The 144,179-nt window shown below is 44.7% G+C and overlaps 1 protein-coding gene across 1 annotated transcript; it reads right to left on the bottom strand.

The window, feature by feature from the left end:
- Nucleotides 1–51,486: 51,486 nt before the first annotated feature.
- Nucleotides 51,487–141,375, bottom strand: TARS1 (threonyl-tRNA synthetase 1). Its single transcript, XM_040338080.1, has 19 exons — nucleotides 141,217–141,375; nucleotides 132,183–132,263; nucleotides 125,606–125,796; nucleotides 120,081–120,204; nucleotides 117,611–117,732; nucleotides 113,149–113,266; nucleotides 111,083–111,147; nucleotides 109,778–109,856; nucleotides 107,098–107,244; nucleotides 105,682–105,780; nucleotides 97,147–97,313; nucleotides 91,881–92,043; nucleotides 85,325–85,462; nucleotides 76,640–76,717; nucleotides 67,411–67,511; nucleotides 67,210–67,314; nucleotides 63,117–63,189; nucleotides 55,645–55,759; nucleotides 51,487–52,092 (listed from the first exon to the last, which is right to left on the bottom strand). The coding sequence occupies exons 1-19, from the start codon at nucleotides 141,262–141,264 to the stop codon at nucleotides 51,944–51,946; spliced, it is 2,163 nt and encodes a 720-aa protein (XP_040194014.1). The 5' UTR covers nucleotides 141,265–141,375; the 3' UTR covers nucleotides 51,487–51,943.
- Between the last annotated feature and the right edge of the window lie 2,804 nt (nucleotides 141,376–144,179).

Raw genomic sequence — 144,179 nt, 5'->3', positions numbered from 1 at the left:
TAAATGGACCGAAGACAAGTATTTGAGTCCTTAAGAAGAATGGCATGTACCGGTATATATAATGAGCAAATTTGGCTTCCCCTGTGTACATAATTATAATTAAACAATATAAATAGAAACAGATTATGTAAAGACGTTTTCCACATTCTGTTATGTTACAACCTTATTCCAAAATGGATTAAATTCATTATTTTCCTCAAAATTCTACAAACAATACCCCATAATGAAAACATGAAAGAAGTTTGTTTGAAATCTTTGCAAATTTATTAAAAATAAAAAGCGAAAAAAATTCCATGTACATAAGTATTCACAGCCTTTGCTCAATACTTTGTTGAAGCACCTTTGTCACCAATTACATCAAGTCTTTTTGAGTATGATGCTTCAAGCTTGGCACACCTATTTTTAGGCAGTTTCTCCCATTCTTCTTTGCAGGACCTCTCAATCTCCATCAGGTTGGATGGAGATCTCTCCATAAATGTTCAATGGGGCTCAAGTCAGTCCTCTGGCTGGGCCACTCAAGAACATTCACAGAGCTGTCCAAAAAGCCACTTCTTTGTTATCTTGGCTGTTTGTTTGGGGTCATTGTCCTGTTTGAAGAGGAACCTTCGCCCCAGTCTGAGGTACAGAGTGCTCTTAAGCAGGTTTTCGTCAAAGGATGTCTCTGTACATTGCTGCATTCATCTTTCCCTCAATCCTGACTAGTCTCCCAGTTCCTGCTGCTGAAAAACATTCCCACAGCATGATACTGCCACCACCATGCTTTATTGTAGGGATGGTATTGGCCAGGTGATGAGCGTTGCCTGGTTTCCTCCAGACATGGCACTTGCCATTCAGGCCAAAGAGTTCAATCTTTGTTTCATCAGACTAGAGAATTTTGTTTCTTATGGTCTGAGAGTCCTTCAGCTGCCTTTTGGCAAACTCCAGACATGTCATGTGCCTTTTACTGAGGAGTGGCTTCTGTCGGGCCACTCTACCATACAGGCCGGATTGGTGGAGTACTGCAGAGATGGTTGTTCTTCTGGAAGGTTCTCCTCTTTCCACAGAGAAATGCTGGAGCTCTGTCAGAGTGACCATCTGGTTCTTGGTCCTGGTGATTCCAAACTCCTTACATTTACAGATGATGGAGGTCACTGTGCTCATTGGGACCTTAAATGCTGCAGACATATTTCTGTACCCTTCCCCAGATAGGTGCCTCCCTACAATCCTGTCTCAGAGGTCTACAGACAATTCCTTGAACTTCATGGCTTGGTTTGTGCTCTGACATGCACTGTTAACTGTGGCACTTTATATAGACAGGTGTGTGCCTTTACAAATCATGTCCAATCAACTGAATATACCATGGGTGGACTCCAATCAAGTTGTAGAAACATCTCAAGGATGATCAGTGGAAACAGGATGCACCTGAGCTCAATTTTGAGTGTCATGGCAAAGGCTGTGAATACTTATGTACATGTGATATTTTCATTTTTTATTCTTAATAAATTTGCAAAGATTTTAAACAAACTTCTTTCACGTTGTCACTATGGGGTATTGTTTGTAGAATTTAGAGGAAAATAATGAATTGAATCAATTTTGGAATAAGACTGTAACATATCAAAATGTGGGAAAAGTAAAGCGCTGTGAAGACTTTCCGGATGCACTGTAGATTTCCTTTAAGTCAGTATTGGAAGTGCTATGCAAGAAATGAGCACTCAAAAATTTCCAGAAACAGTGAGGTCCCTTTGTCATAGCCCTGACATGGGGGAGGAGGAGTTGGGAACACATGACATCACAAGCCAGAGTCTGGTGGGTGATTCAATACCACAAAATAATAGATACATTTTGTGTGGACTGACCCTTTAAATTAAATACTGTATAAAAAGCAAATTATTATCGAAGATTTATTTTTTTCTATACATGTGGTGCTTAGTCAGAAACCTCATGTGTCAGGGTGTAATTAAAGTGTGATTCTCAGTGGTGTACTCCAATGTATAATGCATATAAATTATGCCCTTGAATAAAAAAAGACAGCCTATTGTACTGATAAAATTATAACTGTGAAATAAAAATAAATGTTACATTTTATGAAGAACTATGTCTGTCTTTTAGACCTAAAGGCTTTTTTCTTATAGAATACATATATAATGATTGTTATTATGGGAACAATGTAGTCTACAAGGTATGTAAATTTATCATATATGCAGAAACAATTTTGCTGTGTTCATTTAACTGAAAACCCTTCAATTCAATACATTCTAACTTTTATTTCTCTTGCACTTTAGCCCACGTCATAATCTTTGGATTTTATTCCATACCTGAAGACCCCCTTCCCCCATAACTTAAAGCTGAACTCTATGCACAAAAATCTTCATATAAATGTATCCCTCAATAGACACAAAGGACAATAACTCACTTTGTGTGAACCATACGTCTTTTCAAACCTAGATTATACCTTGTAAATGCAGCAGTGATGTTGGAGAACATTCTGGAAGATAGTGGGCGGAGGCCAGGAGGAGTTGCCTTGAATATTTAGGGGCCCTTAGCCAATCACCAGGTTGGGGGCCTGGCAGGGAATTAAGGAGCCCTTAAATAGACATGAGCCATAACAGCAGGGGAGTTGGTGAGCTGGTGAAAGATGGAGAAACAGTGCTGAGGGGAAGCTGTCGTGGCCATTGAGGGACCCCTGCAGGGGAGGGGTCTTACCTCGGGCTGGATCTCGGGAGGCTGGCCTGGAAGGATCTCACCACAGGAGGCAGTTGGAGGGACCCTAACCGGAGAGGCAGCAGGAGCAAGGAGAGGCAGTGAGTTCATCCAACCTTGCCCTGGGGAGTCTGTCTAGTCCGCAAACGTAACATTTGTAAGGGTACAATCCCAAATTTTTTCTCTTATTTTTTCGCTGGCATAAAATAAGCCCCCATTACTCATGCAGGAGGAAGCAAAGTGCACCCTAGCCCTGTATTAGTGATTAGTAGGAAATTTACCTGATCACATGCTCTTAAACTACTGCAACTGTGCACAAGCGTTGCTGTGAATATCTGGCAGAAGAAGAACATTGAAATATTTAGGACAGGTCAGCATTGGTAGCCTGCATTTTAACTTGGTTCCTTGGTTCCTTCTCTTTAAAAAGTGGAGCTGACCTATCTATTTATTTTTTGGAGTTTGCCTTTACTAATTGTAAATCTGGAAATTTGCTGGACACTTGACTTCTTAATACACTATACATACAGAAAAATGCCATACCTTGCAAAGTGCAGGTTGATCGTTTCAATTGTTGTGAATTGCTGACAAATCCCTTTTGCATACTTTACCTATGTTGCTATTACATTATGATAAACAGCATTTATTGTTCAAGACAGAGAATAGAATTTTCTCTTCTTCTACCTACTGTTTAATCAGTCATTATCTGCTGTCATTATAATTGAGAAGCCGTTGTACGTATTTGTACAGGATGTTCCAGTGGACATGGATGTCCACAATGGAGTCAGAGCTATTTTCCGATGATAATGTACTCAGCTCTATCTCTGTAGCTTACAGAATAATGAAATGAACAACAGCTGCCTGTAATAGGAATTGTATTGTTAATCTTCCTGACTCGGCAGATAATAAGCGCTGCATAATTTTTACGGCTTTTGTGTTTACCTGTTTTCTTCAGCAGACAGTAAGAAAAGTTTCTTCTAAACACAACTAAAGCAACTATTCTATAAATCAGCAGAGATAGAACTTCTACAGAGCTGCAAGTTGGGGAAACTGGGACATTTCTCTGAACTTCACATGATGCCTATCATGTGTCCTGACCCTAATGTAACAAAGTAACTTAATGCAAACTGGCTGGACTGTTGTGTAGAAAGGGGGGCAACCATGCAAAAGTAGCGAGTGGCCTGTATTGGGCACGGAGGCGATGACAACATTTTGGGATCCTGACCCAAGACCACATAGAAGGTTCTGTCTTTGTGCAGGCTGTAGGTGATCAGATTGTCCATGGTTTCCTGGTCCAGTCTTTAGAGTCCCTGATCCTTCTTGATGCTTATCAAGCAAGCTTCCCCTCTCTACTGCTTACAAACACATAGACATAAACATTTTGTCTGCATGTGCAGTGTTCCCTGCTCAGAAACACTGTCGAGGATGGGAATCTGCTGGAGGCATCATCAATGGCTTCAACCAACTCCTCCAGACCTGCTTTGTCTGTTAGATGTGGTGGCCCTCCAGCTCTGCTACTGAACATTCCACAGAGGCACTTTTTGAAACTGAAGATGAGGTCAAGTCAGGCCACCTGGACATACGCTGGGCCCTAGGAAGTCAGCTAGGTCACCTTGTGGGTGATCCACACAGCCTACATGATTCTCTATAGAAAATAAACCCCTGACAATAATTAATTACATCTACAGTTTAAAGAACATTGGCATGGTGGTTAACTGAAAGAATGCTTTTTATGCTGTTAGATAGTGGAAAGAATGCCCCTTCTTACAGACAGATAAAAAGGTCATTTGTTTTGGTGGTTACTTACCTGAGACGCAAAATTGTGCATTGCTCAAGGAACCCCTAGCAACCCTTAGATGAACCTTAGGGAAAAAGGTTGGTATAGAGTAGGGGTCTCCAAACTATGACCCTTTACAGGTTTTTGTAGGGCCTGTAGCTATGGTCAATGGCATATCCTCAATGTGCAGAGATTGTGGTTTCAGGCTGCCTGTGGTCTACACTGCCAAACCCCTACATTTCCCCTGCTAGATTTTCATCATCTCAATTGTTGGTTGCTGGGACCACTAAGAAAGTCTTCCATCCAGACTTGCTCTGGCTCCCAGCTCCCGTGCAGTTGCTACAGGCAGACTGTAAGACTTCCAGTAGTAACAGAGACTCTAACAGGAACCTTAATGTTGGGGAGCACTCTGATGGGAGCCCTAAGGTAAGGGGAGACTCTGAAGGTGACCCTAAGGTAAGGGGGGACTCTGAAGGTGACCCTAAGGTAAGGGGGGACTCTGAAGGTGACACTAAGGTAATGGTGACCCTGATATAAATGAAAAACTGTGATGGGGATGCAAGTTGCGACTAATTTATTTATTAGACTGATTTTTGTATTTGCAAGATATGCAATGCAACCTCTGTTCCCGAAAAGTTTGCAGACCCCTGTCTTAGATGGACATTAGATAATCAAATGTAAGCCTAACTCTAGCTTACAAATTTAAAGCAGTTACAGTAACAGGATGTTTTTCTTTTTTTAAAAAACATTTTTGTAACCTTATGGGTAAAAGATGGTCATTCATTATAAGTGTTATATTGTGTCTCCCAACCCCTTGTAACTGCCACTTTTGCTGGACAGCTTGGCCTGTATGTACATATGGAGAACAATAAAGATAAAAGCACAGAAATTAAAAATAATAATAATAATAATAATAATAATAATCATACAGTGAATATTATCATTACAGGGATTAACAACATACATATACCAGAATACCTTATTTTTGCTATAGTGATACTATAAAGTCCACCTTAGGGAAGATGTTGCCACTTGTTCCCTTACCACTCATGCCCAAATTCAACAAAACACTTGAATGCCTTTTTTTACACAACAGAGTCCAATGTTAAGTAACTATATGGAGGGCTTCCCTTTGGGTGTCATAATTGAGTATCCAACATCAAGGACACGACCTGCTGTCTACCAGTCTTGCTGGGACCTCTTTTCATGATGCCACTGCAGTCTTCTGGCATCTGAGAGACAGCCATTTTTTCCTCAATATAGCATGTGCAACCTTAATATACACAAACCAGGGGTTGATCAAGCGCTCTCTGGATATAGTAGCAAACAACTAGTTAAAAAATCTGGGAAGATTGGGAAAGGGTGAAGGGGGGATAAGAGAGAAGAAAAGACACTGATCTTTAAACCATGAAAGATCACAGAACTGTATATATTAGTCCATTAGAACAAGTCCATATAAGAGATAAAACTATACTCTAGCAAGGAGGGCTGCCAGCTTACAGGTAGAAGAAAATTTGAAATAGCAAAAAAAGAGAAAAAAAGCAGCATCCTCTAAGCGTAGTAATCTCGTTTTATTTTAAAAACCAGGTAATTCATATGAAGGTGTCATTCACAAAGAAATTAAAAACATGGGCTTATCTGTAGGTTTTGTCATCCGTTCAAGCATCTGGAATGTAAGTGTTCTGCTGGTCCTGGTGATCTTGGACAGGCGTCGCTATGTATTCCACACTTCTGTCAGCCACGGTAGAGAGATGGTGTACCTCCGGTGCTGGGAAGAGGGGGACATCGTTCCGTGGAGCACATCGATGAAACGTCACTTCCGGATACGAGTTACGAGATTACTACGCTTAGGGGGGCGCTGCTTTTTCTCTTTTTTTGCAACCTTAATAGAAGTCTGTAGGGTTGATTTACTGAAACTGAAGAGTGCAAAATCTGGTGCAGCTGAGCATGGTGGGCAATCAGCTTCTAACTTCAGCATGCTCAGTAAAGCTTTGACAAAAACAATGGAAGCTGATTGTTTTCTATGAAAAGCTGCACCAGATGTTTCACTCTCTAGTTTTAGTAAATTAACCCCCATGTCGATACAAACCTGACACATCTTCAAAAACAAAGCAACACTCCAGTCCTACTGGGGGATAAGCCTGTGATTCCCTTGTGGTTACGATACCTGAACAATGCTGTAAGATGTTAATTTTCTGCTAGCTGTACACAGGGCTTTTTTTCAGGGGGAACTTGGGGGAACTCAGTTCCACCACCTCTGGCTCAGACCCTTTGGTGCCTGCTCACCACAATCACTTGTAAACACAGAAGTCCGTTTTTTGTGTTTACAAGTGACATCTCTACACTCTGTATGTTATGCAATCCTGGTATTTAATGCCCTGTTAAGACCCTTCTACTGTTTGTAAAAACTAAACGGGGTCGTGGTTGAGTTCCTGCACCTACTTTCTGAGAAAAAAAGCTCTGGCTGTACATACTTACATAGGATTTATAATAATCTAACATTCCAAAGTTGATCTAATGCATTATAAATATCTTAATGTTTTAGCATTTTTTCTCTTCTATAGTGATGTGCTATCATATTCCATCATACTTACTGAGAAAGTATTGTGCAAAAAGCCAAACATTTTTCCCTTTTGTGTTTAAAGGGCAAAATATGTTTGGAGGTAGGGAACAATGTGATGTCCAATGTGATGTCCAATGTGATGTCCAATGTGTTATCACAGTAAGTGGAAAAACATTAGGGGGAAATAGGGGAAAAGTGTGCTATAAATGTGTCCAAGGGCAAGCTTTTATGTGTTTGTAGTGAAGAAATGCTTTGAAACGCTTCCCCCACTTATTATATACCAAATATTGCTTTCAGAATGCTTTATTGCATCTTTTTATACTATACAAATACTGTTATTTCAGCTTCTATTGCTATGAATACTATATTTATTCTCAATTATTGTACTGAGGTTTATATGTGTCTGAATCTCACTTGTGGCTCAGTATGTTAAGCTAATTTTGTGTGAACAAGGATGTATGTGTGCAGCGTATACAGTGAGTAGGCTCAGGTTTTAATTAATCATACCCCATTAGGCCCCTCTCGTTAATCAATTGGGCTGCACCCACCAATTGTAGTAGTGTGTTCCACATCATTGCTCAAGGGTCATTCGCAATCCTAGGAATGCCCCTGGTTCAAAGTCACACATTTTTTGCACATTTAGCACATAAAATATTACAATTTGATGTCAGGAAAGATAGAAATTGCCTCTATCATGCATAACAGTGGTCTGCTGGCTACCTTTACCTTACCTGAAGTTGGTGCTTTTCCTTCTTCTGTCACGATGTGTACTTTTTCACTAAAGCGGGGGTTCACCCAAAAATATCGGCTGTTTTTTCCCGTACATACCGTATTTCACCGCCACTTCCGGGTATGTCTTCTGCGAGACTGGGCGTTCCTTACTGATTGATAGGCTTCCGACCGTCGCATACAGCGCATCACGAGTTGCTGAAAGAAGCCGAACATCGGTGCAGCTCTATACGGCGCCTGCGCACCGACGTTCGGCTTCTTTCGGCAACTCGTGACGCGTAGTATGCGACGGTCGGAGGCCTGTCAATCAGATAGGAACGCCCAGTCCCGCAGAAGAAATACCCGGAAGCGGCGGTGAAATACGGTATGTACAAAAAAAAAAAAAAAAAAACAGCCGATTGTCAATGTTAAAAATGTATTTTTTGGGTGAACCTCCACTTTAAGTAAAGGCATCTTTTATGCAATAAATGCAATGAAGAGAATAGAATTCAGAATCATTAAGAATATTTAATATTTAGAATGTCACAATTATATTCCAGAAGACATGTATATTATTTCTTTCATCAACAAGTGCTTTCCACTGATGACGAACTGGTTCCTTTATGTTAGGGGTGTGTGTTATACGCTCTCTTGTTGCACCTGTCTTTACCTTCCCACTGTCCGTTGCTTTGCTGCTGTTACACTCCTGGCCAGCATGTTGGTTGTTGGGAAACAGACCAGGCTCTGGCAGCAACCCTCCGCTCTCACAGACAGTGCCTAGCAACATCATCGATACTAGGCTGCAGCTTGGCGCTGCCTGTTTGGCCACATCTAGTGGCACAGGGGAGTGCTATATATTGGCCTCCCCACTGCCCATCACTTAGCTACTGTTACACTCCTGGCCAGCGTGTTGGTTGTGGTTAATTATAGTAATAGCAAGAAATAGGCAGCTAAATTTAAAAAAATGATTTTGTTACCATTTTGGGTCAGTTTTTTTTATTAAAAAAAAAATCAGGAGATCTCCGTTACCATCACAATAAAGCCTGAAAAAAACACCATTGCTCTTATCACATTGCTCAAGGGTCCTTCGCAATCCTAGGAATGCCCCTGCTTCAAAGTCACTGGGGTGGATTCAGGTAGGGGCACGCAAAACTGCGGCGGCGTAACGTATGACATTTACGTTACGCGGCCGCAAGTTTTACGGGCAAGTGCTTGATGCACAAAGCACTTGCCTGTAAAGTTGCGGCGGCATAGCGTAAAAGGGGCCGGCGTAAACGCACGTAATTCAAATGATCCCATAGGGGGCGTGGATCATTTAAGTTAGGCGCGGTCCCGCGCCGAACATACTGCGCATGCGCCGTCCCTAAAATTTCCCGATGTGCATTGCGGTAAATGACGTCACAAGGACGTCATTGGTTTCAACGTGAACGTAAATGGCGTCCAGCGCCATTCACGGACGACTTACGCAAATGACGTAAAATTTTCAAATCGCGATGCGGGAACGACGTCCATACCTAACATTGGCTGCGCCTCCTAATAGCAGGAGCAGCCTTACGGCGAAACGACGTACGCAAACAACGTAAAAAATGACCGCCGGCCGCACGTACGTTTGTGAATCGGCGTAAGTATGCAATTTGCATACTCTACGCTGACAACTACGGGAGCGCCACCTAGCGGCCAGCGTCAGAATGCACCCTAAGATACGACGGCGTAAGAGACTTATGCCAGTCGTATCTTAGGCTACAGTCGGCGTATCTAGCTTTCTGAATACAGAAAGTAGACTCCGGCGCAACTTAGCAATTACGCAGCGTATCTATGGATACACCGGCGTAATTGCTCTCTGAATCTACCCCACTCTTTTTTTAGCATGTTTAGCACACAAAATATCACAATTTGAGGACAGGAAAGATAAAAATTGCCTCTATCATCCACAACAGTGGTCTGCTGGCCCTCAATTGCTACCTTTACCTTACCTGAAGTTGGTGCTTTTCCTTCTTCTGTCACGATGCATACTTTTTCACACTTCATTAAAGGCATCTTTAACGCAATAAATGGAATGAAGAAAAAATAATTCAGAATCCTTAAGAAAATTTAATATTTAGAATATCACAATTATATGCCAGGAGACATGGATATACTATACAGTAGAACCAGGCAATTTTTCCAAATTTCATTTTTGTTTTAATCATAGTCTTTTGACTAAAATGCCATTTTAGGTTTAGTCATATTTTGGTCATCTGAATTGTTCTAATTTTAGTTGTAGTTTAGTCAACTAAAATAGTGTTAATTTTGTAGATGAAAATATTTTTGTCTACAAAGTTAACACTGGACTAGAATGAGAGCAACCCTGTCGAGCACACAGCTTCTCCTTCAGCAGTACGAAGATAGTGCAGGTGTGCAAGCCCACTGCTACAGATCGCTGGATTATTGCGCACTAATTGTAGAACTGAGGGGCCCCTTAGTTTGCCAGAGCAGAACGCAGTCAAGGAGTCAGTGAGAACTCTGGGGGCCCATGTTTTCTTGTTGTTATATACAAGATCCACTGGAAGCAGAATATCTACACAGCAGAAACCCATGCCGTCCCTGTCTCCCTTCTATTGACATTGCCTTACACCTACACCAAAGTGTCTGTACTGCAGGGATGTTAAACTACAACTGCTAACTGCAGAGTTTGAGGACTGCACTAAAACCAGCTGGTATTGCCTGCATACTCATTGCCTATAGGTTTTAAAGTAGGCCCTTACCAAGTGCACCAACCGTATAAAGGGCCCCAATGGTAGCCAGCCAAGAATCCATATTAAAGACTACCCCATATTAAAGATGACCACTGCCTTGCTAAAGAAGCTGAGGGTAAAGGTGATGGACTGGCCAAGCATGTCTCCAGACAAAAAACATTATTAAGCATCTGTGGGGCATCCTCAAACAGAAGGTGGAGGAGCGCAAGGTCTCTAACATCCACCAGCTCCGTGGTGCTATCATCAAGGAGTAGAAGAGGACTCCAGTGGCAACCTGTGAAGCTCTGGTGAACTCCATGCCCAAGAGGGTTAAGGCAGTGCAGTAAAATAATGGTGGCCACACAAAATATTGACACTTTGGGCCCAATTTGGACATTCACTTAGGGGTGTACTACTCACTTTTGTTGTAGCCAGGCCCTGGACTATAATAACATGGAGATCGAGATGTTGCCTTATTATATCTTCCTTTTTTCCTTCTTTCTGTGATACATGCTCACTGAATTTGTTGGGTGTACTCACATTTGTGAGATACTGTAATTTTATTTATAATAATTGGCGTCTAGTAAAGTTTTAATCCATCACAGTCGTAATCCTATATATTTAGTGATACAACTCCTGTTGGGAGAAGACATTAGGATTAGGTCACTAGATAATTAATGAATATTCCTTTGCTGTTCTGGCCATTGTACTATGAATTCCAGTAACACCTGATATTTGCAGACTTGCTGCTTTATTCCCACAGGACCCTTCTCTAAATTATTAAAGGTTACAGATGCTTAGTGACTGTCACAGAAATTGTGTTTCTGTTTAATAAAATACTGTTGCAGAGACATAATTGCATTTGAAGTGCTGGAGTGGGGTGAAGTGAGGATCTGCCAAGTACTACTATTATGACTTAAATTAATGATTTATAGAAGAGTGCTGCAAATGAACAGGAACACGTGCACTGCATTAAATCCGAGATACTCAGTTTTTACATCAAGGCATAAATCTGTTTAAGAAAACATCAAGCTACATACGGTAATGGGCCCATTATGAATATACCGAATGGAAATGCAGACTGAGGCCTCATACACACGAGGGAGGAACTCGTCGTAAATGAAACATCGTTTTCCTCGACGAGTTCCTTGTTTGGCTTGTCGAGAAACTTGACAAGCTTTCTTTGCGTACACACTGTCAAGACCAAATCTTGTTGTTCTCAAACGCGGTGACGTACAACACATTCGACGGCAGGGGAAGTTTGATTCCACTGACGCCACCCTTGGGGCTGCTTTTGCTAATCTCATGTTACTGCGTGTTAAGTAAAAGTTTGGTAAGAGACGATTCGCGCTTTTCAGTCTGTTACAGCGTGACAAATGTGCTATCTCCATTACAAACGCTACTTTTACCGAAGGTGCGCTCCCGTCTCATACTTTATTCTGAGCATGCGCGGGTTTCTAAGCATACACACGAACGTGTTTCTCGACGAAAACCAGCCCGACGAGGAACACAACAAAGAAATTGAGACTCCCGACGAGGAAAAAGAGAACTTGTTCTCTTTTTTTCTCGTTGAGTTCCTTGACAGTTTTCTCAATGAAAAACATACACACGACCGTTTTCCTCGGCAAAAAAGCTCTGCCACCAAGTTTCTTGATGGATTCTGACGAGAAAAAACGGTCGTGTGTACGAGGTCTTACAGTTACCTTAACGCAGGGACAGAGGTTCAGTGTTTTAAACAGGTAAACAGCTTAAAGAACAGCAAGTTCCTCATAATATGTTTGCTGATTCTTCAGAAAATTTTAGGGGTTGTGAAACAAAAGGCTCATATCTTCATATGTTTTGGAGCTGTGAAGTCATTCAACCAATTTGGCAAAAGAATCTACACTGGCCTCACGAATCATATCTAGTTCTTTTACCCTTTCTCCTTCAATGTGTTTAATATTTGCCCCAATAATAAGAATATCTTCCACATCTTTACAGTTCATACATACATTCATACATTTTCTGTGGCATCTGTACGGGACATTGCACCTAATTGGAAGAATCTTTCTGTACCCTTCTCACAAATTAAAGACAGGATTGATGCCATTATGCTTACAGAAAAAAATATTTCATAAGATTTTTGATTCTATGCCAATTTCCAATGCACAATGGGATATACGGTTCACTATTATGAATACTATAATTGACTAGATGGTCTTCTTTTCCTTTCGGTACTGTCCACCAAATCTTATGTTTATACAGTGCCTCGAAAAGGTATTCAAACCCCTTGAGATTTTCCACATTTTATCATGTTAACCAAAAACGTAAATGTATTTTATTGGGATTCTTTGATTAAATCACGTGTTCAGTGATGCAACGTGTCAGGGAGGAGCCAGCTGTCGTCACTTCCGGTCGCGATCATGACCGGAAATATCTGTGTGTTCGAAGCTGTACTACTGAATTTTAAATGGAATTGTCCCCCTGAAAGAACCGGGAACCACACAGCTCCCAGTTCTCGCTTTGACACGAGCGATCGCGGGTGCCCGGCGGATATCGCGCCTACCGGGCACTCGCATCGGCTCCAGGGGTGAGCAGCGGGAGCATGCCTCCGGCGGCGCGCACATGCCTCTAGTGGCCACAGGGCGAAGCGACGTAACATAAAGTTGTTTCGCCCAGCCGAGCCATGTTGCCGCAGTAAAACTGCAGCGGCTGGTCGGCAAGTGGTTAAAGTGGTTGTAAAGGCACAAGATTTTTTTTACCTTCATTCAACCACTGCGCAAACCAGGTAAGTATAACATGTTTGTTATTTTAAAAAAAACAAGGCTTTAATATTGCTTTAACACCAAATGGCCTCTGCCAAGACCAGTGTTAATTTTGATGTCAAATTTAATTTTGTATTAGTCATAGTCTTTTGACTAAAATGTCATTTTAGATTTAGTCGTATTTTAGTTATCTCATTTGTTTTAGTTTTAGTTGTATTTTAGTCAATACAAATCTCCAGTAAATTTTAGTCAACTAAAATCTAATGGACTTATTAGACTGTAATGCATTATTTAAGCATTTCTATAGAATTTCCAAACTCATATACTCCTGGAATTAAAATATAATAACATGTTATTATTTATAGTATTAAGGTTTGAACATGCACAGAAACATAAATATTGCTTTTTGAATAAACAGAAGTGTGACTTTAAAAAAAAAAAAAAAAAATATATATATATATATATATATATATATATATATATATATATATATATATATAAAGTAAACTCTATTGGCTGCAATGCTATTGCACATATTACTTGTTGAAAATATTACTAAACATTAAAGTGTAAGTAAACCCCCCCTATCGTTTTTTCCACCAAGGAAGCTACCATCTTTGCCTCTGCTTAATCTACAACTGCCATGATGCTGCACATGTGATCAGTTTAGACACCAGCCATTGGATGGTTTGACAGTTTGGTTGAGAGCACAACCAATGGGAGTGTTACATTTCTGGCACGTGCCATAAATAAATACGTTTTATGGATGGGTTTACTTCCATTTTAAATATTAGGCCTTACTCTGGGTTTTTTTTCAGCAGCTTAGTAGATGCCCCCTACTTATTCTTATGTGCTAGTGCAATAGTGAATTAAATGTTTAAACTTTGATGTGCTATAATTGTAGGCTGATGATGAAATTGTGTTGTCGATTTAGAAATGGCCAGCAGAGGAGTGATAATTTTGACGTCAAGTTTTTATTTTGTATTAGTCATAGTCTTTTGACTTAAATGCCATTTTAGTTTTTGTTGTATTTTAGTTGAATAAATTCTTTAGTACCAGTGTTAATTTAGAAGAAAAGAAGTCTGGACGGCCGCAACATCTGTGCAATTTCTTTATTCAATACAAAGGTGAACTACAGCTTTTTGGAGCAGCAGGTTAAGAGAAACTGCTTTAGAGCGATGTACATGTACCAGTGTTAATTTAGTTTAAAGCGGGGGTTCACCCCCAAAAAAAAATTCTAACATTACATTGAGCCGAGTTGTGATAATGACATTATGCTGACCTTTTTAATTTTATTGCTGTACATACCGTTTTTTATCTATATTTTCACCGCGGCTTCCGGGTATGTAATCTGCGGGACTGGGCGTTCCTATTCACATGCTAATTGATTGACATGCTTCCGACCGGCGCATACAGAGCGTCACGAGTTGCCAAAAGAAGCCGAACGTCGGTGCTCAGGCGCCGTATAGAGCGGACTCGCAGTCCGGCTTCTTTCGGCAACTCGTAACGCGCTGTATGCGCCGGTCGGAAGCATGTCAATCAATTAACATGTGAATAGGAACTCCCAGTCCCGCAGATTACATACCCAGAAGCCGCGGTGAAAATATAGATAAAACGGTATGTACGGCAATAAAATTTAAAAGGTCAGCATAATGTCATTATCACAACTCGGCTCAATGTAATGTTGGAATTTTTTTTTGGGGTGAACCCCCGCTTTAACGAAAATATTTTCATAGATGAAATTAACATTGGTCAAGACTTAACTCTCCTCCCCCCCAAATCTTAATAAACCATAATTAAGCTAACCCTAACACATGGCCATGCAAGTTAAAATGGAATGCTAGAGCAGCTTGAAGCAGCTAAGGTCAAACACAAGTAAAAAAAAGTTAGTAAATACATTTTGAACAATCATCGAAAGGTCTCAAACTGATCTCAAATACCGTATTTATCGGCGTATATCGCAAACTTTTTTGCCCTGAAAATCAGGGCAAAATCGTGGCTGCGCGATATACGCCGATACCCGCTTTCCCGCGCCGAATTTGGAATACTGCGCCGACATATACTGAGCGCAGTACACTCGGGTATAGTCGGCCAGTCTCGGCTTCTTCCGCGGTCACGTCCTGGACGTACAGGACGTGAGCGCGACAGTTGCCGAGCCTGCCCGAGTGTACTGCGCTCGGTATATGCTGGCGCAGTATTCAAAACTCGGCGCGGGAAACGAGCGGGGGGGACGCGAGGATGCCGCAGAAGGACGCCGTACCTGCCGAAGAGGACACCGGACCCGCCGAAGAGGACACCGGACCCGCCGCAGAAGGACACCCGAAGCCGCAGAAGGACACCCGAAGCCGCAGAAGGACGCCGGACCCACCGAAGAGGACACCAGAAGCCGCAGAAGGACGCCGGACCCGACGAGGCCGCTGATGGACGCCGCACCTGCCGAAGAGGACACCGGACCCGCCGAAGAGGACACCGGACCCGCCGCAGAAGGACACCCAAAGCCGCAGAAGGACACCCGAAGCCGCAGAAGGACGCCGGACCCGCCGAAGAGGACACCAGAAGCCGCAGAAGGACGCCGGACCCGACGAGGCCGCTGATGGACGCCGCGCAAGACACCAAAACTGTAAGTACAAAAATAACTTTTTTTCCACAGGATTGGGGGTCACTTTAGGGGTGCGCGGTATACGCGGGAGCGCGTTATACCATGATAAATACGGTACATTTTAGTACTCCACTTTATTTTATTTTCTGGTATAATCTTTTTTTATTAAAATATATGAGAAGTTAGAACTGTAATTATCCCAAGCAGGGGATAGAACAAATAAGCATAGCACAGCATAGCTTAATAATGCACTTTGAAAGCATATTTAATAGTAGGCATTGTCAAACATCAACAGCCCTCCGGCCAAGGCCAGGGGGTCGACATAGGGTGACTGAGCTTAATTGCTCAGGGGTTAAGGCGTGGAGTAGTCCACAAAAATTGTGGAAAGTAAAACTATAATCGGGGTCATACGAACAAAGAACAAAAATTTGAAAACACAGAAAAACAAACAAATGGGAAATGGGAAAACACAAATTAGAGAAAAAAAAGGGGGGAGTGGGGCAGATGGTGAAGGGGGGACACAAGAGATGAGAAGGAAAGACGGAGGAGGAAGGGGGTGCAGAGCAGGAAGATTGGGTAGGAAAAAGGGTTCCCCCAGGTCAGAAGGGTAGAGGAGGTCAGATAGCGAGGCCTAGGCTGGTCGGATGCAAAGTGGGAAGAGCGTAGGACCACCGCAGGCCCCACACCTTAAGGAATTTGGCGTGAGAGTCATAAAGAATACTAGACATCTTCTCATTAAACATGAGAGTCGTTAAGATGCTCTTCACCTCTGCAAACGAGACAGTCGGTTTTTTTCCAGGCCCTTGCTATCAAAGACATTTTAGAAGGAGGTCAACTGCTAGTCTGAATAAGGTCAACTGCACCTGTGAAACATTTAAAAACTGATCTCAAAAGCAACATAAATGCGCCAAAAAGCATGCCTAATTTGCCTATATGCACAACCCAATTCATTTTGCATTCATTTTTTTTTAAGAGGAAATAGTCCAATGGGCAGCCAAGAAATGCAGTTTGATGTTTTATCTGTATTCTTGCGAAGGAATTGATGCTGAGATCCTCTAATCAGCAAAAAAAGTAAAGTAACGTCAAGCAGCTGGGACTTGAAACAAGCCCTTTAAAAGTACTTTGAAGATAGGAAATCGCTTACAGATCACATTTCCTTTGCCCCCTGATTGTCTTTAAAAGGGAGATCAATACAGAGTGTTTCTGACAAGTTAAAAGACTACATCAAGATACTGAATCGGGGACCTGGGCCAACAAATTGTATTTCAATTAATCTCATAGATGTCTGGAAGCCAGAGCAAGCAATTCAGTTTGAGGAATCAACTAACGTGACCCAAGATGACAGACCCTCTACAGCTTGGCTTATTATATGCAAAGTTCTTCTCTTTAGATCAAAAATAATCTAAAATAATCAATTATTGACAAAGAAACTGAAAATTTTACGAAAGCATGCATAAGCAGAAGTTATCTTTAGATATATCGGCAGTTAAAGTCATATAAATCTCCACTTTCCCCACTTCTATGAGTAGTCAGGGTACCATCCTATTTATGAGTGCTAGTTAGGGCTAGTTTCACACTGTGGTCCGATCAGGTCCGCTTATCAGTTTTTCAGGCGGACCTGATCTGACCATGTATAGCTCTTTATGGAGCAGAGGATGTCAGCCGACATCCGATCCTGTCTGACAAAAACAGCAGATCAGATCCGATGACAGTCGGATGGAGGCGGACAGGAGGTCTGTTTCCATCTAATAGCCCCATAGAGAACAGTGGAGCATTGTCCGTGTCCGCTCTGCATAGCAGACACGGACCTGTCATCCGCCTGCTCAGTGGGGCAGGCGGATGCAGACTACGCACACGCCCGTGTAAAAACCAGGAGAAACCCAGTGTGGAAACTAGATGTGTGCTGTGCTCTGTGCATTATGAAACCAGATCTTTTTCCCTGCTGGAAAAGAAGAGTAGAAATGCTTGAAGAGATGAGGGGGATTTTAGAATCATTTGACCAGTATGTGCAACTGGAGCATAGTGGTATGAATGCAATACGAGCAAATAAAATAAAAAAGGAAAAAACAATGGAGCAAAAAAAAAAAAGAATTGGACACAATAGGGTATACAGTGCATCTGGAAAATACTCACAGTGCTTCACTTTTTCCACATTTTGTTATGTTACAGCCTTATTCCAAAATTGATTAAATTCTACAAACAATAACCCATAATGACAACGTGAAATCTTTGCAAATTTATTAAAAATTAAAAATTAAATAAAAAACACAGCGTTTGCTTTATATTTTGTTGAAGCACCTTTGGCACCAATTACAGCCTCGAGTATGAGGCTACAAGCTTGGCACACCTATTTTTGGGCAGTTCCTCCCATTATTCTTAGCAGGAACTTTCAAGCTCCATCAGGTTGGATCAGTTTACTGAATCAGATCAGGCAGTGATTGCGATTGGTTGCCAGAGTTTACAGTATATAATTACAGCTTACTGAATGGTTGCTAGAGGTTACAGCACACATTACGGCTCACTGGTTAGTTGCTAGAGGTTACAGAACATGATTTCTACTTGTTGATTGGTTGCTAGAGATTACTGTACATCAATACTGCTCACTGGTTGGTTGCTAGAGGTTACTGCACATCATTACTGCTCACTGATTGGTTGCTAGAGGTTACTGCACATCATTACTGCTCACTGATTGGTTGCTAGAGGTTACAGCACATCATCTCCTCGCTGTCTACACACCATGGACTGGGGTGGTGATGGGACCCTTCAATAGACAGAAAACCCCTAGGGATCCTAGGACTCTTGGGATCAGTGGCAGTGCTGGGTGAAGGGGAGGGGAGGGTGTGATCAATGGCAGTACAGATTTGTTTTATAGACTACCAATATAAATAGGAGTTTTAACACTGACCACCAATGTAATGGGGGTTTACACTGAGCACTAATGTAATAGAAGCATTCACAGTAACCACCAATGTAAGGGGGACCTTCACACTGGCCACTAGTGTGAATGAAAGGATTGTACACCAAGCCCCAATGTAATGAGAAGATTTACACTGACCACCAATATAACCAGGGCCGATCTACCCTATAGGCTCACTATGCAAGTCGCTTAGGGCCCCGCAAAGCTGCGGAGGGCACCCAAATTACTAGAGGCCCCGCCTGGTGAGAAGTCATTTTCGGCCCCTCAACTTGCTGGCTGCATGGGAGAAGAGGTAAGAAGTCAACACCTCCCGCTTCTCACTTTAATGTAAGATGTCATTTCTGACAGCAGAACACCCCCTCCCCCGGCTTCTCAACTTTAATCTTTAAAGCGGGGGTTCACCCTTAGAGGGCACTTTTTCCCCTTAGATTCCTGCTCGTTTTCTCTAGGGGAATCGGCAATTTGTTTTAAAATATGTGCAGTACTTACCCGTTTACGAGATGCATCCTCTCCGTCGCCTTCGGGTATGGGCTGCGGGAATGGGCGTTCCTTCTTGATTGACAGTCTTCCGAAAGGCTTCCGACGGTCGCATCCATCGCGATTTTCCGAAAGAAGCCGAGCGTCGGTGCGCAGGCGCAGTATACAGCCGCACCGACGTTCGGCTTCTTTCGGCTACGAGTGACGCGATGTATGTGACCGTCGGAAGCCTGTCAATCAAGCAGGAACGCCCGCTCCCGAAGACCCATACCCGGAAGCGACGGAAGAAGATGCAGCTCGAAAACGGGTAAGTACTGCTCATATTTTAATACAAATAGCCGATTCCCCTAGACCAAACGAGCAGGAATCTAAGGGGAGAAAAATTTTTTTTTTAGAAATGGGTGAACTCCCGCTTTAATGTGACATGTCACTGTCGGCAGCCCCCCCCCTTGCTTCTCAACTTTAATGTGACATGTCATTTTACTTAGGGCCCCAGGGAGGTCAGGATCGGCACTGAATATAACTGAGACATTTAGCCTGTGTTCACATTTGTGTGTGTCGGGAATGCATGCAAAATCGCTTTCTTGACACCACAGAAATGTGCTGCGCTTTAGCAGATACACAGCAGTGCCAATAATTTTTAATGACACCCTCACGCATCTGCTGACATGTGCTGTGGAACCGTGTGTTAGGGACTTTCTTCCGCATTTCTAGCGCATAGAGCAGCCCATTGAAATGAATGGGATGCCCTACACGTGGTCTACATCTTTATCCACCCTGTCAGTACACCTTTGCATCCTAGTGGCCACAAACCTGTGCTGTGGACAGACGTTCTGTGGGGAAATTCGTACCCCCCTCTCTACTCCCCTTGTGCCTGAAAATTCCACAAAATGTGATTCTTCAGACTATAAACTTCCTGGTCCCCCACTGTGCACTGTGGTTATGTCATTATAGGACATTAATCACCTTTCTATCATGTATCTAAATTTTAGCTTGAGCTACTGAGCTCTATAAATAGGCTTGCTTGGTAAATAAGCAATAATTAACCTTGAACTCTGTGTGCCTGAAAATGTAAGTATGAATTATTTAAGAGAACACATCTATCTATCTATCTATCTATCTATCTATATATATATATATATATATATATATATATATATATATATATATATATAGAGAGAGAGAGAGAGAGAGAGAGATGTATATATACTCTGTATGTATATATATATATATATATATATATATATATATATATATAAACACTATATGTGCCCTTTATAAAGGTAACTCTGTATTTTGTGGTATGTCTGACATGAACAATGACAGTTTCACACTATTACACCTGTCTGTTGTTCCCTAATAGGGGTCATCTGCTATTTATATCCACATAGTTTGATGTTAAAGCTGTAAAGTTACTGCAGTATCCATCTATCCTGGGAGGTCACAGCACTGACACTAGTCATTCCTCAACAGTACGCTATTGTCTAGATAGAACATATAGCACTGTGAAGATAGTTTTTTATATTGCAGACAATTGGAACTTCAGGCAATGCAAAACTCGATAGCTGAAATTTTTTTATGCATAACATGTTTTTCTTTATAAGTTATGCAATATAGACATTTCCAATTCTCACTCCTGCCTTGTACCACCAGTCCTTGGTTCAAATGCAAGCCAGGACACAGAAAGGTCCATAAAGACATGGATGAGAGAGTTTGGCCTTCTCGACCAACATTAATGTCTGAACTCACAAATGCGCTTCTGGAAAAAAGGTCTAACATTCCCATAGACACACTCCTAAACCTTGTGGACAGCATTCCCAGAAGAGTTGAAGCTGTTATAGCTGCAAAGTGTGGGCCAACTCAATATATTATACCAATCAGCCATACCAATCATACCAATAAGCCATAACAGTATTACCACCCAGCATACCATGACCACCCACCCAATACTGAATAGGTCCACTGTTGGGGCATGGACTCCTACTAGACCTCTGAAATTATGCTGTGGTATCTGGAACCAACCTATCAGTAGCAGATCCTTAAGTCCTGGTGGAGCCTCCATTTTTTGGGACTGTTTTACCAGCACATCCCACAGATGCACAATTGGATTGAGATCTGGAGAATTTGGAGGAAAAGTCAACACCTTGAAGACACCTTCTTCCATTGCTCCTTGGTCCAGTTCTGATGCTCACATGCCCTTTGTAGGTGCTTGGCCCAGCCTTTGCAGCTATAACAGCTTCAACTCTTCTGAGAAGGCTGTCCACAAGGTTTAGGAGTGTGTCTATGGGAAAGTTTGACCATTCTTCCAGAAGCACATTTGTGAGGTTAGGCAGTGATGTGGACGAGAAGGCCTGGCTCGCTGTCTCCTCTTTAATCCATCCCAAAGGTGTTCGGATATCAGGTTGAGGTCAGGACTCTGCTGGCCAGTCAAGTTCCTCCACCCCAAACTCACTCATTAATTTCTTTATGGACCTTGTTTATGCACTGGTCCAAATAATTTGGTGGAGGGGGATTAAATTTTAAGGTGTCAGCATACCAAGACATTTTGGACAATTTTATGCTCCTGTATACAAAGTAAGATCCATAAAGACATGGCTGAGTGAGTTTGGGGTGGAGGAACAGTTTTCATATGTGAGTTGTAATGGTGCCCCTAGGAATTTCAGAAGACTGTTTTTTTATTTGCTTTCTGTTATTATCTTATTACATATCACTATGAAACAACACAAGCTGCATAGTCTGCCAATGGACGATAACGATCCCATGACAACCTTACATGTATGCATTCTGTTTGAAATCTTTCCTCCAAATTCTGAATGTTCTATGACCACATGTTTTAGTATGCTTAAACTTATCTAAGTTTACAGCTTTAATGAAGTTATGCTAATACAATGCACTGATCTTGTATGTGATAAGCCTAGGAACAATCCTAGCATGAATAAGCTATTCTTGACAGAGAAGAGGGGTTTGAGGTAATTAAATGTTATTGTTTTGAATATTAATGTAAAGATGCAATGCAGTCAGAATTGGAAATGAAAGTAAACCTGTGGTTTCTGGCAGTTGAGTTCTATTCTTGTCCTCCTGAGGCCCCATACACACGATAGAATCTATCCGCAGATAAATCCCATCAAATGGGTTTCAGCGGATAGATCCTATGGTGTGTACACGCCAGCGGATATTTATCCGCGGACAAATCTCCCCTGGGATGGATTTCCAGCAGATGGATATTCGCTGACATGCAGAACAAATCCATCTGCTGGAATCCATCCCAACGGATGGATCCGCTCGTCTGTACAGACTCACCGGATCCATCCGTCCAAAGGGATTCCCCGCACGCGTCGTAATGATTTGACGCATGCGTGGAATTCCTTATATGACAGCGTCGCGCCCGTCGCCACGTCATAATCGCGGCGACGGCGCGACACGTCATCGCCAGAGGATTTCCGCGCGGATTTCAATGCGATGGTGAGTACACTCCATCGCATAGAAATCCGCCGAAATCTTTGAGAGGATTTATCCGTGGAAACGGTCCGCTGGACCGTATCCGCGGATAAATTCTCTCGTGTGTATGGGGCCTGAGAGCAGATAGACAGATATGTGAGCGAAGACAGAAAAAGACTGATGCCGCGTACACACGATCATTTTTCAGCATGAAAAACGTTGTTTTTCAGCATGTCGAAAAAAACGAAGTTTTCCCAACTTCATCATTAAAACGATGTTGCCCACACACCATCGTTTTAAAAAATGATCTAGCAAAGCGCGGTAATGTACAACACGTACGAAAGGACTATAAAGGGGAAGTTCCATTCGCCTTTGGGCTGCTTTAGCTGATTCCGTGTTAGTAAAAGACGATTTGCGCTTTTTTGTCTGTTACAGCGTGATGAATGTGCTTACTCCATTATGAACGGTAGTTTTACCAGAACGAGCGCTCCCGTCTCATAACTTGCTTCTGAGCATGCGCAGGTTTTTTACATCGTTTTAGCGCACACGCGGTAATTTTTTACAACCCGTAAAACAACATAGTTTAAAACAACGTTAAAAAATGCAGCATGTTGGAATTTTTTTTTGGTCGTTTTTCAGAACCTGAAAAATGATGTGAAGCCCACACATGATCAAAAACAAAGTTTCAAAAATGATCGTGTGTACGCGGCATTATGCTCCGTACACAAGATCGGAAATTCCGACAGCAAAAGTCCGATGTGAGCTTTTGAACGCAAATTCCGACCGTGTATATGCTCCATCCGACTTTTGCTGTCAGAATTTCCACCAGCAAAAGATTGAGAGCTGGTTCTTATATTTTCTGACGAAAAATCCGATCGTCTGTAGCAATTGCGACGTGCAAAATTCCGACGCATGCTCTGAAACAATTCAAGCATGCTCGGAAGCATTGGACTTCATTTTCTTGGCTCGTCATAGTGTTGTATGTCACTGAATTCTTGATGGTCGAAAGTTCAGAGAACTTTTGTGTGACCGTGTGTATGCAAGCCAAGCTTGAACGGAATTCCATCTGAAAAACCATCCAAGGTTTTTCCGACGGAAAATCCGATCGTGTATAAGGGGCATAAGACTAAAAAGTCCATCAAGTTTGCTCCATTTTATTTAACTTTCATTATCTGAGTATATATCTATGTTTGTCCCAAGCATGTTTAACTTTAAATCCACTTACTGTTGGCGGACTCATTACGCCTACTGGAAGTCTATTCCAAGCATCAACAACTCTTTTGGTAAAATCATACTTTCTAAGATCAGTTTGAGGTCATGCCCCTGTTTTCTTGATCTTGTCTTCCTATTAAAATACCGCCCTTCTTCGTGTATTTAAAGGTTTCAATGATGTCTCCCCTTTCCCTTCTTCCCTCAATACTGCACATATTAAAAAAATGTAGAAAAAGCAGAGGAGAGTGGGCTTGTAACTGTGCTAAGAACAATGGGCCTAATCCTCAAAAACCTGGCGCAACGTAACTTTTTCCATTTAAGTTACACCGCCGCAAAATCTCTAACTAAGTGCCCGATCCACAAAGCACTTACCTAGAAATTTTGAGCGGTGTAACTTAAATCCGTCCGGCGCAAGGCGTTCCTCTTCTCCAGGGGGCGATTACCATTTAAATGAGGCGCGCTCCCACGCCGGCCGTACTGCGCATGCTCGTGACGTCATTTTCCCGACGTGCATAGCGCGAAATTACGTTACGTCGAGCTTTGTGGATTGCGACGGGACAATAAAGTTGCGTCGGGTAAAAAAAAAGATACGGCGCCAAAAAAAAAAATTGAAATTTAAAAAAAATCGCGTCGCGAGCAAGAAAGGTCTGTTTTTATACAAGGTGTAAACAGTTTACACCTTGTAAAAGCAGCCCTAATTTTGCGTTTGCAAAATAAAACTTACGGAGAAAAAACGAAGCTGAAAAGCTTTGTGGATCTCCGTAAGTCCTAATTTGCATACCCGAGGCGGCATTTCGACGCAAAATGCCCCCAGCGGCGGATGCGGTACTGCATTCTAAGATCCGACAGTGTAATTCAATTACACATGTCGGATCTTCGTCCTAACTATGGGAAACTGATTCTGTGGATCAGTTCCACAGTTAGGACCAGGGATACGACGGAGTAACAGCAGTTACTCCGTCGTATCTCTTTTGAGGATTTGGCCCAATATATTCAAGTTAAACAGATATTATATAAAAATATATATATTTTTATTAAGATAACATACACATAAATAATTTTTTTTATACAGAAAAAAGGTTCAATAAAACCAATTATTCAAGCAAACATGGAAGTTTGTGTGTCACTGGTGTTCCCAAATAGTATGGGGTAGTGGTAACAGGAGATATCCCATCCCTACATATTTCGCTAATATGGGCTTCCTCAGGGGATTAAACTGGGACCACACATCCAAAAATCAGCTCCAACATAAAAATAAACAGAGACAAAGTATAAGTACATTCAAAGAAACATAAAAAAAGGGTTATATTGCCACATTAGTGTGTGCTGTTCTGTCATCAGCCAGCGAGCAGGCCATCAAGATACCCACCTTCACCCAAGACAGAGGGAGGTCACATGTGGAGCCCCACATGGAGTGTATGGTAACCTGTCCAAATAAGGGCCGATTGGACGAGATAGCCGTGTTCAGGCACAGGGGATACAAAAAGACCCAGCTAAAGAGAACAAAAAGCATAAAGAAATGCTATGTTCCGAAAATAAAATTAAAACAAAATATATGTATACGGCCAATAGGCTCTGAAACAACTTACTCTACTTGGTATAGAAAGGAGTAAAAAATAAGGAGGCGACCAAGAAATAATCCTCAAAAAGCAGCAGTCCCAGACGATCAAGAAAAGATCTATCAGGACACAGAGCATTGAAAATATACAAAAGTAAATAATAGATTAGCAAATATTGAGGGAAAAGGAAAAAGAAAATTAATAATGGGAGAGGAAAGGAAAAAGAGCTTTAGTAGAAATTGGGATTAAAAGAATTTGTGTACCTATTAGACTGCAGAAACCAACAGAGGCCCCCGCTTCATAAGACTCCAAGACTCTGACATGTTTTATCCCCTGGACCTTTCACTATTTTTGTTGCCCTTCTCTGGACTCATTCTTTGCTCCGGATCTTGCTTTTCTGCCATGTCCCCCATTAATATTAAAATCCAAAGAAACCATATTATAGAAAATTATGGATTCTCTGTACTCGACTCCTCCACAATGTGTGATAGCCCTCCTCTCTATAATATAGGGAAACAAGGAACAAAAGGTAGGTAGACCTACCCAACTGCCTTGAGAGATCTGGTCACTTTTTACCCAATGGAGCAATCCAGATATTAAAGTAGAATTCCAGGTTTTAATGTACTGGTTTTAAAGTGGTATTAAAGCCAAACATTTTTCAGATAAGAAATATATACAGTGCTGTGAAAAAGTATTTGCCCCCTTCCTGATATATTTTTATTTTTCACCTTGAGGTATCGGATGGAGTGACTGGGAGTATACGGCACCCCTGTACTCCTTCCTGTGCTCTTTCCCCGCCGCGACATGAGCCGTGTGAGGCTGTATGGGGCTTCCAATACTGGCAGTCTGCTGAGAGGGTGCACCACGGTACCGCTAAGCTCTCCTCTCCAGCGTCCTCTCTCCGCCATGCTTAGGACACTCCCCCAGGAAAGCGGAAGTCTCCCAATATGCGCAAGGCGCACCTGCAAGGTGATTGATGCAGGCAATAAATTGTGTTTTCAGGCTTCTTATTCTATGTACAGCAGGGGTGAGAGGGCCACAAGGGTATATGCATTACTTTAAAAATTGTGTGTGTAAGAAAACAAATCCAACTTTATTTAGATCTTTGGCTAGTTAACAACATACCGAACTACTAAGTAATTTATATTTGTGTATGCATTAAACTTTTTGTTACTTGTTGCCTTTGTAGCAGCATGACATGGGAATGTGTGACCTTTACTGGATGAGAGTCATGAATGATGGGTAGCAGGACTCCACAGCCAGCATTTCACTTGGGAATTCATTTACATTCACAATTCCTCCATATAATAATCACATTAGGAAACACGAAACAATGCACAACTTTGGAGATGCTCTGCTGTAGATAACGAGGTAGTTAGATAAAATTAATGTGGAAAGGACAATGGCGGGCTGCTTTATGCCTGTTCGCTGAAAAGAAGAAAACAGCCAATCATCCCAATGGTTCTGATGGCTTGCAGCAAACCACCCACCTTGTTACAGCACAAATGTATTATCTAAAATGACCAGGAGATGATTACATAATGGCATTTGCAAAAGCTTAGTGAACAAAAAAAAATTATTTTTGTAAGAGACGGGTATGGTTGTGCTAAATGAGACACAATTTTAAGTGGCTTACACAAACCATCTGAACAGATGCAACCATTAGATATATTCTGCTTTCAGATTCTTTCAACAATAAATTTATGTCAAATATAAATGTTTACCGTCTTGTTTAACAATTTTACTTCCTTTATCCTATATTACCCCCTTCACCTCTGGAAAAGTTTTACCGCCTTCATAACCAGGGCATTTTTTGCTATTCAGCACTGTGCTACTTTAACTGGCAATTGAAAGAAAATAAGAGAAAAAGAAAATGGGCGCTCAAGGAAGACCGACTGGTATTTAAACCCTTACAGACCACAGATCTAGACCTTACAGACCTAGATTAAGGCTTACCTGTAGGTGCAAGAAATATTTGCAGAAAAAAACTGCACCAATGTCTACGGAGCAGGTGCACTGAGCGTGCAGTTGGTGAAGGCGATCGTGCCGTCACTAGCGGCTCCCGCGCGCATGCGCGGGAGTGACATCATCCTCGCTCCGGCCAGTCACAACGCCGGAGCAGCAATACCCAGAAGTCACTCCGAGTATCATGGCAGCGGTGAAGGAGAGGAACAAGGGTCGCTGCGGTAGCTTCGATCTTAGGTAAGCTCATTATGCCTCTCTCTTGCATTTTTTTTTTTTTAGCAAATGTTTTAAAGGGTTTATCTCCTCTTTAAACTACCGTATTTATCTTCATATAGCACGCACCGGCGTATAGCGCGCACCCCCAACCTAGAAGGGAAATTTCAGGAAAAAAAGAAAATACTTACAGTTTGAATGCCCCTCGTCGGTGTCTTACCCGGCGTCCATCGGCGGCCTTGTCCAGTCCGGCGTCCATCTGCGGCCTCGGTGGTGTCCTCCCCGCTTCTCCTGCGCTGTTTTTGAGCCGATCCCCGCATCCCGCGCTGTGTTTGAACGCCGCCGACGACATATACCGAGCGCAGTACACTCAGGCACGCTCGGCTCTTCTCGCATAAAGGCTAGGAGGCGGCACAGGGCGTGACCGCGAGTGGAGCCGAACATGGCCGAGTGTACCTGAGTGTACTGCGCTCGGTATATGTTGGTGGCAGCGTTCAAACACAGCGCGGGTATCGACGTATATCGCGCACCCAAAAATGTGCGTGGTATACGCCGATAAATACGGTATATATCACACCAGAATTTTAAAAAGTATTTCGTTTTTTTACAAAAATTATTTAAAAGTATCTACACGGGGCATAACACCAAAGTAATATCACCATATACAGATAATTATGTATAAAATGTCAATGGCAATTGTCATAACTCCAACTATCGACGGGTTTCGCAGCAATTGTCGCTTCTTCGGGACTTCTCATTTTTGAATGACAGGTGCCTTGATACATATATGTACATTATTATATAACGTAAATTGTTCCTGTAAATTAGCAGCACTGATTCACCGCCATCTCCAGCCAAGCTGGCCAGGGACACTCCCCCCTTATAGTGAGGTCTGTTTCTTGGGTTGACCTGGCGGTTGGAGTTGTGCATCCCTGAATATTCTGGAATGGGAGGAGTCTGGGCAGAGGAGTGATGAGAATAGGCTACTTGTATGTAACATGTATCCCTGTAGCCTGAGTAAAAGAATCCTCCTGGGAAGACCTGTATATATACTCTGGAGGATAAATCACCTATGAGGGACCTGTATTACCCCAGCATTAGTAGTTAACAAATTTCAATGTGGTGACTCTCGCTCTCTCAGTGCTGCATCCCTGAACATATGGTCTTCACTGGACAAAATCAAACAGTGGACAGTGCAGTCTGGAGTTAGTCTGTTAGCATGGAGAGGGGCGGGGGGGCAGGAGGAGGGAGGAGTGTGGGGCTGTGTGTTTCTATTGATGCACACAGTGTAGGTAGACACGGCTGTAGCCTGTGCATGCAAGGGTGGCTCCATAGGATGCTGCAAGAGAAAGGAGCCACCCTGAAACAGGAAACCTGAAGCAACAATTATTACACCAGCCTAATAGAGAAGGATTACAAGATAAGAAGCTGCACACTCAACAAATAACAAATAAGCTGCTGAAAGTGCTTGAAATTGGGGGTTTAATATAATTTAGGTATAATATGGCATATGGTTTACTTACAAAGAATGTCCATAATAATAAGGCACAGCTGGCAACCCTACAAATTGGGCGTGACCACATGGAGGACTACGGAACCATGCCGGGTGATAGAACGCCACAATGCTCTTCTTCCCACTGACCAGTAACAATATAAAACCTGGCCCAACCTTGTGGGATTTGAGTGAAATATTCCTAATCTACAGTGGGAACTTCTATCACTGACCTGTGCAAAATTGTCTCAGTTGGCTATACAAGTTGCAGGCCCAGTGGGTCGTAAATACACAAAAGCCTGCTTTTCTAGATTATACATTTTTATTAAAATTGGCTCAATACATTTTGGTTTAATGAGAAATATTTTGCAATCCTGCTGAGCGGTTGTAACACTGAAAAAAAACATTTCTATTTCATACTGACATATCTGTACTCCCATACATATAATTATTGTATACACTGTATTAATGTACATGACAATTCTAATACCTGGCTGCACACAATAAGAATAATGGCTTGTTCTCAACAAATTGGCAACAAAATGAAGCACACAATGCTGGGACTTGTAGGGCTTTTTTTCAGGGGGAACTTGGGGGAAGTCAGTTCCACCACCTCTGGCCCAGACCCTTTGGTGCCTGCTCACCACAATCACTTGTAAACACAGAAGTCTGGTTTCTGTGTTTACAAGTGACAGCTTTGTAACCCCCTGAACTCTGCACTCTGTATGTAATGCAATTCTGGTATTTAATGCCCCTTTAAGACCCTTCTACTGTTTGTGAAATCTGAACGGGGTCGTGGTTGAGTTCCTGCACCTATTTTCTGAGAAAAAAAGCTCTGCTTGTACACATATAGCCAGATTCACGTATGGCGGCGTATCTTTATGCCCATTTGCACTACGCCGACGTAACATAGTGAGGCACGTACTGTATTCACAAAGCACTTGCTCCCTAAGTTACGTCGGCGTAGCGCAAATGGCCCGGCGTAACCCCGCCTAATTCAAAGTAGGCATGTAGTGGGCGGGCTTCATTTAAATTAACCGTGACCCCATGTAAATGAGGGCTGTTGGTACGGCGCATGCGCGCGCATGCCCAGAATCACGTCGCAAATACTAATTGCTTTCGACGTGAACGTAACCTACGCCCAGCCCCATTCACGTACGCTTACGCAAACGACGTAAAATACGACGGCTGTTCCGTCGTCCATACCTTGCATGGGCTGCGCCATCTTTTTGGTGGTTTATCTTTACGCCGGAAAAACGCCTTACGTAAACAGCGTATCGGGCACAAGTAAGTTCGTGAATCGGCGTATCTAGGTCATTTGCATATTCAACGCGTAAATCCGCGTACACGCCCCTACCGGCCAGCGTAAATATGCAGCCAAGATACGATGGCGTAGGAGACTTAGGCCGGTCGTATCTTGGCCAAATTTAAGCATATCTGGTTTCCAGAATATGCTTAAATATACGACGGCGCGCATTCGGACTTACGACGGCGTATCTACTGATACGCCGTCGTAAGTCTTACTGAATCCAGCTAATAGATGTCAGTGGAAAGTCATGAATGTATGCAGATTTCTAAAAATGAGGGCAGTTGTATTGTGCTGCTCTATTACAATAGCACCTACAGAATAATTCACGTCTGTTTTAAATTAACTATTAAAATAAACATATTATATATTTTTTTATTTTGGAAGATGATAAATTTGACAATTTCATTTTGAATAAAGTTTTTATCGAACATTTTTCACATTACAAATGTAAACAGGACCAATACAGTTTGGTTACCCTTCCTCCCTCTTTCCCACAAACTAAAAAGAGTGTCCTAGCGATACATTACTTTTGAAATTCAACATTTGCCTTTGTCTGTTATCACACAAATATTTGCATTGTAATGCCGCGTACACACGGACAGAATTTCCAACAACAAATGTTCGATGTGAATGAATGAATGACTTGTATAGAGTTACACATGCGAACTGAATCGCCTCTCGGCGCTTTTTGCAGCCAGTGTCTTCCTGGCTGGTGCGGTCATTTTACCCCATAGGATCTTGACACGCTTGGGACACACAGTCGTACACACATATATACATATATGTGAGCTTGTTGTCAGAAAATCCGACAGTGTGTATGCTCCATCAGACATTTGCTGTTGGAATTTCCGACAACAAATGTTTGAGAGCTGGTTCTTCATTTTTCGGACAACAAAAGTTCTTGTTGGAAATTCCGATCGTCTGCAGCCAATTCCGACGCACAAAAATACTATGCATGCTCAAAATCAATTCAACGCATGCTCGGAATCATTGAACTTAATTTTTTTCTCGGCTCGTCGTAGAGTTGTACGTCACCAGGTTCTTGACGTTCGGAATTTCCAACAAGATTTGTGTGACCGTGTGTATGCAAGACAAGTTTGAGCCAACATTCTGTCTGTTGTCGGACTGTCCGATCATGTGTATGCGGCATTAGACATACTGATCAACAAAGTATACTTCAGCTCCTTTAGTATTTGGCGCATATACACTATATTACCAAATGTATTGGGACTTCTGCCTGTACACCCACATGACCTATATTGGCATCCCAGCCTTAGCCTGTAGGGTTCAATATTGGGTTGGCCCACCCTTTGCAGCTATTACAACTTCATCTCTTCTGGGAACGCTGTCCACAAGGTTTAGGAGTGTGTCTATGGGAGTGTTTGACCATTCTTCCAGAAGAGCATTTGTGAGATCAGGCATTGATGTTGGGTGAGAAGATCTGGCTCGCAGTCTCCGCTCTAATTCATCCCAAAGGTGTTCTATCGGGTTGTAAGCCAGCCAAGTTCCTCCACCCCAAACTCGATCATCCATGTCTTTATGGATCTTGCTTTGTGCAGTCATGTTGGAACAGGAAAGGGACTTCCCCAAACTGTTTCCACAAAGTTAAGAGCATTAAAATGTCCAAGGAAGATTTGGTAGTTGCCCAGATATCTTCCCAATCCTCCGCCTCCAGGTCAATCTCCAGGTCTCTAGATCATTGTGCCGTATAGGAGGGCATGCTGGCCAAAAGGGACGTGAAATGATTATAGAAACGTGAAATAATACCTGGGGCATGCGGATCAGAGTTGCATATACCTTTGTAAAGAGAAAGACTGGCGAGGGATGAGTGCGAACGTATGATTGTCTGAACAAAATGAGAGATCTGGAGGTAACGGAAGGATCCCCGAGAAGGAAGCTGAGCCTTCTCCTGCAGGGCAGCAAACGTTTTCAGGCATGTTTGTTATTTTTTTTAAAGAAGACTTTAGTATCACTTTAAAAAACTCTTATGCCGCGTACACACGGTCAGAATTTCCAACAACAAATGTTCGATGTGAGCTTGTTGTCGGAAAATTTGACCGTGTGTATGCTCCATCGGACATTTGCTGTCGGAATTTCCGACAACAAATGTTTGAGAGCTGGTTCTCAAATTTTCCAACAACAAAACATGTTGTTGGAAATTCTGAGCGTGTGTACACAGTTCTGACGCACAAAATTCCATGCATGCTCGGAATCAAGCAGAAGAGCCACGCTGTGTGTGTATGCAAGACAAGTTTGAGCAAACATCCGTCGGAAAAAAATCCACGGTTTTGTTGTCGAAATGTCCGATCGTCTGTACCCGGTAATAGTGTAATATCTACCAGATTTATTATAAAATCAAAAAATATTGCACTCCCCTATTTGTAGTTCAATGTTGTATCAGCTGCAGATAAATCCTCTGCAATACAGTCTTTCTAGCCGGCGGCTGATGTACGTGGTGACGTCACAATAGGTAATGCGGGAGCTGCGGTGGCTCAACGCGATTGGCACTGCGCTAACAAGCCATTCACCTCTGCAGCTAGGGGTTCGGATCCCGGTCTCAGCTACATGTGAATTGAGTTTGGTGGTCTCAGCTCGACTCCCGGTGGGTGTGCTATGCGAGGTAAGCCTGTGCTTAGTACGCCCACGCCCCTCCCACAAAAACCACCACACTTACACGCACTCGAAATTGGGTTAACATGCACGCACTTTGACCACGCAGTCTCTAAAAAGAGAGGCGAAGGACTAACGGGGCTGGTTGAGCGGGCTAGATCCTCTCACTCCCTTATAGGGAGTCCCTCTGCCCCGTTGGGCTTCAAAGCGGAGCAGGTAGGGCGGGCTGTGTGGGAGGACCCCCTCACACACCCACCATTGCCACCCGGGGCATGGAGAAAGGTGGCAGGCCTCCCACCCGGGGAGGCCTGCCTACTCCCAACTCCTGCAGTCCGGCTCCTCTCTCGAGTACACGCACAAAATACACTTTAAAAAAGAGAAAAATAAAATAAAAAATAAAATAAAACAATAGGTAATGCCATAACTGTTGTGACAGGAAGTCAGGTAAATCTGTGGGTGTTGTCACTGATGGGACATACATTTCTGCCTTGTTTAGACGATACACAGATTGTTATCGGGCGTCGGCTACAAACGTAGCCAACGGAAGGCTAAAGGCCATTGAAAAGCTTCAGCTGTTCAGAATGAAGTAATCAAGGCCTTTATAAGTAGCCAGAGAATTACCACTTTGTTGCTGCCTCATTCCTAAGGCTTTGTGAGTAGGAGAGCAGCCCTGAAAGTCTCCTGAGGAGGTGAGGAGAGGATTGATTTTTCTGTGTGAACAAAATCACGAAGACTATTGTTTTCTGTTGTATGATCAGCACTGGCTGCCCAGCGCTAGGCTGAGCCAGGCTCCATAGATAGGTCCCTGTGTGGAAGGTAGACGCCCAGAGTGGCTAGGATTTATTTTTATGTTTGATTTTGTTTATGCTGTTTGGATGCTTGCAATTATTTTCCAGCAAGATGGAAAAATAAACCAAAAACGTTATTTTTCAACTGTCTTCGACTGTCAGTCTGTATAAATTCAGTGTGTGGTGAACCCAACCAAGGGGTCAAACACCCCGCTACCGAGCTAACCCCTCACACTGTATACTGACTTCTGTTTAGAATGAAGGGCGAATCTTGGTGCTGACAAAAAAATGGCCACCTATAATGTGCATAAAAGACCAGAAGAGCTTTGCAGAGAGAAGCATTTTGATTATTCTACTTATTCTCATCCACTTTTATCCCACTCAGCACTCCAGCACAACAGATAACTTGGAAAATGACATAAACAATTACATGATCCCTGCTCTATGCTAGAGATAAAACAGATAGAAAAAACAACTGGGGCGCCTTGCAATGTATTTAATGTAGCTTATTTAGCACTCGCTGTGTTATCTATGGCAGAAAAACATCTTTGTTTTATGATTACATTTAGGTCCGTGTCTGCAGTATAAAAGGCCATAGTAAGCCATGGGCCAGATTCTTAAAAGGTTTACGACGGCGCAAAGCTATTTGCGCCGTCGTAAGTCCTAATCTCGCCTGGCGTATCTATGCGACTGATTCTTAGAATCAGTTACGCATAGATATCCCTTAGATCTGACAGGCGTAAGGCTCTTACGCTATCAGATCTTACATGCAATTTTTTTCCCGCCGCTGGGTGTCGCCTCGTCGTTTTCCGCATCGTCTATGCAAATTAGCTATTTACGCCGATTCCCGAACGTACGTGCGGACGACGCAGTGAATTTACAACGTTTCCATAAGCGTAAACTTGCCCCTGCTATAATGAGGGGCAAGTTTACGAAGGTCCGTCGTGTGCCATGTTAAGTATGGCATCGGGTCAGCGTCGTCTTTTTCCGTCGTTTACGCCGTTTTCGTAAGTCGTTCGCGAATACGACTTTACGTCAATGACGCTCACCTCGGCGTCATTGACGTTTTCCGTCGTGAGCTGAAGCATGCGCACTGGGCTATTTTTATGCCCGGCGCATGCGCAGTTCGATCGTCGCGGGGGCGCGCTTAATTTAAATACAAGCCGCCCCCTTTGAATTACGCGGCCTTACCCCGGGCCATTTACACTACGCCGCCGCAAATTACGGAGCAAGTGCTTGGAGAATACGGCACTTGCTCCAGTAATTTGCGGCGGCGTAGTGTAAATGGCTTACACTATGCAAACGCCGATTCTATGAGAATCTGACCCCTAGTTTTTATTCTGCCAGCAGTGATGTAGAGGATACACAGACCTCTAGAGAGGGATCATAGCTTTTTTTTTTACTTAGTGGGAGATTTCCTGCAGGGGGCTCTACATGTTCGAGGAGTAAATCTTTCTACTAGTGAAGTAAAATAATAAGTGAATAATAAGCTGTACAGGATGTCAGGGATGGGTCATGGCTGGCAGGTATATGTCGTCTGTTTATGGGGGTCGGTTTGAAATCATTGTTGAGTACTCAGGGGTTCTCACCCATGCAAGATGAGGGGTTCTGGGTCTACTGCTTGATGAGGAGAGGACTGAATTTTTTTCTGTGCTCTCTGGATTGCTTAATCCTTATTAGGGACCAATACTCTCTAGATTGCTAAGTACTTTTTTTAGGGACCCAGTATTTCAGAGATTTGTGTGGGGAGAACTTCCAAACCCTAACTACAAGGAATTTGATCCTGAAGGGGTTAACATGGTTGTGTGTGAGTCCACAAAGTAAGAGGAATGGGTTGGCACCTGGCTGTGGGAGAGAGAGAGAGCAGGACATACCTGAGAGAGCAGAGTGGACTAAGCTTGGGATTGGGCCACAGATGCTGAATGGTGAAAACCTCTTTAGGACCCCTGAAACCCCAAACCCCAGTGTGGGACTGGAATAGTGGTGGTGAGTCATTCATCCTATGACATGTCCCAGATGATTCCCGAGAGGGAGGGGAGAGGTGAACTTCCTTTTCGTGCCGCGGAGCCCCGGGAGGAAGTGGGAGCTGGAACCCTACAAAAAATGACATGCCAAATGTGGCATGTCAGGGGGTCACCTTCCCTTAAAGTTCAATTTTTGTCTGGAACTCCACTTTAAACCCAGTCTGTCAGGACAGTGTGGTTCCCTGCTGACTTGGTATAATCCAAAGGCAGCATAACTCTTCAGTAAGACAAAGAAGTTGATTCTAATGCTAACTGCAGTTAGAGGATGTTTTGTCCAATCTTTTGAAGTGTATAAACACAATGGGCTAGATTCAGAGAGGAGATACGCCGGCGTATCTCCAGATACGCCGTCGTATCTCTGAGTCCGTCCGGTCGTATCTATGCGCCTGATTCATAGAATCAGTTACGCATAGATTTCCCTAAGATACGACTGGCGTAAGTGTTTTACACTGTCGTATCTTAGGCTGCATATTTACGCTGGCCGCTAGGTGGCGCTTCCGTATAGTTAAGCGAGGAATATGCAAATGAGCTAGATACGCCGATTCAGAAACGTACGTCCGGCGCATTTTTTTACGTCGTTTACATTAGGCTTTTTTCGGCGTATAGTTACCCCTGCTATATGAGGCGTATCCTATGTTAAGTATGGCCGTCGTTCCCGCGTCGAGTTTTGAAAATTTTACGTCGTTTGCGTATAGGGATGTACGTAATTTACGTTCACGTCGAAAGCAATGACATTTTGCGGCGGATTTTCGGGCATGTGCATGCATGCGCCGTTCGTAAAAAACGTCAAATACGCGGGGTCACAGTTAATATACATAAAACAAGCCCACATCATCCACATTTGAATTAGGCGGGCTTACACCGACACAGATACGTTACGCCGCTGTAACTAAGGGCGCAAGTTCTTTCTGAATACAGAACTTGCGCCCTAAATTACGGCGGCGTAACGTATCTGAGATACGTTACGCCGGGCATAAAGATAGACGATTCTATCTGAATCTAGCCCAATGACTTTCCTAAGTCCTGCCTCTGCAAAAGTACTTATGCTGAAACATGGAAGAAGTAGAGAGAATCTAGCAAGGACTGAACTAACTAGCACTAAACAAGAAATGAAGACAAAAGGAAAAAACAAAATCACATAGTGAACACATTGTAGTGGCCCAAAACCTCCACTAGATGTCAGCATACTACTAAACAATAATAACCTGATGCAGTTCAGTACAACACATAAAAAAATAGATATAAGAAGGATAGAAAACTGGGTGGCATTCAGCCCAGAACACTGGGAACTCCTAGTTGTAGAATTGAACAAGTGTGGTGGACTGTTTTGTCAGTCCACAACAGGGCGTTTCTGGCAGATCAATAGGTATTTTTCTGTACTTGCAGGGACTTCAATGGTATAAAGCACAGGGAAAGGCGCATGTATTGCAGAGATGCACTGCATACAATATGGCTTTGCCTTGATACACCCTTTACATTTTCTTTTGCACTGTGTTTTGTTTTTAGTGTTATCAACAAGGCTTATGTGTTTAACTCATCCTTTATACTGTCTTCCATGTTAAATCCATCCAGCTGAACTGAACATCCGTAACACAAAAGTATAATTTTATTCAAGTTACCATCAATAATTAATCACAACTGCTATATGCTCTTGTAATAATTGATAGCAATCAGCCTCATTATTGTATTATGACTTTTGTTAAACTGATAAAAATAATACTTGAATAAACCCACAGAATACATTTTCTTGATATGAAATTAACATTATAATCAGATGCAGTGTCACTTGTCACTGGTGATTTCTACCTACAGTATTTATTAAAAGACTCATTAAAAATATTGTAAAAAAGTAGAAGTATAATATTGCACAAGATGTGCTCCATAATGTCATGAGATGCCTTGTGAGCACAAAAGCAATCTCTTGTCTATCACGGGGTGGAAATGAATAAATTAGCAGCTCATAAATAGTATGAAATGTTATATTACTATGCAAGAGAACAGTCTAGACAAAAGCACATTACAAGTAAAGTACAATCACATATAGTTCATCGATATGATATAGATCAGGCTTTCTCAACATTTTTACCCCTGAGGAACCACAAAATGATTTTCAGGTCTCCTCAATTCACATGAGGCCAAGGGAAAAAATTGCACTTTACATTGATGGTTAGTGGAAAGAAGGCAAACTTCAGGTGGGTAGAGTGCTGTTGGCTTTGCCAAGTGGCATTGGTCCTGGATCCTTGCAGGCACCAAGAGATGGAAGGTCAATCATCCATGGTTCAAGGAACCCCTAGCAACCTGTGGAGGAACCCTGGAGTTCTACGGAACCTTGGCTGAGAAAAGCCGAGATAGATAGACAGATAGAATAAAACGTAAGGCAAAAGAGACAACCCTCCTGGACTGTGCTATTAGAGGGGAAGGTCAAGTAGACAGATCGGAAAGCCTTTAGTACTTCAAAGTGGAGCAAGCATCAGATTCATTTTTTATGTCAAATGTATGCACATGCTCAAAAAGTGTCAAAAGTGTCACTTAGTGTCCGATTTGTCCGCCGCAATGTCGCAGTCCCGCTATAAGTCTCTGATCAGGCCTCGTACACACAATAGGTTAAACAGAGGACAACAGTCTGATGGACCGTTTTCATCAGTCAAAACCGATCGTGTGTGGGCCCCATAGGTTATTTAACCATCGGTTAAAAAAAGCCAACTAGCTTTAAATTTAACCGATGGAGTCCTAATCGATAGGTCAAAACCGATCGCTAGTAGGCACAACCATTGGTTAAAAATCCACGCATGCTCAGAATCAAGTCGACGCATGCTTGGATGCATTGAACTTCATTTTTTTTTCAGCACGTCGTTGTGTTTTACGTCACCGCGTTCTGACACGATCGGTTATTTAACCGATGGTGTGTGGGCACGACGGACCATCAGTCAGCTTCATCGGTTAACCGATGACAAAAGTCCTTCAGACCGTTCTCATCGGATGGACCGATCGTGTGTACGAGGCTTTAGTGACATTACTAGTAGAAAAAAAAAAATATCCTATATATGTAGATGTATAACTTTTGTGAACCAAAATCAATATTCATTTATTGGGAATTTGTTTAACAAAAACATGGAGCAGACATCATAGTAACCTCAATTGATGAAGAATATTTTTTTTGTTTTACATTTTTTTTATTGCAATGTTTTATAGCAAAAAGTGAAAAATATAGATTTTTTTATTTTTTTTACATTTTTTTTATAGGTGATCAAATCCCACCAAAAGAAAGTTCTATTTGTGGGAAAAAATGACATAAATTTTATTTGTGTAAAGCGTCGTACAACTGCGCAATTGTCAGTTAAAGTAACGCAGTACCGTATCGCAATAAATGGCCTGGTCATGAAGGAGGGTAAATCTTCCAGAGCTGAAGAGGTTAAACCCTAATGGTGGCGATAATCACTTTGATAAATGATTAATTTATTTTCTGATTGATCGTCTTTAATAGGAATAATCGATCGATAGATGACAACCCATTCAATCAATATGTCACATTTTGAGAAGTGGATTTCAATGGAAAAGATACAATCATAATGGATAATAAATGGGGGGAGTGGTTTAGATCTTTATCACTGTATGGGGTCCCCATAGTGGAGATATAGCCCTCATTTCCTCTGGGGTCAGAAAGGCAGGAAGTGAGCAATAAATAGGGGGAGGATCATCTGCTGTACACACAGCGGCCATCTTGGATTGCAAAGTCTCTTTCCAGGGATGAATGTTTTCGGGGACCAATAGAATTCCCCCAAATGGTTACAAGGGAACCCATACTGAGAGAAATATGTAGGCTGCCATTGATGATCTCCTTCTGAAAATGCTAAACCCCTAGTTGACTCTGGCTTCCATGCTTTCTGCATCACTGCATGTTCATTTAGAACTTTTTCCCAATCAGTGATGGAGAACGGAGAGAAAGCAATGGATCAGACTGACAGCCAGGCAATGAGTAGACAATCTCTGTATTCTCCCATAATAAACCATCCTCCCCCACTACCCTCATAGCAAACACTCTGGGCAGGCGACAGGCACATCAGGCTGGAAAGCAGACACATCAGGCTGGAAAGCAGGCACATCAGGCTGGAAAGCAGGCACATCAGGCTGGAAAGCAGGCACATCAGGTTGGAAAGCCAGCACATCTGGGCAGACAGCAGGCACATCAGGCTGGAAAGCGGACACATCAGGTTGGAAAGCGGGCACATCAGGCTGGAAACCGGGCACATCGGACTAGAAAGCAGGCACCGAAACATCAGGCTGGAAAGCAGGCAAATCAGGCTGGAAAGCAGGCACCGAGACATCAGACTGGAAGGCAGGCACCAGGACATCAGACTAGAAGGCAGGCACCAGGACATCAGGCTGGAAGGCTGGCACCAGGACACCGGGCTGGAAGGCTGGCACAGAACACCGGGCTGAATGCTGGCACCAGGACACCAGACTGGAAGGTAGACACCAGGACACCACACTGAAAGGCAGGCACATCAGACTGGAAGGTAGACACCGGGACATCAAGCTGGGTAGAAGGTATGGACACTTCAAGCTGGGCAGCAGACAGGAACACCTCAGACTGGGCAGTAGACGGTGGCTCATCAGGCATGGGCAGCAGACAGTGGCTCATCAGGCTGGGCACCAGACAGTGGCTCATCAGGCTGGAACACTGGAGTTTCAGACTGGGTAGCTGGCACTGGGACGTCAGGCTGGGTAACAGGCACTGGGACGTCAGGCTGGGTAACAGGCACTGGGACGTCAGGCTGGGTAACAGGCACTGGGACGTCAGGCTGGGTAACAGGCACTGGGACGTCAGGCTGGGTAACAGGGACAGAGTTGGTAGATTTAGGTGGGTCATCAGGTTCAACTGGCATGAACGCTGGCTGGAGCAGGTTGGTCGGTGTGGAGGCAGGTTGGGTTACTGGCAAGATGGTGTGGGTCGGAAAGTACTTTTGCTTCTTTTTAGGCTTTTTCACTGCAGATTTGTAAAGAACGGGAGGGATGTATGAAAAGGATGGAATTGAGTAAGAGGAAGGACTGGAATTTGGCAGAGACACGGGAACAGTGGCTGGAGGAGGTTCTTGTGGACTTGTTACAGGTGAAAGGGAAGAAGAAGGTGGATTGAAGGCGGGATAGGTGCAACCAGTAGAGACTGGGTAATAATATTTGGTAGGAAGCTGGGTAAACTGGGATTAGGTCGGATCGGGTCAGGAAGATGCAGGCTCAACATCAGGATCACAGGCTCAAGGTCAGGGAGAGACATACCAAGGCGAGGTGTGCTTACACTCGCCGGGTATAAATAGGAATGTCAGTAATTGGCTTCAAGTCACACCTGATCGCAGAAAGAGCAGTACACTCCACACTGCCAGGATTCATCCGCTGGTGGAGACCAGTACTGTGTCCCAAAGATGATATAACACCAGCAGGGAGAAGTTCTCCTGACAGTTCCAAACTGCCAGGAGACACCTGCTGGTGGACCACAGTACTGCAAGCCAAATAATAATAAATATTACCAGCGGATGGAACCTTTCCTGACACCTCCATAATGTGACTTTCACAATGAGTCACCTCCAGAATGTGACTTTCACAGTGAGCCACCTCCAGAATGTGATTTTCACAATGAGTCTACTCCAGAATGTGATGTTCATAATGAGACCCATCCAGAATGTGACGTTCACAATGAGACTCCTCCAGAATGTGACGTTCACAATGAGAATCCTCCAGAATGTGACAATCACAATGAGACTACTCCAGAATTTCACGATCACAATGAGTCTCCTCCAGAATGTGACATTCATAATGAGAATTCACCAGCATGTGACATTCACATAAGGAATTCACCAGCATGTGATGTTCACACGGAGACTCCATCAGCATATGATGTTCACACCGAGATTCCACCGGCATGTGACGAAGATGGGGAAAGGTTACAAGAAAGGATAGGCACATTCTAGTGGTAGGGGATTTAGTTATTGGAAAGATACCGAGGGCAATCTGTCACAAAGACCGTTATCGCCAAACAGTATGTTGTTTATGGGTGCTCGGGTTCGGAATATTGCAGATTGTATGGACAGATTGTTGGATGGCGCTGGAGAGGACCCAGCTGTCATGGTATATATTGGTACCAATGACAAAGTTAGAGAAAGATGGAGCGCTCTACAAAATCATTTCAGGGACTTAGGGGCTTTATTGAAGAAGAGGTCCCTGAAGGCAATATTTTCAGAAATACTGCCTGTACCTGGAGCCACACCAGGGAGACAGCTGGAGCTTAGGGTTCTTAACAAGTCGCTGAGGAACTGGTGCATGGAGGAGGGGTTTGGCTTCATGGCAAACTGGGCTAACTTTTCAGGCAGTTACCATCTTTATAGTTGTGACGGATTGCACTTAAATGGGAGGGGTGCAGTTTTCTTGGGATTGAAGATGGCCAAAATGTTGGAAGAAATTTTAAACTAAGTGGTGAGGAGGAGGTATTTGAGGACGATTTGCTAGTGAATTTGAGGGAGAGGATCTTCAATTCAAGCCATCATGACCAGAATCTACTACGTCATCAATCTCTTGAAAGATTCTTATGAGCAGCTTCTGAATCACCAACTATCAATGCAGTTGGACAAACAAGACAATTGTCTGTTCCTAGAAGAACTCAACAAAAAGTCTGAGGAACCCTCCTAGGGACCAGGTACGGCTGTACCAACACAGGTCTCTACACTGGTGGCTGCTGCCACTCCTGTAACTGGAGGGTCTTCCCATCAGCCCTCTATTTCGTTTTCTGCAGCTCGACAATGCATCGCTCAAACATAACCTGTAAAAAAAAGTGCCTGAGATGTTGGTGGTAAACAGTCTGCTAGGCCCGTGGGGAACCAAACCGAGTCCTCAAAAAGCTGCCTCATTTACAAAAGTTGCCAAGAGTGTAAATGTAGACATTAAGCTTTAAAGGTTAGTCAAAAATATCACATTCTAAAGGGAAAGGTAGAACAAGGGGGAGGGGGAGTATGGAAGAGGGAGAGAGGGAGGAAATGAGGGGAGGTTGGAGGTAAGGAAGGGGAGTGGGGGTTCCCCCCAACCCTCACCGCTTTCTTCCTCCAACCTTCCCTTCCACTTCCTCCCTCTCTTCCGCTTCCATACTCCCCCTCCCTCTTGTTCTACCTTTCCCTTTAGAATGTGATATTTTTGATTAACCTTAAAGCTTAATGTCTACATTTACACTCTTGGCAACTCTTGGATATGAGGCAGCTTTTGGAGGACTTGGCTTGGTTCCCCCGGGCCTAGAAGGTTGTTTACCAACATCTCAGTCACTTTTTTTACAGGTGATGTGTGATCGATGTATTGTCGATCAACATTAAGTAAATGATTATGCTGTGAAGTTTAGAGGCCAGTATGTTTTTGAGGCGTATGTTGGACCGGCTATGAGGGGAGGTTGGAGGCGGTATTGTTTTTGAGGCATGTGTTTGACTGGCTATGAGGGGAGGTTGGAGGCCGGTATGTTTTTGACACGTGTGTTAGACCGGCTATGAGAGGAGGTTGGAGGCCGGTATGTTTTTGACACGTGTATTGGACCGGCTATGAGGGGAGGTTGGAGGCCGGTATGTTTTTGAGGCATGTTTTATTATAGGGGTATTATATATTGTAGATTAGGATAAGTTTGTATATGTTGTGGAGGTATGTGTTATGTGTGTTTTGGAGTGTTATATGATTGTAGTTTAGGTTAAGTTTGGATTTCTTCTGGAGGAGTTTTGAGTGGACATAACGGATGTACACCTCTCAGCCGGGGCGGGCCTTAGATAACAGAGGTCGCATATGGGCAGCACAAAGGCTTAGGGGTTAGCCTTGCAGCACTGGGGTCCTTGGTTCAAATCCTGACCAGGACACTATCTGCATGTTCTCTCTGTGCTTGTGTGGGTTTACTCCGGGTCCTCCGGTTTCCTCCCACACTACAAAGACATGTTACCTTGCGCTGGTGGTGCAGTGGTGAGAATAGCTGCCTTCCAAGCAGCTGAACCGGGTTTGATTCCCGGCCAACGCCATCTCCAATAATTGGAGTCCTCAAAGAGAAAAGTGCTATACAAGGTCAATGCGGAGTATATATTAGTGGTGTAATAAAGAATGAAGACAATATGTGGAATGTTTGAGGAAGAAAATGTTCCCCAAGAATCTATAGAAGAAGAACTCCGCAACTGATAGAAGACGCTTAGGCTGCGATCACACCTAGGCGTTCCGGATCACGGGCGGAATTACTGCGATTCCCAAATCGCCACAAAACGCGTGACACGTTTGTGATCCTGTTACTTTCAATGGCACCCCAGTCATCTGACAAATCGCACAAACAAAAACATGGGAGGCCTGTTTTCCAAAAGCAGTGCTGCAATTTGTCAGACGGCAATTACCGCAAAATCATGCCTAAAGAAGGGGGAATACGACAGACCACAAAACTCATTGGCTTGTCAAATTTCTTGGCAGGTAAAACTGTAAACATTATATGTATTTGAACTGTTTATTTAACCTTTTGCCAAAAAATTCCACTGTCATTATATTGAAAGAGAATAACCAAGAAAAAAAAAAAAGGAATTTCAGAGAATTTAGAGTCACCCAGATGTGACCCACTAGAGAGTCAAAATGTGAAGATTTACAGCAATGATGCAGAACATCTTGGCTGACACAGAACACAATAGCCACATGCTGAGAAAAGAATCAGATTCCTGTGAAGCATGTAGACGTGTTTTCTTTCAACATCGAACTGAAATCGCCCAAGGGCACCAGAGCAAATGATCTAGCACTGGGAGTCTCAACCTGCTGGGCCGCAGATATGTAAATCCAGCAAATGCATGAACACTTTATTCAATGTTCCACCTGTATGCCTCAGTGAGACTCCCCCACACACAAAGTCCAGGTAATTCAATAAAATTATCATCACTTGATACATTTAGTATTTCATATTGAAATGCTAACAAAGGACCACGATCATGAACAATACAATATTGTATACCAACTGTCAGTGGCGTAACTAGAGCCTTCAGGGCCCTGATGCAAGAAACCATGAAGGACCACCCTGACTCCCGCGGGGGCCCTTCGTTTTGAGCCTGGAGGCGGAGTGCCAGGGCCGCATGTACGATGGTTGTGTGGTATTTCTGCCACTGGTGTCAGTCTTTTTTTTTTTTCCCTACCATTTGTTCTATTCCATTTTTTTTTTTTTTACAATATTTATTTTTATATTTTTGACAATTTTTTAGGAGCTCTGTTGAGGCCTTTGGTGGGATATCTAAACAGACCTCTGATGTTTCACCTTTGAGACAGCGAAAGGAGATTGAGTACTCGGTTATGAATAAACAGTCAGTGATGGGTACGGATCACTGACTCTCCATTCAGAAAAGGCTTCATCCTGACAGATTCAACGCAGGAGCCGGAGGGAGAGGGGAGAACCCTGAAGAGCTGTGGGGACAAGGGGGCAGGAAAAAGCACAGGGGGGCTGAAGAGCACACAGGGGGGCAGCAGAAAGAAGCTGTATAGGAGGAGCTGTGGGGGTGGCAACATATAAAGGAATCGATCTCTCCATTTTCCTCCTGCCAGGGGCAGGCCTACAGGAGTCACCATCATGGCTGCGGGCCCCCTGTATGGCTGGATAGGAAGAGCAGCAAGGGCAGCTGAGACCGAGCTCCCCGATCCTCAGCAGAACTGTAAGGCCCCGTACTCACGACCAAACATGTCTGCTGAAACTGGTCCGCAGACCAGTTTCAGCAGACATGTTTGGCCGTGTGTTGGCCCGAGCGGACCATTTTCGGGCGGATCGGACAGACCTACCGTACATGTCCTGCCGCCCGTCATCCCTCGCATGCGTCGAATGACTTCGACGCATGCGTGGAAGCATTTTAAAGGCAGGCCGCCCACGTCGCCGCGTCATTGTCGCGGCGACACCGCGGACACGCCCCGCGTATTGTTTACGCGCGGACTTCTGTTCGATGGTGTGTATAGCCATCGAACAGAAGTCCCCGGGCAGTCCCCGGCCAGACATGTCCGATGGAAACGTTCTGCAGACCGTTTTCATCGGACATGTCCTGCCGTGAGTACAAGCACTGTGGGAGCTGGTAACACGGTTTACACCTAAAGTAAAAGCTCTGGGGTAGATTCACATAGATTAGCGATCTTTAGATCCGCGTAATCTATCTGATTTACGATCCGCCGGCGCAATTTTGCGAGGCTAGAGCAGTATTCAAAAAGCACTTACCTCGAAATTTGCGCCGGCGGATCGTAACTCCCCCGGCGGAATTCAAATTCTGCGGCTAGGGGGAGTGTATCAATTAAATCAGGTGCGTCCCCGCGCCGATCGTACTGCGCCTGCGCTAGCCGCGATTTTTCCCAGTGCGCATGCTCCAAATGACGTCGCTAGAACATCATTGTTTTCGGCGTGAACGTCAATGACGTTCATCCGTATTCGCGACCGACTTACGCAAACGACGTAAAAAATCAAAACTCGGCACAGGAACGACGGGCATACTTTGCATAATCGTCGCGTAAAAAAACAAAGCGTCACCTAGCGGCCGGCGAGAGATTGCAGCCTAAGATCCGATGGTGTAAGTCACTTACACCTGTCGGATCTAAGGGAGATCTATGCGTAACTGATTCTTATGAATCAGTCGCATAGATCCGACCGTTGGATCTCAGAGATACGACGGCGTATCAGGAGATACGCCGTCGTATCTCTTTGTGAATCTACCCCACAGTGTGTGCTGTGCTCTCTGCCTCCCCCTACAGAGCAGTACACAGCAAGAATCGTTAAAGAGGTGTTTTGGGGGAATTTTTTTTTTCAAATACTGTAGCTGCTGACTTTTAATATAAGAATACTTACCTGTCCAGGGAGCCCCAGATGTCGGCACCCCACCCGTTTTTCGGACTGGCTCTCAAGTGCTGTCGCCACCATTTATGTTAAGGGAAACCGGTAGTGAAGTATTTACGGCTTCACAGCCGGTTCCCTACTGTGCATGCGCGAAGCATGCTACACTTTCTAACTGGTCCGGCAGTGGAGGGAGGAGGGGGCCGAACTTCCGAGGGATGTCAAAAACAGGTACCCGTTCCCCCCTCCCCTCTGAAAGGTGCGAAATGAAGCACTGGAGGAGGAGGAGGGGGGGGGGGGGGGAAAAGCAGATGAGTGGAGCTTTCACTTTTTGGGGGAACTCCACTATAAGGTAAATAACTGTCGTTTTTTTAAAAGGCTATCTATATGTGTGGGTTGTATATACACATACATACATATACATACATACATACATACATACAGTGAGGCGAAAAAAGTATTTGATCCTCTGCTGATTTTGTACATTTGCCCACCGACAAAGAAATGATCGGTCAATAATTTTATTGGTAGGTTTATTTTAACAGAGAGACAGAAAAACAACAAAAATATCTAGAAAAATGCATTACAAAAAAAGTTATAAATTGATTTGCATTTTAATGAGTGAAATAGGTGTTTGACCCCTTTGCAAAAAAAATGACTTAGTACTTGGTGGCAAAACCCTTGTTGGCAATCACAGAGGTCAGACATTTGTTGTAGTTGGCCACCAGGTTTGCACACATCTCAGGATGAATTTTGTCCCACTCCTCTTTGCAGATCCTCTCCGAGTCATTAAGGTTTCGAGGCTGACGTTTGGTAACTTGAACCTTCAGCTCCCTCTACATATTTTCTATGGGATTAAGGTCTGGAGACTGGCTAGGCCGCTCCAGGACCTTAATGTGCTTTTGAGCCACTCCTTTGTTGCCTTGGGCGTGTGTTCTGGGTCATTGTCATGCTGGAATACCCATCCATGAGGGAAGGAGTTTCTCGCCTAAGATTTGACGGTACATGGCTCAGTCCATCGTCCCTTTGATGAGGTCACGTTGTCCTGTCCCCTTAGCAGAAAAGCACCCCCCAAAGCATAATGTTTCCACCTCCATGTTTGTCGGTGGGGATGGTGTTCTTGGGGTCATAGGCAGCATTCCTCTTCCTCCAAACATGGCCGGGAATCTGTCAGAATGAAGCCTTTTCTGAATGGAGAGTCGTGATCTGTACCCATCACAGACTGTTGAGTTCGATTTTAGTTTCATCTGACCACAACACTTTCACCCAGTTCTCCTCTGAATCATTCAGATGTTCATCATCAAACTTCAGACGGGTCTGTACATGTGCTTTCTTGAGCAGGGGGACCTTGCCGGTACTTTCAGTGCCTCACGGCGTAGAGTGTTACCAATTGTTTTCTTGGTGACGATGGTCCCAGCTGCCTTGAGATCATTGACAAGATCCTCCTGTGTAGTTCTGGGCCGATTCCTCACCATTCTCATGATCATTGAAACTCCACGAGGTTTGATACTGCATGGAGCCCCCAGACAGAGGGAGATTGACAGTTATTTTGTGTTTCTTCCATTTGCAAATAATCGCACCAACTGTGGTCAACCTCTCACCAAGCTGCTTTGCGATGGTCTTGTAGCCCATTCCAGTCTTGCGTAGGTCTACAATCTTGTCCCCGGCATCCTTGGACAGCTCTTTGTTCTTGGCCATGGTGGAGAGATTGGAATCCGATTGATTGCTTTTGTGAACAAGTGTCTTTTATACAGGCAACGAGCTGAGATTAGAAGCACTCCCTTTAAGAGAGTGCTCCTAATCTCAGCTCGTTACCTGTATAGAAGACACCTGGGAGCCAGAAATCTTGCCGATTGATAGGAGATCAAATACTTATTTCAGTCATTAAATTGCAAATCAAAATTATAACTTTTTTGAAATGCGTTAATATACACTTACACACACACACACACACACACACACACACACAGCTAAAAATGTCAAGTGCTGAGCTACTAGCCAGGCCTCAAAGGTTACTCACCACCAGTTGCCCCGCCCAACCACTACCCCGCCCCTAAACATGCCCTTTAATAAATTATCTCATAAAATTACACTCAAATGTTTTATGCAGAATTAAGTTATAAAAATAAAAATTAACAACTTTATCCATGTCCACTAATACTGTCTGTGTCTGCCAGTGCAGCCTGCGTCCCCCCCCCACGTGCAGCCTACCTGTGCAGGGGAAGAGAGAGTAGAGCCGCCGCCTGGTTGATTAAAGCGCTGGGGAACAGCTTTCATTTCAATAGCTGGGTCTTCCCTGCCACGCGCGTGTCATATACAGCCCATCCCCCTTGTCCAGGCACTTTGATAGACAGATCAACCATCCAATCCTGAGATGTTTTAAATTGCACACACATGTGGAATGGCGCCAAACTTTGGTACTTACAAAATCTCCATAGGCGAAGCTTTAAAAATGTTTTTACAGGTTACTCGTTTAGAATTGCATAGGGTTTTGGGCTAGAATTGTTGCTCTTGATCTAATGCACGTGGCGATACATCACATGTGAGATTTGAATGCAGTTTACATATGTGTGCGCGACTAACGTATGCATTCGTTTCTGTGCACCAACACGCGGCGCCTACATTTTTTTTATTATTATTGTTCATTTTCCTTATATTTGTACACTTTTTCATTAAAAAACATCCCTTGTAATAGGAATTATGTTATGTGACAGGTCCTCTTTATGGAGAGATGTGGGGTCTAAAAGACCCCACATCTCTCCTTTAGGCTGAAAAGATCAAAAAAATGTATAAACTGTCTCGGCCATTCCAGCCGAATCCCTGGCAAAGTTTACTTTCGTAGTTTTAATGATGAAGTTGGAAAAACTTTGTTTTTTCTACATGCCGAAAAATGATCGTTTGTACGCAGCATCAGAGATGACAGGGGGCCATCTGGTCACCAGAAATCTCAATGCTCAACTTCCAGCGGCGACAAATTCATTCTCAGGCTCGCCAATCGCACAGGCTTGCCGGTAGAAGCACCGGAGGGCGGCTGGAGGGGGAGGATGTCCCCTCCCGCCGCCTGTAAGAAAGATCAAGTGGCTGAACTGCCACTAAGATTGTTCTTACGGTGCAGGGAATTGCTGTCCGAAAAAGATGATATCCCCACTCAAAGTCCAGGACGTCATGTGACGTCTTTGGGTTGGTTAAATCTGCCCAAAAAAAACATTAAAAAAAAAAAAAGGGAAAAATGCGAACCGCGGTAAAAACGTAGTAAAAGAATGCGGAAAGCACAGGAAAAATCACTGCAGAAACACTCAAAAGCAACATACATTGATGTGTATTGAGCCTACAGGAGGTGCGTTACTGGCCAGATCACAAGGTAAAAACAGAGGCGACCCTGCCTTCCCCGTGAGTCAGACTCGATCGCCGCAGGTATCCCCGCGATCGTCTCACGGAGGTATAGAGCGGGGAGATGCTTGTGTAAACAAGCATCTCCTTGCTCTGCCTAAAGAGAATGACATGGATCTCGGCTCCGTGTATTCGAGGTGGAGATCAATGTCATGTGACACAGAGCCCATCCCCCCTACAGTAAGAATCACTATGCTAGGCACACTTAACCACTACAGCGCCACCTAGTGGTTAACCCCTTCACTGCCAGTGTCATTTTCACAGTAATCAGTGCATTTTTATAGCACCGATCTCTGTGAAAATGACAATGGTCCCAAAAATGTGTCAAAAGTGTCCGCCATAATGTCACAGTCACGAAAAAAAAACGCAGATCGTCGCCATTACTAGTAAAAAAAAAATAATAAAAATGCCATAAAACTATCCCCTATTTTGTAAGCGCTAAAACCAATCAATTAACGCTTATTGCAATTTTTTTTTACCAAAAATATGTAGAATACGTATCGGCCTAAACAGAAAAAAAAAATAAAAAAAATTATATATATATATATATATATATATATATATATATATAATTTTTTTTTTTTTTTGGGGGGAGATATTTATTATAGCAAAAAGAAAAAAATAGATTTTTTTTCAAAATTGTCGCTCTATTCTTGTTTATAGCGCAAAAAATAAAAACCGCAGAGGTGATCAAATACCAACAAAAGAAAGCTCCATTTGTGGGAAAAAAAGGACGCCAATTTTGTTTGGAAGCCACGTCGCACCACCGCGCAATTGTCAGTTAAAGCGACACAGTGCCGAAGCGCAAAAAGTGGCCTGGTCCTTGACCACCCAAATGGTCCGAGGTTGAAGTGGTTAAAGCGGGGGTTCACCCTTAGAGGGCACTTTTCCCCCTTAGATTCCTGCTCGTTTTCTCTAGGGGAATCGGCTATTTATTTTAAAATATGTGCAGTACTTACCCGTTTACGAGATGCATCCTCTCCGTCGCTTCCGGGTATGGGCTTCGGGAATGGGCGTTCCTTCTTGATTGACAGTCTTCCGAGAGGCTTCCGACGGTTGCATCCAACGCGTCACGATTTTCCGAAAGAAGCCGAACGTCGGTGCGCAGGCGCAGTATAGAGCCGCACCGACGTTCAGCTTCTTTCGGCTACGAGTGACGCGATGGATGCGACCGTCGAAGGCCTCTCGGAAGACTGTCAATCAAGAAGGAACGCCCGCTCCCGAAGACCCATACCCGGAAGCGACGGAAGAAGATGCAGCTCGAAAACGGGTAAGTACGGATCATATTTTAAAACAACTAGCCGATTCCCCTAGACCGAACGAGCAGGAATCTAAGGGGAGAATTTTTTTTTTTTTACAAATGGGCGAACTCCCGCTTTAAAACAAATACAACACATACCATCCTTACACAATTTTTTTTACGTGAGGTGGTTCTCAGCAAGGCACAATTTACAAAACAGTCAAGACGGACACAATCCTTAGATATTTATCCTGTTTATTAAAGGTGTGCAGTACATTTGGAGCCTAGACACATCTCCCATTGAGAATTTGTTCTAACCGGTGTAACATTATCAAATCATTGTTCGCCGAGCTTCTGAATCTCTTCATGAAGACCGATCCTACTGGGAAGCATTTGCCCGGACAATCACTCAGAAAGAACCCAAGAAGGTCAGGTATCCAGATCAAGAAGACAACGAAAAGGATGACAAATCTTACATTATTCCATATAAAAAAAAGAAAATTTAAGATCTAGAAGGTGAAAAAGTTACATAAATCCAGAGCATAAAAATAGAACTGTCCCCTGAGAGATAAATCCCCAATGAGCACGAGACATAAATGAATGGAGGTCTTTGTTTTGTTTGGCTCATCTTCTAGTACTTCATATGATAGCGGTCATCCTCCTTGCGAAGGTCTAGCTGAGGAAGGAAGGAAGGTTAAAACTCCTCTTCTGCGTTTTTACATCTGGATTCTTTCAGCTGGAGGAGCCTCTGGATGGATTCTGCGACTGTGCGCTCGCCGTGCACCTTGTTATCTCGTGTGCGGATGTTTACTGTCCCGCTGGTTTTCTCCTTCTCTCCGACCACTGAAATACAAGAAGAAAACAGCTGTAATGGTGTGGGAAGAGCGACCCCTAGTGTGTTCTGACTGTCGGTGCAGGAAAAAATATTTCTTTCTGATTATTTGAAATTCCTAGAAAGTCGGACCAGGCGTTTAGGGGCTTCCAGAGGGCAAAGACAGTTAGATGGCACAAGGAACATGGTTTGCGCAGCGGTTATGTTTGTACACGTTAAATGAAAACTAAAAAAGCAACATGCTAAAAAAAACTCTATGTTGATCATTTTTTTTTTTTAGTTTAACCACTTCAATACCAGGCACTTGTTTAACCAATTTAATACCAGGCACTTGTTTAACCACTTCAATACCAGGCACTTGTTTAACCACTTTAATACCAGGCACTTACCCCCCCCCCTTCCTGACCAAGCCAATTTTCAGCGCTGTCACTGTTTAAATGACAATTGCGCGGTCATGCTACCCTGTACCCAAACAGAATTTTTAACATTTTGTTCCCACAAATAGAGATTTATTTTGGTGGTATTTGATCACCGCTGCGTTTTTTATTTTTTGCTAAACAAATAAAAAAAAAAGACCGACATTTTTTTTTTTTCAGTTATAAAATTTGGTAAACAAGTAAGTTTTCTCCTTCACCGATGGGCACTGATAAGGTGGCACCGATGAGGCAGCACCAATGAGGTGACACTGATAGGCATCCCTTGTGGCACCGGCAGTCATTGTGGATGGGCACTAATTGGCAGTTGCCTGGGCACAGATTGGCATTTCCCTGGTGGTCTAGGTGGCATACCTGGTGGTCCATTCCGGCATCCAAGTGGTCCTGGGCGGGCATCCTCTAAACAATCAGCACAGACCCCCCTGTCAGTAGAGCAGTCGATCGGCTGTCTACACGCGTCTGTCAGATGCGAGTGAGGAAAAGCCGATCAACGGCTCTTCCTGTGTACATCATGATCAGCCATGATTGGACACGGCTGATCATGTGGTAAAGAGCCTCCGTCTAGGGCTCTTTACCGAGATTGGTGTAGCGGTGTGTCAGACCGACACACCGGACCACCGATCGCCGGGCATAACTCTTTTTGGCATAATCAGACCACCAGAAGCAATACATCTATAATAATAAAAAAAAATCTATAAAATTAATTAGCTGCAAAGCTCCTCAACACATGAAATAAAGCGCAGGCTGCATCTTATTTTTTTTGCAGCACAGTTCACCACAATGCATGAAGTGCTGATGCACAGCGGTGCTATTTAAAATGAATGACACCTCAGCATGCACCCGTTTTACAGCTCGTTACCGCATCACAAATGTGCTTTAATCAATTTAGCCTACAGGAGCTGTGATGGTGCGTTTCACCATAGAATGCAAGGCCATATATTATTAAAAATGGAAGTTTCCCGAGGGTTTTTTAGCAGCAAAATATTTATAAAAAGGTAATTGAATAAAAACCTTTTATTCTGTCAAAAAGTGAATACAGTAAAACCTTGGTTTGAGAGCGTTTTGCAAGACAAGCAAAATGTGTTCATGCATTTTGCCTTGATATACAAGCGATGTCTTGATATAAGAGTAGCGTCATGTCACAACTATGTATAAAAAAAGAAGAGAGGAGCCTCTAAGTGTAGCAATATGGTTACATTTAATGAAGGTACAACATTTAGCAAATTATTGCTACACTTAGGAGGTGCCTCTCTTCTATTTTATACCCTATAAAAAAAATGCGTGGATTACAAGCATTTTTCTGGAGCGAATTATGTTCGCAAACCAAGGTTATACTGTACAATTATACAATTAATTTAAGATATAAGCTCTGGTTAGTGACACAAACAACAACATGAGCCGTCACTCAGGGCAAACAATTCACCAAGGAGACCATGGTTTGCCAATTACATTACAACATTGCTATCCACATGAATCCCCCAATGCATTTCGACCCTTATATTTCTGGTCTTCTTCAGGGGGATTTTTTGTTCTAGTAACTTTTTTTAAATATTTTTCTGCTAAAGAAACCCTTGGGGAAACTCTTCCACTTTCTGTATACTTTTGGGGTGTGCATCTTTGTCGACTCTCACATAGGTGTCCTTCCATATTATAGGCCATATATTATGACAGGTTCACTACGTTGTCTACCTTTTGACAAGGGATGTCCCGATACCGATACTAGTATCGGTACCGATACCGAGCATTTCCCCGAGTACTTGTACTCGGGGGAAATGCTCCGATGCCTCACCCGATACCTGGGCAGGCAGGGGAGTTGCAAGTCTTCTCCCCCCGTGCTGTCTTTCCCCCGTGCTCGTCTTCTCTCCCCCCGCTCTGTGTCCGTCTTCTCTCTCCCCCGCTCCGTGCCCGTCTTCTCTCTCCCCCGCTCCGTGCCCGTCTTCTCTCTCCCCCGCTCCGTGCCCGTCTTCTCTCTCCCCCGCTCCGTGCCCGTCTTCTCTCTCCCCCGCTCCGTGCCCGTCTTCTCTCTCCCCCGCTCCGTGCCCGTCTTCTCTCTCCCCCGCTCCGTGCCCGTCTTCTCTCTCCCCCGCTCCGTGCCCGTCTTCTCTCTCCCCCGCTCCGTGCCCGTCTTCTCTCCCCCCCTCTGTGCCCGTCTTCTCTCCCCCCCTCTGTGCCCGTCTTCTCTCCCCCCCTCTGTGCCCGTCTTCTCTCCCCCCCTCTGTGCCCGTCTTCTCTCCCCCCCTCTGTGCCGTCTTCTCTCCCCCCCTCTGTGCCGTCTTCTCTCCCCCCCTCTGTGCCTGTCATCTCTCCCCCCGCTCCGTGCCCGTCTTCTCTCCCCCCGCTCCGTGCCCGTCTTCTCTCCCCCTGCTCCGTGCCCGTCTTCCCGCTCCGTGCCCGTCTTCTCTCCCCCCGCTCCGTGCCCGTCTTCTCCCCCCCCGCTCCGTGCCCGTCTTCTCCCCCCCCCCCGCTTCGTGCCTGTCTCTTCTCCCCCCCCCCCTCTGTGCCCGTCTTCTCTCCCCCCGCTCCGTGCCCATCTTCTCTCCCACCTCAATCTGTCAGGATTCTCAATCTAAACCCGGCTCCTACCTTTTCAGAATGAACAGAGTCAGTGATCACTGACTCTGTCCATTCATATAACTGAGCATCGTAACCTGTGATTACGATGCTTCAGTTTATGAATGGAGAGGAGCTTCCCTCCATTCATTTCAGCTGAGGCTGCAGAGAAAGGAACTGGGTAATCTGTGTCCTTAGTCCCTTTCTCTGTCTTAAAGGGGAGATGTCAGAGGTCTGTTAAGGGCCGATTTAAAAAAAAAAAAAAAAATTGCAATAAATATTTTTTTTTTAAATAAAAATAAAATGTTTTTTTTTTTTTTTTAATATTTATTGCAATTTTTATTTTTTTAAATAAAAATAAAATGTAAAAAAAAAAAGTATCGGTAATCGGTATCGGCGAGTACTTGAAAAAAAAGTATCGGTACTTGTACTCGGTCTCAAAAAAGTGGTATCGGGACAACCCTACTTTTGACCATATGCAATAACCACTTAGACACACGAAACATATTTGATTCGGTTTCTGAATAAAGCCTACAGACAAATGCAATCCTGTTAAAAGAACAAATTAATTTCTCTCACCGAGAATAAAATTATACTGCGCAAGCTGTGCGTTGCGGATCTTCTTATTGAGAGTGGCGCCTGGATCAAGGTCTACGTCTGCCATCAACCCAGCATGGTGGAACTGCTCCTTGACCTGCAGATTGGAACAGAAGAAGACTCACAATGAGATATAAAGTGGACATATGAGAGCCAGTGAGAAGGAAGATGATGGTATACAGTAGTTAAGAGACAGGCTTATAATTCTAAAGACTCCTACAGAGCGCAAGACTGTCATGAGAAGCTGTGATCCGCAGTCTGACCTCCTGCAATTCACCACTAGAAGTTCACATTATGTCACTAACTGGGGGAAATCAGACTGCTCTGCCAATGGCTGCAAGTACATCAGGCCTGGGGCCAAGTCACATTTTAACATAATGGTGTAATCATATGGTATTCCGTCATGTCCAACATGTCAACATAAACTTTCTATGGGTCACTCACTGCGCTACTATTCTCATTACATATAAAACAACCCAGAGCTATACCCATGCAGGTAAATCAACAGGGACAAAACCAAAGAAAATTCCCAACCAGCCTTGGAAAAAAAAAAAAAAAAAATTCTCCCGTCTAAAAGTTTATGTTAAAAACAGGGGGCCAGATTCTCAAAGAGATACGACGGTGTATCTCCTGATACGCCGTCGTATCTCAGTTAGGCCGGTCGTATCTATGCGACTGATTCATAGAATCAGTTACGCATAGATATGCCTAAGATCCGACAGGTGTAACTGTGTTACACCGTCGATCTTAACTGCAATTTAAAAATGGCCGCTGGGGGCGTTCTCGCTGATTTACGGCGACGATATGTAAATCAGCGAGATACACCAATTCATGAACGTACGCGGGCCCGATGCAGTCACTTTACGTCGTTTACGTAAGCGTTTTCCTGGCGTATACTTACCCCTGCTTCTATGAGGCGCAGCCAATGTTAAGTATGGCCGTCGTTCCCGCGTCAAATTATTTTTTTTTTACATCGTTTGCGTACGTCGATTCACAAAAGCGCTGGACGCAAGTTACGCTCACGCCGAAACCGATGACGTCCTAGCGACGTCATTGGTAGCAATGCACGCCGGGAAAATTCGCAGACGGCGCATGCGCATTTAAATCGGCGCTGGGACGCGCCTGATTTAAATACTACACTCCCCCCTAGCCGCGGAATTTGAATTCCGCCGGGGGATTTACGATCCGCCGCCACAAGTTTGGAGGCAAGTGTTTTGTGAACTACCCACTTGCCTCTAAAACTTGCGGCAGCGGATTTTAAATCAGATAGATTACGCGGAGCTAAAGATCCGCTGATCTATCTGAATCTGGCCCAGGGTTTTAGTTTGCACAAACATGCGTAAGCTGTAGAGCCACATAATGGCACCCCAGAATTATCTGCAGTCCTAACTCTATACATTTATAAGAGTCTCCATAGTGGAAGCGCATGCATAATAATGGATAGATAGAGGGCAGGTGAGCCTGGAGGAAGCCCACCCCTACCTAACCACTTCAGGACCCAGCCTTTTTCTGACATTTGTTGATTACAAGTAGAGATGGGATCGAGAATATTCGGAATCCCACCTGCCCGATCCCGCTAGGAAACTAATCACAGGCAGTGAGACATTTCCCGATCTGAGAAGCTGTGGACCAGAAAATGTGTCACTGCCTGTGATGAGCCGTCCGCTTCCTGGTGGGATTGGGCATGTGGAATCCCTGACACGCCCATTCCTATTTACATGTAAAAATCTGATTTTTTTTGCTAGAAAATTACTTAGAACTCCCAAACATTTTTTTTAGCAGAGACCCTAGAGAATAAAACAAGAAGAAAGAAGGCGCCACCAGGTAAGGAACAGTGCAATTTTTAATTTGACAATAGGTGCATTATCCACTTACATTTCAAATTCTGTACATTCGGCACACATGTCCTGACTGGCCCAGGTTGTGGCGATCATCTGAACTAGATGTTATCTGTATGTGATGTCTCTCAGTCCTCTGTATCTCCCTCTACTGTAGAACCAGGAACTCCGAGTGGTGTGAGCAGCAGGAACGAGGCTTGGGACACAGCGTGGAGGCGTTCCTGCTGCTCACACCACTCGGAGTTCCTGGTTCTACAGTAGAGGGAGATACAGAGGACTGAGAGACATCACATACAGATAACATCTAGTGCAGATGATCGCCACAACCTGGGCCAGTCAGCACTTGTATGCCGTATGTACAGAATTTGAAATGTAAGTGGATAATGCACTTATTGTCAAATTAAAAATTGCACTGTTCCTTACCTGGTGGCGCCTTCTTTCTTCTTGTTTTTGCATATTGGAGCCTGCTCTCATCTTCCCCCTGGAGGCTTGCCCTGGAACACGGACTTTGTATAATTTTTTTTCTATAGGACTAGTTTTTTTCAACAATTTTCTTCTCCCCACTTAATTTTTCCAAATAACAAGTGTGTGATACACACTCTAAAATATCATAAAAAGGACGTTCATCAAACGGACTCATTATCACTTATACTGATTACAGTGCCACTACCCCTTATGTTTTGTCTAGAGAATAATATATACCTCAATTTTTTTTTTTATCATATAAAAGATGTTACAAAGAGTAAATAGATATTATTATTATTATACAGGATTTATATAGCGCCAACAGTTTGCGCAGCGCTTTACATAAGGGAAGACAGTACAGTCACAATACAATTCAATACAGGAGGGATCAGAGGGCCCTGCTCGTTAGAGCTTACAATCTAGAAGGGAGGGTCAAGTGGAACAAAGGGTAGTTAGCTGTGGGGGATGATCAGATGGACTTAAAAATCTCCATAGGCGATGCTTAAAAATGTGCTACAGGTTACCAGTTTAGAGTTACAGAGGAGATCTAGAATTATTGCTCTCGCTCAAACATTCGCAGTAATACCCAATACCCAGCATGACAGGTCCTCTTTATAGAGAGATCTGGGGTCTATACAGCATGACAGGTCCTCTTTATAAAGAGATCTGGGGTCTATACAGCATGAAAGGTCCTCTTTATAGAAAGATGTGGGGTCTATAAGATCTTTCCTTTACCCTTAAAAGCAGAAGATCAAAAAAAAAATTAAAAAATATCTAATCTTTTGTTTTAACCACTTCAGCCCCAGAAGGATTTACCCCTTTCTTGACCAGAGCACTTTTTGTGATTCGGCACTGCGTCGCTTTAACTGACAATTGCGTGGTCGTGCGACGTTGCACCCAAACAAAATATATATAAAGTTTAAAAGAAGTAAATATAATATACAACTACCATAGAGGGTATCAAGTGGGATAATAGTGGTGCCGAAAAAAAAAAAACACTCAAATAATATAAAAACATATGAAATTTAATTAATACATGATAAAAAAAATATAAACAAATCAATCAGTTTACACTTATCCAATGTCAGGTCACATTGATTGGTCACTGAAGTATATTGAGCAGATGGTTGTAGTGTTGTATCTGATCCCAACATGTTTTGCCAATAATGGCTTTCTCAGGGGGCTTTGAAGACCAATTGTGCCTCCTGCGGTCACATGGTGTCCCCCTTTGACGGTGGTGTGGATGGTTTGGTTACTCCCTATTGGTACATAATTTAGTAGCTTGGGTTGGTGTAACCAGAGCAAGTGTGATGTAGAATTTTCTTTACGAAATAAACATTTACATAAAAGAATTAGTGTATATTGTATTATGTTGTTTTGTTATATACTGATTATTTTATGTGTATGTATCCTTGTTATAGGTGGTTGAATAATAGTGGTCTTCAAAATCCCCCGAGAAAGCCAATATTGGCGAAACATGTTGGGATCAGATATGACACTACAACCATCTGCTCAATATACTTCAGTGATCAATTAATGTGACCTGATATTTGATATGTGTAAACCATTTAATTTATAATATATATATATATTATATTTTTTTTAAGCATATATACATTTCATATGTTTTAAATTTACGTTTTTTTTCCGGCACCGTTTTAATCCCACTTAATAACCTCTGCGCTATTTACACAATTAAAAACACTGCCACCTAGCTGCAAAACCACCAAAATTCTAAACATCATTTCCAGTACCTTCCCATCTATTTACTAATGCGAACAGCAAAAGGATTACAAATATTTTACGTTGGCTGACAGTTCCGCTTTAAAATCTGCATTATTTTTCTAGCTAATAACTTAAAACCCCCAAACAATTACATATTTTTTGAAAGACGAGGCCCTGTAGATTAAAATGGTAGTAGTTATAATTTATGTTCAAACACATCGGGGGGGCAGCGGGTACCTGAATTTGACAGGTACCCGCTCCCACTTCCGGCAATCTGAGCAGATGTCCGGTGTCTTGTCACATTCGGCTCCCCATCACAGATTGCTCCGGAAGTGACGTCGCCACCATCTTGCTACACCCCACACTCCTGCACAGTAATGATAGAGTGAGAAGGGAGCAAGCGGACATCTTGTTACACCCACCAGAGTTTTCGATTTCACCTTTTTTTTTCAACACAAAACAGAGCTTATATGCTTAAATACAGTGTTTGGAAATCCAACGGACTGATGACCTTACATGGTTGCTAATGTGACAGAACACCTCTAAATTTCACATTTAACATGTAAACAGTCCGTTGGATTTCCAAACACTGTATTTAAGCACATAAGCTCCGTTTTGTGTTAAAAAATAACTGTGAAATCTAAAACTCCGGTGGGTGTAACAAGATGTCCGCTTGCCCCCTTCTCACTCTATCATTACTGTGCAATGGTGTGAGGTGTAACAAGATGGCGGCGACGGAACATCACTTCCGGAGCAATCTGTGATGGGGAGCCGAATGTGACAAGACACCGGCCCTCTCCTCCTTCCCCCGCAGCCCCAAAGACCAGCAAAGAGCCGGGTCGGGCGAGAACATCGCTGGATCCTGGGACAGGTAGGTGTGCGTTTTTTTAAAAGTCAGCAGCTACAGTTTTTGTACTACATTTTTTTGCTTACAGGGTGCAGTTCCTCTTTAAAGCGGAGCTCCACCCTAAAGTGGAACTCACGCTGATCGGAACCCTCCCCCCCTCCGGTGTCACATTTGACACCTTTCAGGGGGAGGGGGGTGCAGATACCTGTCTAAAGACAGGTATTTGCACCCACTTCCGGCCCAGCATTCACGGGCAAAAGACGGGCATTGCATCACATCCCGTCGCACCCCCCCGTTGTGTGCTGGGAACACTCGGCTCCCAGCACACAGCGGGAGCCAATCGGCGGGTGCAGCGTGTCTCGCGCATGCGCCGTAGGGAACCAGGCAGTGAAGCCGGAGCGCTTCACTTCCTGGTTCCCTCACCGAGGATGGCGGGGGGGGGGGGGCAGCAGAGTGACGAGCGATCACTCGTCCTCTGGTGCGGACGTCGCTGGACTCCAGGACATGCAAGTGTCCGAATATTAAAAGTCAGCAGCTGCAGTGTTTGTAGCTGCTGGCTTTTAATATATTTTTTTCAGCGCACATCCGCTTTAAGTACTCTAAATTAATAAACATGGGGTCACCGGAAGAGTAGAAAAAAATAAAAAAAATAAAAAAAACAACAACAACTAGGAGGTGAAACCTGTCATTATGCCATATTTCTATGGATATTCGCAGCCTCAACAGCCCCATCTCTATAATTTCATGCTACTTTTCCAATTATGTGAAAAAGGGAAAATGATCTGTTATGTTACTCTATATAACTCCAGTAATAGCTAGTTCAAGGCAAATAAAAAAACTAAATGACTGCAGTGCCACCTAGTGGCACTATAAAAAATAAAAGTAAAAAAATTATATTGCTGTGGATAGGAAATTCACTTCCAGTCAGTTCATGGCTGTAATTTAACCGCTGCTGTAATTGACCGGGAAGATACGCCGGCAGTAAACGTTTGGTAAATGAAAATATAACACATCTGCGTTTAGGTAAAAAAAAAAAAAAAAAAACTTTAAGCTGCTTGCCTATACCAGTGGCAGTGCTGGCGGGGAGTTGGGATGGGTGGCAATGTTGGCGGGGAGTTCTGATCAGCCAACTTAGGTGCTCTTGATACAGGTCATCTGCTGATCTGAGAACTGTAGTGGGGACTTTTAATGGGAACTATAATCACAGGTAGTGTTACTCACCGTGTCTTTGGCTTCACTGTGTCTCTGACTTTGTGGTGTCTCGCAGCAGTGACACCTCTACAGAAATCTGGAGATAGGGTCTCCTTCAGCCCCTCCCACTTCACATTCCTCACAAGTCAGCTGACCTCTAGTCTCTGCCATGCTGTGAACTGAATGGGCGGCTGCAAAGAGGCTGAGTGGGTGGCCACGGGCTCCAAGGACAGCCCTGCTTTGTGACCGCAAAAAGGCTGGGAGAGAGATGCAGGCTTCAGGAACAGCCAAGGATTTGGTGGCCCCTGGAAAATCATCATTTGACCCCCAAGGGGGTCCCGACCCCCAGGTTGAGAACCACTGATCTAGATCTCTCTATCTAGAGCTCTCATATATACATATACATAAATATATATATGATAAATTACTGCAGTCCTGACAGAAATCCAGTGTACCCCTAGCTAGCTGTTTGGGCTGACAACGCAGTGCCTTTGCTGTACTGAAATCTCAACCGGCGTTGTCAGGCCTGTCTACTGGACCACAGAACTCTGCCTATCCCTACCTCTCTCTGTCCCTGTACACAAGGACCATACCACTGCTTTGATTCCCAAAAGCCTGCAGACACAAAGGGGTCGATTTACTAAAGGCAATTATAGCAGTTGCCTCCTGCAAGAGCAGTTTCTCCTGAGCTTAGTAAGTGAGCAGAAGCTCTGCCGACTTCCATCGTCCAATCATGTGCATGCAAAAAAAATATTTTTTTTATTTTATTTCCCTTGCATGTGATTGGGTACTCTTTGTAAAGTGAAGCTTCACCTCATTTAGTAGGGGAATAGAATTGAGCTCCCAGATAGAACTATACAAGCCTGGAGAGGACGACACAAAGAGTAATAAAAGGTTTCTGGCTGGAGGAGCAAGGTAAAAAAAAAAGAGAAAAATAACATAATGCTGGACGTGCTTTACAGGGGGGGGGGGGGGGGGGGGGGGGGGGTCTGGGGATAGATTTGGGTCATGCCTGGACATTTCTTTCACATTTTCTTTATAATGCTGTTCCTTTGGAAACGTATTGACATATTCCCCGGCAATTTGCATTCCAGTGGCTGGTAAAGGCAGATAACACCATACAACAGCTGCTGTCACTACCGCGGTTAATGCCGGACAATAAAAGCGTTGATAGGTCACCTTAGGTTTCCTGCCTATTAAACTCCCTCATGCTTAAAAAAAACAGATAGCTGCCTGGAGACCGGAGGGACATTGCATCTCCGATAACATATATGTAGAATCACAGAAAGCATTCATAAGATCATTCTGATTTTGCAATAATAAGAAATGGGAATTAAAATATAAGCAGTCTATTCATTTAAAAGAAGCAAAAAATTGCATGAAATGACCTTTTGTGCGTACTCGTCACATGTCGGCCCCACGGGCACCACCATCACTTGCAGCGGAGAAAGCCACAGAGGCCTGTGGGAAGAGATCACAACAGATTAGTGGGGCTGTGCAGAAGTGGTCATCAGAATACAAACAGGCTCATCTCTCTGAAGTGGCTGAGCGCAAACACACATTGACTCTGTAGTCAGGAAAATCAGAATGGAAGTACAGTGGTACCTTGGATTACGAGCATAATCCGTTCCAGAAGAATGCTTGTAACCCAAAGCACTCGAATATCAAAGTGAGTTTCCCTATAGGAAATAATAACTCAGATAATCCATTCCACAGCCACTGCTTGTCTATGCAGTATTACATGTGGCCAGAGGTGCGGGGGCGCCGGTGTATGCAGTACCACATGTGGCCAGAGATACGGGGGCGCTGGTGTATGCAGTACCACATGTGGCCAGAGATGCAGGGGCACCAGTGTATGCAGTACCACATGTGGACAGAGGTGCGGGGGCGCTGGTGTATGCAGTACCGCATGTGGCCAGAGGTGCGGGGGCGCCGGTGTTTGCAGTATGGCATGTGGCCAGAGGTGCGGGGGCGCCGGTGTATGCAGTATGGCATATGGCCAGAGGTGCGGGGGCGCCAGTGTATGCAGTACCGCATGTGGCCAAAGGTGCGGGGGCACCGGTGTATGCAGTACCACATGTGGCCAGAGGTGCGGGGGCGCCAGGGTATGCAGTACCGTATGTACCGTACGATGCTTAGAGACACTCAGGAACGGAGTGTCTCTGAGTGTCCGAGCGTCACTGCCACCTCCACACCTCTGGCCAATGCGGTACTGCACACTCCAGTGGCTTGAATCCTGCTCATTTTGCAAGACAACGCTTGCAAAGAGAGTCAGGATTAAAAAAAAATAGCTTGTATTGCGAAACGATCGTAAACCGGGTTACTCACAATCCGAGGTTCCGCTGTATATTTAAACATATCTGAATGTATTTAATAGTAAATTCCAGTGTGGATTAAGACTGAACCCCTGGAATCACACAACCACCCCCTCCCCCCTGCAAGGGTTAAACATTTGTTAAGCCTAGGGGTAGAGAAATACCCTGTAAAGGTTGGCCATACATTATACAATTTCCTTGCACAATGTTCCTTTATATTTACCAAAACCATATAATATGGAGGTCAATGTGTATGCAATCAGCCAGGCCCCTGAACTACATAGTTGAAAGTTCAAATCTAAAGGAAATTGAATGGGAACATTGCATAATGTAAGGCCAACCTTAAACTTCCCTTATTTCTCGCTCCCCCAGTTGCTGGCACTCTCCAGGTTGTGGGCCTTCCTTGCATACATACAACGGATGGCTATTGGTCCTGCATTGTATGTGATGATGTCACAGTGCAACCGCTGGCCAAAGTAACATAGAAATGAGGCTTTGGGGAGAACTGGTTGTACAGAGTGGAGGAAGCATACCCAAGAAAGGAGTAAGGTGAATATTACAAGTCTTTTCCTCTACCCCCCCCCCCCTCTCTAGACCAGGGGTCTCAAGAACGTGCTAAACAAAGGGTCCGTTTACTGTCCTCCTGACATTAGGCGAGATGGGCTGTGGCTAGTGGGAGCGGAAAATGCCTCTTCTTTGGTATTATTGGAGGAATAGTGTGGCGTTGTTGGTGTCAGTGGGAGGTATAGTGCTCCATCATTGATGTCAGTGGGAGGTATAGTGCCCCATCATTGGTGTCAGTGGGAGGTATAGTGCTCCATCATTGGTGTCAGTGGGAGGTATAGTGCTCCATCATTGGTGTCAGTGGGAGGTATAGTGCCCCATCATTGGTGTCAGTGGGAGGTATAGTGCCCCATCATTGGTGTCAGTGGGAGGTATAGTGCTCCATCATTGGTGTCAGTGGGAGGTATAGTGCTCCATCATTGGTGTCAGTGAGAGGTATAGTGCTCCATCATTGATGTCAGTGGGAGGTATAGTGCCCCATCATTGGTGTCAGTGGGAGGTATAGTGCCCCATCATTGGTGTCAGTGGGAGGTATAGTGCCCCATCATTGGTGTCAGTGGGAGGTATAGCGCCCCATCATTGGTGTCAGTGGGAGGTATAGTGCCCCATCATTGGTGTCAGTGGGAGGTATAGTGCCCCATCATTGGTGTCAGTGGGAGGTATAGTGCCCCATCATTGGTGTCAGTGGGAGGTATAGTGCCCCATCATTGGTGTCAGTGGGCGGTATAGTGCCCCATCATTTGTGTCAGTGGGCGGTATAGTGCCCCATCATTGGTGTCAGTGGGCGGTATAGTGCCCCATCATTGGTGTCAGCGGGAGGAATAGTGTCCCATTATTGGTATCAGTGGGAATAATACTGCTCATTCATTGTTCTCAATGGAAGGAATAGTGCCCCATCGTTGGTATCAGTGGGAAGAATAGTGCTCATTCATCGTGTTAGTGGAAGGAATAGTGCCCCATCATTGTTTATGAATAAAAGGAATAATAAGGCACATATACAAACTGGTGTAATTTCTACACCGTTCACCTGATTTGGATGTATACCCTCAAATTAAAGCTGGAAGTCTGCAATGTTTGTTTCATTGCAAATCCCTTGTGGTCGTGTATAGAGCCAAAAACATTAGAATTGTGTTGATGTCCCAATATTTATGGACCCGACTGTATTGTCCTCTATGGGGAGGCGCATGTCAGCGGCCATCCAATCAGACAAAATCCACTGAAAACAGACGTAGAGCGATACATTCACTATCTGTCCAGCGGGTCGGATTGGATGGGATCGGATGAGAAACGGACAGGCTGTCCATACAGGAAAGCGGGACTCAGACAGGTCCATCTCAGCACAGTGAGGGGAAAACAGAACGGCCATCTGCCTGATAAGTGGAGCGAACCCTGCTGAGCAAGAGGTGTCCATCAAAACAGATCCCAACCCGTGTGAAAGGGGCCATCGTTTTGTATAGAGTGTGGAAGGGTTAGAACCTCTGTAAGGTTGCTCGTGATGTCTGTGAGCTCATTACACAGGCTTTCCCTCATGTATTCTAGACAAAACTAAAGCAGCCCATAGATCAAGGCTTGACAAATCCCGGGCGCCAGGTCGCCATGGCGACTAGAAATAGGGTCCTGGCGACTTGGCTTGGAAGGGGGGCTGGCGCCATCTGGTGGTGAGCCGTTGGTATTACAAGTTATTACCACCAGATGTGTAAGCTGGCGCCATCTGGTGGTGGCCGTTGGTATTACAAGTTAAGCATTACAAGTTAAACAGCAATTCTAATGTAATTTTTCACTATTTTCACTGCCATCTTTTTCCCTCTAATTAGAACCCCCAAATATTATATATATTTTTTATCCTAACACCCTAGAGAATAAAATGGCAATCGTTGCAACACTTTCTGTCACGCCGTATTTGAGTAAATTCATAGCCAACATGTCACGCTTCAAAATTGCGTCCGCTCGTGGAATGGCGAGAAACTTTTACCCTTTAAAATCTTCATAGGCTCTCGCTCTACCAATCGCGGCAATACCTCACATGTGTGGTTTGAACACCGTTTACATATGCGGGCGCTGCTCACGTATGTGTTCGCTTCTGCGCGCAAGCTCGTCGGGACGGGGCGCGCTTTCTGCCTCCTAACTTTTTTAGCTGGCTCCTAGATTCCAAGCAAATTTGTCAAACCCTGCCCTAGATTATGCAATGTTCTTTCCATCCACCACAGGTGGAAGGAAATAAAAAAGCTGGAGTCTCCCACCAACACAGTCAATGACGGCGGGAATTCCCTACCGCAGCACTATTATATTCTGACGGCATGGGGAGCCTTCCCTGCCAGCAGAATATAATGGTCATTGCTGGCGGCTATAACCACCAGCAGTGATCGCTTGAACAAAAATCTGACAGCCTGGTTGTACTGAAGTCTATGGATGAATCGATCGACTTCAGTACAAACAGCCTGCCCATAGATGGATGGAATCTAGGCTGCTCCCTGCTGAACCCGTTGAGATTCTATCTTTCCATCGGAAGCTTAGGAAGTGTCCAGATTTTCAAATTTGTGATCCATCTTTACTGGTCTGGTTTAAATGTACAATATTATGCTAAATCTATTAAAACAATTACCATTTTCCTCCGTAGTTCTCTGTCAGAATAGCAATCATGCGTTCCACAGATCCAAGAATAGCGCGGTGAATGATAACCGGCCTCTTCTTATCATCGCAATCAGGGCTAAGGAGAGGAAAGAGGTGAAGATATGAGAACCTTTGAAACACACACACATTACACAAACACACACACGGTCTCATTCATGAGCGCTCCACACACCTGACATAGGTCAGATCAAACCTAATGGGGAGCTGGAAATCCAACTGAATTGTGGCACATTGATGGTAACGGCCAATGGCATCTTTAATCTGGATATCAATCTAGTAAGCAACATAAAAAAAAAAGAAAGAAAGAAGATTAATGTCACATTTAAAAGGGAACCTATCGTTTTTTGTATTTTTTGTGATCCTTCTATGGATATGGGAATCTGAAAACGTATCTTTTGTTTTTATAATATTTCAGCTGTACCTCTATGGGCTCATGCCGTTGGGCACTTGTATACTCCCCCTTCATAGGGGTCAGACTGTAAGGCTCACATAAGGTTAAGGGGGTTGTAAAGGCAAGTTTATCTTAATGCATTCTCTGTGCAGAAGCACCCCTAATACTTACCTGAGGTCCCTCTCTGTCCAGTGATCCAAGATTCTCCTTCCTGATTGGCTGAGACACAGTAAGTGGCACCATTGGCTCCCGCTGCTGCCAATTAAAGTCAGCTAGCCAATCAGGGCCGAAGCCGGGGCTCCGTGTCTGAATAGACACACGGAGTTGTGACTTAGCTTGGTTGCCCCATAGCAAGCTGCTTGCTGTGGGGGCACTGAACAGGAGGGAGGGACCAGGATCACAAAAGAGGGACCTAAGAAGAGGAGGATTCTGGGCTGCTCGGTGCAAATCTACTGCAACAGAGCAGGTAAGTATAACATGTTTATTATTTTTATAGGGAAAAAAAAACAAACAGAATTTACAATCACTTTAACCGGTCTACCGCCTGATCTCAGGGCCGAAACTTGACATACCGTATTTATCGGCGTATATCGCAATTTTTTTTACACTGAAAATCAGGGCAAAATCGTGGGTGCTCGATATACGCCGATACCTGCGCCGAGTTTTGAATACTGCGCGACATATACCGAGCGCAGTACACTCGGGTATAGTCGGCCGGTCTCGGCTTCTTCCGCGGTCACGTCCTGGACGTACAGGACGTGAGCGCGACAGTTGCCGAGCCTGCCCGAGTGTACTGCGCTCGGTATATGCTGGCGCAGTATTCAAAACTCGGCGCGGGAAACGAGCGGGGAGGACGCAAGGACCCGACGAAGAGGACACCCGAAGCCGCAGACGGACGCCGGATTCGCCGATGGACGCCGCGCAAGACACCAAAACTGTAAGTACAAAAAACTATTTTTTTCCACAGGAATGGGGGCAACTTTAGGGGTGCGCGCTATCCGTGGGAGCGCGCTATACCCCCGATAAATGCGGTACTCTCCAGACTGCTGGAGAAGGGTCATGTAATCCTGATAAAACATTTGTTATAAGACATTTTTTAAATGTTCTTTATCAGCACTGAATTCAGACAGGAGATAGTTGGTACTACAACCTGACAGGGAATGAATACAAATAAAAGTAAAAAATTTGAGGTTCTTCACCCAAGGACCAAAATATTAAAAGCCAACAACTACAAATACTTAAACATTAAAGAAGTAAAGTAAACCCATCCATAAAAAAAGATTACATTTCTGGCACGTGCCGGAAATGTAACACCCTCATTTGGTTGCGCTCTCAACCAAACTGTCAAGCCATCCAATGGCTGGTGTCATAACTGATCACATGTGCAGCATCATGGTTGTAGATTAAACAGAGGCAAAGAAGGCAGCTTCCTTGGCTAAAAACGATAGGGGGGTTTACTTCCACTTTGAAGGAGAATTCCAGTCACCTGTGAAAAAAATAAAAGCCAGCCACTACAAAAACTGTAGCTGCTGACTTTTAACAGCCACTCACCTGTCCCACAATCTATGTGCTCACCCCAGTCGGTCGCAACTGATATCTTCGTTCCAAGGCACCGGCATCTTCACTATGGGCACCTGGCTATGACAGCTGGGTGCCCACTGCGCATTGGCGAGTAGCGCTTCACACTGACTGGTCGATGCAGTCTTCTGGGACCTGTCAGTGTCCCAGAAGACTGCAGCGGGAAGGGAGGGAGGAGAACTTCAGTTTCTGACTGTTGAGGTGGTTGGAATAGAAGTGGGAGCAAGTACCTGTAAAAATCAGGTACCCGCTCCTCAAAAGTGCCAATTTTTCAACAAGAGCGGGGGAGGAGCCCTTAAAGCTGCACGTCCCCTTTTGGGAGGGGTTTAATTCACTACAGATGCTCGATAATGACCACTGGTTCCTTTTTCATCCTTTTAAATCTGCTTTGTGTCTACATTTACCAACTGTTGCATGCAGAGCTTTTTTTCTCAGAAAATAGGTGCAGGAACTCAACCACGACCCCATTCAGATTTCAAAAACGGTAGAAGGGTCTTAAAGGGGCATTAAATACCAGGATTGCATTACATACAGAGTGTAGAGCTGTCACTTGTAAACACAGAAACCAGACTTCTGTGTTTACAAGTGATTGTGGTGAGCAGGCACCAAAGGGTCTGAGCCAGAGGTGGTGGAACTGAGCTCCCCCAAGTTCCCCCTGAAAAAAAAGCCCTGGTTGCATGTAAAACCTGATCCTGTCCTGCAAAGCTATGGCTCAATAGGATCCGCTTGCAGAAGTGTTATCTCTCCTTTGCAAATCCCGGTAACAAATCATTTGGTGACGACAATACAAATGTACCATATTTGCAAATCAAATTGTTTACCTACTTACTCTACCCCTTGATTTCTTCTGTATTTTTTGTAGAAATTTGGCTGTAGTTGGGTTTATTTATTGGCTAAATAATTATGCCGCGTACACACGACCGTTTTTCGCGTTCTAAAAAATGACGGGTTTTTTTTTTTCCATTAAAAACGATTGTGTGTGGGCTCCAGAGCATTTTTCACAATGTAAAAAATGGGCATTAAAAATTTAGAACATGCTCTAATTTTTCACATCGTTTTTAACGTCGTAAAAAATGGTTGTGTGTGGGCTTTAATGACGTGAAAAAAACGCGCATGCTCAGAAACAAGTTATGAGACGGGAGGCGCTCGTTCTGGTAAAACTAGCGTTTGTAATGGAGTAAGCACATTCATCATGCTGTAACAGACTGAAAAGCGCGAATCGTCTTTTAAAACACGGAATCAGCTAAAGCAGCCCAAAGTGTGGCGTCATCCGCTTGGAACTTCCCCTTTATAGTGCCGTCGTACGTCACCGCGCTTTGCTAGAGCATTTTTTTTCCACGATCGTGTGTGGGCAACATCGTTTTAATGATCGGGTTGAAAAAAAACATGTTTTTTCTAGACCCTTAAAGTGGATGTAAACCCACATTTTTTTTATGTCACAAAGTAGAGAATACAATTTCCTATCATTTGTGCCCAGTCTTGCCGCACAGAGTTAATCCATCTCTGAGCAATCCTCTTTTATTGTTCAGTGAAAATTAACAGACTTCCAGATAAAAACCTGTCTAAATAAAAAGTAATTTCCTCTCTCCTTGCTTTGAGTGACAGGTTATTTACATATCTAGCTTGGACATGTTTATCATATGTTATGTTATGTTTATCATAATATGAGGTGATCCACAGTATAAAAAGTGAGAAATCCACCCCTCCCCCACATAACACATCCTGGTAATATACAATGAACTGTGGATCACCTCATATTATGATAAACATAACCAGGGGTTTTTTTCTCAGAGAATAGGTGCAGGAACTCTCCCCTTCTTTTTTTTTTTTTTTTTTTATTTCACAAATTCTTTATTGGGTGAATAACAGTGTATCATACATAGTACAAGATACAATAAGTAGGCATTTTGACAGCAAAATAGTTTTGGCATAGAAAGAATACATCCAAACAGTCATTACAGGCAGTATCTTTGGTAATAATGTATTAATAGCAGAACTATCACCATAAGATGTTTTTTTTTTTTTTTCCTAACTAAAACAGAGAATACGTATACGCATGTGGTTGCATATTCTTACTGGTGCGTGTAAAAGGGGTAGGGAAAGGGGGAGAGGAGAGATTAAAAAAAAAAAAAAAAAAAAAAAAAAAAGATCCCAGACATTTTAACCTTAGTGACATACTTAGATAACGGAAAGAGTATATATATACTAAACACTGGAGTGTTTTTCTGTATTTAGACAACTTTTATGTAATAACTCGCTGATAATTTCGGGAAACCTTAAATGAAGTCCAGTTGGACCAAATCGCTGAAAATTTGACAATTCTCTCTTGGGAGATGCTGATAAGTTCCTCAACTCTTTCTATGTTATTAATTCTCCTAAACCATTCAGCTTTCGTTGGTACGTGGGGGGAACGCCAGTGACAAGGGATGCATTGTCGTGCCGCGTTGATCATGATCATGGGGAGGGATTTCAAGTATTGATTCTTAGGGATAGAGTTAAAGTGCAGTAGATATTGAAGCGGCGTGAAGCTCAGGTTCTCCGAGGTGACCTGAGTGATAGTTTCGTGTACCGATATCCAGAAAGATTGAATTAGAGGGCATGACCACCAAATATGTAGCATCGAGCCTTCTTCGCGTTTACATCTCCAGCATCTATCAGATACCTGAGGTGAGATTTTGTGTAGGGTAGAGGGGGTTCTATACCATCTGGTTATGATCTTGAAACAGCTTTCTTGTGTGGCTACATTAAGTGATCCTTTTTGGGCATACATATAGATTTTCTCCCAGTCTTCGGTGGATAGGGTAGTGTCTAAATCTCTCTCCCAGGCCCTACATGATGAGCTGGAGAAGTCGTTGGAGTCCTCAAATAGCGAGTTGTAAAGGGACGAGATAATGTGTCTCTGTGGAGTTTTTTTGGTGCAAAGTTTCTCTAGCATTGTCAAAGGTCTTGTCCAATGGTGAATATTTTCTCTCTTGGTTAAGAAATGTTTGATTTGGATGTAGTTCCAGTGTGTTAAGATACAGGGCTTGATGGTCTTGAGTAGATCATCTCTAGATAGGAACTTGTCATTTTTAAAGAAGTGTTTTGATAGGACATTACCGTGTGGCCACTTATGCATCGGGAACGATTTTTCCAGACCTGGAGGAAAGTCTGGGTTGCTCAGAAGTGGTGTTAGAGGGCCTAGCCAAGGGGAAGAATTTATGCTTTTGAAAGTGTATCGGAAGATTTCTAGAGTGGGGCCTATAATGGGATGTGTTTTGATAGAGTTTGAGTGATACTTGGGATTAATCCAAGATAGATATTTTAGATCATGAGGGGATTGTATTTGTTCTAGGTTCACCCAATCTTTCACCATGTGATGTAGGTTCCAGTCTACAATCCTTGTTAATAGTGCAGCCTGATGGTATTTTCTGAGATCAGGTAGAGCTATGCCTCCCCTATTCCTGGGCAGATTCAATCTGGAATATCTAATTCTCAGAGGCCTACCTCTCCATATAAAGGAGGAACAAGCTTTGCGAAAAGTAGTGAAAAATGATAGGGGAATTTTGATAGGCATTGTTTGCATGATGTAGAGGAACCGCGGTAGGATAGTCATTTTAATTAATGAAGCTCGTCCGAACCAAGAAATATTAAGTGAATTCCATCTCTTAAGATCCTCTTGTGTTTCCTTCATTGCCGGGATGAAATTAAGATGGAAGAGATCTTTCAGATCAGAAGAGATTTCAATTCCCAGATACTTGATGCTTCGGTTTGCCCAATTAAATGAAAAGTTTTTTTTACATAGGTCTATTACACTATGAGGCATTGAGATGTTGAGGGCATTAGATTTGGAATGGTTTATTTTTAGATTGGATAATAAATGAAAATGTTCCAAGTCTTTAAGGAGGTTAGGTATGGTTATGTGGGGTTCTGAAAGGAAGAGGAGCAGGTCGTCTGCGAAGGCTGCCAATTTGTATGTATTATTCTGGATCTTAATTCCCTTGATATCGTCGTTTGATCTGATTTTATTTAATAGGGGTTCAAGTGTTAAGACAAATAATAGGGGGGAAAGAGGGCATCCCTGTCTGGTTCCATTGCGCAGATTGAAGGCGCCCGACAGGTGACCGTTGACCCGGACCCTGGCGGTGGGATTAGAGTATAGGACTTTAATGTATGCTCTCATTTGAGGTAAAAAGCCAATGTGAGTTAACACTGCGTCCATGAAGTCCCAGGCCACTCTGTCGAACGCCTTCTCGGCGTCTAGGGATAAGAAAAAGCCTTGTTTCTGTTTTGATGTTAGCCAGTGATTTATGTTGAGTGCTTTTATTGTGTTATCACGTCCCTCCCTCCCCGGGATAAATCCCGCTTGGTCTAAGGCCACGAGAGAGGTCAGCAGGGGGAGGATCCTGTTTGCCAGTATTTTGGCGTATATCTTTACGTCGACATTTATTAGTGATATTGGTCTGTAATTGCTGACCTGTGTCCCGTCTTTTCCTTCTTTAGGTATTACCGTGATGTGGGCCTCTAGAGATTGTTTAGGGGGGTTTGCTCCGAATGCAGGGAGTGGAATGTTTTTAAAAACCTTGGTTTCAGTATATCTGTAAAAGTCTTGTAATATTGCAGGGGTAGGCCATCTGGGCCCGGGGCTTTGCCTATTTTCATTTCTTTTAGGGCTCTATCAAATTCTGGGCTAGAGATGGGATTTTCAAGTTCCTTGGCAATATTATCTGAAATATGGGGTGGACTATATTTTTCAAGAAATTCTTGGATGAGCTTGTTTCTTTTGTCTGATCCCTGTGGGCATTTTGGATTAGATGGAATATTGTATAGATCATGATAATATAACTCAAACTGTTTAGCAATTTCCTCATTCGAAGAACGCAACTCGCCGTGCTGGTCTCTTATGTGGTGAACAGTGTTAGCAGTTCTCTTAGCTTGGACAGCTTTTGCCAGTAATTTACCACACTTGTTTCCCTGTTCATAATATATTCTGTGTCTCAGGATATATTGCCTTTTAACTTTCAGATTCAGTTCTTCTGACAACAGCATTCTCGTCTTAGTTAGCTCCTCGAATGTTGAAACCGCCACAGTTCTTTTATGTGTTCGTTCTAATTGATGTATGCGTTCTAGTAGAGATTTTATTTTGGACTGTTGTTCTTTTTTTATGCTTGTCAATTTCCTAATAAACTCTCCCCTAATGACACATTTGTGCGCCTCCCATTGTGTTATGAATGAGGTGTCTTTATTTTCATTACGCAGAAAATAATCATTCAATGTGTCCTTATACTCTGAAATATCCACTGGATCTTTCAGTACTGTGGTATTGAGTCTCCATGTTTTAGTTATGTTGTTTCTATCTGGGAATGTAAGCGTCATGGTGATTGGGTGATGGTCAGACAAAGTCATTGACTCAATTTTTGATTTGGTCAGTAGTGGAAGGTCTGGTTGTGAGAGAAGAAAGTAGTCAATTCTAGAATACTTTTGGTGGACATTAGAGAAGTAGGTATAGTCTTTGGTCTGAGGGTTTAGAATTCTCCAGACATCATGCAGTGCTAGCTCCTGGAGTTGGTTCTTAATTTGTTTCAAGGCCCTGTACGTTAAACTTGAAGTTCCATTTGAGGTATCGATGAGAGGATTTAGGGGAGTGTTGAAGTCTCCTCCTAGAATGAGGGTGCCAGATGCGAAAGTTGTCAGTAGTTCTTTAATTTTGCGGAAGAAGGCTACCTGTCTAACATTTGGGGCATAAATGTTAGCGATAGTGATGGGGTGTTGGCCCAGTTTCCCTTTCAGGAAAATGTATCTCCCTTCAGGGTCTATCAGGGTGTCTATTGTCTGGAATGGGGTCTGACTGGATATCAGTATCGAGACTCCTTTTGTTTTACCTATTGGGTTAGTAGCATGTAGGATTACTTGGAATCGTTTATCTCCTAGCTTTGGGATTTTGTCCGATCTGAAATGGGTTTCCTGAATAAGAGTAATGTTAGCTTTTTGTTTATGAATTTCATTAATTAGTTTGGTCCTTTTTTCCGGTATGTTAAGTCCTTTTGCATTGATTGAAAGTAGTTTCAGTGATAGAGGTATAGATTGCATTTTGTTAGAGCTATCAGGAGGCATCATAAGATTCAGTGTCTCGATAGCTTTGTTGTCTGTCTATGCGAATATAGAAAAAAAAAAAGAGAAAAAGGGGGATAACCCCTTTGGTAGGGTGGGTGGTAAGGGGGCGAAAAAAGACAAACAGGTATTGTATTTAGGAAAGGGAAGGGGAAAAACCGGGGATAGATTTAGTCTCGCTAATCTATCCTAAATGTACAATGATCCGGTTGGGTCAAGAGGTGAAGTAAAGAACACCCCTTGTGTGGGGATGCGGTCTAAGTAGAACCAGGGGGATTCAACTAGAGGAGAGTGAGTCTCTCTAACTGGATTTGTAATTTCACTCTACTCGCTGGCGCACAGGAGCAATGCGCCGACTAATATGAAAAATAAAAAGACTTAAATTTGGCCAGTAATTGTTAATTGCAGTGTGTGTATAGGTTATAGTAATTAAATTCACCAGTCACTAATGCAAGTTTTTTTCTCTTACCCTATTCATCATTCTTATAATTGCACTTAGGGTCCAGGTGGCTTATAGGCTGCATATTTTAAAGTTATAGCAAACTTTTAGCGAATGTTTCGGTAATGTTGTCAAACTTCTGCCTACAACCCCTTCTAAATCACTTATTGACCCCCAGCAATAATGTACCCCCAGAACAACAACATATCTCTCAGCAGCCAGCAACAATTGACTCTCCAGCAGCCAGCAACAAAAGACCCCCTCCCTCAACAGTAGATCTCTTCCAGAAATAATAGATCCCCTCCAGCAACAATAGTTTACCCAGCAACCAACATTAATAGACTCTGAAGCACACCCCAGCACTCTTGCCATTATATACATTCAGTGTTGGAGGTGCCGGAACTGCGCTGAAAAAAAGCCCTGAACATAACATAACATATGATAAACATGTCCAAGCTAGATATGTAAATAACCTGTCACTCAAAGCAAGGAGAGAGGAAAGGACTTGTTATTTAGACATGGTTTTATCTGGAAGTCTGTTAATTTTCACTGAACAATAAAAGAGGATTGCTCAGAGCTGGATTAACTCTGTGTGGCAAGACTGGGCACAGATGATAGGGAATCTTATACTCTACATTGTGACATAAAAAAAAAAAATTTGGGGGGGTTTACATCCACTTAAAAAAACGTAATTTTTTACAACCCCAAAAAACGGTCGCGTGTACGCGGCATTAGAATGTAGTTCAAGCTTTCGAGTCCATCATGCTTTGAAAACTATCGCTACAATCTTGCTAGCCAATAAATGGCATCACCCTACAGCCAAACTGCTATTTTTTTGATGGCCGACATACTACAATACCACAACACTCTGCTGCTGTTTTGTGTTTTAGTAAAGAAACCAACCTTTGGTCCATAGAAAGCTCCATCACCAGGATTCAACACCCACTTCTCTCCAAATTCATTCAAACTGTTCTCAAGTTGCTGAAAAAAAAAAAAAAAGGAGTTAATGATTATTTTCCTTCAATTACTAAAAACTAAAGAAACTGGGTCTTTTCAATACTGCCATTACAGAAAAAAAATATATATATATATATATATATATATATATATATATATATATATATATATATATATAAATATATATATATATAAAAATAAATATATATATATATATAAAAATATAAATAAATATATATATATATATATATATATATAAAAATATAAATAAAACAAGCCCTCCGAACTCTCCTCCAAATGATGACATTCAGTTGCTTCCAGTGAATTGTTAATGCATAAAAAAAGACATTTGAGAAATTTGCACTCTTACTTACAACCTTCAGGTAAGGATTTGTGGAAGGCCCCTCTCTGGTCTAGGATTAATATTTTGCACAAAGCTCGCTCCAAAAAGATGCAGAATGAGGGTTTGGTGTGGAGAAACTCCGATGGCCTGCACAGAGCCCTGACCACAACCCTACTGAACACTATTGTGATGAATAAGAACACCGACTACCCTCTGAGAAAGCCATGTGATTTGGGTGTAACGTGTAAGAGGGTGAAGCTGGTGACGTAAACATGCAGCAACAGGAAGCCTGAAGGAAGGGAACTTGCTCGGCAAATACAGTGAGCGGAGCCCATCCACAGCTTAAAGCGGAGTTCCAACCACAATTAGCATTCTTTAAATGTATGTCCTTTCATCCTGCGTTTTTATAATATAAATCCGGTCACTTACTATTTTACAACCCGCCGCCGATCCGCATAGATATTCAAAAAAGATAGTTTATAAAACTATATCTACACCGTTGTCATTTTGCTTGTGGGCATTGTGAAGCCTACAAGCACTTACTTCCTGGAAGTCTTGGATGGGGAGTGATAATTGGACAGCGCACTGCATCCTGGGAAATGATGACACACATTTCCCAGGAGCATTAGAGGGAGATGTCGTCAGAATCCTAGGTGGTTTCAAAGGCAGATTTCGTGGGACCGCATAGCAACAGGCATTTCCAGATGAGTAAAAAAACAAAAAATATTTTTTTTTCCCTTTTTTAGTCGTAAGCTACAGTTTAAAGCAAAATTGTTTTTTTGATGGAACCTCCAATTTAAGGGGACAGTGCGGACCTAGCAGGCTAGAGCAAATATAGTGAGCGCCATTCCATCCACACCCTACAGTGGTTAAAAACCACAGACATTAAATATAAACAAAGCATATCCCTCTCTATAGTGTGCACTTGTCTCAAATAAAGGCACTAAGTGTCACTTTTGTCTGCAGCTTCAGTCCTCTGCTATCAGCAGGAGTCACTTCTGACAAGTTTTCCTGACACCAAGAGAAAAATGGTGACAGGGGAGGGAGTGCCAGCTGATTGACAGATCCAGCTCTGTTCCTGTGTGTAGGGGGGTGCAGCCCCTTCAATCAGCTCTCGGAGCTTTCCTCACTGAGCTCTGCAGAGCAGGGACCTCCAAACCACGGCCCTCCAGCTGTTGCGGAACTACACGTCCCATTAGGCATTGTAAAACTCTGACATTCAGACATGATGGGAATTGTAGTTCCTGAACAACGGAAGGGCCATAGCTTGAAGACCCCCCTACTGCAGAGTGTGACTTCAGCTCTCGCCCTTTATTCTGAACTCTCATACAAGCTTTATAATTTAGCACTTTAAACAGATGTAGTGAAGAGAGGGGTTCAGATAGACAGATACAACTTATGTAGGGGGATTTGTTTCCTCCCTGTGTATTACAAGAGCTACTCTCTTGCTCAAAAGAAGATTATACCATCATAGTGCTTTTTGTAATTGCATATTTTTTAATTCATCTTAAAGAGCAGGGTTTATGAAGCAAGTATACGGATCTATTTGTAAATCTGTATTAGGTCAAAACACCATAGGGTAGATCCACAGAGCGAGTACGCCGGTGTATCTACTGATACGCCGGCATACTTTCAAATTTCCCGCGTTGTATCGTTGTTTTGAATCTTCAAAACAAGATACGACGGCTTCTGGGTTAGATCCGACAGGTATACGTCTTCGTACGCCTTCGGATCTAAGATGCAATACTTCGGCGTCCGCTGGGTGGCGTTCACGTCGTTTTCCCGCGTCGGGTATGCAAATTAGCTATTTCCAACGATCCACGAACGTACGAGTGGCCGGCTCATTTTTTTACGTCGTCTCCTTTTTCCGGCGTATAGTTAAAGCTGGCATTTCGTCGCGTATAGTTAGATTTGCCATGTTAAGTATGACCGTCGTTCCCGCGTTTAATTTGAAACGTATTTATTTTTTCGCGCAAGTCGTCCGTGAATCGGAATGTACGTAAGTCACGTCTATGGTAAAAAAAAATGACGTCCTTGCGACATCATTTAGCGCAAAGCACGGCAGGAAATTTAGGGACGGCGCATGCGCAGTTCATTCGGCGCGGGGACGTGCTTCATTTAAATGAAACACGCCCCCTAATCGCCGATTTGAATTCCGCGCCGTTACGCCGCTTGAGATACACTACGCCGCCGTAACTTACGGCGCAAATTCTTTGGGGATTCGAACCAGCAAAAAGTAAGTTACAGCGGTGTAGCGTATCTCACATACGCTGCGCCAATGTATTTGTATGTGGATCTACCCCCAAGTGAGCATATTGTGGTGAAGGTGTGATGAAGGTGTGGAGAACAAGTGGTAACTAACAGTAGAAGATTGGTGTGGAGCACAGGATTGGAAACAAATGGGACTATTATAAATTACCAAGGCCCCTTTCACACTTGTGTGACTTGTCCTGCGACTTGGGACTGCAAAGTCACATGACAAGTTGCACCCCATGATTTCCAATGAGTACCATTCATATCTGTGCGACTTCAAGTCGCACCGACTTCATAGTATTCCCTGTACTACTTTGGTCCAACTATGATGCGAGTTGAGGTCTATAGACCTCAAGTTTACACAGGCATTTCCTGAAATCACATCAAAATCGCGTCTGCAAAATTGTGTGACTTTCAAATCGCGGCAGTGTGAAAGGGGCCTAAAAAAGATGAACAAACATTGATGGTTATTATTATTATTATAGGTGTATATGTATAAATATTGCAGCGCTGTATCGTAGGAATTGTAATTTGGAGCCAGGTCTTCTCATCAAAGATCAGTACCACAAATGCTCCTCTGTCTGAAGGGGCAAAACATTACCAGAGACATACTCCGAAATATGGGGCAAGCCTTCCCAGAAGAGTGGAAGCTGTTTTAGCTACAAAGGATGGCCAACTCCATATCAATGCCCATGATTTTGGAATGCGATGTCAACAGCGGCGGTGAGTCCATAAAGAGCGCAGGAGCGCCACCCTCTCTCTCCTGCACCTGTCCATCACCAATAGATTCATGCTGCCTCCCCCTATTCAGGTGTCTGGTCCCTTGTCGGGCGCCGGGCATCTGAATTACAGCGGCGTTTCTTTCTTTGGAAGCGCCCGATAAGAGCCGTCGGCTCTAATTGGCGTCCTGATTTGAATTGGCGTCCCTGTCACCTGATTGGCTGAAGCGACAGGTGCTGCGATTGGACGTCCAATCATAGCAGAGGACTGGAAGAGGAACGGAAGAAGACATGAGGACTCGAAGCGTGGAGGACAGCGCCGAGACAGGCAAGTATGGTGGGGGGGGGCGCACACTGGCGGCAGCTGATGGGGCGCAGTGGCGGCAACTGATGGGGCACAGTGGCGGCAATTTCTGGGGCACAGTGGCGGCAATTCATGGGGCACAGTGGCGGCAATTCATGGGGCACAGTGGCGGCAATTCATGGGGCACAGTGGCGGCAATTCATGGGGCACAGTGGCGGCAACTGATGGGGCACAGTGGCGGCAACTGATGGGGCACAGTGGCGGCAACTGATGGGGCACAGTGGCGGCAACTGATGGGGCACAGTGGCGGCAACTGATGGGGCACAGTGGCGGCAACTGATGGGGCACAGTGGCTGCGCTTGATTTTATTTTTTTCAGTTTGTTTGCGCCCCCCCCAAAATGTTGAGCACCAGTCGCCACTGGATGTCAAACTAGCGCATATAGGTGTGATGGCCAATTCTACAGACCTTTGGCTATATAGTGCATCAGCTTTCAGTGGCAAGACCCTTCAACTTGCTTATCTATAGCTGCCATAGCGTCAGTTCTCTGCTTTGCAGAAATCACTTTAGAGTTCAACTGCCTGCCTACAACTCAGACTGTATAATGCCCAGCAATTATGTATGGCCTTCCTTGTGTTTACTCTCGTCTTACAGATCACTCATCATGAGCCCAAATCAATAAGCAGCAATCATATTGTCATAAAGCACTAATCAGAGCTTAATGGGATTGATGCAGAGATTACAGACGCCATCGTGGGGCTGACCAAAGATTCATTATACCTGTGGCTATGAATGTAATGTATGGTGTTACAAATTGCTTCTAAACTACCTCCAGGGGCTATTCTACCCCCTTCACGCCTAACAGTAAAACAAATGTAAATGCCTAAGCCCAATTTTGCAATTTTGACATGTGTTTGTAAAACCGTACATATCATCGCAAAATACTTGTGTATCCAGGTGGATTATACCGCATTTTTTATTTTTTTTCCAGGACAAACTGGGCTTTCATTTGGTGGTAAATGGTAATAGATATCTCCTAAAAAGGTTTATTTTTTTCCCCCAATTTTTTTAAAAAAATAGGCCTGGTCCTTAAGTAGTTAATTAGTGTCAAGGGCCCGGATTCACATACCATGGCGCATATTTATGCTGCCGTAGCGCATCTTCTTTACGCTACGCCGACGCATCGCAGAGAGGCAAGCACCGAATTCACAAAGCACTCGCCACCAAATCTGCGTAAGTCGTCGTAAGTGGAAGTGGGCGTGAGCCATGCTAATGAGGCGTGACCCCATGCAAATGATGGGCCGAGCGCCATAAAGATACGAATTTAACGAACGGCGCATGCACCGTCCCGTGGACGCATCCAGTGCGCATGCTCAGAATCACGTCGGAATTACTCCCTAAGATACGTTGAATCACTGCCCACGACGTGAACGTAACCTACGCCTAGTCATATTCATGTACAACGTAAACGACAAAAGATACGACGGCTTGTGTTCCCTGGTCCATAACTTTGCATGGGTTGCGCCTCATATATGGGGAATAATTTTACGCCGTACGTACGACTTGCGCAAACCGCGTATATTATGCGCCGGGCGCAAGTACGTTCGTGAATCGGCGTATCTTCCTCATTTCCATATTTGAATAGGAAATCAATGGGAGCGCCACATGCGTCCATCGTAAATATGCGCCCACGATATGCCGACGTAGGCAAGTTACGTTGGTCGGATGAAGCCTATTTTTAGGCGTATCTTAGTTTGTGGGTCGGCGCATAGATACGACGGCGCACATTTGTACTTACGACGGCGTATCTTGAGTTACGTCGACGCAAGTGCTTTGTGAATCCGGGACAGAGTGTTTTAGATAGGATGTAAAAAATAAAAAGCAAAATGTGCACTATTGATTTTGGGCTGTACTACAGGTACAAAGAATAACTAACATATACATATGTGGTATCACTTCGGGTCACTTTTATTCCTATTCCTTTTATTAGAAAAAAAGCATGACAGAACCGCTTTAATGTGAGATCTGACCTAAATCAAAGCTCAATCTAGGTATTTTTTTTTTATTTTATTATCAATTGTTTTTCATTTTTTTTTTTTTTATTATAATTTTTTTTCCTATCCCTGCAAGGACAGAGCATGATACATTGCATCTCTCTCGTCCATTCACAGAGACAGAAAACACAGGGGCGGGCTTCACAGTGATAACTCTGATAGCCAATCAGATGCTATCACAGCGATCAGGTGACCAGGAACGGCCACTAGAATGGGGCCCAGGGCTCTCGGTGGGACCCCAATCTCTGTGCTGGAAAAAAGCATATTTGCGTACTGTCAGCGTGAAGGGGTTAAGAAAAGGAGTTTTTGAATGTGTTGCATGGCATAGCAGCTGGTTTTATTTCGCCTTATCCAACCTAACCTTCACCAAAATATAAACCCTAAATCTAACCCTCAGAACCCAACCCTTATTCAGTTCTTCGCTCCTCCTAGTCTCGCACGCGTTGTTAACACAGTGGGAGCCAATAGGCTCCTGCTTCCGTCAGTCAAATCCAGTGAGCAGAAAGTGGGGGGTGGAGTCAAGCCGGGCTGTGTGGGTCTATAGATGTGCACAGGCCGGCTGGGGAGAGAGCCTAGCCATGTGCCCCCATACCAAGTGGCCTACTCTGTTGGCACATACAAAAGAGGGAGGAGCCCAGAGCACCAGCAGAGAACTCCAGAAGAGGCGATTCGGGGGCAGCTCTGAGCAATAGCATTGCACAGAGCCGGTAAGTATAAGCTACTTTGTTATTTAATAACAAGAAAATTATGCCGCGTACACACGATCATTTTTCGGCATGAAAAAAAACGTTGTTTTTACAAAATGTCATTTTAAATGATCGTGTGTGGGCTTCACATAATTTTTCAGGTTTTGAAAAACGACAAAAAAAAATTCGAACATGCTGCATTTTTTAACAACGTTTTAAACAATGTCGTTTTTCGGGTTGTAAAAAATGATCGTGTGTGGGCTAAAACGACGTTAAAACCCACGCATGCTCAGAAGCAAGTTATGAGACGGGAGCGCTCGTTCTGGTAAAACTACCGTTCATAATGGAGTAAGCACATTCATCACGCTGTAACAGACAGAAAAGCGCAAATCGTCTTTTACTAACACGGAATCAGCTAAAGCAGCCCAAAGGGTGGCGCCATCCGCATGGAACTTCCCCTTTATAGTGCCGTCGTACGTGTTGTACGTCACCGCGCTTTGCTAGAGCATTTTTTTAAAAATGATGGTGTGTGGGCAACGTCGTTTTAATGATGAAGTTGGAAAAACTTTTTTTTTCATGCCGAAAAATGATCGTGTGTGATTGTAAAGTGCATTAGACTTTACAATCACGTTAAATTAAATGATTGATAAAAGCACATTTACAGCCAAGTTTTTTGTAGTTTTGGATAGAGTGGGGAAGAACTAAAAGTCCTGTCAAGTTTTACTGCAGTCTGAGGCTCCATTGGCTGAGTGCTGAATCACAAGACCAGAATTAGGAACATTTGGGCATAATTTTCATACAGTATATGCATTCCAAATTTGTATCCAGCTCTTTAACCACTTGAGATCCGCGCTATGGTCGAAAGACGTCCTGTTGTTGTTCCCTGTGCGCGCCGCTGGGGGCGCGCAGCGGGGAAACAACGTGCCCCGCGCATCGTTCGGGAGCCGATGCGAGTGCCTGGCGGCCGCGATGTCCGCCAGACACTCGCGATCGTCGGTAACACAGCAGGACGTGGAGCTCTGTGTGTAAACACAGAGCTCCACGTGCTGTCAGGGAGAGAGGGGGCCGATCTGTGTCCCTTTACATAGGGACACAGCATCGGTCACCTCCCCCAGTCACCCCCCTCCCCCCACACAGTAAGAACACAATGAGGGAATACATTTAACCCCTTCCTCACCCCCTAGTGTTAACCCCTTCACTGCCAGTCACATTTATACAGTAATTAGTGCATTTTTATAGCACTGATCGCTGTATAAATGTGAATGGTCCCAAAATTGTGTCAAAACTGTCCGATACGTCCGCCGTAATATCGGAGGCCTGACAAAAAAAAAAAAAAAAAAAAACGCAAATCGCTGCCATTACAAGTAAAAAAAAAATAAAAAAATCTATCCCCCATTTTGTAGACGCTATAACTTTTGCGCAAACCAGTCGCTTATTGCGATTTTTTTTTTTTTTTACAAAAATATGTCGAAAAATACGTATCGGCCTTAACTGAGAAAAAAAATAGTTTTTTTTTAAAAAAATTGGGATATTTATTATAGCAACAAGTAAAAAAAAAAATATATATATTTTTTAAAATTGTCGCTCTTTTTTTGTTTATAGCGCAAAAAATAAAAACCGCAGAGGTGATCAAATACCACCAAAAGAGAGTTCTATTTGTGGGGAAAAAAAAGGACGTCAATTTTGTTTGGGAGCCACGTCGCACGACCGCGCAAATGTCAGTTAAAGCGACGCAGTGCCGGAAGCTGAAATTTCGCCTGGGCACGAAGGGGGTTTATGTGCCCAGTAAGCAAGTGGTTAAAACCTAGTGACTAAACCTAATGCAAAGAAAAATCATAGAAAATATAAATACAAATAATATGAGATTGGGCATGTACAACGTACAGTGGACTTTGGATTGCGAGTAACGCAGTTAACGAGCGCTTTGCGTTTGGCCTGAGGTAGGGGGGGGGAGCCGGATGTCACCATTCGGAAAGACTCGGAAATACTACGTTCCCGAGGCTCTCTGCCCCCTGATACCCCCCCCTCCCCACCTCTGGTATCGCATGCCATTGAAGTCAATGCGGAACAAATTATTTTAGTTTCCATTGACTTCAATGGGGAAACTCGCTTTGATATACGAGTGCTTTGGATTATGAGCATTCTCCTGGAACGGATTATGCTTGTAATCCGAGGTTCCACTGTATGCACGTTATTAGCTAGCCAATAGCATTGCCTTTCTGCATTTTTCTTGCTTCGCAGTTTATAAAGCAGGTTCAGCTACCCAATCATACCTTCTCAGCCTGATTCCAAACTTCAATGTCACCGAGGAACTTCTCTGGGCGGGTGGAAAGGTTTAATTTGAAGGTAAAACCAAAGGCATTGTAGATGTAGCGGAGGAAATCCAGACAGCTCTTTATCTCTTCTTCAATCTGTAATTAGAAGCGTGGATCTTTGTCAAATCCCTGAATATTAATCATCACCATTACTCATAGGTTTTCCCTCCCCTTGGGATCAATGAATCCAACAGAATACAATCTGCCGCTGTGATCGCGTCATCATTAAGCTAAAAGACAGACTTCATTTACTTCCTGCCTGGGGGGCACCGGTATGGGATGGAATAATGTTATTTGTGATTTGAGTTGTGACACATCTACAATGGCAGGTCAGGAGAGGAAAAAGATGGCCACCTTTATTATAGAAATTTGGAGACTACCAACGTACGCTTGCCCGTCGCAGTAAATTTACGCCGTTTCCGTAAGAGATATGCGGCGTAAAGATAAACATGCCCCCTAGGTGGCGTATCCAATGTTAAGTATGGCCGTCGTTCCCGTGTCGAAATTTGAAAATTTTACGTCGTTTGCGTAACTCGTCCGTGAATGGGGCTGGACGCCATTTACGTTCACGTCGAAACCAATGACGTCCTCCTTGCGACGTCATTTAGCGCAATGTACGTCAGGAAATTTTAGGGACGGCGCATGCGCAGTACGTTCGGCGGGGCAACGCTCCTAATTTAAATGATCCACGCCCCCTACACGGATCATTTGAATTAGGCGGGCTTGCGCCGGGGGATTTACGCTACGCCGCCGCAACTTTACAGGCAAGTGCTTTGTGAATCAAGCACTTGCCCGTAAAACTTGCGGCGGCATAACGTAAATGTCATACGTTACGCCGCCGCATATTTGCCCGATTCTACATGAATCTGGCCCTACATTTTTATCATTTTTTAGGCCTGGTTCACACCTATGCATTTTTTTGGTGCGTTTTCAGTTTTGCAGAAACACACTACAGTCCATATAACATGGTTTCCTATGGATGTAGTTCACATCTGTGCATTTTATGGAAAGGGCCAGGGACCTTTTTCTGGTTTTTGGTTCCCCAGACCAGTGTTTCTCAACTCCAGTCCTCAAGGCACCTCAACAGGTCATGTTTTCAGGATTTCCCTCAGATGAAACGGCTGTGGTAATTACTAAGGCAGTGAAACGGATTACCGTATTTATCGGCGTATACCGCCCACTTTTTTCTCCCTTAAAATCAGGGGGAAATCGTGGGTGCGCGATATACGCCGATCCCTGCTGTCTCCGACATTGTCCGAGCCGAGCTGAGCGCACTCGGCTAGGCTCGGCCACGCTTGGCTCCGCCCGCAGCCACGCGTGAGGAACCGAGAGAAGCCGAGTGCGCAGGAAATCCGGCTCTGCACAGCGTGCCAAATTCAAACACACAACGCTGCAACCCCGCAGACGGACACCCACAAGGCTCGACGGACACCGCCACAGACAGACACCCACAAGGCTCGATGGACCCCACGCAAGGCCTCAGACAGACGCCGGGCAAGACAGCAGATGGACACCGACAAGGCTGGACGGACCCCGCTCAAGGCCCCAGACGGACAAGGCCGCCAATGGACGCCGGGCAAGACATGAAAAATTTAATTTTTTTCCCTAAACTTCCCTTCTCAGCTTGGGGTGCGCGCTATACGCCGGCCGCGGTATATGCTGATAAATACGATAAATCAACTGTGCAAAATAATGGAAATCCTGAAAACATGACCTGTTGGGGCACCTTGAGGACTGCTGTAGACTTCAATGGATCGAAATTGTGTATTGAAAAAGGCAAAATGCACCTGGAATATGCATCAACTGCATTGGTGTGAACCAGGCCTTAGAGACAGACAGAGCAATTTTTTGGTGGTATTTAATCACCATTGGGTACTTTCCTTTTTGTTAAACAAATGAAAAAAAGACAAAAAATAAATAAATAAAAATTCGTAAAAAAAACAAAACACCAGTTAGTCAGGTTGAAAAAAGACACAAGTCCATCTAGTTAAACAATAAAAATAAATAATAATAATAATAAAAAAAAAATGATATCCTACAATCCCATATACACAATTCTAAACCCACAGTTGATCCAGAGGAAGGAGAAAAACCCCAGCAGAGCATGATCCAATTTGCTACAGCAGGGGAAAAAATTCCTTCCTGATCCCCCGAGAGGCAATCGGATTTTCCCTGGATCAACTTTACCTATAAATGTCAGTACTCAGTTATATTCTGTACATTTAGGAAAGAATCCAGACCTTTCTTAAAGCAATCTACTGAGCTGGCCAGAACCACCTCTGGAGGGAGTCTGTTCCACATTTTCACAGCTCTTACTGTGAAGAAACCTTTCCGTATTTGGAGATGAAATCTTTTTTCCTCTAGATGTAAAGAGTGCCCCCTTGTCCTCAGTGTTGACCGTAAAGTGAATAACTCAACACCAAGTTCACTATATGGACCCCTTATATATTTGTACATGTTGATCATATCCCCCCTTATTCTCCTCTTCTGAAGAGAATAAATTCAGTTCCTCTAATCTTTCCTCATAGCTGAGCTCCTCCATGCCTCTTATCAGTTTGGTTGCCCTTCTCTGCATTTTCTCCAGTTCTCCGATATCCTTTTTGAGAACTGGTGCCCAAAACTGAACTGCTTAAAGCGGGGGTTCTGCGGGAATACATTTTTTTTATATGCATCGGCCGCTCTTCACTTAGTCAATATGGTACTCACGTGTCCTTATTTCATCGCCCCCCACAATGTCATTCTGCCGCAAAAGTGGATTTATAAAAATAATTGATGGACGCTTCCATATTGCTTGTGGGCACTCTGAAGCCCACAAGCAAATCCTTCCTGGATGCGGTGAATGAATTAGAGCCACCTTCGTCACGTGACCAGCTGCATGAGTCACGCGACGATCAAAATCACGCAAGATTTGCTCAATGTGACGTCTGAATCATCTCCTGGGAAGCCGGACGCTGAGCTCCCAGGAGACACTGCGGCACAGAGAGACAAAGGGACACGCCCCCTCTCGCAGGAGGAGAACCAGGAAGTGAGAGATAGACACTGCATATACAAGGTTTGTAATTGATATGGAAAAAAAATGGATGGCGATTAGTTGATATGCACACCAAGACGGTCCGATTAAACATTAGATGTGATTTAGGGTGAACCTCCGCTTTAAGTAATTTTTCTTCTTCACTAGTGGGCACTGATGGGGCTGCACTGTTAATCAGTGCCCCGATTATTAGTGTAAACTGTGTGCCGACAGGCTTGCCAGTTATCGGCACTCCTTTCCTTACACAGACACAGCGCACAAGGACTGCCGATATCCAGCAAGTCTGTTAACATGTGACCAGCTGTGATTGGACACAGCTGATCACATGGTAAAGTGCCGCTGTGATTGACCCTTTACCTTGATCTGTTATCAGCTGTGTCCAAAAGACACAGCGGTCACTGAGTGTGCCCGATGCCCTCCCAGAACAATAGTGCCGTTCTGTAGCCGTCTTTTGGCTATATCGCGGTACTAAAGTGGTTAAGGTGGTTGTGATTGTAAAGCCTAAACATTCTTTGCCTTAATGCATTCCTTGCGGGATCGAGCGGTGGATGCTGGGACATTAGCATCACCGCAACAAGGAAGTGCCTGCTTGTGAGCTTCCAATGCCCACAGTTAAAATGGCAACGGCACAGCGAGCGGAATATAAATGTAAATAGCAGACAGAATGACAGAGGAGCCGACGTTGGACACCAAATACGTGAGTTTATTTAAGCTATGCTATTAACTATTTAACTACCTCAAAAAAAAAAAAAAATGTATTTGCGTGTGAGATCAGCTTTAAGGTAAACATTTTTTTAGGTTAAAGTATTGCCCCCTCAGACCCCCTTTATACTTACCTGAGACCTCACTCAATCCAGCGCAGTGCCCGTCTGCAGTGGCTCTCTCTTCTCTCCTCGCTTTCACAGGCTCAGCTGAGAGCAGCAGAAGCCATTGGTTCCAAATGCTGTCATCACTTCCTGTGACGAGGGAGCAGAGGGCGGGGCTTTAGAATCACTAACAGTATGGATGGAGGAATCTCCACAGCCAGTAGCAGAACCCACAGCGTCATGAACACCCAAACATTTGACAAGATGCAGTCACTGTTTGACCGATCATTTTGCACCTGGCTCAGTCAATTCTTAAATCAACTTTTGTCAACTTTTAGCCACCTGAATTTATTCTCTCAACCACCTAACCCCCGGACCATATTGCTGCCCAAAGACCAGAGCACTTTTTGCGATTCGGCACTGCGTCGCTTTAACTGACAATTGCGCGGTCGTGCGACGTGGCTCCCAAACAAAATTGGCGTCCTTTTTTCCCCACAAATAGAGCTTTCTTTTGGTGGTATTTGATCATCTCTGCAGTTTTTAGTTTTTGCGCTTTAACCTCTTCCATACAGGGCTTTTATACACACCTCCATATCGGGCCTATTCTGGCACTTCTTTCCTACATGTACAAATCATCATTTTTTTGCTAGAAAATTACGCAGAACCCCCAAACATTATATATGTTTTTTTAGCAGACACCCTAGGGAATAAAACGACGGTCATTGAAACCTTTTATTCTGCACGGTATTTGCGCAATAATTTTTCAAACGCCTTTTTTTTGGAAAAAAATTGTTTCATGAATTAAAAAAATAACAAAACAGTAAAGTTAGCCCAATTTTTTTGTAAAATATGAAAGATGATGTTACACCGAGTAAATAGATACCTAACATGTCACGCTTTAAAATTGCGCACACTCATGGAATGGCGCCAAACTTCGGTACTTAAAAATCTCCATAGGCAACGCTTTGAAAATTTTTACAGGTTACCAGTTTAGATTTACAGAGGAGATCTAGTGCTAGAATTGTTGCTGGCACTCTAGCGCACGCGGCGATACCTCACATGTGTGGTTTAAACGGCGTTTACATATGCCGGCGGGACTTGCGTGTGCGTTCGCTTCTGCGCGCAAGCTACTGGGGACAGGGGCGTTAAAAAAAAAAATGTATTTCTTTTTTTTTTTTTTACATATTTATTTCTTTTTTTTACACTTTTTTATTTTATTTTATTTTTTTTATTATCACTTTTATTCCTAATTACAAGGAATGTAAACATCCCTTGTAATAGGAATGTGTGTAACAGGTCCTCTTTATGGAGAGATGCGTGGTCAATAAGACCCCACATCTCTCCTCCAGGCCTGAAAGCATGAGATCGTGTAAAAAAATTCACAGATCTCATGTTTACCGTTGCTTAGCAGCCGCAATCGCGGCTGTTTACTTACGGGGACCCGGGCGTGACGTCATCACATCGCGCCCGGGTCCTCTGACGGTCATAGAGATGACTGGTGACCAGGTGGTCACCAGTCATCTCTATGCTTCCTGCGAGCGCCGGACGATTCGTTCTCCGGGCCCCCGATGGCACGGGAGAGCCCGGAGAAGCACCGGATGGCGGCGGGAGGGGGAGGTGTCCCCTCCCGCCGCCTGTAAGAACGATCTAGCGGCGGAATCGCCGCTATGATCGTTCTTACGTTGTGCAGAATCGCCGGCACAAGAGAAGGATATCTGAATGATGCCTCTAGCTGCAGGCATCATTCAGATATCCCCCCACAAAGCCCAGGACGTCATATGACGTCCACTCTGAACGGCAGAGGTTCTTTGTGGACGTCATTTGACTATGGGCCGGTAGGGAAGTGGTTAAACAAAAATAGAGCGACAAATTTGAAAAAAAATAATATTTTTTACTTTTTGCTATAATAAATATCCCCAAAAAAATATATAAAACAAATTATTTTTTTCCTCAGTTTAGGCCGATACGTATTCTTCTACATATTTTCCTTAAAAAAAAAAAAAAAAAACGCATTTGATTGGTTTGCGCAAAAGTTATAGGGGGTATTTTTATGGAATTTTTATCAAAAAATTTTTTTTTACTAGTAATGGCGGCAATCATCGATTTTTTTTTTGGTACTGCGACATTATGGCGGACACTTCGGACACATTTTTGGGACCATTGGCATTTTTATAGCGATCAGTACTATAAAAATTCATTGGATTACTATAAAAATGCAAATGGCAGGGAAGGGGTTAACACTAGGGGGCGTGGAAGGGGTCAAGTATGTCCCTGGGTGTCCCACTAGGGAAAATCACTGATCTTCTGTTCCTACATTGTAGGAACAGAAGATCAGCATTTCCCCCCCTGACAGGGGAGGGAGCTATGTGTTTACACACACAGCTCCCGATCCCCGCTCTGTAACGAGCGATCGCGTTTGCCCGGCGGCGATCGCGCCCGACGGGCACGCGCACGGGAGCGAGCGCCCCTAGTGGCCTGCGAGAGAGCCGACGTAGAGCTATGGGCTCTCGCACAGGGGAGCCGACCTGCCTCCGTAAAAAACAACGGCGGCTGGTCGGCAAGTAGTTAATACCAACTGAGAAGTATCGGATTGCCAATATTGCTGACCATGTGCATCCCTATATGGGCACCTATAAATTTGGGTGCATAGAACAAGTGTTCAAAAACCAAGCCATACCTGCTCCATGGCACAGAAAATGTGGGCATCGTCTTGCTGGAAGCGCCTGACTCGAGTGAGTCCTGTGAGAGCACCAGACAGTTCATTGCGGTGAAGAACTCCAAAGTCTGCCATCCTCAGTGGTAGCTCCCTCCAGGAACGAGGCCGGTGGTCAAACATCAAACTGAAAATAGAGAATAGAGTATCTCTCATCATCATGACCCAATGGCTACTAATCACCAATGGAAAGAATAAGGTTATAGCTGCTCAAAAACCATTATTAACATAGTTTGGAAAATCTCTAAATCTTAAAAGGGGTTGTAAACTTACGTGTGTTTTCACCTTAATGCATCCCATACATTAAGGTGAAAAAACACCTTGCGCTGTTTTCTCCCTCCACTGAGTCTGGCTGCATCCATTTTAACTGTGGGCAGCTGAAGCTGCTGCCTGTTCACTTCCTGGATTTACACAGAGGCACACCTCCAGCTCTGCAGCTCTCATTGGCCCTCTTAGGACTCATCCCTCCTCCCTTCCTGGCAAACTCTCACGAGAGAGAGAGAGAGAGAGAGAGAGAGAGAGAGAGAGAGAGAGAGAGAGAGAGAGAGAGAGAGAGAGAGAGAGAGAGAGAGAGAGAGAATGAGGTCATTAGCCTAGGATTTTTACCAGACAAGAAACAGGAAGTGAGCAGTATAAGGTATTTATTGGCAGAAGAAGAAATGTTTTGCTATCCAAAGTTAAAATAGAAGGAAGGGCAGAAGATTTAATAGATGGAAAAATGAAAAAAAAAAAAAGACTGAAGTTCTGCTTTAACCACTTAAGGACCGGACCAATATGCTGCTAAATGACCCAAGGGGTTTTTACAATTCGGCACTGCGTCGCTTTAACAGACAATTGCGCGGGCGTGCGACGTGGCTCCCAAACAAAATTGGCGTCCTTTTTTCCCCACAAATAGAGCTTTCTTTTGGTGGTATTTGATCACCTCTGCGTTTTTTTTTTTTTTTTTGCGCTATAAACAAAAACAGAGCGACAATTTTGAAAAAAAATGCAATATTTTTTACTTTTTGCTATAATAAATATCCCCCAAAAACATATAATTTTTTTTTTTTCCCTCAGTTTAGGCCGATACGTATTCTTCTACCTATTTTTGGTAAAAAAAAAAAAAAACGCAATAAGCGTTTATCGATTGGTTTGCGCAAAATTTATAGCGTTTACAAAATAGGGGATAGTTTTATTATTATTTTTTTTTTTTTACTACTAATGCCGGCGATCAGCGATTTTTTTCGTGACTGCGACATTATGGCGGACACTTCGGACAATTTTGACACATTTTTGGGACCATTGTCATTTTCACAGCAAAAAATGCATTTGAAATGCATTGTTTATTGTGAAAATGACAGTTGCAGTTTGGGAGTTAACCACAGGGGGCGCTGATGGGGTATGTATGACCTCATCGATTGTGATTCCCTATATAAGGGAACACACGATCAATGACGGCGCCACAGTGAAGAAAGGGGAAGCTGCGTTTACACACGGCTCTCCCCGTTCTTCAGCTCCGGGGACCGATCGCGGGACTCCTGCGGCGATCGCGGTCACAGGGCTTCGGACCGAATCGCGGGCACGCGCCCGCGACCCCACGGCTGGGCTTAAAGGGCAACGTACATATACGTTGATGTGCCCAGCCGTGCCATTCTGCCGACGTATATCGGCGTGAAGGGGTCCTTAAGTGGTTAAAGTGCTTCTAAAGTCTTAAGGTTTCTGTAGGGGGACTGGCCAAAGAGCAGCCAGGAACACCAGCGGGGAGCCCCATAAGAAGAGGATCGGGGATGCTCTATGCAAAACCATTACACAGAGGAAGTAAATATGACAAGTTTATTATTTTATTAAAAAAACATAAATAAAGCTTTACAATCACTTTCATACAGTAGTGCAGTCCAGACTGCCATCATGGGGCATCCCCAGTGGCCAGGCCCATGACAGTCTGGATTCAGAGTAAGTGGATTGAAGCAGTAGTAAACCGCACTTTTTTTTTTTTTTAAACCCCATACTAGCACATTATGAAAAAACGTAACTTAGAACGAAGCCCTCCAGTGGCGCGCTGTCACCGATTCCATTTTCACAAGGTCTTCCTTTTGAGTTTGAGAGCTCCAGCCGTCTGATTGACGATGACGTCACAGAACTCTGAAGAGACACATGCGCTGGTGACGTCACTGGATGCATGCAGTGTGAATATCTCCTAAACAGTGCAAGTTTAGGAGACAGTCACTGTACCTACAGGCAGGCCCATCGGAACCCGACAGGCAAACCAAGCAATTGCTTGGGGCCCAGAGCTGGCCAGGGGCCCCAGCAGGGCTGGGCCCTTGGCGCTCCGCTGCTTCCTCCTGCAGTCCGGTCGGCCGCGCGGAACAGAAGATTCCGTTTCCTGTTCCCGGCCGGACTGACAGGAAGTGCACACACTGAGTGCTCTGTGCTCACTTCCTTTCAGTCCGGCCGACCAGGAACAACAACAAACTGAATCTCCTGCCGGCTGCCGCGCGGTACGAGGTACTGTAGGGAGGGGGGTTAAAAAGAACGGGGGGGGGGAGACAAAACAATTACCATAGATTTCTTTCCATTCTCTTTACCATCCCATTTCCATTTTATAGCTTCTTTTTTGAATCAGGTCATATTTATTAAAGCTTTTTGCAAAAATGTACAAAGCAGAGAAAAGACTCTACAATAGACTCTACTGTAGAGTCTTTTCTCTGCGTTGTACATTTTTTCAAAAAGCTTTAATAAATATGACCCGATTCAAAAAAGAAGCTATAAAATGGAAATGGGAAGGTAAAGAGAATGGAAAGAAATCTTTGGTAATTGTTTTGTATATATTACCCGATTCAAAAAAGAAGCAATAAGACCCCTTTCACACTGGAACGTATTGCAGGCGCTATAATATTAAAAATAGCGCCTGCAAACCGCCCTTAAGAAGCTGCTCAATTGGCTCCAGTGTGAAAGCCCTCGGGCTTTCACACTGGAGCATTGCGCCAGCAGGACGATAAAAAAAAAGTGTAAAAAAAAAGTCCTGCTAGCCGCATCTTTGGAGCGGAGAAGGAGGGGTGTGTTTACCGCTCCTTCACCGCTGCTGCCCATCGAAATCAATGGGACAGCGCAGCTACACCGCTGGCAATGCGCTGCTGTAGCAGCGCATTGCGGGCGGTCTTAACCCTTCCTCAGGCGCTAGCAAATCCGCTCATAGCGTCAGCGTTAAAAATAGCGGAGTTTTACCGCCGACGCTATGAGAGGCTCAGTGTGAAAGGACTCTTAGATGGAAATGGGATGGTAAAAGAAAGAAAAACGGAAAGAAAGCTATGGTTATTGTTTCTATGGTAAATCTTTATTTTTTGCTCTCCTCATTAGATATTTGGGGCCATATTCACGTAGACTAGCGGCGGCGTAACGCATTGTAGATACGTTACACCGCCGCAAGTTTTCATCGCAAGTGCCTGATTCACAAAGCACTTGCAATGAAAACCTACGCTGGCGGCCTCCGGCGTAAGCCCGCGTAATTTAAATGGGCGTGTGCCATTTAAATTAGGCGCGCTCCCGCGCTGGACCTACTGCACATGCTCCGTTTCGAAATTCCCGCCGTGCTTTGCGCAAAGTGACGTAATTTTTTTCGAACGCCGACGTGCGTAGCGTACTTCCGTATTCCCGGACGTCTTACGCAAACGACGTGAATTTTTAAATTTCGACGTGGGAACGACGGCCATACTTTATACAGCACATACGTGTGCTGTGTAAAGTTAGGGCACCCAAAACGACGACTAAATTTGCGATGGGAAACTAGACTAGCGGCGACGTAGCGAACGCGAAAAACCGTCGTGGATCGCCGTAACTCCTAATTTGCATACCCGACGCTGGTTTACGACGCGAACTCCGCCCAGCGGCGGCCGCGGTACTGCATCCTAAGATCCGACAGTGTAAAACAATTACACCTGTCGGATCTTCTGGCTATCTATGCGTAACTGATTCTATGAATCAGTCGCATAGATACTCTGAGAGATAAGACGGAGTATCTGAGATACTCCATCGTATCTCCGCTGTGAATCTGGCCCACTGTGTCCACTGTACAAAATGTTTATCCTAGTATCCATAATGTATATGCCCAGCCATATGGGTGCTTTAAGACCTTATTGTTTACTGCCACAATGCTTTCATGTTGGTGTGTACGTAACCCTCCTATTTTGGTTGTTCCAGAGTGGAACAACCAAAATAGGAGGGTTACGTACACTGTGGTACACACCAACATGAAAGCATCATGTGGCAGTAAACAATGAGATCTTAAAGCACCCATATGGCTGGGCATATAAATCATGGATAAGGGATAAACATCTTGTACAGTGGACACAGTATATCTACCAGTGGCGGTGCATCCATAGAGGGCGCAGGAACGCCGCCCCCTCTCTCTCCTGCACCACCACTGATCAACAATACATAGATTCATGCATTGCATGAATCCATGTATTGTCGCTGCCGCCCACTATTCAGATGGCCGGCCCCCTGGTGAGCGCCGGCCATCTGAATAATGGCAGCTAGTTGGCTTTGGAAGTGCCCATCAGAGCCAGCAGCTCATGGGCACAATGGCGACAATTGATGGCATAGTGGCTGCGTTTGATGGCACAGTGGCTGTGTTTGGCATTGCACAGTGGTGACAATTGATGGGCACAGTGGCGACAATTGATGGCACAGTGGTGACAATTGATGGCATGGCACAGTGGTGACAATTGATGGCATGGCACAGTGGTGACAATTAATGGGCACAGTGAGTGGTGGCAATTGATGGCACAGTGGCTGCATTTGATGGCATGGCACAGTGTGGGTGAACTTACACTGTATCGCTATGCTGTGTTTCTTGTAGGCTTTGCGTGCGTGCATGGGGAGGGGGGGGGGACCTCCATGTCCATTTTGCTTGGGGCCCCCAAATTCCTTCAAATGGCCCTGCCTACAGGTAAGCTTTATTATATGCTTAGCTGTAGTTACAAGTCAAAAAGACTTTACTACCACTAGTTGAAGCTGGTCTTTATGCATCCTGGAAGACTGGTGACATCTAGTGGATGAATTGAATTACTGCAGGCAGCTCTGAACTAAAAGTAAATATAGCAGCCAAGGAAGGCTGCCTTTTTTTAAATTTTTTCTACTAACCATCATTTTTATTTGTATTTATTTTTTATAGCTGGGAGCTCTGCATTACATGCAGACATACAAGATAACCAAGAATATATGTCACACTTGGAAACTATGCATATCATACCAATGTCCTGGGCAGTTCATGGGCTTCAGTGCAAAGATTTCCTTCTCCACTTCAAATGAGAACATGTTTTCACTGTAATGTTGCCAGTGTCCGGATGTCTGCCATAGCTTGCTGTTATACACGTTGGGGGTGACCACCTCTTGGAAGCCCCTCTTCCTATACTCTTCCTGATAATACAAAAAAAAGTAGGTGATCAAAACAAAAGACGATCATTGATCAGAAGACGATCATCCTACCAGTATATTTTGCATTGTGGAACATTCCCCACTTAGATTCCTGGTGGGAAGAGGAGACCCCAGCACATTGAAACCTGCTAACTCATAGAAGTGACCACCTACAGACACAAGGCTGAGCTGTAATGATGGACCTGCGTCTCCTTTCTCTTATTTGTCTGCTGTTTGTGAGGAAAGTGACAGCTAGAATCTGATTGGCCGGTATGAGCACACCAGTTGGGTTTTTAATTTTTTTTTTTACAATATAACTAAAAGGCAATTTTTTTTCATTTTAATAGAGTGGTGAGGGGTTAGACCCTCTGTCAGGTTTGTTGATGTCTGTAACCCCCCCCCCCCCCCCCCGTTAGGATGACACAGTCTCTTTAAAGCGGAGTTACACCCAAAAATGGAACTTCCGCTTTTCATAACCCTCCCCCCTCCAGTGTCATAATTGGCACCTTTGGCACCTTTCAGGGGGGGGGGGGCAGATACCTGTGCAATACTTCTGGGCATGGATACCAGAGCCACCCATGGGTATCTACGCCACTTCCGGCACCTTCGCCTTCCCCTCGCTGTCTTTTGGGAGACACACAGGTCCCAGAAGACAGCAGGGACCAGTGGGGTCGCTCATGCGCAGAAAGGGAACCAGGAAGTGAGCCGCAAGGCCGAACATGGCGGCGAGCGACAGATCAGCTTCGGGTGCCGACATCGCGGGTGCCCTGGACAGGCAAGTCTCCTTATTTTAAAAGTCAGCAGCTGCAGTATTTGTAGCTGCTGACTTTTGAAGAAAAAATAAATAAAATCGGCATAACTCCGCTTTAAGTGTTCTGGTCACAGATGTCACTGGGAATGAATGCGAGGGTAATTCCAACAATCTGAGTTGCCATCAGAGCATAAATAGAGGGGAAACTTCTAATGAGGACAATTGTTCCTTTGAAGCTAGGAGGGGATATTTCTCACATTGGAAAGATATCCTTTCACTTCCTGTTGAGTCTACAGGACAGGAAGTAAAGGGAAATATTGGCAAGGAGACAGATGGCAAAAACAAAACTGATTGAGGTTTTACCTCTCCCCTAATCTAAACATTTTTGAAAAATGTACTTTTAGATATACTTTAATAGATCAGGTCAGTGACAGTCTTAACTGCAATAGAATTTCTGCTTATCGCCCTTTGTACATTGTAAAATACCAAAATGTCCTATGCATGTTTGCTGTAAAATTAGGCCTTGAGATACAACTCTGAGCTGGTCACAGTTTGGCAGTCAAGGTGTCCTTGGACAAACCATACAAACTCATTTCATACATCTAACAAAGTATTGGACAGTTGTACGGCACAGTTCCAGACAGGACCTTAACCCAGAGCCTCTTTCTAAAATTTGGTGTTTACAAGTTTAAAAAAAAAAAATGTTTTTGCTAGAAAATTACTTAGAACCCCCAAACATTATTAGCCAGATTCAGAGAGACGGGCGCATCTTTAGTTTGGCGTAGCGCATCTCATATGCGCTACGCCGACATAACATTGAGAGGCAAGTACTGTATTCACAAAGCACTTGCTCCCATATGTACGCCGGCGTAACGTAAATGGGCCGGCGTAAGCCCGCGTAATTCAAAGTAGCAAGGCAGTGGGCGTGTTGTATTCAAATGAATCGTGACCCCATGTGAATGCATGGCCGAACGAACGGCGCATGCTCAGAATCACGTCGCAAATACTCCCTACGATACGACGACTCAATGCGTACGTCGTGAACCTAACTAACGCCCAGCCCCATTCACGTACGACTTATGTAAACGACATAAAATCCGACGGCACTTCCGACGTCCATACCCTAAACGACTTAGACCAGCTTTTTGGTGGTTTAACTTTACGCCGGAAAAACGGGCGCAAGTACGTTGGTGAATCGGCGTATCTAGCTCATTTACATATTCAACGCGTAAATCAACGGAAGCGCCCCTTGCGGCCAGCGTAAATATGCACCCAAGATACAATGGCGTAGGAGACTTACGTCAGTCGTATCTTGGCAAAAATCAGGCGTATCTCATTTTAAGAATGAGTGCATAGATACGACGGCGCACATTCGGACTTACGACGGAGTATCTACTGATACGTCGGCGTAAGTCTCTCTGAATCTGGCTTTATATTTTTTTTTTTCAACCACCTAGAGAATAAAATACTTTTGTCACAATACTTTTTTTTTTTGACAATACTTTTGTCACACCGTAGTTGCGCAGCGGTCTTACAAGCTCAAAAAAAAAAAAAAAAAAACACACACAACCGTAAGGTTTTCCCAATTTTTTTTTTATAATATGATAGATAATGTAATAATACGCTGAGTAAATTGATACCCAACATGTCACGCTTCAAAGTTGCACCCGCTCGTGGAATGGCGACAAACTTTTACCCTTAAAAATCTCCATGGGCGACATTTAAAAAATTCTACAGGTTGCATGTTTTGAGTTACAGAGGAGGTCTGGTAATAGAATTATTGCTCTCGCTCTAACGAACACGGCGATACCTCACATGTGTGGTTTGAACACCGTTTTCATATGCGGGCGCTGCTCACATATGCGTTCGCTTCTGCATGAGGGCTCGTCGGGATGGGGCGCTTTAAAAATGTATTATTTTTTTTCTTATTTATTTTACTTGAATTTTCTTTCTTTTGACACATTATTTTTTTTATTGGGTCACTTTTATTCCCATTACAAGGAATGTAAACATCCCTTGTAATAGAAAAAGCATGAGAGGTCCTCTTAAAGTGGAGGTTCACCCAAAAACTTAATTTTTAACATTAGATTGAGGCTCATTTTGTCTAGGGGAATCGGGTGTTTTTTTTTTAAATCGAAGCAGTACTTACCGTTTTAGAGATACATCTTCTCCGCCGCTTCCGGGTATGGGCTGCGGGACTGGGCGTTCCTATTTGATTGACAGGCTTCCGACAGGCTTGCGACAGTCGCATACATCGCGTCACGATTTTCCGAAAGTAGCCGAACGTCGGTGCGCAGGCGCCGTATAGAGCCGCACCGACGTTCGGCTTCTTTCGGCTACTCGTGACGCGATGTATGCGACTGTCGGAAGGCTGTCAATCAAATAGGAACGCCCAGTCCCGCAGCCCATACCCGGAAGCGGCGGAGAAGATCTCTCTCTCTAAAACGATAAGTACAGCTTCGATTTAAAAAAAAACACCCGATTCCCCTAGACAAAACGAGCATCAATCTAATGTTAAAAATAGTTTTTCGGGTGAACTCCCTCTTTAAAAATATGATATTTGGGGAAAAAAATAAATAAAAAAATCAGATCTCATATTTAAACTAAAATGCAATAAAAAATAAAAATGTCCCTTTAAGAGCATTGGGCGGAAGTGATGTTTTGACGTTGACTCCGCCCTGCAATGATATGGAGACGGGTGGGGGCCACCTTCCCCTCACTCGTCTCCATACACAGGCAGGGACAGGACCCCATCACCTCTGCCACTGGCTCCAGTAAGCGGCAGAGGGCTCCGGTAAGCAGCGGGAGGGGCCCCCTCTCCTGCCTCCGATAAAAGTGATCTTGCGGCGTATCCACCGCAGAGACCGCTTATATCTTGTAGTGGACCGCACCGCTGAAGAAGAGGATACCGGGGTTATGGTAGCTAGCCATATTTGGGCTTATGCAAGAATATTAAAGCGGCTGTAAACCGCTGCACATTATATAGTTTTTTTTACCCTGCAAGTCCATTAAACTTATCTTAAAACAAAGCCTTCCAGCTCTGAGATGTCATCGCTGAAGGCCACTCCCATCTTCACCTGTCTTTTCTTCCAGGTTTGCAGACTTTGTGACTGTCCGGAGTTGCGATGAGGTCACTCACGCGCATGCAGGCAGAAGTTGTCTTTTAAGGCTCAGGGCTTTGAAGGAACGCCATGGGTGGCCATTCCAGAGCGTATGCACCAGTGATATCACTGGCAGCATATACAGTAAATATCTCCTAAACAGTGCACGTCTAGGAGATATTTGCACTACCTATAGGTAAGCCTTATCTATAGGTAAAAGTCAGTGATGGAAGTTAACTATCACTTTAAAGAAAATGTTACCCGGACATCGCATATTCCTGATAAGTGCCTGCTGTACCATGTTCTTGTGTTAACAATTCTCCTATTCCCTTTGTAATGCTTCCTTTGTGTAAAATACCTAGTGATCCTGCCAGTCCCTAGGCTTTCCTATCTCAAACGGACCACACTAGGCATGAGAGCTCATCCATCCCAGTGTGGTCACTGGTGGTGAATAAGTTAAGGCTGCATATTTAGATTCTAAATGCCTGCTCATGGGTGTTCTTTATGGTACCCGTATGCTGAGCCATACACTCTAATGTGATATGAACAATTTCAATGTGATCATGTGAAAATTTGAAAAAAAAAAAGTTGCTGCAGGATTCTGGCTAAAATGAGAATCACAATTTTTTTTGCTTAGAATCAAGATCACGATTCTCGTGGTGCAATATCTTCTTTCACATTATACAAAAAAATTGGGCTAACTTTATCTTTTTTTTTTTATTATTAATTAAAGTGTATTTTATCAAAAATAAATTGTGTTTGAAAAAACACTGCGCAAATACAGTGTGACATAAAATATTGTAACAACCAGGGCTGTGGAGTCGGTAGATAAATGTTCCAACTCCGACTCCTCAGTTTTATGTACTTCCGACTCCTCTGTATTAATATGCGAATGTATTTTATACATTCCTTGAGGGAAAGAAACGCAACCTACCACAGGACTACTGGCTGGGAAGCCAACAGTCTACTGTATTGCACAGTTTAAGCAAAAGACAAACACAATGAAAACAACGTTTTATTCATTTTTTTTTATTAAAGCGGAGGTTCACCCGTAAATAACACTTTTTTCCCTTAGATGGATGCTCGTTTTGTCTAGGGGAATCGGCTAGTTGTTTTAAAATATGATCCGTACTTACGGTTTACGAGATGCATCTTCTCCGTCGCTTCCGGGTATGGGCTGCGGGACTGGGCGTTCCTATTTTGATTGACAGTCTTCCGACGGTCGCATCCATCGCGTCACGATTTTCCGAAAGAAGCCGAACGTCGGTGCGCAGGCGCAGTATAGAGCCGCACCGACGTTCGGGTTCTTTCGGCTACGAGTGACGCGATGGATGCGACCGTCGGAAGCCTCTCGGAAGACTGTCAATCAAGAAGGAACGCCCGCTCCCGAAGACCCATACCCGGAAGCGACGGAGACGATGCATCTCGAAAACGGTAAGTACGGCTCATATTTTAAAACAACTAGCCGATTCCCCTAGACAAAACGAGCATCCATCTAAGGGGAAAAAAATTTTATGGGTGAACTCCCGCTTTAATCAATCAAGTGGCTGGATAGTAGCAGCAGGCATAAACATCAGGAACATGATCTTTACCAGTTCAAAAATACAAACCACATTATTTGGTTGTTTTACAACAAAAACAAAAACATAGGGCAGTGGGAGGATCCATGAAGGGGCATTTATTCTAAAACATGATTTTCCTAGGAGAATCCCATAGTCATGTTTAAAGTTTAAGCTAACAATCGGAGTTTACAAGTTTTTATAGCCTTAGCTAAATGACAGCAGTTTTTCCAATGGTTTACAGCTTCAGTCTTGAACTATTGGCCCTCCATTCCCTTCACTTATACAAGTGTCTCACTCTCTAGTCCTGCAAAAAACATATTTATTTAATCCCTTATCAGTGAGAGGCTAGGTTACACATGGGCGCTGCGTTCCCTGTAAAAGCAGAACACAACACTATGGAAAGTATAAGTATTGCAGCTCCTAATTGTGCGTTGCGTGCCATATAGTGAAGCACATGAAAAGCATGCTTCTTCACGGTCACTTAACGTGTTCGTTTTGCGGTTACGTGAGGCACTGCATGCATTGGTCTTTATTCTTACAGTAGAGAAGTCATTAATTATAACTTTTTGTGAATTGGGACATTTAAACTTGCTTTTTTTTTTTTATTCCAATCTAAATTTAGTAGGAGTCGGAGTTGGTGCATTGTTTGCCGACTCCGACTCCAGGTACCCAAAATTTCCCCCGACTCCGACTCCTCGACTCCGACTCCACAGCCCTGGTAACAACCACCATTTTTTTCTCTAGGGTCTCTTCTAAAACAAAATATAGAACATGTTTGGGTGTTCCAAGTAATTTTCCAGCAGAAAATAATGATTTACTTGTAAGCAATAATGTCAAAAAAGGTTTGGTCTTTAAATGGTTAAACTTCCTTCATCTACACACCAGAGTTCTTTCTTTTGATAAAAGAACGAAAAGATACGTTGTTTCTACTCATTTGGTCGTCCATAGAGAGACGCTAGGGATCATCATCAGATTAACCTAGCTCCTATGTACTAAAAGTACTGCCCTCAATTGGGAAAGGGTCCCAAAGTGCTTCAGTCTTTCAGTAACACTCTCTCTGTGATACACCCTTTCTGCTCGCTCCCTCTTGGTAACACATTAATATATCAATTGATATTATCTCAATATCGAATAAAAAATGTCTTAATTATATACTTGGCCTAGGTGCGGGAAACCCCTTCTCTCCCTTCCCTCTTTTCCCCCTCCCCCCCCCCCCCTTTCCCTTCCCCTCCATGCCGACCATCATGTGGACCCCTTTCTCCATTATCTGACTCCTTGTAGGCCGCTTGGTAACTTCTCCCCTATTGTTCGTCCCTCCTTGGACGCCCTCTTGGCGGAAGGTTGACCTGGGATCCTCGGGAATTCGATTTTTAATGGAAACCTTGGTCTAAGCTATCCTTTTTAACACTAACCAATTGGCAAAAGCCTCTTTATTACAACATATCAATATATAGAACTAATTTTAGGGCATCTTTTTGTATACTGTTGGTCCGTCCATATACCATTTCAAACTAATATAATTTGTATGGAAGCATCAATAATGCATCCTATAATAAACGCCCTTGATGCTTCACCATAGGTGCCGATCGTAGCCTCGTGCGCGCCCCCAGGGGTGCCTTTCTCCCTAGCATGACTTTCTGCAAGTCACACATGGCTTGGCGGCACCGCGTTCTGGGAGGTTAAGCGGCCGGGAGACCACCGGGATCTCTCTTTAAAGGTATTTGGTGGGACTCCAGTTACGAATACTGGGCCAGATTCACATAGATTTACGTTACTCCGCGGCGGCGTAACGTATCCCATTTACGTTACACCGCCGCAGGTTTACAGCGTAAGTGCCTGATTCTCAAAACTCTTACCTGTAAACTTGCGGCGGTGTAACGTAAATGCGCTCGGCGCAAGCCCGCCCAATTCAAATGATGCGGGCACCATTTAAATTAGGCGCGTTCCCGCGCCAAACGTACTGCGCATGCTCCATCGGGAAAATTACCTGACGTGCATTGTGCTAAATGACGTCGCACGGACGTCATTTGTTTAGACGTTAACGTAAATGGCGTCCAGCGCCATTCACGGACGACTTACGCAAACGACGTGATTTTTTAAATTTCGACGCGGGAACGACGGCCATACTTAATATGGCTTAGAACACCTAGGGCTCAGCCCTAATTTTACGTGGCGTATCTCAACGGAAACAACGTAAAGTTAGATCGACGAGCAGCGCGGACGTTCGGGAATCGCCGTAACTAGTCATTTGCATATTTTACGCCGACCGCAATGGCCTCGCCACCTAGCGGCCGGCCTAGAATTGCAGCCTAAGATCCGACAGTGTAATTCAATTACACCTGTCGGATCTTAGGGCTAGCTATGCGTAACCTGATTCTATCAGGAGATATGCCGTCGTATCTCCTTTGTGAATCTGGACCACTGTTCCTACAACACAGTTGATTGGTAACTATATATTCTTGTTTTCTAACCATTGGGCATATACCTAGGTATAGAATTTAAATTCATTACTTATTCCATTACAGCAAACTATAAATCCTCTGAAGAAGATCCCGCAATAGGGATCGAAACGCGTCAGTAATTCAACATATACAGATGTCCTTGTTTTGTACAACTGTAATTGCAATGTTGTGTTTGTAACTGTATGTATGTATTTTTATTCTTGTGACTGGAGATTCAAAAATATGTTTTTTTATTATCATGACTGTGTCCAAATATACACATTTAATAAACCCTTTTAATATATAATTTTGCAAACATTGGCTTATTGGTCCTCCATGGAGAGCCAATGTTTGTGAATGCAAACATTGGATACCAGCAATAAAACAAGGAGCAATATATTCCTGGATTCAGGTTTAGCCTCCTGACTAATTATCAGTAATATGGTCTTGTAAACACAGACTATACAATGGCTGTTGCCGATGGGCAGAGGTGATAAATACCCTTGAAGTACTCACCCTGATGAAGTTAATCAGCTGGTTATAAATGAACGCTCCCTTGGGAAGGAAGAAACAACTTCCGGGACTCAGCTCATGAAAGAAAAACAGCTCCTGGTCCTGTATTCAAGGAAACACAAGTGTAAGTTCTAAGCCGGACAGCAATTCAAGAGCGTCTGTAATTGGGAATGCATTTTCATTGTAACCCAGAGAATCTGGATGCTCATCTCGCCTGTTAGTACAGCGATCTCCCCCGCTGTGTTATTGTGTTCTGATGAGGTGACTGCCCCCCCCCCCCCCCTGCCAGCCAGAACACACCAGTCAGTGCTCACTGCCATTGGCTGCAAGCCAGTGGCGGTGCGTCCATAAAGGGCGCAGGAGTGCCGCCCCCTCTCTCCTGCACAGGTCTATCACCATAGATAGATTCACGGATTGCATGAATCCATCTATGGTCGCCACTGCCACCCCCTATTCAGGTGTCCTGCCCCTTGTCGGGCGCCGGGCACGTGAATTACAGCGGCGGGATGTTTTTTTGGAAGCGCCTGATTAGAGCCGTTGGCTCCAATAGGGGTCCTGATTAGAGCCATAGGCTTCCAAAATGGTAAACGGTGGGCGCAATGCTGTGCGTTCACCTAGTGTTGTGTTAGGGAAGCAAATAAATCGATTCCCTAACTCTGACTCGCCTCTCAGTCAATCAGGGGCTCGGGTCTGGTTACCTGTCACCTGGTTGGCTGAAACGACAGGCGCTGTGATTGGATGCCTATCAGGCGTCCAATCAGAGGATGGGAGAAGACATTGAGCACACGTAGCGGCAATTGATGGGGCACAGTAATGGCAATTAATGGGGCACACTGGCAGTGCCAATTGATAGGGCACAGTAGAGCGCCAATTGATAGGGCACAGTAGAGCGCCAATTGATAGGGCACAGTAGAGCGCCAATTGATAGGGCACAGTAGAGCGCCAATTGATAGGGCACAGTAGAGCGCCAATTGATAGGGCACAGTAGCGCCAATTGATAGGGCACAGTAGCGCCAATTGATAGGGCACAGTAGCTGCGTTTCATGGGCTTTTGTTTTTCAGTTTGTTTGCTCCCCCCAAAAGTTTTCTAGCATGGTCATTCAACAGAGGCTGGTCGTGAGATTGGCTTCTGTCGGACAAGCAGCTGTACACACGCGCTGAAAGTCGGCTGGGTTCTACTGTAATGGCCGATTCCGGCCGACATTCCACCCATGTGTACGGGGCCTTACATTACCTGAACCAGATTTTATAAAAGAAGTAGTCTTCAGCACCCCAATCAAACTCAACAGCTTCATGTGTTCCTTCCTCAGTTTGAACACTTCGCTTTTATCACAGAGCCGGGAAAGGAACACTAGAAGCACCATTTCCCCAGCCAAGTCTTCTCGTACTCTACGCCCAACTTTCCCTATCAGAACTTACCCTGCCAATCTTCCGGTGGTCTCTGTTCTTGGCCTCCTCCTGGAACTTCTCCCATTCTTTTAGCATTTTTGGGTCAGGGAATGAAATCCCATAAATTCTCTGCAGGGTTTCCATATCAGCCTTCCCTTCCCAGTAAGTGGAAGAATTCTACAAACAAAACAAAGACAATAAATACAACGTGATATAACAGAAAAAAAAAATGAATTTAACAATCTTACTAAAGATTATATAATCTATGATGTGCCAATTTGTGTGAAGGTTTTCCCAATCAGGACATTCAGGGCAAAGTGACAAGGGGGGGGGGGTCACTTTGCACTACAAGAGCAAACTACACTTGAAATTGCACTTGGAAGTGCAGTCGCTGTAGATCTGAGGGGGACATGCAAGGAAAATAAAAAACAAAATTTTAGCTTGCACATGATTGGATAATAAAATCAGCAGAGCTTCCCCCCCATTTCAGATCTACCCCTTAGATTTACAGCAACTGCACTTCCAAGTGCACTTTGCACCGATTACTGTATAAATGTGACTGGCAGGGAAGAGGTTAAAGCGGAGGTTCACCCTAAAACATGCATATACCATTCCATCCTGCCGACATGTACAGTATGCTGTATTTTATTTTGTTTCGCTGTACATACCCTCGTATAGCCATTTTCCCCCCCAGCTTCTGGGTAGTGCCGCCCGCGGGAGTGGGCGTTCCTATTCAGAGACTAAGTGATTGACGCGATGACAAAAGCTTCCCTCCGGCACATAATAATGCGCGTCACCAGTTTCCGGAAGGAGCCGAACTGCGAGTCGGCTCTATACGGTGCCTGCGCACCAACGTTCGGCTTCTTTCGGAAACTGGTGACGCGAATTATGCGCCGGGGGGAAGCTTTTGTCATCACGTCAATCACTTAGTCTCTGAATAGGAACGCCCACTCCCGCGGGAGCCACTACCCGGAAGCCGGGGGGAAAATACCTATACAACGGTATGTACAGCGTAAAAAAAAAAAACCCAGCATACTGTACATGTCGGCAGTATGCTGGATGAATTGGTATATGCATGTTTTTTTAGGGTGAACCTCTGCTTTAACACTAGGGGGCGATCAAGGGGTTAAATATGTTACCTAGGGAGTGATTTTAACTGTGGCGGGGAGGGGACTCACAAGGGGAGGAGACCAATCGGTGTTCCTCTGTAATGGGAATACACGGAACGGTCTCCTCTCACCTGACAGGACGTGGATCTGTGTGGGTAAACCCAGCTCTGTGATGAGCAATCGGCCGCCCAGAGCGCGTGAGCTCTCCACAAAGCAAGGAATCCCAGGACGTCATATGACGGCCGCTCGGAGGGACGAAGGGTTCCTGTGGCCATCATATGACAATACAGCGGTAGGGAAGTGGTTAATTGGTCTTTTTTAGTTTATAGCGCAAAAAATAGAAAAACGCAGTGGTGATTACCAAAAAAAGCTCTATTTGTGGTAAAAAAAAAAATATATATATTTTATTGGGTACAGTGTCGCACGATCAATTGTCAGTTAAAATAACACAGTGCCAAAAAGCAAAAAAATGGCCTGGTCAGGAAAGGGGGGTTGAATCTTACAACCCAATCCAAGGGGAGGATTTACCCAGTTTGTCATTATAATTGAGAGTCAAAGTGATTTGGGTTGTCTCCAGAACAGTAATAGAGAGGAAATCTTCCAATGAGGACGCCACTTCTGGTGATAACCAGGGATTCCATTACTTTGGGAAGATTTCTACTCCATTGCTGTTTTGGGAATGGGACAGGAAGATAGGGAAAATCTCTCCGATGGCACACAGATAGCAAAAAACAAACAAAAACAAAACCTTGAACTAGGGTTGTCCCGATGCCACTTTTTTAGGACTGAGTACGAGTACCGATACTTTTTTTAAATGTATCCCCAAATGCAGCCATGTCCCCCCACATATTCCAGCCATGTCCCCCCACATATTCCAGCCATGTCCCCCCACATATTCCAGCCATGTCCCCCCACATATTCCAGCCATGTCCCCCACATAATGCAGCCATGTCCCCCACATATTCCAGCCATGTCCCCCACATATTCCAGCCATGTCCTACATACCTTGATGATGCCGCACGTGCCGCGTTAATCAGCGTGCGGGGAACATTACAGCTTTCGTTTGAATAGCTGTATCCCTGCCGTGTATAGACACTCCCCCTTGCTCGGGATTGGACAGGTCATCCGAAAATGCCGCGCAAGGGGGAGTGTCTATACGCGGCGGGGATACAGCTATTCAAACAAAAGCTGTAATGTTCCCCACACGCTGATTAACGCGTGGCGGCTTTGCGGTTTGCGACGACGGGTTTGCGGCGGCGGGGGGGAACAAGTATTCTATTTCAGTATCGGGGGTATTTGCGGGAGTACGAGTACTCCCGCAAATACTCGGTATCGGTCCCGATACCGATACTGGTATCGGTAACGGGACAACCCTACCTTGAACCAAAGTACTATATATACACAGTATATACCTGGCCGATCCCTGTGTCAGATGGAAATCACAGTAGTAGGCACCACTATTGCAGTGATCACCGCTAGCTCCTGCGTACTATGCTAAGCAGCATGCCCTCCTGAAGTGGTTCTTTATAATAGGAATATTATATAGAACTAAATCTGTAGGTAAGGTTGTACTTCCACCACGGATTATACATTTCTGGTACCTTGTGTATCTTGAAAGCTTTAATCTTTCCAGTATGCCTCACATGGGGTCCTCTGCAAAGATCGATTAAGGGGCCACATCTGAGAACAAAATAAATTAAAAAAGGATAATTTTTTTTACAACAAGATTTATGTACATATACAATGATTGTAAAAGAATAAACACGTTTGCTCTAAAGCAGTATTAAACCCAAAACCAAAAAATTTAAGAATTGTAGCTTACACAAAGGAAAGAAAAGCATAAAAATTTTTTTTTTTTTGTTTGGGGGGTTATTGTCGCTTTAAGAAGATGGATTTGCTAGTGCACTGATTTTCTGTAACCCACCTTCCTTACCGGGCTATAATATGACGCCAGCAGGAACCCTCCCTCCCTCCGGGTGGACATCATATGACGTCTTTTCTTCCAGGCCATCTAGGGTGGCCGCTCGTGACCCGGTGCGCGTGCCCGACGGCCGTAATGACCGCCGGGTACCTGCGATTGCCGCCGATCACGGCAGGAGTGTGGATCTGTGTGTGTAAACATACAGATCCATGCTCCTGTCAGGGGTGAGGAGACCGATGTGTGTCCCCAGTACAGAGAAACACACATCGGTCTCCTCCCCTTGCGAGTCCCCCTCCCCTACAGTTAGAATCACTCCCAGGGAACATATTAACCCCTTCAGCACCCCCTAGTGTTAACCCCTTCCCTGTCAGTCACATTTACACAGTAATCGTGCAGTTATTATAGCACTAATCGTTGTATAAATGTGAATGGTCCCAAAAACGTGTCAAAAGTGTCCGGTGTGTCCGCCGCAATGTCACGGTCACAATAAAAATAAAATCGCAGATCGCTGTCATTACTAGTAAAAAAAAAAAGCCATAAATCTATCCCCTATTTTGTAGATGCTATAACTTTTGCGCAAACCAATCAATATACGCTTATTGCGGATATTTTTTTACCAAACATATGTAGAAGAATAAGCAACGGTCTAAACTGAGGAAAAGTTATTTTTTTTAAATTGTGATATTTATAAAATCAAAAAGTAAAAAATAGTGTTTTTTTTCTTCAAAATTTGCTCTTTTGTTTATAGCGCAAAAACGCAGAGATAATCAAATACCACCAAACGAAAGCTCTTTTTGTGGGGGGGGGGGAACATAAAGATTTCATTCGGGTACAGTGTTGCATGACTGCGCAATTGTCATTCAAAGTGCAACGGCGCTGAAAACTAAAAATTGGTCTGGGCAGGAAGGGGGTGAAAATGCCCGGTATGGAAGGGGTTAATGAAGTCTCAACTAACAAGATCGACATAAAGTCAAAAACTGCATACCTGTATACTGTGGTGGTTGGAGTGTCCACTTTCTCATTTAAGATTCTGCACTTGAACTTGTTGTACTGAAAGAGCAAAGAAAAAAATATATATAAAAAAAAAAAAATGAACGTTATCATGAAAGTTGACAAAATCTATCTGGATGGGGGAATCCTCCCCGGTGAGCTGAAGGAGCCCAGAGAGTCTTCCTCACCATCAGAACACAGTGATTAGTGTTGTCGGTTATAGCCCTGACACTGAACATTTAGGGAAAAACCCAACAGGCTGGTTGGACACAAGTCGTTCAGTAAATTAAATTTCGTACAACCAACCTGCCCATACATGAATCAAAATTTCCCCAATTCAGCAGGGACCGGCCGAATTTCGATAACATGTATGGCTGCCTTAAAGTGGAACTTCACTCTCTCAATCAACATTGACTATTTGTAATCCTCCTGCTGCCAGCATTAAGAAACACATCGGAGAGTATATTGCTTTAAACTAGGGATGTCCCGATACCGATACTAGTATCGGTACCGATACCGAGCATTTCCCAAGTACTTGTACTCGGGGGGAAATGGTCCGATGCTTCACCCGATACCTGGGCAGTCAGGTATCGGGTGGTGGGGGGAGTTACTAGTCTTCGCCGTGTTGTCTTCTCCCCCCCGTGCCATCTTGTTCCCTCCCATGCCGTCTTGTCCCCCATGCCGCTCTCCCCCCCGTGCCGTCTTGTCCCCCTCCGTGCCGTCTTGTCCCCCTCCGTGCCGTCTTGTCCCCCTGCATGCAGCTCCCCCCCATGCTGTCTTGTCCCCCTCCGTGCAGCTCTCCCCCCCCACCCTGCCGCTCTCCCCCCCCAATCTGTCAGGATGGAGAGCGGAGGTAGGAGCCGCTAAACCCGGCTCCTACCTATTTCGAATGGACAGAGTCAGTGATTACTGACTCTGTCCATTCACATAACTGAGCATCGTAACCTGTGTTTACGATGCTTCAGTTTATGAATGGAGAGGAGCTTCCCTCCATTCATTTCAGCTGAGGCTGCAGAGAAAGGGACTGGGGAATCTGTGTCCCTAGTCCCTTTCTCTGTCTTAAAGGGGAGATGTCAGAGGTCTGTTAAGACCCCTGATATCTCACCAAAGCCCCCCCAACAGGGCTGATAAAAAAAAAAATGAAAAAAAAATTGTAATAAATAATTTAAAAAAATAAAATGTAAATAATAATAATAAAGAAAAACACTGACAATCCACTACCCCCCCCCCCCTTTAAAAAATTAAATAAAAAATCACTGTTAAAAAAAAAGTATCGGTATTCGGTATCGGCGAGTACTTGAAAAAAAAGTATCGGTACTTGTACTCGGTCCCAAAAAAAGTGGTATCGGGACAACCCTACTTTAAACCCTTTTTTCACTTCCTTCCTACTTTCCATGCCTAGGCAAACAATGTCATACATTACAGGAGTCTAAAGGGGGGGGAGGAGGAGGAGGAGGAGGAGGAGGAGGAGTTTTCTCAGCTAAGCACACCCTCTTGCCTGCATGCCTGAGCTAAGAGCATATGGATTCCAGGTAAATGCTACATGAAATCATCTGCCGTTACTCAAGATGGCCACAACTAGAAAAAAATGTATTAAATAGCGTTTTTGGTTTGTGGTGCTCAGATGCAGTGTAGTTCCTCCATAAGGGATACAATACAAGTTCACTTCCTATAATGAATGTGTAAATCCTAAATTGTCTATAGTTAAATAAGTAGAGTAGCTGGTTTATTTCCCAATGCAGGATGTGGAGGGGTTGTGCAAATTATTTCTCTGTCCTCGCTGGTCCACTTTGCATTCCCATCTGCTGGATTCTCTTTTCTTATCAGAAGGTATCTTTCCGGGATTTTTTTTCTTCTTGCTCCCCTCATTATAAATGGAATTGCTGTTCAATACTCAGGACCGCTGGTGGGGCACCCAAAAAAAGAAAGAGGAATGGACCGCTCTGTGCAAAACATTACACAGAGCAGGCAAGTATGATATGTTTGGGATTTTCTTTTTCCTAATCTTTCCTGTAGAAACACTTCAATGATACACGATTTCCCTCAGAGCTCCAGTATTACCTTAAACATCTCTAGAAGAGTTTCTTTGGAGATCTCCAACCTCTCAAACTGCTGCTTCTCCTTCATAATCTTTTTACACAGATTTTCCAAGCTGGTGAAGTCGTTGCTGGACACCCCTCTGATAGAAACACAGGACAAGTTGTTAAACAGAAGCAGAAGGTGCATACAACTACATATAGATAGGAAGAGATTTGAGATTGACCATCAGGAAGAGGATTGTGCATCCTTAAAGTGATTGTAATTTAAAAAATACTTACCTGCCCTGTGTGATGGTTTTGCACAGAGAAGCCCTGATCCTCCACGCTTTGGCAGTACTTCTCCTTTAAGTGCTTGCTTGGGTCAGGGGTGCAATTTGGGCCGAAACAACTAATCGGTTAATCGACAAATAATCGATTATGAAATTAATCGATTACAATTTTTATAATCGATTAATCTGCCACTAACATAATAGGGTTAAAAAAAACTAAAATTTGCCCTTTATGGTACAAAAAAGCAAATCGCTACTGTAAATATTACTTTCACTGTCCCACAGTAAAAAAATGAACCCCTTACAGTAGCGATTATTTGCTCTTTTTGTACTTATTTTTGTTTTTTTAACCCCATTATGTTACTAAACATCTCAGGCCTGGGGTCACACCCCTTTTCTCCTTTTCGCAGAAACACACTACAGTTCATATAAATGTTCATCCATGATTTTTTTTCAGCTGCTGCGTATTTGGAAAGGGTGAGGACTTTTTAACGCAAAAAGGTGCTATTTTGTTTTTTTGGGTTCAATGTACTTCAATGGAGAAGCTGCAGAAAAGCATGGAATGTGTTTTTTGCAGCAATTTGTGTTTTGTAATCTGCCCAACAACAAATTGGGCCAAAAAAAATGTAAAAATGCAATATATATTTTTTTTAACCACTTCCATACCAGGCACTTACGCACCTTCCCGCCCAAGCCAATTTTCACCTTTCAGCGCTGTCGCACTTTGAATGGCAATTGCGCGGTCATGCTACACTGTACCCAAACAAAATTGGCGTCCTTTTTTCCCCACAAATAGAGCTTTCTTTTGGTGGTATTTGATCACCTCTGCGATTTTTTTTTTTTGCGCAACAACAAAAAAAAAAAAAAAAAAAAAAAAAAAACTGAAACTTTTGAAAAAAATTACGTTTTTATTTTTTTTCTGTTAATTTTTTTGTAAATAAGTAAGTTTTCTCTTTCAATTACGGGCACTGATATGGTGGCACTGATGGGCACCGATGAGATGCCACTGATGGGCACCGATGAGGTGGCACTGATTGGTGGCGCTGGTATGCGGCACTGATGGGCACTCATAGGTGGCACTGATGGTTACTTATGGGTGGCACAGATGGGCACTGGGCATGGATGGGCACTGTGGGGTGGCACTGATGGACACTGGGGTGGCACTGATGTTTCCATGTTGCCAGTCAGTGCCCATTTGTGGGCACTGATTGGCATCTTGTTTACTGTCTTTTTTTTTTCTTTTTTTTTACTTTTTATTTATTTTATTTTTTATTGCCCCTTTTTTTTTTTTTTGCCCTTCCCTGGTGGTCCAGTGTGGCGAACCGAGGGGGGGCTGCGCTGATAAACAATCAGTGTGAACCCCCCCCTGTCAGGAGAGCCACCGATCGGCTCTCCTCTACTCGCGTCTGTCAGACGCGAGTGAGGAAGAGCCATCAACGGCTCTTCCGGTTTACATTGTGATCGCTGCACGCCTGGCATGAAATCCTGCAGGACGTCCAGTCAAGATTTCAGAACCACTTCCCGGACGTCAATCTGCTATTGACCGGGCAGGAAGTGGTTAAGGCTATTATCCGATTAATCGAAACAATAATCGGCCAACTAATCGATTATGAAAATAATCGTTAGTTGCAGCCCTAGGTGCAATACACATTTTACTTACCCAATCTCCTGTAGGTTCCCTTCAGGCAGCAAAGCTGGTCCCTGCACCCTATTCTTCCCTATGCCTCAGCGGTCGCACATCCTCAAGCCCATAGTCCCGCGGTGGATGTGAGGACGCCGTGGGAAAGTCCACAGTCAGAGCGTATGGCTGCCAGGGAAGCACAGGATTGGGTAAGTAGTCCCTGCAAGAGTGTGGACAGCCCCACTGCAAGAGAGGATTTTCCCTGGAGATGGGATTTAAGAAAAAAAAAAAAAAATGGTTGCTGGTATCATTTCAAGATGTACAGAGATGGCTGCACATCCCTGCAGCAGCTTTCAGTACCCCCCTGGCTTCATCAGAGTGCTGGGCAGTTCTGGCAGGCAAAGCTCTGACGTTTCCAGGTAGTCAGGGTACCCACATCTCTATTGGCCATCCGCCACCATGGGCTACCTCACTGGCCAATAGGAGTGTGCAGGAGGCAAGATGGAGCGGGCAAACGTTGGCACTGCCAGAAGTGTCAGAGCGTTGTCTTTTAGAATGGCTCTACATCTGGGCAAAGCAGGAGGGGCTGAAAGCTGCTGCAGGAATGTGCAATCACCTTATGGGTGCCTGCAGCTCATACCAATCAGACAGCCGATAGATTAATTTTACAGGCGGCAGAAGGAGGTGCGTGCCCCTTCCACCGCTACTTTCACCAAGCTCTTCTGAATGCTTGGGGAGCCAAGTAAGGTTGTGATCGGCGGCATCTGGTTACTGGGACACAGTGAGAGGAACGGATGTTGTTCCTCCTACTGTGCGACGTCAGAAACCGGTGTTCTGTCAAAAAAGCCAATTCGTCATGATCCCCAATTACGTCAATTCCGGTTATTGTAAAACCATCAGTAAATTGGAGATTTCGATAAATTGCGGTTTGGACACAACACCGCCAACCGTATACACTCCGGTAAACGGGATTATGAGTGGAGATTGGTAGTCCACTCCGATACTAACCAACAAAACGTCCGCGACAACTTTTTTCTCGTTACTCGCTGGTGTGTCAAAACAGCAAAGACTTTGTGCACCAGAGTGTACACGCTTGCCGGTGTTGTGTCAAGACGGCAAGTTATCTAAATCTCCAATTAATGACAGTTTACAGCAAGGGTAGGCAACCTCAGCACTCAAGCTGTGGTGAAACTACAAATCCCCCAATCTGTTCAAATTACTTTTTTACCAATAAAAACTTTGTAAAAGAAACTACAAATCCCATCTCCAGCCATGGCTCTATCACATCTGCAATAAAATTTCTAAAGCTCCCTTTTCCTCCCATGCTCAAGTGCAAAAGTTAATGCAGGTATCAGTCCCGCACTCATATGTAAACAGCGATCGCACCATACATGTGCGGCATCACCCAGAACGTCAGAGTGAGAGCAATAATTCTAGCACCAGACCTCCTGTGTATTTCTAAACTGGTAACTGTAAAAGGCTTTGAAAGTGTCGCTTATTGATAATGTAATGCAGTGTAGTACGCACCGTTGTTGGGCGGACGCACATTTTTAAGTGCAACGTTTCTTATCTGTTTACTCGACATTATCTTTTATATTTTACAAAAAAATGGTAATATGTTGGGTTTGCGTTCACCAAAATTCATTAAGGTGTATAGTTTTCAAATAATTTGTAATTCAAATACTGTGTGACATAAAAAATTGCAACACCCACAATTTAATTCTTTAGGGCCTCTGCTTAAATTAAAAAAAAAATACATACCGTATATACTCAAGTATAAGCCGAGTTTTTTTGTGCTGAAAATGCCCCCCTCGGCTTATACTCGAGTCACCTTTTTGCGCCTGATCTCCTGGACTTTAGGGACCCTGTACCGGCCGGCCGTAGGTCCCCTGGACTCCAAACTTGCCCCACTCTTCCTGTACAAGTGTGCAAAGTTTTTCACCCGGGGGACCTATGGCTATTTTTCAAAGTCGGGCACCCCTTTCATAGACTCCCATGTTAAACGGTAATTTCTCAGGTAACTTTGGGGACCCAGTACTGACCGGCCGCAGGACCCTAAACCTGGCAAACATGTAGCACCAGTTCTCCTCTACAAGTGTGCAAAGTTTGCTGTCTGGGGGACTTACGGCCGGGGAGCACAGATTTTTCAAAGCCGGTCACCCCTTCCATAGACTCCCATGTTAAACGTAAGTCTAGTCATGGGTACAGTGAGACAAAGTGAGGCATGCAGATGGACACCTTAGGCTTATACTCGAGGCAATAAGTTTTCCCAGTCTCTTGTGGTAAAATTAGGTGCTTTGGCTTATATTCGGTGGGCTTATACTCAAGTATATACAGTATTTGGGGGTTCTATGTAATTTTCTAGCAAAAAAAAAAAAAACCTGCAGATTTTTATATGTATGACAGAAATGTCAGAATTGGCCGGTAGGAAAGTGGTCAAAACAAATGCTGAAAACATTGCAAAATTCTATAGACAGGCAAAGGAGAGTGTAATCTGCTATACGGACAAATGCTAACCATAGATGGCCAATTAATGGAGTAAACAGGTTTTTTCCTCTTGAGGTACATAGAAAAAATAGGGAGAGAGATCTTACCCTTCATCCAGAAACATGTCATAATAAAATCCACTTTCAATAGGAGGGCCATAGCATAAGCATCCACCATACACCCGTTCCATAGCTTCTCCCATAATGTGTGCGCTGGAATGCCAGTATACCTGCCCAAAGAAAGATGATTATTATATGAAAAGAACTAGCTGTCATAGTAATCATAGTAATATAAATATACCCATCTTTTATATAAGGGTGTAGGTAAGGGTTAATTTAACTGTCATATATTTTTATTTGGCATATAAGTAATATGTGTACCAGGTATTATTGAAATATCTCCAGGCGTACAGAAGTTATGTGGGAACATACATTTCCCATTGATTTGCATGGGACTTTAAACAAAAACCCCGACCCTCACAAATGGGGGTAGTTAAGGGATAAATTAACTATCCTATAGTTTACGTGGACATATAAGTAACATGTGACCAAGTGTTATCGAAATATCTACAGCCGTTTGGAAGTTATGAAGTAACATGTATTTCCCCATAGAGTTGAATGGGACTTTAAAGAAAAACCCTGACCATGGCAAATGGGGGTGGGTAAGGGTTAAACCACCTATCCTATGTTTGTTGCTGACATATAAGTAACATGTGTGCCAAGTTTCATGTTAATATCTTTAGCCGTTTGGACGTGATGCTGGAACATACATACATACATACACACACACACACACTTGAGTTTTATATATAGATAGATAGATAGATAGAAGATAGATTATGCAACAGTGTAACCAGTAGGGTTGTCCCGATACCACTTTTTTAAGACTTTTTTTTCCCAAGTACTCGCCGATACCGATACTTTTTTTTTTTTTTTTTTTTTTAATGTCAGGTGTCAGTATTTTTTTATTTTACAATTAAAAATGTTCACTATTTTTTTTTAACAATGCTTTCTTGAAGGGGGTGTTGTGTGTGTCCGTGTGTTTTTCATTTTAATATGTATTATTTTTTACAATTAATTATTTTTATTATTTATTGCCATTTTTTTTTCTTAGCCCTGTTGGGGGGCTTTGGTGAGATATCAGGGGTCATAACAGACCCCTGACATCTCACCTTTGAGACAGGGAAAGGGACTAAGAACACAGATTCCCCAGTCCCTTTCTCAGCTGCACTGGAAATGAATGGACAGGAGACAGAGGCTCCTATCCATTCATAAACTGAAGCATCGTAAACACAGTTTACGATGCTCAGTCATATGAATGGACAGAGTCAGTAATCACTGACTCTGTTCATTCGGAAAAGGTAGGAGCCGGGTTTAGCGGCTCCTACCGCCGCTCTCCATCCTGACAGAGGGGGCAGAGGAGGACATGAAGGGGGACACAGAGCAGGGAGGGGGGAAACAGCAGCACGGAGGGGGGACATGGAGCTTGGAGGGTGAGAGCAGAAGGGAGAACAGCAGGGGCACGGAGGGTGAGAGCAGAATGGAGGACAGCAGCGGCACGGAGGGGGAGAGCAGAACGGCAGCGGCACAGAGGGGGGACATGGAGCTTCGAGGGTGAGAGCAGAAGGGAGAACAGCAGCGGCACGGAGGGTGAGAGCAGAAGGGAGAACAGCAGCGGCACGGAGGGTGAGAGCAGAAGGGAGAACAGCAGCGGCACGGAGGGGGAGGGGAGAGCAGAACGGCAGCGGCACAGAGGGGGGACATGGAGCATGGAGGGGGGAGAGCAGAATGGAGGACAGCAGCGGCACGGAGGGGGAGAGCAGAACGGCAGCGGCACGGAGGGGGGACACGGAGCATGGAGGGAGAGAGCAGAACGGATGGGGGAACTGGAGGAGGATACAGGGAAAGTCAGGTATCGGTAAAGTATCGGAGCATTTCCCCCCCCGAGTACAAGTACTCGGGGAAATGCTTGGTATCGGTCCCGATACTAGTATCGGTATCGGGACAACCCAAGTAACCAGAAGGGTTATTTAGGCCTTAATTCAGGCATCCTCAAACTACGGCCCTCCAGCTGTTGTAGAACTACACATCCCATGAGGCATTGTAACACACTGACATTCACAGACATGAAAAGGCATGATGGGAATTGTAGTTCTTGAACACCTGGAGGGCCGTAGTTTGAAGACCCCTGCCTTAATTACTCAGGCCTGTACTCCATAACTTGGCCTCTTCCTTATCCGGCTGGAGCCGTCAGGTGCAGTGTGCAGACAGCATGTACTGAGAGTCTGTGGGGACACAGGGGCTGTACAGACGCTCACACTAATTTCATAGGTGATCAGGCAATGGAAATTTCGTAGATGAAAACATTTTCATCATAATTTTCGCCAGCAGCATTTTTGAAGTGACGAAAACTAAAAACTAAAAAATATGACCCCACATTTTCGTCAAATCGTGGTGGAGGGACTTTTAGTCACGTGAACTTCTGGTTTTCTTGGGGCTCGTGCTAGGAGTTTAGCAAAATCTTTATGTAGCAGAAAGAAATTGCCTAATCATTTAGCATAAATCAATAAATATTTACCGCCTGGGCCTCTTCATCGTCAAATTTCAGCAGTTCCAATGTGCAGTCCTCTTCCAGAGGGCGATCGAGGTCCCAAACCACTTTATTCACCTTTGCGACAACCGTGTTATCAGCAAGACCTTGACTGAAATACAAACATCGCTATAAAATCAGTAAAAGGCTCTCGCTGCGGCTTTACAAATATGCAGATTTATCATCCATTAAAAGGTTTGTCTACTACAAAGTGATATTTTAGTTTTAAACTGGATTCTGCTGGTCCCTGTTACCAACTGGCTTCATTTCTCTATTGGGGATTCCGGCATATAGGTTCCCAACACTGTTCTCATCTAACTCCTACTGTTACAGGGTATCTCCATATTAATATTTTTAATAGGGTTGTCCCGATACCGATACTAGTATCGGTATCGGTACCGATTCCGAGTTTTTTCGGCGGTAGTCAGACGCCGATACCCCGCCCCGATACACAAATAGAATACTTAACCGCGCCGCGCCACCGCCGCCGACCAACGCCACCGGAGCCGCAATTCGCCGCTGCGATCCGCCGCCGTTACGCCGCTGACTGTGTAATACGGGCGGGAACATTACAGCTTTGAATAGCTGTAATGATTTGCGCCACTCATAGACACTCCCCCTTGCTGGAGTGAACTGTCCAATCCCGAGCGAGGGGGAGTGTCTATACACGCAGCGTGGCGCCAATCATTACAAAGCTATTCAAAGCTGTAATGTTCCTGGCCGGCCATAGTACTTTACACAGTCGGCGGTAGCAGGTAAGCGGGCCATGGCTACATATGGGGGGGACACACGGCTGAATGGGGGGAGACACACATGGCTGCATATGGGGGGGACACATGGCTGGATGGGGGGAGACACACATGGCTGCATATGGGGGGAGACACACATGGCTGGATGGGGGGAGACACACATGGCTGGATGGGGGGAGACACACATGGCTGGATGGGGGGAGACACACATGGCTGGATGGGGGGAGACACACATGGCTGGATGGGGGGAGACACACATGGCTGGATGGGGGGAGACACACATGGCTGGATGGGGGGAGACACGGCTGGATGGGGGGAGACACACATGGCTGGATGGGGGGAGACACACATGGCTGGATGGGGGGAGACACACATGGCTGGATGGGGGGAGACACGGCTGGATGGGGGGAGACACACATGGCTGGATGGGGGGAGACACACATGGCTGGATGGGGGGAGACACACATGGCTGGATGGGGGGAGACACACATGGCTGGATGGGGGGAGGCACACATGGCTGGATGGGGGGAGACACACATGGCTGGATGGGGGGAGACACACATGGCTGGATGGGGGGAGACACACATGGCTGGATGGGGGGAGACACACATGGCTGGATGGGGGGAGACACACATGGCTGGATGGGGGGAGACACACATGGCTGGATGGGGGGAGACACACATGGCTGGATGGGGGGAGACACACATGGCTGGATGGGGGGAGACACACACGGCTGGATGGGGGGGGAGACACACACGGCTGGATGGGGGGGGAGACACACACGGCTGGATGGGGGGGGAGACACACACGGCTGGATGGGGGGGGAGACACACACGGCTGGATGGGGGGGGAGACACACACGGCTGGATGGGGGGAGACACACATGGCTGGATGGGGGGAGACACACATGGCTGCATGGGGGGTGACAATGGCTGCATGGGGGGTGACAATGGCTGCATGGGGGGATACATTGCTGCATGGGGGGATACATTGCTGCATGGGGGGTGACAATGGCTGCATGGGGGGTGACAATGGCTGCATGGGGGGTGACAATGGCTGCATGGGGGGTGACAATGGCTGGATGGGGGGGAGACAATGGCTGGATGGGGGGGAGACAATGGCTGGATGGGGGGGGAGACAATGGCTGGATGGGGGGGAGACAATGGCTGGATGGGGGGGAGACAATGGCTGGATGGGGGGGGAGACAATGGCTGGATGGGGGGGGAGACAATGGCTGGATGGGGGGGGGAGACAATGGCTGGATGGGGGGGGAGACAATGGCTGGATGGGGGGGGAGACAATGGCTGGATGGGGGGGGAGACAATGGCTGGATGGGGGGGAGACAATGGCTGGATGGGGGGGGAGACAATGGCTGGATGGGGGGGGAGACAATGGCTGGATGGGGGGGGAGACAATGGCTGGATGGGGGGAGACAATGGCTGGATGGGGGGGAGACAATGGCTGGATGGGGGGAGACAATGGCTGGATGGGGGGATACATGGCTGCATCTGTGGGGGGACATCGCTGCATTTGGGGACACATTTTAAAAAAAGTATTGGTATTCGGTATCGGCGACTACTTGAAAAAAAGTATCGGTACTTGTACTCAGTCCTAAAAAAGTGGTATCGGGACAACCCTAATTTTTAACATAATAAAACAAATGAAATATTTAACAAGTAGGACCCCCATAGATATAATGGATGTGCGGACCTGGAAACTCGAATGAAGAGGCCCACTCACCAAAGAGCTTCAGACTTAAAGCGGAACTAATCTCTCCTATCTTTTATTGCAGGGATCTCCAAACTATTGCGAGTGGGTCATATCCAGCCCACTACAAGATTTTATGCGGCCCATGACCCTGACCGGGGGAAACCCCTTGTAAGGGGCGACCCCAGTGTAAGCCAGGACTTTCACAGGGGACTCCAATGTAAGGGGCGGGGAAGAGATAGAGATTTATATATATATATATATATTATATATAAAATATATATATAAAATATATATATATATATATATACACACACACACACACACACACATATATATATATACACATACATACACACACACACACTAGAGCTGCAAGATTAATCGTAATAACATCGCGATTTTGATACACACACACACCCCCCCCCCCCCCCGCGGGATCTCCAGGCTGGATGACCCGCAATTTTCTTCTCTCACTGCCCATTCCACGTAACCAGCGTGGAACGCAAATGGCGCCGATATCGGAAGCAACGTCAGCAGCCTGCGCCGCTGGATGGATGCCTGGGCTTCTCTCACACTTCTGTACAACTGTAGTGTGTATCCATGCGCCACCCAGTGGTTGCCATATAACTCATATACCATACAACGTTTGATTCTGCTTTTCTCATAGGAGTTATATGGTCTTTAAAATTATAGACATATCACTGGTCTGCTTTTTTATACATTCATATTTTTAGATATATTACAGGTTTATTTATTTATTTGGGGGGGGTTCTGGCATACAGTTTTTGAGAATCGTGATCTATAGTCTAAGCAAAAGAATCGCGATTCTCATTTTGCCCTGTAAATTCTAGGGCTGTCTTGCATGAACGGCACGTTTGAGATCTTCCCAGAGAGGCTCAATGATATTGAGGTCAGAAGACTGAGATGGCCACTCCTGAGCCTTCACTTTATTTTGCTGTAGCCAATAACAGGTCGACTTGGCCTTGTGTTTTGGATCAATGTCATGTTGGAATGTCCAGGTATGTCCCATGCGCAGCTTCCTGGCTGATGAATGCAAATGTTCCTCCAGTATTTTTTGACAACATACTGCATTCATCTTGCCTTCAATTTTGACCAAATATCCTGTGCCTTTGTAGCCCACACATCCCCAAAACATTTGAGATCCACCTCCGTGTTTCACAGTAGGAATGGTGTACCTTTCATCATAGGCCTTGATGACTCCTCTCCAAATGTAGTGTTTATGGCTGTGGCCAAAAGCTAAATTTTGGTCTCATCACTCCAAATGACTTTGTGCCAGAAGGTTTAAGGCTTGTCTCTGTGCTGTTCGGCGTATTGTAAGTGGGATACTTTGTGGCATTTGTGTAGTAATGACTTTCTTCTGGCGACTCGATTATGCAGCCCATCTTTCTTCAAGTGCCTCCTTATTGTGCATCTTGAAACACCACATGTTTTCAGAGAGTCCTGTATTTCACCTGAAGTTATTTGTGGGGTTTTTTTTGCATCCCAAAAATTTTCCTGGCAATTCTGGCTGAAATGTTAGTTGGTCTACCTGACCATGGTTTGGTTTCAACAGAACCCCTCATTTTCCACTTCTTTATTAGAGTTTAAACACTGCTGATTGGCAGTCTTAATTCCTTGGATATCTTTTTATATGCCTTTCCTGTTTTATACAGTTCAACTACCTTTTCCTGCAGATCCTTTGACAATTCTTTTGCTTTCCCCATGACTCAGAATCTAGAAATGTCAGTGAAGCACTGGATGAAAGATGCAAGGGTCTGTCAGGAGTCCAGAAACTCAATGACCTTTTATACACACACACACACACACACACACACACACACTCTCTCTCTAATTCCAAGCAAGCCAATCCCAGGTGAGGATGGTTACCTTTAACCACTTAACGACCGCCGCACGACGATATACGTTGGCAGAATGGCACGGCTGGGCAGATCGACGTACCGGTACGTCCTTTACATCTACCCAGCCGTGGGTCGCGGGCCCACGACCCGGTCCGAAGCTCCGGGACCGCAGGACCCGATCGCCGCTGGGGTCCCGCGATCGGCCCCCGGAACTGAAGAATGGGGAGAGCCGCGTGTAAACACGGCTTCCCCGTGCTTCACTGTGGCGGCTGCATCGATCGTGTCATCCCCTTTATAGGGAGACACAATCGATGACGTCAGTCCTACAGCCACACCCCCCTACAGTTGTAAACACACACTAGGTGAAACATAACCCCTTCAGCGCCCCCTGTGGTTAACTCCCAAACTGCAACTGTCATTTTCACAATAAACAATACAATTTAAATGCATTTTTTGCTGTGAAAATGACAATGGTCCCAAAAATGTGTCAAAATTGTCCGAAGTGTCTGCCATAATGTCGCAGTCACGAGAAAAAAAAAAATAAATAAAAAAAAAAAATCGCTGATCGCCGCCATGATTTTGCGCAAACCAACCGATAAACGCTTATTGCGATTTTTTACCAAAAATAGGTAGAAGAATACGTATCGGCCTAAACTGAGGAAATTTTTTTTTTTATATATATTTTTGGGGGATATTTATTATAGAAAAAAGTAAAAAATATTGCATTTTTTTCAAAACTGTCGCTCTATTTTTGTTTATAACGCAAAAAATACAAAACCGCAGAGGTGATCAAATACCACCAAAAGAAAGCTCTATTTGTGGGGAAAAAGGGACGTCAATTTTGTTTGGGAGCCACGTCGCACGACCGCGCAATTGTCGGTTAAAGTGACGCAGTGCCGAATCGCAAAACCTGGCCTGGGCACTTAGCTGCCTAAAGGTCCGGGGCTTAAGTGGTAAATAGCCATTCAAACTTCTTTGTGTCAACTTATGTGCATGCTTCAGCCAAACACTAACCATGAGTGAAAGAAAAGTTTTTGTGATATCATTCATAATCTCAGAAAAATGGCCAATAAATCATAAATTATGAGCACAACTGTATATGGATATTACAAGTCTAGTCTTATGTCAAACAGTTCTTAAAATCAGAGAAAGTTATTTTAGTCAATAAAAAAACAAAATGATGCATGCTTCTTACCTGATGCCAGCAGCTACTTGGTATGGGGTGGTCTTCCAAGACTCCGCATCCACTTGCTTCCCATCCGGTAAGGTCACCTTGATGGGCTTGCTGTCCTTTGCAGTCCTCTCTGCCATAATGGCGTCATGTTCTGCTTTTAGTTTGTTGTATAATTCAAGTCTCTGGTTGATGTACTGGGGCCATGGATTCATCTAATGGGAAAAGGATCATTCAAAATAAACAATCTTCATCCACCATTTCACATTCTACAACACCATAGAGTCCATTTTTACACAAGACTACCACAACTTTAAGGCTAGGTTCACACTAGTGTAGCTGCGACATGATCCAATTTTCAGTGCAACTTTGTTTTTTGTTTTTTTACACGTTTTTCATGCTACATGTGTTGGTTGGAAGGGGAAGGAGACTAGCAGGTTTTACAAATGCTGGTTGCTAGGATGCTGGCACCCGCCTGCAGCTTAACAACCAGTAATGAATCCCGACTAACAGCAAAGGGTAATTCTGAAAGGAAAGCAAAAGGTTTTCTGACAAATCTGCTGGGATACTCATTTATGCTGAGCAATGAATATATTATGCATCATGGATTATAAAGGTGTATTCATGGCACATATACTGCATCTCTTATGTACCATTGAAAAAAAGAAACAAATACATGAAAAAAAGCCAAATTAAAATCTTAATCTATGGCTCAGGAGGACTAGGTCATCTTAAAGTGATTGTAACAGAAGCAAAGGAAAACTTTTTTTTAGACAAATTGAGCTTTCTTTTGGTGGTATTTAATCACCATTTTTCTTAGTTTCTGTTACAAAATTTAGTAAATTAGTAATTTGTCTCCTTCACTGATGTACGCTGATGAGTCTGCACTGACGGGCACTGATGAGGAGGCACCAATATGCAGCACTGATGGGAACCGATAGGCATCACTGATGAGCGCTGAATTGCATCACTGGTGGGCACTGGCAGGCATTGCCGATGGAGCTGCACTGATAATCAATCAATGCACAGATTATCAGCGCAGACCCCCCCCCTGTCAGGAGAGACGCTTATCGGCTCTCCTCTACTCACGCCCTGTCAGCGCGTAGAAGAATGCCGATAACCGGCACTTCCTATTTACACTGTGATCAACTGTGATTGGACACAGCTGATCATGTCGTAAATAGCCTACATCATAGGCTCTCTACCGTGATCGGAGATGTGGTGTGCCTTCATATGGCGTCATATGATGGAGCCCCCACCCGGTCATAATTCTGCTATATGCCAGGCGGGGAGGTGTTAAATTGTCAAATTGCATGACAAGTCGCACCAGTGTGAACGTGGTGCTTAGGCTTGATAGAATGGCCCTTTCAAGGAACTCCGATAGCCGGATTCATCGAGAGTTTCGTAACTCTGAATCTACGCCGGCGTTAATTTAAGCGTATTCTGGAAACCAGATACGCTTAAATTAGGCTAAGATACGAGCGGCGTAAGTCTCCTACGCCGTCGTATCTTAAAGTGTAATTTTCAAGCTGGTCGCTAGGTGGCGCTTTCGTTAAGTTTGGCGTAGAATATGTAAATGACTAGATACGCCGATTCACGAACGTACGTGCGCCCGTCGCAGTAAAGATACGCCGTTTCCGTAAGAGATATGCCGCGTAAAGATAAAGCTGCCCCCTAGGAGGCGTAGTCAATGTTAAGTATGGCCGTCGTTCCCGCGTTGGAATTTGAAAATTTTACGTTGTTTGCGTAAGTCGTCCGTGAATAGGGCTGGACGTAATTTACGTTCACGTCAAAACCAATACGTCCTTGCGGCGTACTTTGGAGCAATGCACACTGGGATATGTACACGGACGGCGCATGCGCCGTTTGTAAAAAAACGTCAATCACGTCGGGTCACGAGTAATTTACATAAAACACGCCCCCCCATCCTCATTTGAATTAGGCGCGCTTACGCCGGCCACATTTACGCTACGCCGCCGTAAGTTAGGAGGCAAGTACTTTGTGAATACAGTACTTGCCTCTCTGACTTAAGACGGCGTAGCGTAAATACGATACGCTACGCTGCCTTAAAGATGCGGCGCCCTACCTGAATCTGGCCATTAATCTACACATGTACTGATATTATCAGTCAATCTAACTCAAATTTATTGACTGAATTCAACCAAACAAAAAAAATTAATAATGTATATATTATATAATAATAATTATAAAAAATAAAAATGTTATCGCAAACCAAAGAACTCCTCATTCATGTTAATTGAGACACAGCAGTTGCAGGAACACAGCCATGGCTCCCACGTGTGGGCGGCATATCCCCGAATTTACGCTGTTTGCGTTTGGTGACACCCACCATCAAAAATGTCAAATTGGAGCAGCAACTGTGCCCATTCAGCCGCTGTGTCCCAATTGACATGAATGGGACTACCTAGACGCAGATGTAAGGAACACCTGTGCATCCTCTCCGGGCAAACAAGGCCTTTCACAGGATGTAAGCTTTAGTACACCCATGTGAACGAATCCTATAGCTGGATCCCTACTGCTCATTACTTCAGGGACCCTGTCAAGACTTCGCCAGGCAAGAGAGAGCGACCATACTACAACATACACTGGACTCATTTGGTATCTCCACCAAGTCAAGTCCAGTGGCTCATTTTCGAATGGCACCTTAATGCATCTACAAAACAAACCTGAGCTACACTGAAATACAACGCACTAGAAGTCAGTATAAATTGGCCTTCTTTATGGAGACTGACACACTTGCTCACAATTTGTACTTTGGAATGTAACAATCAATGGGGGGGATTTATGAAGACGACGTAAAACCAGTGGCATTGTCCACGTTTCCACTCAAAGAACGAAAGAAGGAAATGCCACCTTTGCTGCCACTTTAATTATCAGCCGTGGAGACATGCTTTTTTGTGTGCAAGTGAATCGGTTCCTCTGTGGGACACGTTTACACCTACGGTAGGGTACAACTGTATGTGGAAGTAATGTTTCTATGGAGATCTAGAAATAATAAGTCCATGACAGCCGATTAACTAGCAAGACACGGCTCCACGTGTAGATAAGTCTATTCCAATATTTACCAGGATAGTACAAAATTATTTGTTCTGTCAGTTGTAAAATAAACAGTGGGATTGTCAGCCCTGATAATAAAACAAACAGGAGCAGGAAGGCTCAAGACTCATGAGCAGCAAAAAGACATTTATAATGATGAATAATAATGGTTAAGCCCCGGACCTTTAGGCAGCTAAATGCCCAAATCAGGTTTTGCGATTCGGCACTGCGTCGCTTTAACAGACAATTGCGCGGTCGTGCGACGTGGCTCCCAAACAAAATTGACGTCCTTTTTTTCCCACAAATAGAGATTTCTTTTGGTGGTATTTGATCACCTCTGCGGTTTTTATTTTTTGCGCTTTAAACAAAAATAGAGCGACAATTTTGAAAAAAATGCAATATTTTTACTTTTTGCTGTAATAAATATCCCCCAAAAACATATATAAAAGTTTATTTTTTTCCTCAGTTTAGGCCGATACATATTCTTCTACCTATTTTTTGTAAAAAAAAAATTGCAAGCGTTTATCGATTGTTTTGCGCAAAATTTATAGCGTTTACAAAATAGGGGATAGTTTTATTGCATTTTTATTATTTATTTATTTTTTTTACTACTAATGGCGGCGATCAGCGATTTTTTTCGTGACTGCGACATTATGGTGGACACTTCAGACAATTTTGAGACCATTGTCATTTTTACAGCAAAAAATGCATTTAAATTGCATTGTTTATTGTGAAAATGACAGTTGCAGTTTGGGAGTTAACCACAGGGGGCGCTGAAGGAGTTAGTGTACACCTAGTGTGTGTTTACAACTGTAGAGGGGTGTGGCTGTAGGTCTGACGTCATCGATCGAGTCTCCCTAAAAAAGGAATCACACGATCGATGCAGCCGCCACAGTGAAGCACGGGGAAGCCGTGTTTACATACGGCTCTCCCCGTTCTTTAGCTCCGGGGAGCGATCGCGAGGGGGCGGCTAGAAACGAATAGCCGCACCCTTGTCCCGGATCGCCGCATGTACCGGGGGGGTTCCGATCGGACCCCCGACCAATGTCTAGGCAGCGACGTGCGGGCACATTGTTCTGCCTGTCCGTGCCATTTTGCACACGTATATGTACATGCGGCGGTCGTGATAAAAAGACAAATGTCCGCAAGCGACAGATTAGCCTGGTAGTTAACATAAACCATAGAATTAATCAGACTTTGAAGCAGACCAGGTTGTTTGTCTTTGATAAGAGAGAACCTGTTAGGACAGAAATACAGGAGCTGTTACTGCTGTCTGCAGGTTCTGGTGAGGTCATCCTACTCATAACGCCAAGACCTAAAAAAGGAGATCTATGGTGGCCCACTGGCTTTAATGCTGATCACATCCCTGACCCCAGACCGAGCATGCAGACCAGGAAATGCAGAAGTTCTGACCTACATACTTGCTCCAGGTCTGGAGGAGGAGACGTTGTCAAGGGGTGTCTTCCCTTTTCTCTTAAATTTCATTCCCCGCTAGAGCTGAACGATTCTGGCCAAAATGAGAATAACGATTTTTTTTTGCTTAGAATAAAGATCACGATTCTCTGATGATTCTTGCGGTGTAAAATCTTTCACATTATACAAAAAATAATAATTTGGGCTAACTTTACTGTGTTTTTTTTTTTAACTCATTAAAGTAATTTTTTACCCCAAAAAATTGCATTTGAAAGACCGCTGCACAAATACAGTGTGACATAAAATATTGCAACAATATAATGTTTGGGGGTTCCAAGTCGCTTTCTAGCAAAAAAAATATATTTTAAACTTGAAAACAACAACTGTCAGAAAAAGGTTTGGTGTTTAAAGCAGAGTTCCACCCAAAAATGGAACTTCTGCTTTTCGGAACCCTCCCCCCCTCCGGTGTCACATTTGGCACCTTTCAGAGGGGGGGGGGGGGGGTGCAGATACCTGTCTAAGACAGGTACTTGTACCCACTTCCGGGAATACACTCCTGTGGCAGTCACGCCCCTACCCGCACCCCCGCTGTCTTCTGGGAAACACACTGTGGGGGACCAGTGACGGTGCGCTACTCGCAACGCTTTACTTCCCGATTCCCTCACCGAGGTTGGCGGCGGGTGCAGCTGAGGACAAGCGATTGCTCGGCCTCGGCTGCCGACATCTTGGTCACGCTGGACAGGTAAGTGTCCATGTTTTAAAAGTCAGCAGCTGCAGCATTTGTAGCTGCTGGCTTTTAAAAAAAAAAAAAAAAAATTTAAAGCGGGGGTTCACCCTTAGAGGGCACTTTTCCCCCTTAGATTCCTGCTCGTTATTACTAGGGGAATCGGCTATTTATTTTAAAATATGTGCAGTACTTACCCGTTTACGAGACGCATCCTCTCCGTCGCTTCCGGGTATGGGCTTCGGGAATGGGCGTTCCTTCTTGATTGACAGGTTTCCGAGAGGCTTCCGACGGTCGCATCCATCGCGTCACGATTTTCCGAAAGAAGCCGAACGTCGGTGCGCAGGCGCAGTATAGAGCCGCACCGACGTTCGGCTTCTTTCGGCTACGAGTGACGCGATGGATGCGACCGTCGGAAGCCTCTCGGAAGAATGTCAATCAAGAAGGAACGCCCGCTCCCGAAGACCCATACCCGGAAGCGACGGAAGAAGATGCAGCTCGAAAACGGGTAAGTACTGCACATATTTTAATATAAATAGCCGATTCCCCTAGACCGAACGAGCAGGAAGCTAAGGGGAGATTTTTTTTTTTTTTTTAAATGGGTGAACTCCCGCTTTAAGTGGTTAAATGTTTCTAATTTACATACAGAAGTGTATTCCTTTGATGTAAAAGACAAATTGATACAATGTTTAGACTTAACATTCCACTAATAGAATATTTTAAAACTTGGCAGACTGCACAGACTTTGACTTTTGATGGCTGAGAGCAGAGAGAAAATTCTCTGCATATAAAATATCAGGAAGATCAACCCTTTGTCAAGATCGCAATGGAAAAAAAAAAAAGCGATAATGATTCTTGACGATTAATTGTGCAGCTCTATTCCCCGCACAACCCTTCTTCCTCTCCCCGTCCGACTGCTGGATCAAAAAAATAAATCCCTAAACAAAATGCCCTATTTAATTTCCTTAAGCGCAGCTCCTTTCCTGTTTACTTCCTGCTTGGGTCTTTCCTTGGTTCCTACTGGATGTCCAGCATCAGGGTCCCCTCAGGATTGAGAAGAGGACCGACGTCATACCAGGGGGACTAGAGGGAACCAGCAATCTTGGGTGCCATTTCATCGCTGGATTCATGGACTCCCGCACCACAAACTGGTAGTGAAAAGGGACTTGGAGAGGGTATTTAGGCGAGTATATCTGGCTTGACTAGGCGAGGGGAAAAAAGCCTATTAGAACGTGTTAGACATGGAAGGAGAGAGGGGTGGGAAAAACAAATATTTACGGCCCAGACTGGGGGCTTTAAAATAAAATCCTGACAGTTCACCCAGAGAGATTGTTCTCTGGATGTTAAAACCGAGCTGGAGAAACCTAGAATATATTTCTGAAAAATAATTAAAACTGGACATCTTACCTCTGCCCGGCTTCCATCACCAGAACCGTCCTTGCCTTTCTTCTTGCCTCCTTCTTTGTGTTTCCCTCCTTCTGGATTTGGCTAAAAAAAAAAAAAAAAATAAGAATAAAAAGTTAATGATGCTAAAGCTGACTTGGATATGTATATTACAAGAAACCTACACTACTTTATAAAAAGTGTGCCAACTCTGGGACTTTTAGTAGGAAATGAACTCTACACGAAGATTAACCAAAATGTCTACCAGGAGTTGCCAGGAGGAAGTAGTGGTACCTTCTGTACTGTGGGCGAGCCAAGCACCTAACCAGTACAAAAAAAAGAGCGACAGAACCTCTCTATCCTTATACAGAGCTGATAATTCCTAAAATGGGTGTTCTATGATTGGAGGGTGGTTTTATGAACGAAAGGTGTATCTCCTCCAATTACAGAGTCTTTGCAGTGGGAACCTATAGTGCAGATGCTATGAATAAAGCATGGGGTGGAAAAGATGGACATAGTGCCCGCCAAAGACACAGTCACTAATATGAACTCTCCACAGCACCAGAAGATCGCTGCTGGGGGTATCTCAGGGCAGAGGACTGAGGATTTGTACTGTAAACAGCAGCCCCCAGCACACACTTCATTTCTGGTAAGTAGGATCCCTGGGGGGGTGGTACAAGGGAGAGACTTGTGTGTGCTCCGGAGGAGGGGTACAAGGGCAAGACCAGTGTGTGTCTGCCGGAGGAGGGATACAAGGGCAAGACCAGTGTGTGTGTGCACTGGAGGAGGGATAAAAGGGAAAGGTGTGTGATACAGAGAGAGAGAGACTTGTAAAGCGCAACACATGCGAACTGAATCGCCTCTGGGCGCTGTATCCATTTCATGGGTAAGGAACCCCTTGACCTCAGAAGAGATGGGTTTTAATCTTTCTCCTGAAGGCCAAGTGGTCTGACTCCAGTCGGATGGTGGTTGGTAGTGCATTCCACAGCCGAGGTCCCTGGACTGCAAATCTTCGATCTCCTTTGGACTTGTATCTGGCCTTGGGTATCTGGAGGAGGTTTTGATTGGTGGATCGCAGAATGCGATTGGGGTTATGGGCTTTTATTTTTTCGCATAGATATTGGGGGGCGTTGCCTTGAATACACTTATGTATTAGACAGAGTGCCTTGAAAGTGATTCTGTCTTTTACTGGCAACCAATGAAGGGATCTCAGTGAAGGTGAGATTGATTCCCATGGTTTTTTCCCAGTCACTAGTCGAGCGGCCGTATTTTGAACGACTTGCAGACGAGTGATTTGGTATTTGGGGAGTCCTAGATAGAGGGCATTTGCATAGTCGAGTCTGGAATTGATGATTGTTCCCACCACGACTGCAATGTCCTCTTTCGGGATAAAGGGCGTGAGTCTGCGTAGTAGGCGCAGCAGATGGTGGGATCCGCTGACTACTGACCCTATTTGTGCATCCATTGTCATGTAGGTATCGAAAATGACTCTGAGACTTTTGACTTTGGTGCTAGGGGTGATAGTTTTACCCAGAATGGGTGGGGGAGTCCATGTTGACACGGGGTGATTTTTCCGGTTAGCGTGAAACAAGGAAAAGACCAGTGTGTGTGTGCGCCGGAGGAGGGATACAAGGAAAAGACCAGTGTGTGTGTGCGCCGGAGGAGGGATACAAGGAAAAGACCAGTGTGCGTGCGCCGGAGGAGGGATACAAGGAAAAGACCAGTGTGCGTGTGCCGGAGGAGGGATACAAGGAAAAGACCAGTGTGTGTGCGTGTGCGCCGGAGGAGGGATACAAGGAAAAGACCAGTGTGCGTGTGCCGGAGGAGGGATACAAGGAAAAGACCAGTGTGCGTGTGCCGGAGGAGGGATACAAGGAAAAGACCAGTGTGCGTGTGCCGGAGGAGGGATACAAGGAAAAGACCAGTGTGCGTGTGCCGGAGGAGGGATACAAGAGAAAGACCAGTCTCTCTCTCTGTGTGTGTGTGTGCTAGAGGAGGGAAAGACCAATGTGTGCGTTATGGAGATGTGATGTCATTGGTGTTTGTGTGCTGGAGGGGTCATGTCACTGTAGAAGGATCAGACAGAGGCTGATTTGCGCAGTGGCACAAAGTAAAACTTAAGCCTCGTACACATGATCGGATATCTGATGATATCCAATCCGATGGATTTTTTTCATCAAATATCCAATGAAGCTGACTTTCATCAGTCTTGCCTACACACCATCAGTCAAAAATCCGACCGTGCCAAACGCGGTGACGTAAAACACTACGACGTGCTGAGAAAAATTAAGTTTAATGCTTCCGAGCATGCGTAGACTTGATTCTGAGCATGATCGTTTTTTTTATCCATAGGAAAAATTTAAAACATGTTCTATTTTTTTTCACTGATGGAAAACAAACAGATGGGGCCCACAGACGATCGGTTTGTCCGATGAAAACATTTTATAATATAGCATAGCATATAATACAAAATATTTAACTTTAGAGTTGGCCCTTTAAGCCCTTCACGCTGATCAAATGCATATATGCAGCCTCACGGAAGTAGTTTGTGGGGCCGCATATATGCGCTACTCTGTGCTGGGCGCGTTGCTGCTGGAGAAGGGATACAAGGGAAAGACGAGTGTGTGTGTGTAAAAATGTGCACCATTGGTGCCCATACACAAGATAAAAAAAAAAAATATCGAAAATCTGTCATTTGGACAATTTGATAGATTTTGGGTGTTCTTTGGTGGTAAATTATCATAATAGTAAGATATATACAGCTAAATTTAAGTTGATTTTTTTTTGGGCCAGTTTTCCTATGAGGATAATAAAAAACAAAGCCCAATTTTCCCTGGAAAAAATGCGGTATAATACACCTAGATGCACCAAGTAGTAGTGATGATATGTACAGTTTTACTAACACATGTCAAATTTGCAAAATTGTGCTTAGGCATTAACATTTGTTTTATCTAGGGTTGTCCCGATACCGATACCAGTATCGGGACCGATACCGAGTATTTGCGGGAATACTCGTACTCCCGCAAATACCCCCGATACTAGACTAGCATACTTGTTGTCCCCCACCCCCCCCCCCGCCAACGCCGCCGCAAACCCGCCGCCGCCGTTAATCAGCGTGCGGGGAACAGCTTTCGTTTGAATAGCTGTATCCCCGCCGCGTATAGACACTCCCCCTTTGCGCGGGATTGGACGGATGATCTGTCTGATTAACGGCGGCATCAAGGTATGGGGGACAACGTGGCTGGAATGTGGGGGACAACGTGGCTGGAATGTGGGGGGGACAACGTGGCTGAAATGTGGGGGACAACGTGGCTGAAATGTGGGGGACATGGCTGCATTATGTGGGGGACATGGCTGGAATGTGGGGGACATGGCTGCATTGTGTGGAGGACATGGCTGCATTGTGTGGAGGACATGGCTGCAATGTGTGGGGGACATGGCTGCAATGTGTGGGGGACATGGCTGCAATGTGTGGGGGACATGGCTGCAATGTGTGGGGGACATGGCTGCAATGTGTGGGGGACATGGCTGCAATGTGTGGGGGACATGGCTGCAATGTGTGGGGGACATGGCTGCAATGTGTGGGGGACATGGCTGCAATGTGTGGGGGACATGGCTGCAATGTGTGGGGGACACATTTAAAAAAAGTATCGGTATTGGCGAGTACATAAAAAAAAGTATCGGTACTTGTACTCAGTCCTAAAAAAGTGGTATCGGAACAATCCTAGTTTTATACTTAGACAGGAAGGGGTAATTGTTTACAAAGACGGACAGGTTCAAGCGTAAAAACAATTGTCTGTGTCGTGCCCTAGTCACAAAGTGGGTACAAAGAAACCAGTACTGAAAAAGTTACATAGGGAGAATGACATTTTGAACCCGGCACAGAAGTAAACACCTGTGCGCAATGAAAATCTGACGTGAGATTCTTTCATACAAAAAGGTTAGAAGTGAATGGGAAAACTAAACAGCAGAAAGAACAATGACGAAAAAGTAAATAGTGACACAAAACTAACAAGAACCTCACGGAAGCAACAGGAAGTGAATGACCTCAGTTCAACTTTTTACTAATCTGCGATGTAAGAGTGCATGGGGCGGTTGTTGTAAAGATGCATGGGACAAGGTAGCCGTCAGGTCCAGGTGGGCACAACAGTGTTGCCCCCCAGTAGGTCATTATCTCTAGCTTAGGCTATGCAGTTTTCTTTTGATCCATTTCTGCAGTGTGCTTTTTGCACATACGTTTATTGATGCGTTTTGCATTTTTGATGCAGAACGCAAATTATGGCAAAAAACACACTACATGCTTTTCTGCAGCTTCTCCATTGTAGTCTATTGAACCAAAAATGCACAAATGTTTTGATTACGTCGTCATCTGGGCTACCCGTCATTCCTGGGGACCATGTTGTCATATGGGCTACCCGTCATTCCTGAGGACCATGTCGTCATCTGGGCTACCCGTCATTCCTGAGGACCATGTCGTCATCTGGGTTACCCGTCATTCCTGAGGACCATGTCGTCATCTGGGTTACCCGTCATTCCTGAGGACCATGTCGTCATCTGGGTTACCCGTCATTCCTGAGGACCATGTCGTCATCTGGGCTACCCGTCATTCCTGAGGACCATGTCGTCATCTGGGCTACCCGTCATTCCTGAGGACCATGTCGTCATCTGGGTTACCCGTCATTCCTGAGGACCATATCGTCATCTGGGTTACCCGTCATTCCTGGGGACCATGTCGTCATCTGGGTTACCCGTCATTCCTGGGGACCATGTCGTCATCTGGGCTACCCGTCATTCCTGGGGACCATGTCGTCATCTGGGCTACCCATCATTCCTGGGGACCATGTCGTCATCTGGGCTACCCGTCATTCCTGGGGACCTTATCCACATATGGGTTACACGTCTTTCCTGGGGACCATGTCATTATCTGGGTTACGCGTCTATTGCTCTCAGCCTTCTCCAAATTCCTCCTCTTTCTTGCTGTGATCGGACTTCCTGTTAGAGGGTGGCTACGTTCGCTCTTCATGGTCCCATTGTATGTAGGAACAAAGCCACCCTCCCTTGCTTGGTCCTGAGATGGACTATGGGACAATGGACTTTGTAGTGTACATAGAGCAGTGCACATGACCACAACTAACATGCACTACTCCTTCCAAACAAATGGAAGGGAAGTGAGGGGGAAACAGATAGGTTTGGAAGCTCACAAAGGACATTACAAGGAGAGAAAAACACAGTAAGAAACAATTTCATAAAAATAAATGACAGGGCCATTACATTTGTGGTGAGTACGCATATATTGTCACTATTAAATATGTTAAAAGCTTACTCCACCTTTTATGTTTGGTTTCATGTTACACCCATTCTGTATTTAGGGTGTGACACAAAACCTGGACACAGAACAGACTTGAGTCAGTCAGCAGTAAAGGGAATCAAAGCCAATCTAAATTAATATTATTGCAGCTTACAGGTCCTTAGATGTGGTGGCTGCATTAGATTTCTTTTCACACCTTTTCCCCTTTTTTTAACCTGGTAATCCTGTCATTAACCACTTCCATACCAGGCACTTACGCACCTTCCCGCCCAAGCCAATTTTCAGCTTTCAGCACTGTCGCACTTTGAATGGCAATTGCGCGGTCGTGCGACGTGGCTCCCAAACAAAATTGGCGTCCTTTTTCCCCCCACAAATAGAGCTTTCTTTTGGTGGTATTTGATCACCTCTGCGATTTTTTTTTGCGCAACAACTAAAAAAAGACTGAAAATTTTGAAAAAAAAAAAATCACGTTTTTATGTTTTTCTGTAAATTTTTTTGTAAATAAGTACGTTTTCTCTTTCAATTACGAGCACTGATATGGCGGCACTGATGGGCACCGATGAGGTAGTACTGACGGGCACAGATGAGGTGGCACTGATTGGCGGCGCTGGTATACGGCACTGATGGGCACACATAGGCGGCACTGATGGGCACACATAGGCGGCACTGATGGGCACACATAGGCGGCACTGATGGGCACACATAGGCAGCACTGATGGGTGGCACTGATGGATACTTATGGGTGGCACAGATGGGCACTGATAGGTGGGCACTGGGCATGGATGGGCACTGTGGGGTGGCACTGATGGACACTGTGGGGTGGCACTGATGGACACTGTGGGGTGGCACTGATGGACACTGTGGGGCAGCACTGATCTACCCATGTTGCCAGTCCGTGCCCATTTGTGGGCACTGATTGGCATCTTTTTTTTTTTTTTAAAAAGCTTTTTTTTTTTTTTTTTCAAGACTTTTTTTTTTTTATTTGCCCTTCCCTGGTGGTCCAGTGTGGCGATCCGAGGGGGGGCTGCGCTGATAAACAATCATCGCGAACCCCCCCTGTCAGGAGAGCCCCCGATCGGCTCTCCTCTACTCGCATCTGTCAGACACGAGTGAGGAAGAGCCATCAACGGCTCTTCCTGTTTACATCGTGATCAGCTGTGATTGGACACGGCTGATCACGTGGTAAAGAGTCTCCGCTGGAGGCTCTTTACCGAGATCGGAGATGCAGGGTGTCAGACTGACACCCCGCATCACCGATCGCGCGCGCGGCATGAAAACCTGCAGGACGTCCAGTCAGGATTTCAAAACCACTTCCCGGACGTAAATCGGCTATAGGCCGGGCGGGAAGTGGTTAAGTCACTTCCTGTCCTAGGGTGACAACCGTACTGAGCAGTGTTGTCACCCCAGCACAGGGAGTGTGTTAGAACTACATAACACCTCCCTCTCTTCTTCATAACAGGGGAGGTGTTTTATAGTCCGTGGAGATAGCGGGGAACAATGCTAACTGATAACAGTGGAAGGCAGAGAGTAGAGGAAGTTATCACCTTACAAGATTTCTGGCTGAACATTTACTTTTTTATATTTTTGCACTTGTTGAACCGTGTAAGCTGCACGTATTCGTGGCGTGGCCCTACTCACTTGCATGGGCTTCATTTAGACAGCGCACATTTCTTGACATGGGCAGCTGCATACCTCTGCTTGGATGGTGGTCAGGTTGGTGGTAAAACTGTGGCTCAACCCCCTGCTTCTACCACCCCCCCCCCCCCCCGGCCACTCATGTAAGTGGGATCAGCACAGATCTATAATCAGACAACACTGATGTGACTGGAGTAGTAGCAGGAAGTCAGTGTTGGGGGGACACACAACACCCATTGTACTATGAATGGGGGGGAATCTGAGCCATGTGTCAGTATTGGGGGTGTATTGGGGACACACACCACTCATTGTACTATAAATGGGGGGGAATCTGAGCCATGTGTCAGTATTGGTGGTGTATTGGGGACACACACCACTCATTGTACTATAAATGGGGGGGGGGGGGGTCTGAGCCATGTGTCAGTATTGGGGGACATACACCGCCGATTGTACTATGAATGGGGTGATCTGAGCCATGTGTCAGTAGTGGGGGTGTATTGGGGGACACACACGAGCCATGTGTCAGTATTGGGGGACATACACCGCCCATTGTACTATGAATGGGGGGGATCTGAGCCATGTGTCAGTATTGGGGGACATACACCGCCCATTGTACTATGAATGGGGGGATCTGAGCCATGTGTCAGTATTGGGGGACATACACCGCCCATTGTACTATGAATGGGGGGATCTGAGCCATGTGTCAGTATTTGGGGGACACACCCCCCCCATTATACTATGAATGGGGGGGTCTGAGCCATGTGTCAGTATTGGGGGACACACAAAGCCCATTGTACTATGAATGGGGGGGGTCTGAGCCATGTGTCAGTATTGGGGACACACCGCCCATTGTACTATGAATGGGGGGGGGGGGGTCTGAGCCATGAGTCAGTATTGGGGACACCCCACCGATTGTACTATGAATGGGGGGGGGGTCTGAGCCATGTGTCAGTATTGGGGGTGTTTTGGGGGACACACACCGCCCATTGTACTATGAATGGGGGGATCCAAGCCATGTGTCAGTATTGGGGACACCCCACCCATTGTACTATGAATGGGGGGGGTCTGAGCCATGTGTCAGTATTGGGGACACACCACCCATTGTACTATGAATGGGGGGGGTCTGAGCCATGTGTCAGTATTGGGGACACCCCACCCATTGTACTATGAATGGGGGGGTCTGAGCCATGTGTCAGTATTGGGGGGACACACAGCGGCCATTGTACTATGAATGGGGGGGGGGTCTGAGCCATGTGTCAGTATTGGGGACACCCCACCCATTGTACTATGAATGGGGGGGGGGGGGTCTGAGCCATGTGTCAGTATTGGGGACACCCCACCCATTGCACTATGAATGGGGGGGTCTGAGCCATGTGTCAGTATTGGGGACACCCCGCCCATTGTACTATGAATGGGGGGTCTGAGCCATGTGTCAGTATTGGGGACACCCCACCCATTGTACTATGAATGGGGGGGTCTGAGCCATGTGTCAGTATTGGGGACACCCCGCCCATTGTACTATGAATGGGGGGATCCAAGCCATGTGTCAGTATTGGGGACACCCCACCCATTGTACTATGAAGGGGGGGGGGGGGGGTCTGAGCCATGTGTCAGTATTGGGGGTGTATTGGGGGACACACACCGCCCATTGTACTATGAATGGGGGGATCCAAGCCATGTGTCAGTATTGGGGACACCCCACCCATTGTACTATGAATGGGGGGGGGGGGGTCTGAGCCATGTGTCAGTATTGGGGGTGTATTGGGGGACACACACCGCCCATTGTACTATGAATGGGGGGATCTGAGCCATGTGTCAGTATTGGGGGTGTATTGGGGGACACACACCACCCATTATACTATGAATGGGGGGGGGGGTCTGAGCCATGTGTCAGTATTGGGGGACACACACCGGCCATTGTACTATGAATGGGGGTTGGTCTGAGCCATGTGTCAGTATTGGGGGTGTATTGGGGGACACACATTGGCCATTGTACTATGAATGGGGGTTGGTCTGAGCCATGTGTCAGTATTGGGGACACACACCGCCCATTGTACTATGAATGGGGGATCTGAGCCATGTGACACCCCCACATATCTCCCCCCCATCACCCACCTTGCTGACACTCATCTTCTCCATCTGTGCCACCACGTTCTCTGACATCCCGATTACTCCGACCTCCTCCGCACCCGGTAACTGCAGCAGCTGATGCAACCGGCAACACGACAGTGACAACCTAACCCTGAGACACGCCCAGATCGAGGAAAGGGACCAATCGCGGAAAGCTGGGCACTACCCCCGCCCACAAACAGAGAGGCTTGCCCCCAGTGAGCCAATCACAGCGGAGTGTAAGATAAGTTTGTCTGCACCGCGCGATTCAGTGACGAGTACTGCACGCCTTCTCAGTGTCTTGTGCCAGCGACGTGGACGTTCGACGTCATCCCAGCGTGGGACACATGATCAAGTGGAAGCGTCTGAGGAATAGCTAGCCGGGTGGTGGTGTTTCCGGTCTTCCGGTTCCCTTATTTAGTTTAGGATGAGTTTATGGCTGCAGGTTGTTTTATATGTATATATGTATATCTATATAGGTCTTCCTGGTTTCATAGCAGTTTCAACGTCCCAGGGAGAGGTGACAACCTAATAGCACTGCAATAGTAATACACACAGTATATGTGGGTTGCTTTAACAGCTTGAAGACCAAGCCTTTTCTTCTATTCTTTGTTTACAAGTTTAAATCAGTATTTTTTTGCTAGAAAATTACTTCTAACCCCCAAACATATTTTATATATATATATTTAGCAGAGACCCTAGGGAATATAATGGTGACTGTTTCAATTTATTTTCCGTTCATGGACGGACACAGCAGCGATTGACCTTAGGGTATTATCCTTCCTTTTAGGAGATGCCTAGGCAGAAATCGGCACTTTAAGTGTTAAAAAACTTCACACAGCGCAGTACCTCCCAGGGGGCGGATCCCCCAGGTACATCCCTCACTCTGCCTCATGCAGCCCCAGTTTTTTTCTGCCTAGTGACAGGAGATGACATGGCTCTTCTGGGCCCATGTGCTCTAGAGGTTTGTGTTTTTTTTTTTCGATTTTATTAAATTTTTTCCTGCATTTTTTGGATCCTGGGATCTACAATCAACTGCCGACTGGGTGACAGGCTGGATCCTTGTAGTCCCCCCCATGTTCGGCCATCGAGCGTGTGCCGGCCTTTAGCTACGCGCTGGGCCGTCCACGACATGCCCTGTTGCTCCAGGGGTGGCTGGTGAGCTATACGCTCCAGGGCACACATATGACCGGTCTCTATGGCCGTGTCACAGTGTGCCGGGACGACAGCCATGCCGTAACTGCGCGGACGTTGGTTCTGTCTGGAATGCCTCCAGCCGGTGGTCGCAGGACGGGTAAGTAGCATTCCCCTTGCCGTGGCATGGTGGTTCGGCTGGTGCATTCCTGGGGAGGTCGATCGGGGGTCCACCCTACTTTCCTCTCTCCCTCCTTCCCCATATTTTGGGTGGTCGGCCGTGAGGTGGGGAGGCTCCGTCCGGTTGCTGGGGGGCTGCGGCTGCTGTTGGGGGATGCTGTGTGCTTTTTTATTGCTGCTGTGTGTGCAGGGGTCCTGCATGTTGGCTGTTTTACAGTGTGTTTGGCGCCGTTTTTGTGTTTTACAATGTGCTCGGCCGCCATTTTGCCAGTGACGGCTGCTTTTAAAAATGATTGGCGCCCATTTTCTTGTAGCCCGCATGCTAATTTTTGCATGTCGGTGGCCATTTTGGATGAGAGTTTTGCCTCTAGCGGCCAGAATAATGGCGCGAACGGCTGCAGCACACTTCCTTAGGGACGGCACACCACGGACAGCGCTCTGGGCAGTCACAGCAGCAGTACAGCCTGGTCGGGTGGTGAGTCCTCTGGGGGGTCCCCTGCTCTCTGTTGCGGCCAGGAGGGTGGCCTGTGGGTCTTGCCTTGCAGTACAAGGGTGGCAGTGGGTCAAAATGGCGTCCGAACCGGAGGCTTCTTTCCCAGACATGCCGGATTTAACCCTTAGTGCCCCAGTTCCTGCGGCCTCCATGGATGCTATGACGGCAGTCCTTTAGGCATTTGTTGCCAGGATTGAAGCGGCGAGTGGCCAGAAGGGGGGTAAAAAGCGCCCCCTCCCTCCGCCTTCTTCTGGGTATGTCTCTGACACAGAATTTGTTGGAGCTCTTATCACTGCGGTGCGGGATACTCAAAAACTTGAGGATTCGGCGGAGACATCAGAGATGTCCCTTTTGGGTTCCGCAAGCCGCCCGCACTGCGAAAGTGTTTCCTTGTGTTCCATATCTGGACAACATTTTGTACAAGGAATGGGATCGGCCGCAGAAAGTTTTTTCTGTTCCAAAATACTTTGCGGCCCGTTACCCACTTTTTTAGGAAATCCTCCTCAAAAGGGTATCTCCTCCGTCAGTGGACCCCCCTGTGTCCAGACTGAACAAGGCTACCACGTTGCCTGTGGAAGGGGCTCCCGCTTTTAAGGACCCTGCAGATAGGAGAGTTGAGGCTGTGGCCCGCTCCATGTTCACAGTGGTGGGGTCGGCGATGAGACCGGTCTTGGCCGGGGCTCTAGTGTCGCAGACACTTACCGAACGAGCAAAGTCGCTGCTGCAGGAGCTGGAGGCGCAGAATGCTTCGGAGCTCTGTGTGGACCTGGCCGACCAGTTGGTGCAGGGCCTCAAATTTGTCTGCGAGTCGGCCTTGGACACGCTTCCCCTACTTTCCAGGGCCTACGCGGTGGTGTTACGCCTCCTTGTGTGGCTGAAGTGTTGGTCTGCGAACCAGTCCTCTAAAAAGGCCTTGGTGAACTTGCCGTTTAAGGGTGAACGGCTTTTTGGGGTGTCTCTGGATGACATCAAAGATGTCACAGGAGGTAAGAGCACTCTGCTCCCACAGTCGGGTAAAGGTAAGGAGCCTCGCCGTAAGCAGGGGCCCTCCTTTACCGCCCCCAAGCATTTTTTTCGCCCGCCCGGTGTGGCAGGAAAACGTTTACAGGGTGCCAAGGGCAGAAGCGTCCCTGGTACCGCAAGCCCAACAAGCCTGCGGTCG

The sequence above is a fragment of the Rana temporaria genome, chromosome 1 (genome assembly GCF_905171775.1).
Source record: "Rana temporaria chromosome 1, aRanTem1.1, whole genome shotgun sequence".
Classification (NCBI taxonomy): domain Eukaryota; kingdom Metazoa; phylum Chordata; class Amphibia; order Anura; family Ranidae; genus Rana; species Rana temporaria.
Note: the sequence above shows the minus strand (reverse complement) of the source record. Positions and strands in the feature narration are given on the sequence as shown.

Excerpts from the sequence above, each read along its gene's own strand:
- TARS1 (XM_040338080.1), bottom strand. The coding sequence starts at position 141,264 with ATGTCAGAGAACGTGGTGGCACAGATGGAGAAGATGAGTGTCAGCAAG. Across the intron at positions 111,148-113,148 it reads CTCTTCTAGAGATGTTTAAG|TACAACAAGTTCAAGTGCAG; the intron begins GTAATACTGGAG and ends TTGCTCTTTCAG. Across the intron at positions 109,857-111,082 it reads CCAACCACCACAGTATACAG|ATGTGGCCCCTTAATCGATC; the intron begins GTATGCAGTTTT and ends TTTTGTTCTCAG.